This window comes from Arachis hypogaea, chromosome 19 (assembly GCF_003086295.3).
Source record: "Arachis hypogaea cultivar Tifrunner chromosome 19, arahy.Tifrunner.gnm2.J5K5, whole genome shotgun sequence".
Classification (NCBI taxonomy): Eukaryota; Viridiplantae; Streptophyta; class Magnoliopsida; order Fabales; family Fabaceae; genus Arachis; species Arachis hypogaea.
Genome location: NC_092054.1, coordinates 3,293,061 through 3,413,321, shown reverse-complemented (window position 1 = coordinate 3,413,321; position 120,261 = coordinate 3,293,061). Strand labels below are relative to the sequence as shown.

General features: G+C 31.4%; 13 protein-coding genes, 1 long non-coding RNA gene and 1 other non-coding gene across 21 annotated transcripts; 11 read left to right on the top strand and 4 right to left on the bottom strand.

Annotated features, from left to right (window-relative positions):
- The first annotated feature begins 3,696 nt into the window (after positions 1 to 3,696).
- Positions 3,697 to 9,391, top strand: LOC112777414 (heat shock 70 kDa protein 15). The gene is made up of 10 exons (XM_025821780.3): positions 3,697 to 3,876; positions 4,834 to 6,044; positions 6,322 to 6,552; positions 6,634 to 6,729; positions 6,828 to 7,052; positions 7,600 to 7,788; positions 7,885 to 8,031; positions 8,243 to 8,392; positions 8,473 to 8,603; positions 8,730 to 9,391. Exons 2-10 carry the CDS (start codon positions 4,875 to 4,877, stop codon positions 8,920 to 8,922), a joined length of 2,532 nt encoding a protein of 843 aa, XP_025677565.1. The 5' UTR covers positions 3,697 to 3,876; positions 4,834 to 4,874; the 3' UTR covers positions 8,923 to 9,391.
- A 1,181-nt stretch (positions 9,392 to 10,572) lies between these two features.
- On the top strand, positions 10,573 to 15,011 carry LOC112777606 (pentatricopeptide repeat-containing protein At1g03560, mitochondrial). Of its 2 annotated transcripts, XM_025821989.3 has the most exons (4): positions 10,573 to 10,863; positions 11,417 to 11,528; positions 12,260 to 14,378; positions 14,592 to 15,011. In XM_025821989.3, the coding sequence occupies exon 3, from the start codon at positions 12,467 to 12,469 to the stop codon at positions 14,360 to 14,362; it is 1,896 nt and encodes a 631-aa protein (XP_025677774.1). In that variant the 5' UTR covers positions 10,573 to 10,863; positions 11,417 to 11,528; positions 12,260 to 12,466; the 3' UTR covers positions 14,363 to 14,378; positions 14,592 to 15,011. The 2 variants fall into 2 exon arrangements, with proteins under 2 accessions (XP_025677774.1, XP_025677773.1); XM_025821988.3 differs by having other exon boundaries at positions 12,260 to 15,011.
- A 962-nt stretch (positions 15,012 to 15,973) lies between these two features.
- On the top strand, positions 15,974 to 16,969 carry LOC140182474 (uncharacterized). The gene is made up of 3 exons (XR_011878114.1): positions 15,974 to 16,198; positions 16,301 to 16,485; positions 16,589 to 16,969. It is a non-coding gene; the product is annotated as an uncharacterized lncRNA (long non-coding RNA).
- A 277-nt stretch (positions 16,970 to 17,246) lies between these two features.
- Positions 17,247 to 19,350, bottom strand: LOC112777607 (uncharacterized). The gene is made up of 2 exons (XM_025821991.3): positions 19,141 to 19,350; positions 17,247 to 18,599 (listed from the first exon to the last, which is right to left on the bottom strand). Exon 2 carries the CDS (start codon positions 18,582 to 18,584, stop codon positions 17,337 to 17,339), a length of 1,248 nt encoding a protein of 415 aa, XP_025677776.1. The 5' UTR covers positions 18,585 to 18,599; positions 19,141 to 19,350; the 3' UTR covers positions 17,247 to 17,336.
- An 897-nt stretch (positions 19,351 to 20,247) lies between these two features.
- On the bottom strand, positions 20,248 to 21,795 carry LOC112779763 (uncharacterized). Of its 5 annotated transcripts, none has more exons than XM_025824102.3 (4): positions 21,649 to 21,773; positions 21,450 to 21,521; positions 20,963 to 21,215; positions 20,248 to 20,849 (listed from the first exon to the last, which is right to left on the bottom strand). In XM_025824102.3, the coding sequence occupies exons 3-4, from the start codon at positions 21,212 to 21,214 to the stop codon at positions 20,460 to 20,462; spliced, it is 642 nt and encodes a 213-aa protein (XP_025679887.1). In that variant the 5' UTR covers position 21,215; positions 21,450 to 21,521; positions 21,649 to 21,773; the 3' UTR covers positions 20,248 to 20,459. The 5 variants fall into 5 exon arrangements, with proteins under 5 accessions (XP_025679887.1, XP_025679888.1, XP_025679889.1 ...); XM_025824103.3 differs by having other exon boundaries at positions 20,963 to 21,093; XM_025824104.3 differs by lacking the exon at positions 21,450 to 21,521 and having other exon boundaries at positions 20,963 to 21,093; positions 21,649 to 21,795.
- Positions 21,796 to 30,957: 9,162 nt separating this feature from the next.
- Positions 30,958 to 35,173, top strand: LOC112778879 (MAR-binding filament-like protein 1). 2 transcript variants are annotated; one of them, XM_025823158.2, is made up of 4 exons: positions 30,958 to 31,534; positions 32,154 to 32,197; positions 32,303 to 32,446; positions 33,145 to 35,173. In XM_025823158.2, the coding sequence occupies exons 1-4, from the start codon at positions 31,303 to 31,305 to the stop codon at positions 34,933 to 34,935; spliced, it is 2,211 nt and encodes a 736-aa protein (XP_025678943.1). In that variant the 5' UTR covers positions 30,958 to 31,302; the 3' UTR covers positions 34,936 to 35,173. The 2 variants fall into 2 exon arrangements, with proteins under 2 accessions (XP_025678943.1, XP_025678942.1); XM_025823157.2 differs by having other exon boundaries at positions 30,989 to 31,534; positions 32,151 to 32,197.
- A 224-nt stretch (positions 35,174 to 35,397) lies between these two features.
- On the bottom strand, positions 35,398 to 35,471 carry TRNAR-UCG (transfer RNA arginine (anticodon UCG)). The gene has a single exon. It is a non-coding gene; the product is annotated as a tRNA-Arg (tRNA).
- Positions 35,472 to 35,830: 359 nt separating this feature from the next.
- LOC112775237 (uncharacterized) lies at positions 35,831 to 38,174 on the top strand. Its single transcript, XM_025818731.3, has 4 exons — positions 35,831 to 36,160; positions 36,285 to 36,852; positions 37,319 to 37,545; positions 37,721 to 38,174. Exons 2-4 carry the CDS (start codon positions 36,629 to 36,631, stop codon positions 37,726 to 37,728), a joined length of 459 nt encoding a protein of 152 aa, XP_025674516.1. The 5' UTR covers positions 35,831 to 36,160; positions 36,285 to 36,628; the 3' UTR covers positions 37,729 to 38,174.
- A 1,161-nt stretch (positions 38,175 to 39,335) lies between these two features.
- LOC112775235 (probable sulfate transporter 3.4) lies at positions 39,336 to 44,604 on the bottom strand. The gene is made up of 13 exons (XM_025818729.2): positions 44,154 to 44,604; positions 43,875 to 43,923; positions 43,567 to 43,774; positions 43,143 to 43,314; positions 41,946 to 42,011; positions 41,718 to 41,831; positions 41,410 to 41,526; positions 41,142 to 41,268; positions 40,695 to 40,981; positions 40,293 to 40,483; positions 40,118 to 40,203; positions 39,893 to 39,969; positions 39,336 to 39,780 (listed from the first exon to the last, which is right to left on the bottom strand). Exons 1-13 carry the CDS (start codon positions 44,598 to 44,600, stop codon positions 39,637 to 39,639), a joined length of 2,085 nt encoding a protein of 694 aa, XP_025674514.1. The 5' UTR covers positions 44,601 to 44,604; the 3' UTR covers positions 39,336 to 39,636.
- Positions 44,605 to 57,951: 13,347 nt separating this feature from the next.
- LOC112775234 (coatomer subunit beta'-2) lies at positions 57,952 to 67,847 on the top strand. The gene is made up of 24 exons (XM_025818728.3): positions 57,952 to 58,251; positions 58,550 to 58,570; positions 58,755 to 58,816; positions 59,137 to 59,191; positions 60,910 to 60,946; positions 61,068 to 61,393; positions 61,480 to 61,611; positions 61,715 to 61,863; positions 62,326 to 62,394; positions 62,796 to 62,946; positions 63,088 to 63,153; positions 63,878 to 64,066; positions 64,600 to 64,740; positions 64,827 to 64,901; positions 65,036 to 65,212; positions 65,387 to 65,478; positions 65,570 to 65,686; positions 65,942 to 66,056; positions 66,198 to 66,269; positions 66,447 to 66,643; positions 66,715 to 66,808; positions 66,900 to 67,006; positions 67,113 to 67,245; positions 67,331 to 67,847. Exons 1-24 carry the CDS (start codon positions 58,249 to 58,251, stop codon positions 67,481 to 67,483), a joined length of 2,733 nt encoding a protein of 910 aa, XP_025674513.1. The 5' UTR covers positions 57,952 to 58,248; the 3' UTR covers positions 67,484 to 67,847.
- Positions 67,848 to 68,654: 807 nt separating this feature from the next.
- LOC112775236 (protein TIC 20, chloroplastic) lies at positions 68,655 to 71,258 on the top strand. The gene is made up of 3 exons (XM_025818730.3): positions 68,655 to 68,866; positions 69,526 to 69,728; positions 70,474 to 71,258. The coding sequence occupies exons 2-3, from the start codon at positions 69,536 to 69,538 to the stop codon at positions 71,109 to 71,111; spliced, it is 831 nt and encodes a 276-aa protein (XP_025674515.1). The 5' UTR covers positions 68,655 to 68,866; positions 69,526 to 69,535; the 3' UTR covers positions 71,112 to 71,258.
- A 6,350-nt stretch (positions 71,259 to 77,608) lies between these two features.
- On the top strand, positions 77,609 to 84,003 carry LOC112776004 (FBD-associated F-box protein At4g10400-like). Its single transcript, XM_025819948.1, has 3 exons — positions 77,609 to 78,637; positions 78,730 to 78,978; positions 83,692 to 84,003. The coding sequence occupies exons 1-3, from the start codon at positions 77,609 to 77,611 to the stop codon at positions 84,001 to 84,003; spliced, it is 1,590 nt and encodes a 529-aa protein (XP_025675733.1).
- Positions 84,004 to 91,600: 7,597 nt separating this feature from the next.
- Positions 91,601 to 93,182, top strand: LOC112777570 (FBD-associated F-box protein At4g10400-like). The gene is made up of 3 exons (XM_072227608.1): positions 91,601 to 92,659; positions 92,727 to 93,008; positions 93,168 to 93,182. The coding sequence occupies exons 1-3, from the start codon at positions 91,601 to 91,603 to the stop codon at positions 93,180 to 93,182; spliced, it is 1,356 nt and encodes a 451-aa protein (XP_072083709.1).
- Positions 93,183 to 95,327: 2,145 nt separating this feature from the next.
- LOC112776002 (putative FBD-associated F-box protein At5g38570) lies at positions 95,328 to 96,442 on the top strand. Its single transcript, XM_025819947.1, has 2 exons — positions 95,328 to 96,077; positions 96,170 to 96,442. Exons 1-2 carry the CDS (start codon positions 95,328 to 95,330, stop codon positions 96,440 to 96,442), a joined length of 1,023 nt encoding a protein of 340 aa, XP_025675732.1.
- Positions 96,443 to 99,103: 2,661 nt separating this feature from the next.
- Positions 99,104 to 100,516, top strand: LOC112776001 (FBD-associated F-box protein At4g10400-like). The gene is made up of 2 exons (XM_025819946.3): positions 99,104 to 100,153; positions 100,247 to 100,516. Exons 1-2 carry the CDS (start codon positions 99,104 to 99,106, stop codon positions 100,514 to 100,516), a joined length of 1,320 nt encoding a protein of 439 aa, XP_025675731.1.
- The last annotated feature ends 19,745 nt before the right edge of the window (positions 100,517 to 120,261 follow it).

The window sequence follows — 120,261 nt, the reverse complement described above, 5'->3', positions numbered from 1 at the left end:
TGTCACTAAGTAACAAACCCCTAAGATAATAACCGAAGTATTCAAACCTCGGGTCGTTCTCCCTAGGAATTGTAATAAAGTGTTCTTGTTATTGGCTATGAAGTATGTTTGGGATTTTTGAGATAAGAGACATGAAAGATAAATGGCAAGAAAGTAAACTAATAGCTAAAAAGGTCTTAGCAAGGTTTGGTGGTCAAGGATCTCTATCCCTATCACTAACCACAACATGAGAATTGGCAAGGATCAATCCCATTAAATCATCTTCTAACTAGTAAAGGAAAGTCAAATGAGCTATATCAATCCAAGTCCATAAGTCCTAACTCTCCACCAATTCAATTAGTGAGACCTAGAGTTAATGGCTCCCAATAATCAATTACTTGGACATTAGTAACCTAAGTTACATTCCCAAACCAAGAGCATAAAATTCAACTCTAAAATCCAACCAAGCATTTTATCAAACACTTGGAAGGCACAAAAGGAAAACATAGTAAATCAACAACAAAAATAGAATCTAACAACAATTATTGCAAGGAATTAACAACAACAATCAAAAGAAGCACAATTATTATGAATTACCTCAAATTGAATTGAAAGAAAGTAGAAGAGACAATAGTAGATCTACAACAAAGTATAGCAACAAAATAGAAGAAATTACAACAAAAGAATAGAAGAATGATGATTGCAACAACAAAGAATTGAGAAGCAAAAGTAGAAGAAAGCACGAATTAAAACCTAGATCTAAGATTATTGAACTAAACCTAATCCTAATTCTAATCATAGAGAGAAGTGAGAGCTTCCCTCTCTAAAACTAACTAAAATAATCCTAATGAGTGTGAATGATGTGAAGTGATGAGTGAATCGATGATTTCCCCTTCAATCCTTGGTCCTTTTATGCATTTTGGCGCCAAAGTTGGTTGTAGACTGGGCCCACAGCTCTCAGAAATCGCTGGTCATGTTTTCTATTTAAAAATCACGTGCGGCCACCGATGCGTACGCGTACAGCACGCGTGTGCGTCCCTTGATATTTTGCGATCCACGCGTACGCGTGGATGAATATATCTAAATCTTTGACTTTTCCATGTGTTCTCCATTTTGCATGCTTTCCTCTTCACTCCTTTGATCCATTCCTAGCCTTTTTGAATCCTGAAATCACTAGCAAACACATCAAGGCATCTAGTGGAATCAAAGGTGAATCAAAATAATCAAATTAAATGTCTAAAAGCATGTTTTCCCATTTAAGCACAATTTAAGGGAGAATCACAAAACCATGCTATTTCATTGAATAAATGTGAGAAAAAGGTTAATAAAATACTCTAAATTCAACACGAGATAAACCCTAAAAATGGGGTTTATCAAATACTGAGATTTATTTCAATCTCTGTCTCTCCACCAAACGCTACCTTGAAGTCTATGTTACTAAATCAAAAGAAAACCTACATGGAAACATTAGCATAATTGCACAATATACTGTGTCTAATTCAAAATAGAAATTAAGTCCAAAGAAAGTATGCACAAAATACTAGACAATCATATCCAAAATACTAAACAATCATATTTAAAATACTACAGTTTCATCCATTTAAGACTTCAATTAAGGCTTAAATCTAGGGTGGGAGTGAACTGAAACATTCTTAAAGCTGTTCCACTACTTGTTGCGGCCAAAGTTTCTGTAGAAATACCATCAGTTGAACTTGTTGTTGATTGTTGTGGTGGGTTTCGCTGTGTAGCCCGTTCTTGTAGTCTTTAACTCCTCTTCACCTTCTTATATTCCTTCTTATTTCGACATTTAGGGGAATTGCTAAGTACAGAAATATCTTCATTAGTAACTTTCTTTTCGTTTGGAGAACAATTACTGCAGCCTTCTTCTTTTTCATCACTCTTGCATGCTCTTCTTCAATATCAATGTCTGATTGGTCAACACCAGGAGGTGGGGGCTTGTACAACTCATCTTCAGTACTCTCATAGCCATCATCATCACTGTCATCATTAGAAATAGGAGGATCACCAGCTTCATCACACCCTATAGCATCTTTACCACAAAAAATATGATGCTCAAAATATATATAGAACTCCTCACACTCTTTGTTTTGAATTTTGAGCTCCCTTAAAGCATTAATCTCTGAATCTCAAAAAATTGGATGCAAATCAGCTTCAAAATTAGTAGTATTCATTCGGATCAAACTATATTATTACTTTATAATCATCGTATCCTAAACTCTTGAACAATTCCTTCAAGCCAAAGAAGTTCATAAGGCCCAGATCCATCTCTGAAAACTCCTCAACTAACCCATTCCGGTAACTCAACTCTCCTCATTTGTTTTTCACAAATTTTCTCCCATCATAGTTAAACATAGAAATAGAAAATTCATCCATCTGTTAAGTAGAAACACAATTATCATTTGAATATATTGGAACAACAATTAACTAAAGAATCAAGAACATGTTTATCTTTTTTTTATTATGACATAAAGTGATACTAGTCTTTCTGCTAATTATTAGTTTCAGTAATCATAAACAAATAAGCAGAAATTCCAAAAAGTAACAACAAATGCATAAATAATTCTAAATGTGGTAAAATGTGTCATACTCAATAAAATAAGTTAAAACTATGCTTTGCAGAAGATTAAACAATTTGTTCCAAACAATGGGATCACCATAAAAGGAACTGAGAAAGAGATACACTAACTGATAAAAGCATCAACATTTTTTACTTGAGTAAAAAATGTCTCTGCTAACACCAGTTTTCTTGACGACGTCTTCTTCGTTGCTGATACTTCGAAGGAAGAATCGTGACTTTTGTTATTATAGAGCCAAGACTCTTTGACTTCAACTTCTCCCTTAGGGTTAAGGGCAAAGTGAAACAAATATGAAGGAAGGAAATTTCAAAACGACGTCGTTCAACCGCAGATGTGGCAGAAACAAACACGTCAGTTCACGTAACGGGACAGCAAAGTAACTCCGTCCCGTTTTGTTACATGGACTAACAGAAGGATGTAATGTGTCCAACGTCTCATCTCCTAAGAGATCTAATTGTTACTTTTTTCCTCAAGGTCTAACTTGTCCGAACGCGAAATCATCACGGATCTAATTGTTCACGTTACTCTTATTATTATTATTTGATAGGTAATATATTTTAGAGTAGAGTGACAATTAAGTCTTCGAAAATTAATTAGTCCTTAAAGAAAAAAAGTATCACTTCGATCCTTCGATAATAAACGGTAGACACATGATATCCTTCTATCAATTTATCACCTAAAACGTGACCGTAATATTTATATGTACTGTTAATTACTCTAACGTATCTATTTATGAAAGATAGTCATGTAAATAACAATTTTTGGAGTGAAACTTTATTTGTTTTAATAAAATTTGTGATATATAGAGAGCAGTTAATAGAAAGAATATGAAAACTCAAAAAATAATAAATATTTTACTATTTAAAATTATATTGTTTTCCTGCTTATGTGACAATAATGAAATATCCACAAATGTAAATAACGAAATATATGAACAATTCCATTTTGTTTCGTACTATTCAAAAAATAATAAATATTTTATTTAAAGACTAATTAGTCTAAAATCAACATCTTAAAGGACCTAATTATTACTTTACTCTATATTTTTATTGTTAAATCTTTCTTTAATTAATTAATAATCAAATAATATTCTATTAAAAAATCTTAAAAACCTAAACTAGAAAATTCTTAATTCTATTGTGTAGTCCCCACTGAATCTTCAGTCTTCTCTTTACGCCTTTGGGAGCTGCCAATTGAAGTGGTATTTATAACACAGATTATTCCTGAACAAAATAACAGAACCTCACAAACCTTTTCTTTCTGTTCCTTCGTGGATCCCTACTTGCTACGCCATCGCCAGGTATAAAACCCTATTCCTTCATTTTCAGATTCACGTACCGTACTTTTATTTTCTAGATCTGTTCCTTATGCTTCATCTTGATGAATCTGTAATTGTTGTTCCTGTTCATTCGCAATTTCTCGATTTCAATTTCGTGTAGTTTCCTATCTCAATTTTGATGCAATAGTCTATTTTTTGTATTTATCAGTGTTCTTCTTCCATTAATCGTTGATAGTGCGTGTGTGTGGGGATTTGCTTTGCTGAATTTAGTTGTTTGTCTTAGTAATGGTATGCTGTATAATTCTAATGATCCTCCTATATACTAAATAAGGGAAAGAAATAGATACAGTTACTGTCTTGTAATCTTAAAGTATAATAAATTCGTTCTCCATTTAGTGTTTAGGAGGATTGATCAGGAAATTAAATCATTTTTCTTCATTTTATTAAATTATGGTTTGACCATTTGATTCTCCTTGTTATTTTATGCGTGCTGTTATGCACATCAATGTTTAGAAAATTGGATCAGATCACTCAGTTGAAGTAGTTTAGTATTGAACTGATTATCAGTACAGTCTTTGTCTAATCATGGTTCAATAATATATGTGACCTACCAAATATGTTGCACACGTACAGAAGAATAGGGAAGGGAACAGAAGAACACATTTTATGTACAACTATGAAATCATAAATAATCAAGTGTGACTAAATTATATGATAAATATGTCTTTAATAATGTGCTAATTCTAGTCTTTTATCGAAGTATAACGAAAAGATATCAACAGGTAAAGATATATAAAGAGGCACATGATTTGAATATATAAAGCATTAGTTGATTCTTTTGAGCTGTTAGCTGTTGTCTAAGGAATTTGATTTATCATTTCTTTTTACATTTTTGGTGCAACTATTTCCATTTATGCAAGTGAGATTTCTGTTTTTGTCTTCACCATGCTTCCCAGTTGTAATTTTTTTTTTTGGCAGATTTTCTTCTTGGCTGGCGGATCAAATTTTAGTTAGCAAAAATGAGCGTGGTGGGTTTTGATTTTGGCAATGAGAGCTGCATCGTTGCAGTTGCAAGGCAGAGGGGAATTGATGTTGTACTTAATGATGAGTCGAAGCGTGAAACACCTGCCATTGTGTGCTTTGGTGACAAGCAACGCTTTATTGGGACTGCTGGGGCTGCATCAACTATGATGAACCCCAAGAATTCTGTCTCACAGATGAAGAGACTCATTGGCAAAAAATTCTCTGATCCTGAATTGCAGCGGGATATCAAGTCTTTGCCTTTTAATGTCACAGAAGGCCCTGATGGATTCCCATTAATTCATGCACGCTACATGGGTGAAGTTAAAACATTTACACCTACTCAAGTATTTGGAATGATGCTGTCAAATCTTAAGGAAATAGCCCAGAAAAATCTCAATGCTGCTGTTGTTGATTGTTGCATTGGAATCCCGGTTTATTTTACTGATATTCAGAGGAGGGCTGTCTTGGATGCAGCCACTATTGCTGGTCTGCATCCGCTTCGCCTGTTCCATGAAACAACTGCAACTGCCTTGGCTTATGGGATTTACAAGACCGATCTTCCTGAGAATGATCAGCTGAATGTTGCTTTTGTCGACATTGGACATGCTAGCATGCAAGTGTGCATTGCTGGCTTCAAAAAGGGACAGCTGAAAGTATTGGCTCACTCCTATGACAGGTCTCTGGGTGGTAGGGATTTTGATGAGGTTCTGTTCCATCACTTTGCCGAAAAATTTAAGACGGAGTACAAAATTGATGTTTTCCAGAATGCCCGGGCTTGTTTGAGGCTTAGGGCTGCTTGTGAGAAGCTGAAGAAGGTGCTTAGTGCAAATCCCGAGGCACCTCTGAATATTGAATGCTTAATGGATGAGAAGGATGTCAGAGGCTTCATCAAGCGCGATGAGTTTGAGCAACTAAGTCTCCCAATTTTGGAACGTGTGAAGGGACCTTTGGAGAAGGCACTAGCTGAAGCAGCTCTTACAATTGAAAATGTTCACATGGTTGAGGTGGTTGGTTCAGGATCTCGTGTACCAGCTATAAATAAAATATTGACAGATTTCTTCAAAAAGGAGCCTAGACGAACAATGAATGCTAGTGAGTGTGTTGCTAAGGGTTGTGCCTTGCAATGTGCAATTCTTAGTCCAACTTTTAAAGTACGAGAGTTTCAGGTAATATTTCCTTTGAACTTTCTCTATTTTCACTCCAGATGCACTCATGTAAAGAATTTGTTGTGGAAATTTATTTGTTATTCTCTGAAGTGCTTACTCACGATAAAACTCTGCAGGCCTTTAGGAATCATGAGTTTTATCTTCCTATTCTTCTTTTATAAAGGGGAACTTTTGCAATTATATTTGCTATGTCTCTGCAGTAAACTGTTCATACACCAAGACTAAGTTTCCCTTCTCCATCCGGTATGACATTGTCTTCTTATGTTGGACTGTGTAGGTCAATGAAAGTTTTCCTTTTGCAATTTCCCTTTCATGGAAAGGTTCTGGACCAGATGCACAGGGAAATATTGGATCAGATAATCAGCAAAGTAGCCTTGTTTTCCCCAAGGGCAATCCCATTCCAAGTATTAAGGCATTGACATTCTACAGGCCAGGAACATTCTCTATTGATGTACAATATAGTGATGTGAGTGAACTGCAAACACCTGCCAAGATCAGTACATATACTGTAAGTCGTATTTGAAGTTTTTTTCTTGTTTCTGTAACATTTTCCCCCTTTACTGGTCCTCTGACTCTCAAGTGCATGCAGATTGGTCCGTTCCAAACTACAAAAACTGAAAGAGCAAAAGTTAAAGTGAGAGTTCGTTTGAATTTGCATGGAATCGTATCTATTGATTCAGCAACTGTAAGTGTAAAAGCTTTAGTGGTTTATTTTTCTCGTTTGACATGACTTCAGAGACCATCTGCTCCTGTGATCTAATAACTTCTGCTTTCCTGTTTTAGCTATTGGAAGAGGAAGAAGTTGACGTTCCGGTTTCCAAAGAATCAGCTGCAGAAAACACCAAGATGGATACTGATGAATCCCCTGCTGATGGTGCTGCTCCTCCAACCTCCAATGACACTGATGTTAACATGCAAGATGCGAAGGCTAATACTGATACCACTGGGCCTGAAAATGGTAGCCCTGAGACTGGAGAAAAGCCTGTTCAAATTGACACCGATACTAAGGTTTGTCCCGGTGAAAGGAATACACAAGCATATGGAAGAAGCTTTCTGTTTTCAATTAACTTTGCATTCATTAAATTTTGTGACACCACGTTAATTATTTTTAAAATTTTATACTTCTGGGTTTATGTGGCTTCCCGCAATGGAGCATTGACATTCTAGAACTAGCTGCTTATTTATATTGGTATCTATGTCAAGAAGAGGATGTGCTTTTTCAGGGGTTACTTTTGCATTGTTTAATTTAGTAGGATGATGTTACCATATTTTTCTGTTCAACAATCTGAGAGAACATCATATACATGATAGTTTTGCAGATATGACCTCATCATTGAGTGTATGTGATTCTTTTTATTTTTTGGTGGTATTTCCATCAGTTCACATAATATTGGAATCAACCTGCATGAAGTCTCTTCGGTTTAAAGTGAATCTTACACCTTATATTGATAATTTGCTTACTATCATGCATAATTAATCATAAAATATTGTTGTTGTCCAGCATGAGTCGGTATTTATAATTTGGCTTAGTGTGCCTTGAATGTTGTTGGTTCAGGCTCCGAAGAAAAAGGTTAAGAAAGCAAATATTCCTGTAGCAGAGGTGGTTTATGGAGCTATGGAACAAGTGGATCTCCAGAAAGCTGTAGAGAAGGAGTTTGAAATGGCTTTGCAAGATCGCGTGATGGAAGAAACAAAAGACAAGAAAAATGCCGTTGAGGCTTATGTTTATGAAATGCGGAACAAGGTGAGGCTTATCTTTTCTCGTTTCTTGCCTAATTTTTCAAGTACAAATGCCCATTATTTGATGTTTATTGAAGTGAAACTTTTGTTACCATTTCAGCTTAATGACAAATATCAAGATTTTGTCACTGCTCCAGAGAGGGAAGATTTTACTGCTAGACTTCAGCAGGTGGAAGACTGGCTATATGAGGATGGTGAAGACGAAACTAAAGGCGTATATATTGCGAAACTTGAAGAACTTAAAAAGGTAAGAACTAAGAAGTTTGCGGGCTAGAGAACCCTGCTTGTCCCCCATTGAAACTGTAAAACTTCATAGAAAAAACAGGGACCGAAAATTCCTTCATGTTGCTGCTACTTTCTTTGTTGCTAGTTGCCACACAGTAACATTAGCAGCAGGAAGTATTTCTGTGATTTTTTCTGTAATTTTACAATCTTAATAGAGTTTTGCATTATTGCAGCAAGGTGATCCTATTGAAGCTCGTTATAAAGAACACACGGAGAGGGGCACAGTAATTGATCAGCTCAACTATTGTATAAATAGTTACAGAGAAGCTGCAATGTCAAGTGATCCCAAATTTGATCACATTGACATCAATGAGAAGCAGAAGGTAGTTGCTTGCTAATTTTCTTCCTGCCGGTGATTCTTCTATGGTTAACAACTTGACATCAATGACATAAATGTTTGTAGGTCCTAAATGAGTGTGTTGAGGCTGAAAACTGGCTTAGGGAGAAAACGCAACAGCAGGAATCACTCCCAAAATATGCCAACCCTGTACTCTTGTCTGCTGAAGTAAGAAGGAAAGCGGAAGCTGTTGACAGGTATTTCTGGATTTGATTTATTTCTTGTTATGCTTTGCTGTCTTCCAGTTTGTAAAACAAACATCTTGGACAGTTAGTCACTGTTCCTTTTTAAATTATTCATTTTAATAATTATTTATGTGACAGGTTCTGCAAGCCAATTATGACAAAGCCAAAACCAGCCAAGCCAGCTACTCCCCCAGCACAAGCAACAACCCCACCACAGGGTGGTGAGCAGCAGCAACCTCAGGGTGGTGCAAGTGCCAACACTAATGAGAATTCACGGAACGATGGTAGTGACATCCCACAAGAATCGATGGAGACCGAGAATAAACCATAGAACACAGGGTCTTCATAATTATTGCTTGTTTATTGCGATCAAGTTCATTGAGTCAAAGACCAATTATTCTATTAATACCTTCTATATAAGCATGCTGATGGGACTTGGGAAGAGAAAGGTGGGTTTTGTGCCTTGTGATTGAGTGGCTGCGCTGGGAGGTTTGGGTTTTGCACTCTCGCTTGGTTGGTTGGTTGATTGGTCAGGTTTTTAAGTACTTAATATTATGGTGATCTTTGAAATCCGGATTTTTTTATCAAAGGGTTTTGAAGAGGATAATGTGCGGTCTGGATTCCCAAGCCCAAGGGGAATAGGCCAATTTTATGTACGATGTTGATTTCTAGAGGTTGAATTATAATGTTTGTTTCCCATTTTATAATTAATTTTCATTTTTAGTGACAATGTAACCTTTTTATATCACCACGATTTTCCTTTTATTTTAGTCTTACAAATAAAGAATGAATTGTTAGAAGTTAGTGCAATATTTATTGTTAAAACAAATGGTCGAATTTTTAGGTAATCGATTTGTATTTGTTGATGGGCTATGATCTGAAGTAGACAAGACCAAGAGTAAGTTGAGTAAAAAATCAATATTATGAAGTTCTTTGATGTAAAGTAAGGCTCAAGTTACTTAATTTGAAAGTCCACTCAAATTGGTTTTCAAACTTCTTTTCGGTGATTTAATTTAAGAATTTAATTTTGATGTATTTATTCATTTATCTAATTTTGTTTTGGATAATCTTTTATGCAAGGAATGTAAAGAAAAGCAAATATTTTTATTGGTGTGGCAACGTGATATGTAATTTGATATTTGTACAATTTTTTTACATTATATTAAAGTTAAATTTCTAATTTCATATGTGAACTTAACTTTTATAACCAATCAAATCATATTTGGTATATTTTATCAAGAGAAATGTTAAAAAATTGCTAGATTAAATATATTAAAGTAATGGCTAAAAGTACTTCTTTGCTTCGTTTACGCTACTATGATGTAGATAGTGAAGAGCTAAGTTCTTTTTTTTTTTTTTTTTAACCAAAGATAGGAATATTCGAACCGACGACCTCTAAATGAGTATGGGGAGACTATGTCGTTTGAGTTATAGCTCGTTGGCTCGCGAAGAGCTAAGTTGACGATGATGTGATAATAAATGATATGGAATCAATTTAGTCTTATTTTTTCAATTCTAGTTAAAAAATATAAATATAAATTAACTTTTATGAATTAACAATAAGCTTTTATATATATATTTTTCAAAATTAGGAATGTGATTCGAATCCGCAACTTCTAGGTGGCATAAGCTCGTTGGCATAGTTATTCTATATTCATCTAAAAGTTGCGAATTCAAGTCTCACTTTGAAATTTAAAAGAATTAGCTTATATTTTTTTTCATTTTAACTTTCTTTTTTTGAAAAAATGTTTATACGCTCCAAATTATGGTTTTAAAAATCGGACCAAATAGTCGAATCGGTCCAACCGAGAACTGACAATGAAAACAGTTCAATTCGCTATAAATAACCGTTTATTAGAAAATTGCTCGAAATCGCTAAACCGGCAGGAAACCGGACGGTTGGACCGGACCAGTAACCGCCCGGTTCTTGTTAAATGGCACCGTTTTGGTTTTAAAGAAAAAAAAAAAAAAATCCCCTAACGGTCAGCCCTCACTCACCCCTTCTCCCAACACCCCCTGTTCGTGATCTATCTCTGAACTCAAGCAAAGTTCAAAATCACCCAACCAAACCCTAGGTTCTCCCTGCAACGGTTCTGAGACAGTGCCGCCGCCGTCCGTGCTGTCGTCGCCTCCGCGTCCTCTCTTGTAGCCCAGGCCCTCTCTTGTAGCTCGGCGTCCTCCTTCCCGCTGTCCCCGTCCTCCCTGGCTTCTCTTTCGAGGTTGGAGTAGCTCGCCGCCGTCTCGCCGGTCGCCGTTCGTGTCTCCACTGAAGGTTAGTGGCACTGCTTTCACTTCTTCGGTTCTTCTCTTCCTTTTATGCTCTGTTTGCTGATTTTTGAACGTGAAATTGTGAATGGATTAATGGAAATCAAATAATTGATTTTGTGCTGCTGCTCTTTTTTTTTAATTCCTGAAATTTTTGTTGAAATTTTCTTGTTGCTGCTAAAAATGGAAATCAAATCATTATTGAAATTTTTTGTTTAGCTTTATTGATTTCAGGTTTAGTGTGATTAGGGATTATTTGTTGCTGTTTTGTAATGTTTGTTGCTGAATGTTAAAAATCGAAATCAAATCAAATGCTGTTTGTTGCTGAATGATAATTTTTGTTGCTGAATGCTGAATGCTGTTGGTAGTATTAATTTTGTGCTGCTATTAATTTTCTGGCTGTAATGCTGCTGCTGCTGTGGGTTCTGGATTCTGGTGTGCTGTGGTGTGTTTTGTGGCTCTGCTGTGTTGATCATCTTTCTCAACTGTCAATGTTCGCTCTCCACTCTTCACTTGCGTTGTGTTGATCATCTTTCTCAATTGTCAATGTTCTTTATCAGAACTGAGAAGGAAAATGGCAATCTGAACCAGCAAAAGGAAATAGATTTCCACAGCATCAGCGCATGCTCACACTCGCAGGAACAAGAAAACTAACTCTTTTTCTGCCCTCTGGTACCTCTTCATCTTTCCTTCTATTTCTGCACTCCTTCATTGTATAGTAAGTCAACTCTTTGGATTACTGGTCTGGCATAATTGAATTGGAGATTCAAGAGACACAGTTAATTTCTTAATACTGAAAATTCACCCTTAATTTTGATCTAATTGTTTTGTTTAGTAGGAACTAATAGAATCTCTTCATGGCTTTATCATTGTTGTTTTCCAAGTTATACTAGTTTCTTGTAAGAGAATTAAAGCTAGCTAGTCTTGCCTTCCATCTTGCACAAATAGGAATATGTAAATAGGGCCATCTTATCAAAACTATAGTCACAATTAAGAAGTTTAATTTAATAATATATGATGCAGATATGCCTATGGTACAGATATTTGAGTAGAAACGAAGTATTTGTACATTATAGCTTGCATATGTTGCGGAATAGGATAATAACAATTAAGAATATCGAGTATTGATATACTTGTTCTCTCTCTTTGAAATGTTACTTTCTGTATTTACTGTTTTTAATTTAGCTTTGCATTCTCTTAGGACTTCTTGGAACAGCGATTATAGTGTTGTTTATTGGGTTTCTTTCAATATATCATGGTGTTATCTGATATCTTCACACTTTGTACTATTTGAATTGGCATTTCTTTCAATAGTCACTCACAAGCTGCTTCTATATTCTAGAAGTTTATTTATAATTTATTTATTATTTTATTCTAAAACGGTTTTTTTGGTTGAATCACAGTTAGACCGGTTGAATCAGTGAATCAGTGAACCAGTGATTAGAGCGGTTCAATAACCGGTTCGGTTCTCAGAACCTTGCTCCAAACAAAATAGAATTCCCTAAACAAGAGAGAGATTACAGTACAGACGCCAGACGCCAGACGCCGTTGAGAGTTGAGAAACTCCAACTCTAACTAGCCAACCCTGCGGTTCTTCTTTGAATCCCCATATGAGAAGCAGCAGCAGAATACTTGTAAAGCTCCTCAAACGACATTCACACACTGCCACGTCATCATCACGATTCTCCACTCCCCCTCCCCACGAAGTCGTCGAACCCTTCTACGACCTCTCAGACGTCATCGTTTCAGCCTCCCGTGACCCTCCTTCCCCATCCCCATGGCTCCCCCAAATCCTCTCCCTCCTCGACGGTTCCCCTTCCATGGAATCCAACCTCACCTCCTTCTGCAACAAATTCCTTATCACTCTCTCCCCCAACTTCGTCTCCCACACCCTCCGCTCCCTCACCAACCAACCCCTCCTTGCCACGCGCTTCTTCCACTGGGCTCACTCTCAACCTAGCTACTCCCATTCCCTCCATTCCTACGTCTCTCTCATCGAAACCCTCTCCTTTTCTTCATCCTTCGATTCCACTGTGTTCCAGAACATTCTACAAGAATTCAAGTGCCGGAAGTTTAAATTAACTGCCGCCGCCGTTAACTCCTTGCTCAGGAGCTTTGCCGCAGTTGGCATGGTGGAGGAGCTGTTGTGGATGTGGCGGAACATGAAGGAGGATGGCCTTGAGCCGAATTTGTATAATTTCAATTCGTTGATGAACGGATTGATTAATGCCGGTATGGTGGAATCGGCGGTTAGGGTTTTCGAGGCGATGAGGGAGGTTAATGTGAGGCCGGATTCGGTTAGTTACAATACGGTTATTAAAGGGTATTGTAAGGTTGGGAAAACTAGGAAGGCCTTGGAGATGATTAGGGAGATGGAGGCTGGGGATGATGGTGGTAATGTGGGGCCGGATAAGGTTAGTTACATGACGGTTATGCAGGCGTGTTATGGCGAAGGGGATGTGGATTGTTGTGTGAGGCTTTACCATGAGATGAAGGAGAAGGGGTTGGTGGTTCCTCCACATGCTTATAGTTTGGTGGTGTGTGGGCTTTGCAGGCAAGGGAAGGTTGTTGAGGGTCTCAATGTGTTTGAAGAGATGAGAAGGGATAGTTGCGGAGCCAATAAGGCGGTGTACACGGCGTTGATCGATGGTTATGCAAAAACTGGGAATGTTGACGGGGCGATGAGGTTGTTTGAGAGGATGAGACAGGAGGGGATTAAACCGGATGAAGTTACTTATGGGGCGATTGTTAATGGTTTGTGTAAGGGTGGGAGAGTGGAGGAAGCTTTGGGTTATTTAGAGTTTTGTAAAGAGAATGGTGTCATGGTGAATGCAGTATTTTACTCGAGTTTGATTGATGGCCTTGGGAAGGCTGGGAGAGTTGATGAAGCCGAGAAGTTGTTTTATGAGATGGTTGATAAGGGGTGCCCCCCGGATTCTTATTGCTATAATGCACTTATCGATGGATGGTGTAAAGGTGGGAGGATTGATGAAGCATTGACACTGTTTAAACGGATGGAGGAGGACGGTTGCGAGCAGACTGTGTATACGTATACCATACTTATCAGTGAGCTTTTTAAAGTGCACCGGAATGAAGAGGCATTGAAATTATGGGACATGATGATAGATAAGGGCATAACACCAAATGTTGCTTGCTTTAGGGCTCTTTCAATTGGACTCTGTCTTTCGGGCAAGGTAGCGAGAGCTTGTAAGATCTTGGATGAGCTGGCACCCATGGGGATTGTTCTTGAAACAGCTTATGAAGACATGATTAATGTGTTGTGCAAAGCCGGCCGGGTGAAGGAAGCCTGCAAGTTAGCCGATGGGATTGTGGACAGAGGTAGAGAAATTCCTGGAAAAGTTAGAACATTGATGATCAATGCGTTGAGGAAGGCTGGTAATGCAGATTTGGCTATAAGGCTGATGCATAGCAAGATTGGTATTGGGTATGACCGGATGCGTAGTGTTAAAAAGAGAGTGAAGTTCCAAACCCTTATTGACAGCTGACTCTGTTTTTCGCCAGGTATTGCACCTTCAAAATTGACAAAGGTCAAAGCTTGTATATGTATGGAAGTATAGCCATGCCTGGTTGTTGCGTTGTTAGTGAACTTAACTGTTTGTTGATACCAGGAACTATTATTAATTGACTGGGTTGGGATGATTAAATTCAGGATCTAATATTTCATGTTCAACCGAGGCGATTCATGTAACATGAGTCTTGGTTACATCTCTTCAGGTGCTGGAACCTTGGTTAGTAACTTTACAAGATTAGAATGTCGATAGTTGTGGCGACCGGCAACCTATTTGTCACCACTGCTGCAGGTTTTGCTGCATCATATTTATTGTATTATACAGAATCAAGTTTCGTGGAAGGTGGAAGCTTTTGCCGGCAGCATTCTTTGCCTACATTTTCCCATCTAAATGCATTGATAACATGTGCACTAAATCATTGATCATGTGATAGAATGTCATTAGTTAGTTACTTGTATATAAGGTGAGAGAAAATCAGTTGAGAAACTAAGGGGTTTTGGTGAGTTTTGAGGAGAAAAAGGAGAGAAGCTCTTGAATGAGCCTCTCATCCCTGTATTTAATTCAGGTTCTTGAATCATGTTGACTAATATCTTATTCAATAAACATATTTCTTACATTTTTTTAATACTGCTCTTCAGTCTCTGAACTAACTTCATCATTGTTAGATTCTTATAATGGTACTACATTATGGGACCAAAATGCAAATGGCGCAAGAAATCTTTCATACATTGAAAAAAAAATTGTACAGAACAAAACTAATTTCTTTGGCACTCCAAATTTCCAAATCCTAACTTGCAAGTACACATTGTAGCATTCAAATTAACAAAGTTGACCCCCTTTTCACATGACTAACTAGAAGAGGAAAGGCTCAACATGAAAAAAGGGTAGAGAGGGTAGTTTTTTTATGGCGAACAAGAACAAAGAAAAGTTATTGTCATGTTACGTATAACGATATTCAATTTGCATGTTACATACTCTTCAAAAGTAATTCATGTGAACCAATGAGATCTACTTGGTCCCCCCTCTTTTTTTTTTCATTCTCAGTACTTTAGGGCAGAATTGGTATTTGGTTTCATTTTCTATCTTTCATTATTGATTTTATATCTTACATGCTAATAAAAGATTTTTGCAATTTCCTTTTTAATATCCCCCTCTTACGTGAATACCAGGTGAAGAATTTTGCCCATTAATGTGTAAAATTGAGTCACTTCTTGAAGACGAATAAAAGACCTTGCATCAAATCCATAGCACTCATGAATTTTGTGTGGAGTATTGGTGTTTCATATCACTGCATGTTTGATAACCAATACTAATTAGTTTGACCCAATTTCTTGACTTTTATTTTCAATTAGAACAAAAAATAGAACATTAGTCTTATGGTCGTGCCATCAAGTATTGATGATTAATTCCTCAACTACCAACTTACTTTTGAATTCTCCATCAGTCTTATGTCCGTGCCATCCAGTTGGATGATAAGATGGTCTTTGATTTGGTTGAAAGTGGAAATATCTCATAAACCAACCTTCATTTAGGAAGGTACTCCTCGTTAATAATGAATTCTATTTTCTTGCAAATCCTTTCATGAATTTTTGGAGGCTGTTCGACCACATCCAATTGTTTATATTCTATAACTATCTGTGAAATTGTCTTCGGGTTTTTCTATATGTAAGGGAGTTGAACAATTTCAACAAGCTTTGGATATTTCATCACAATGTGTGCTTGCACAATATGAACTTGCTTTTGGGGCTCCTTTGTTTAGCAAAAGATTGCATGAACTTGGGACCATTTATGTGGGGGGCTTCTTTGTTAGAGGTTTGTTTTATAGAAATTGTTTGGATGCTGTGGCATTCGTTTTTAAGTTCAAATAAAATCTTCCATTTAAACAACTTTTAGTAACGCTTGAATTGACTGCAGGAAGCATCTGAGGTTGCAAGAGCAAGTGCTTATTCTGTTAGGAATGTCTCATGTATTGGGAAATTATATGTTGATGTTCAGGTATCATTTGTTTTGTTAGTATTAAAAGGATTTCTTTGTTTTCAACATTTTATATTTTCAGGCATATGTTGGTGTCATGGCATGGACGTGGATCTTCTTCTCTGGTAATATATTATTCAATGATGTCTTATTTTCAATTTCTGGATGGCCTATCATTGTTAGTTTCATACTTATGAACTGATTTTTGCTGAGATTCAATATTAACAGAGGCCAATTCTCCTTGAAGATTGAGTGTGCCTTAAATGCCCCATTAAAGAGTTGTTTAAGACATGATTCAGGAACTGGATAAGAACATTCAGAAAATATACTGCAGCATTGCTATCGGTTGCATTGCTGAGGCTTGCTTGGATTGACCGACTACCCTTGCCAGATATATGAAAAGTAGTATGAAAGAAGTTTACATGTCAAAGATAGGTAGTTAATGCAGTTATGCGTATTTCAGTTTATATGTTTATGCCTAGCTATGAAGATGGAAACTAATAAGCTAAAGCCTTATCTCGGTTGTCAAACCCGTGAGTTGTAATTATTGAACCAAATAATTTCGACAGTGTAGCATTAAGAGTTATAATACCAGGAAGTTCATGACCACGGAGGTATGACCATTATAAAGCAGCCCGCGCGTATGCGCGGGTCATACACTAGTTGCATAAAATTGGCACACAAGTTTATATAAAAAAGCAATAATACATGAATTAGGTGTTCTTTGATCCAAACTCATAAAAATGCATAATTAAAAGAACAAATAAGTAGTTGATATAGATTAGACAGCTATTGAGCACAACGGAACATCCATCCATCCTGTTCTAGTTTCAAAGATATTGCAACAATAATGGCAAAAAGCATGGATCATAAATCACAAGAAAAATTGGAAGGGGAAAAATGTTTCAAATATAATGTTAATGTAGCAGAGTATGTCACATAACAATGTTACAGAACATCAAATGCCACCCTTACACTAGTCATCATTCTCCTCCTCATCATCATCTCTCTGATGTAGTTTTGAAATTTCACTCTGAATTCTCTCTAGGATCTGCCTCTTTTGTGTTTCAAGATCCTTATGGAACTCCATCCTCATCTTTTCCAGTTCCACCATCTGCTGCCTTCTACTGCTCTCAATCTTCTCATATATCTCGCCGAATTTCTGAATGGAATTGGCAAGCAATCTGAATGAGGATGCATCATAGTCGCTGTACCTTGCATACCTTCTTTTCTTATGTTTATGTCCATTTGAACCTTGTTCGCCAAAGGATTCAGAATTCCCAGGACTATCCCTCATCTGATCAAACCCATTTGCGCGGTTCAAATAAACTCGAGGATTCGTAAACACATATTCTCCGGAGTCCAAACCGCATGAGAGACCTGATTGCTGCGCTGGAGAGGACATCAGCTTATCCATCCTCTGAAAATAAACCCACTTGCAAGTTCCACTACCCATTTTCTCTGATTTAGCCTTCTCCTTCTTGTACTTCTTCTTCAAGGTATCTAACCGGTTTCGACACTGAGCATCTTTCCTTTCAATCTTGGAAACTTTTGATACCTTCTCTCCAACTTCTTGCCATTCCTCAGACCGAAGACTCTTCCTCCCATGTTGAAGAAACTTATCACCCCAAGCATCAAGAAGAACGAAAGTCTCGCGCTCGGTCCAATCAGTAAGGGAGTTCCTACCACCAGAAGATGGTTTAGGGGTTGAAGGAGCCGCAGCCGATGGCGCTGGTACCCGGGGTGCAAATTCATAAGCTGAAATCAAACTCTTCAGCTTTCGCTTTTTCGGGTGCCACTCCATATCATCATCAACCTTCATGCTATATATTTTCGGCTTAGCATCATCATCATCTTCCTCATCCTCCTCATCATCCTCCTCCTCGCCATCATCATTGTTACCACCAATTTCATCCCCATCCCTGTCTTCATCATCACCTTCCTCAACATTGTTGGGGACAGCATTCCTTTGGGAATCAACATCATCACCATCATCATGATCTTCTTCTATTATCTGTTCTTCATCTTCATCTTCTTCATCCTCCTTCTCCTCCTCATTATCATTGGCATTGTCATTATGTTCCACAAAATCATTTGCAACTGGCTGAATATACTGTGAAGTCCGAACCGGAAGTCTCCTATGACTCAGATAGCCATAACCCTGGTGATTAACACCATATGGGTTAGAGGGATACCTTAGATCATCATCCTCAGTTCCATCCATTTAGAAAACAATAACCTCCAATTGCAAGGAAATAAAAACAAGAGAACAAATATTTCCCTCAATTATTACTTTTTTCTTTTAAAGGAAAAAATTCCAAACTTTGAACAATAAAATTGTCAATTAACAACTCATATTTGGACACAACATTTGAACATATGTTACATATCCCAGGTTTGATTCCCAAAATCCAATCCCTCCAGGTAAATAGATTCTTATTCCAGATTCAACTAAGGTTCAATAATTTATTGAAAAAGAAAAAAAAAAAATCTAACATGAAATAAACTTATCCTTTGTTTCTAATATGGAAACTGTGAAGCTTCATTGGCACAAATCAGTAATGCAGGGAGAAAAAGAAAAATGCTTCAACCTCTCAATTCCCAATTATTTTTCATCTTTCATTTCACAACTTAAATCATCATAGAAATAAATAGGGATGATACCCAGAGAGTAAAAAAAAATTGATTGAACTGAAAAGGAAAGTAGAAATATTTTAAAGAGACAAATAATTCAGAAGCTCAAATCAAATTAAAAGAAAATGAGGAGACATGACTCTTACCTAAAAGAAGGGCAATTTTTCCATAAACGGAAAAGAAAAGAAGGAAAACAGAATTCAAATTCACAAACTTTACCCTCTGAAGTGATTGCAAAGGATGCAAAGTTTGTAAATTTCAAATTGAATGAAGAGCAAAATCGAATATTGAAGAAAAGTAATGACAAGAAAATGGGTAGAGAGAGAATAGGTGAACTGAAAAAAGCAGAAGCAGGTGCAGAGTATAGAACTACAGATACTATATAGATAGAAAATAGTTGCTGCTAATGTACGCCTCATGTGTTCACACTTGCTATATTTTATTTTATTATTTTTTCAGTTATTAATAAAATGATATCTGAAAATTTATATTAATTATTTTAACATTACTATATAATTTTTTTTAATATACATGGATAATATAATATTCAAATATATTATATCTAATTAAGAGGTTGCGGGATCGAGTCTCCTATTTTTCCAAATTTTTTGCCAATGAGTTACAGTTCAAATGGTATAGTCTCTCCATACTCAATTAAGAGGTTGCGAGTTCGAGTCTTATATTTTGGTTAAAAAAAAAAAAATTTAACACTGTTTGGATCAACAATTTTTTTAATTGGAGTCAACACATTTGATTAATTATTAGGTCGGCGGCATTCATCAATCAATTGGTTTTGGATTTTTTTTATTGCTATTATTATTTTTCTTTATTAATCATGGATTAATATTTTAATATCAATGTTTAGAACGAATCATTCTAAATGGGTGTCCCACATCTAAAGTGGCCCATTTCAGTGATTTGCAAGTAAGATACGTACATTGGCCACAATATACCAAAAAGAAGAATTCAACATTTGTAGCTCTTTTACTGTTTCTTGCTCAAATAATTTTCTAAAGAATATATTTAGGAATAAGTTATTTTCGTGTTGGCATTTATATTTTAAGAATATAGTATAAGTGTATAACTATTCTAAAATGCCTCCAATAAATTCAACTCAGAAAATTATTCAACAACTAATCAAACATGTTCTACATATAAGCATTTAAGTCCATAAAATTTCACCAAATTTTCAATTAAAACATGATCTTTATACTATAGAAAATTGTACTTTGTGCATTATCATCAACAGAAAATTGTGCTTTCTAATTTAAGTTGAATCACTTTTTCATTTGTTGTAACATTTACTCATGTTTGGGTTCTTTCCACAAATTGGGGGAGTAAATTCAAACTTCATAAGTATGATATGTCAAATCTAATACCTAATCAAACCCGCTCTAAGGGCTAGCTATGAATTCATGAAAAAAAAAGCATTGATTCAAGTCACTTTTGTGCCCAAAACATGGAGTTAAGACGACTGGTTAAGAATCACAGAGACAAATTCAGATCTATCTTCTGGTGCAACTGTGAAAATGCTGTCAAGCAAGTTCTTGTTCATCACAATGGTAACGGCAGCCCTCATCCTTTGTTCAACATTCAAACCATCAATGCCTTTCAGGAGTGAATTTAGATTCTGTGCTCGTTCGGATCGCTCTTTCTCAAGCTTGAAGCAAGAAATGAATTCACTTACAGCGTTTGCTAATTGCTCCTGAGAGCTATGGATCATGTTGATTGTTTCATTTACTGTGTTGAGCACATTTACATCACCATTGTTAGCTCTTTTTCTTTTCTTGTTTGCTTGGATAGTAAAGGCAGAAGAAGCTGTATCATCCTGTGATGTATTCTCAATTTCAGGCACCTAGAAGTTCAAGAAAGAATAAATTCAACTTGATAGAAGATAGCCGGAAAAAAACAGGGATCTGAACCACAGAATCAGAGTTTCTCACAATCAATTTGATTATATATTTATACCTGAGAATCAGCTTCATGTTCAGCTTCTACTTCACCAACACTTGAATCTGAATCCGAATCCGAATCCGAAGCCATTGCTATTTGACTACTACGATTCAACTTTCTTCTCTTATTTTTCTTCTTGAAATGCTCTACAACCAATTCTAAACAAGTTATTAGGACCTTCATGGTAAGACAATTCAGCATATGCAACTGCACAATGAACATTGCAATAATTTTCTCCTTCTTGTTTCGCAAAGTTTGATCATCCATGCTGTGAAAAAAATACCAAAAAGCATAATCTCAAATTTCAGATGAGAAAACGCATTAACTTTAACATATTAGCTTAAATTGTTCAATGTTACATCCCAAACTAAGAAATTATCATCCAAAAAAAATTATGAAACAATTACAAAGCAATCTAAATTCTAAACCTATATACACATATAACCAAAGCAACATGAAAAACAAAAATACATGGAGATTTATACAAATTCAGAATTCTAACCCTATAATTGCACAGAATGTGGATTTCGTACTCCAAATTTTGCCAACGATTGCGTTACGTACCACTCTTAATCTGTAATTGATTGAGTTTCCATAAAAAAATTTCACTGTGTTGCATCTACGTGTATTCACTTGCATTTTATCGTTATATGAATAATTTAAAAAACAAATGAACGAACGAAAGAAAGCTAAGGAATCACCTTATCGCCGTGGAAGGTCACCGGAGAAGTGGTTCCGTCGTCCGCTTCTGTCGTCGATTGTAAGAAGGAAGAGACGAAATGGGAGTGGAGAGTAGGTCAACAGTGAAAAGAAAATGGGATTTTGGGTAAATTTTGAGCGTTTAGTTTTTTTTTTTTTGGAAAAATCTAGGCCAGCAACTTTGTTAAATTTTGGCTGTAACCAGTAAAAAAAAGTGAGCCATTGAATGAAATTTCACACCAATCTCACACCATTAAAATTATCATTAGTGACTATTTGATGGCTACAAATCACAAATATTATTTGTCCCTAACATTCTTCTTTTTTTTTTTTCATTTCTAGTAATTTTTGTTTTTTAAATTTTATGCAAAAGAAGTCATCAAGTGAATACAGAAGGTGAATTTTTTTTTTTGGTGAATACCGAAGATGAAAATTTAATACACACTAAACAGAATTTATTATTTTTTACATTTTGTTTGTGAAATTGTATAAATAAAAAAATATTAAAAATAAAACATAGAATATAAATCAAATTCTTCTTTATTTTTTTTAGCAAAAATATTACTCACACTCAAAATTAGTCATGTCTTTTTCTAATTATTGCAAGAAATGTGGGATGCGTAATAATAGGTAATACACCACACTTCAACTGTAAAATGGCCTGGAAATTGGTGTTACTCAGAGTTATAGTAGTTGCCTAGTTGGAAATGTATAACTAGGATTGGTAATATTAATCTTATTGGCGGATATTCAATCTGATCTTTTCCGTTCGAATAGGGTCGATAATTCAATTTGTAACATGTCATGTTAAGAGCTATGAGTTTAAGCTAAATCTAATTTAATCAACTAGCATCTTTAAATATTATAATTATAATGTGTAATTAAAAATTATTATATATATATATATAGTAAAATTAATGGAGATTAAATTTGCATTCTCTTACTTTATAATTTTAACATGAATTTTATTATAATTTTATCGCTTTTAATTTTAATATGAATTTAATTTTATATTTTTTATTTTATTAATATGTTTATAAACTATAAAATAATTAAATAGTATGTTTGATTGAAAAAATTTATTTGTTGTGAATCGAGTTAAAATAGAATGAAGTGTAGAGTTTTAGAATACAAATAGAGTTAAGATCAAGAAATTTTTAACATTTGAATAAAATAAAATTAAATTTAAAAAAAAAATTTACAAATAAAATTAAGATAAAATCTAAAATTTAAATTCTATCCTACTCTATTTATTACCAACTTTATATATAATCTTGATGTGGCCAAATGCAGGCTTCTCGCCCAGCTGTAGTCCATATTCATGCATAACTCCACCTAGTCCCAATTTGGGGAATTCTACCATTTAATGTCCAATATTCAAAATTTTCAGTCATAATACACCCGATGTTATTCTTCAACACAAACTTCATGCTCAGCACCATAGTAATTAGGACAAAACACTATAATAAGCCAACATGAATCCAAATTTACCTATATGAGCCAAAATGAAAATCAATACAGCAATAAGCCAGATCATATTATTATGTAATTCGAACCAGGCTAGTTCGAACTTCATCCTCAAATAATTCTAACCAGAGCAGTTCGAATTTCAAAGAAAAAATTGAATGTAAATCGAACCAGACTGGTTTGAACTACTTATGCAAGTAATTCGAACCACTCCAGTTCGAATTATAGGGAAATGAGTTCTTCATGTAATTCGAACCACCCTGGTTCGAATTACGCTTAAGTTAGGTTGTTAGTAATTCGAACCACCCTGGTTCGAATTACTAGGGAATGGGCTATATAAGGAGTTCGAATCAGCCTCATTCGAACCATTCTTACCTTCCCCTGCCCCACCAAATCTCAGAGAAAACGACCCAGATTCTCACCGCGAAAGACCTGAACGCAATACTCTGCTCATGGGGGACGATCCGGCGCGGTTATATCGCTTGGACGGAGTCGCCCATATAGCTGGGGTCATCAACGAAGAGGTTAGTACGGAAATAACTTTGTTTTACCGGTACATGTGAGTTTGTGGTTTGGCATGCGAGTAAGATATTGGTTTAGTTTGTGGTTTATTTTAGTGGTTTATGTTAGTGATTTCTGTAAATGGTTTATGTTAGTGGTTTTTGTTAGTGATTTATGTTGGTGGTTTATCTTAGTGGTTTATGTTAGTGGTTTATCTTAGTGGTTTATGTATGTGGTTTATGTAAGCGGTTTACGTTAACGGTTTACGTTTGTGGTTTTTGTTAGCGGTTTATGTTGGTGGTTTATGTTAGTGGTTTATCTTAGTGGTTTATGTTAGTGGTTTATGTTAGTGGTTTATGTATGTGGTTTATGTATGTGGTTTATTTAAGCGGTTTACGTTAACGGTTTACGTTAGTGGTTTTTGTTAGTGGTTTATGTTGGTGGTTTATCTTAGTGGTTTATCTTAGTGGTTTATGTTAGTGGTTTATGTTACTAGTTTATGTATGTGGTTTATGTAAGCGGTTTACGTTAACGGTTTACGTTAGTGGTTTCTAGTAGTGGTTTATGTAAGTGGTTTAGTTGTGGTTTTATAATGTTAGATCTTTCATGTCAGTAGCCTATGGTGGTTTCTAATTTAAGTTTCTTATGCAAATGGTTCTCGTTCTTGGTATTTTTAAGCGGCTATACATAGTAAGATTTTTTGGTTTATCAATTATCGTGTTGGTTATGTTTGTCACCGGTAATTAAGCTGGTTCTAAGAATGCGGTTCATTTCTTCCGCAGCCTCAGCGATGCATCAGGAGCATGCGGCGGCAGCAGGGCATGGTCCTGGATGACAGATACGTTCCGTACCTGCAGATGGCTGGTCTTTACCATCTTGCAAGGCTGAACGATAGATGGTTCCGGTTGGACGAGGCCCTTATCAGTGCGTTTGTTGAGCGATGGCGTCCGGAGACTCACACGTTTCATATGCCGTTCGGAGAGTGCACTATCACACTGCAGGACGTGGCATACTAGCTGGGTTTGCCAGTGGACGGGCGTTACGTCAGCGGCTGCCTATCAGAGTTCCATATATACATCGAGGGTGGCCGTCCAGCCTGGGTTTGGTTCGAGGAGTTGTTTGGAGTGGTACCTCCTCCTAGCCAGGTTCAGAAGTACGCGGTCAACTGGAGCTGGTTTCAGGAGACGTTTGGTGAGTGCCCGGAGGGAGCTGATGAGGATACTGTACGTCGTTATGCCCGTGCGTACATCATGATGTTGTTGGGCACGCAGCTTTTTGCGGACAAGTCGGGCAACCGGGTTCACATCAGATGGCTTCCGTTTGTAGCTAGGCTGGAGGACATGGGGACCTACAGCTGGGGTTCTGCAGCACTGGCATGGTTGTACCGGTGCATGTGCCGTGTGGCGAACAGAAATGTTATCAAGCTAGCGGGCCCACTTCAGCTACTTCAGTCATGGATTTTCTGGCGATTTCCTCGGTTTAGGCCTGCAGGATTTGAGACGTTCAGCTGGCCATTGGCCTCGAGGTACTTTACTAATCTTTGTCTATTTCAATTTACTACACATAACCGCGTGTTCATTCATAATGTATTGGATACCCTAAGCACACATTTAAGTAGCGGTAACACATGTGCATGTTGCAGGTGGTCAGGTTACATCCCTTCCAGTAGCGAGAAGGGTCCTAGAGTTCAGACGTGGAGGCTCTGGATAGACCGGTTGCAGGATAGAGAGGTCAGTATGTTACTTAATAAGTTTTTTTATTTAACAACGATTTACGAGTTAGGATCACGAGTTGCCCTGACATTGTATCGTTCTGGGTGCAGTTTATCTGGATGCCGTACAGTAGCCCTGACGTACTTCAGGTCGTGCATCCCGAGGTTTTGGAGCCTCGGCATATGGTGCTGTGGCAGTCTGTTACATCGCTTATCTACTTTGCCGTCATAGAGTGGCATCAGGTAGACAGGGTTCTTCCGCAGTTTGGAGGGGTGCAGCCCCGTCCACAGGCCGCCCTGAACATCGACTTTCTGATGTCGAAGGACGGCAGAGGCGGCGATCGATGGTTCCCGTCCCATTTGCAGAAGTGGCATCAGTATTGGGACGACCGTACGAAGAGCGTGCTGCGATTCGATGTTGTTGCTGACCCTGGTCCGTCGCATCAGTTCTTGGATTGGTGGAGTCAGCACGGGAAGAGGTTTTTGTCTCCGGATCCGCAGTTGGGTGACCCGAGAGCCGTTGCTATTCCTGTTGAGGCCACACAGCGGGGAGCTGGGCAAGTACCTGAGATGGATAGGCCTGACGACGTGCCGGACAGGAGGCGGGTTGATAGGAGAGCACGCGTGGGCACACGTCGCAGCCAGCGTGACTGGGGGTGGCTTGAGCGTGCTATGGAGGCTGGCGACGAGGCCGGCCCCGCTAGGGGTCGACGACGACATCATCCTGGCAGAGGTAGAGGGCGTGCTGCGGTTCATGCCGCTGCACCTGACCCTGGGTACGACGACGATGATCAGCATGGGCCTGAGGGCGGGGATGGTGCAGGGGCGGCTTCAGTTGCTGGTGGTAGTACCCAGGATGGGGTTCACGGAGGTGAGTGGTATGGCTCCGGGATTGGTGACGGGGCTGAGCCTAGTGACGCTGGACTTGGGTCCGGTCCTTTTGGACATTACTTTGTTGGAGTTCCCACCGACGACCAGCCTCAGCAGGACGGTACTCCATGGGTTATTCCCGGATCACAGTGGCAGGACTTCCTTGGGGCAGATACGCTTGATGCGGACTTCGGCAGTCCACGGTTTCTAGCGGAGATTTCGGCTATCATGCAGGAGGACGAGCCGGGCCGGAGGCGTCCTCAGACCCCTGGCACGCAGGCACCCTTAGATGTTGATCTGAACGAGCCTGCTACGACACCTGTTGGTGACCAGTTTGCTTTGGGAGGTACCCCACATTCTGCATTGGAACTCGAACCGGCTGCCGCTGCTTCAGTGGTGGCATTCCGGTTCGAACCCCCTGAGCTGGATACCACATCAACCAACTTTGCCAACAACTCTGGTGTCCTAACCTCGGGAAACTGCCTCCGACATAGAAACATGACTTGCAGGTCCTCATCACTACCAATCGTGAAGCAATCATACTTCACCGTATCCTGCAAGACAGTGATTGGAATGCGATAGAAAAACTTCTTCACTCGCTTCGCACCTTCCAGACCGAGTTTCATCAGCACAGATCTAACAAGATCATCATAGCTAGTCGTTGGTTTCACGACGATACAGAGAGGATCCTTATCTGTGAACTTCACACCGGAGCGAGTTTTTCTCTTAATGGATCCTCTATGGTGAACCAAAACCCCGAAACTCTCCTCACTAGCCATATTACACCCTCTATGAGAGCAACTCACGTCTAGAACCATATATATACTGCACTGTCTACCACTAATTCGAACCGGACTGGTTCGAATTCATTTTGTGTAATTCGAACTAGCCTGGTTCGAATTACTTGGTGCAGCTCCTCCCTTTATAATTCGAACCAGAGTGGTTCGAATTATGTGCTTTGTTTTCCTCCCAAGTAATTCGAACCACCCTGGTTCGATTTACTTGAATGAATTTCTTTCTACATAATTCGAACCACTCTGGTTCGAATTACATACGAATAGAGTTCGAACCACACTGGTTCGAATTATATAAATATAGGGTTTGGCTTATTGCAGAAACGAATTTCACTTTGGCTTATTTAGGTAATTTGCAACTTCCCTTGGTTTATTCTAGTTTTTTGCCCTAGTAATTATTTTTATGACAAATAAACTTCTAAAGTTTTACGTTTTGGATAGATTAATTTAAAAAAATATATATATCAATAAAATTTTTTATAATAATAAATATATAAATTAATTTAAATTAAAAAAAATTTATTTTAATTATAAAAATTATTTTTAAAATAATATATTTATATTTGTTATACTAAAATATTTTATTACTATTTTTTTAAGATTAATTTGTCCCAAACTTTAAATTTTTAAGAGTGTATTTATTATTTTATTCTTAATCCTATGTCTTTAAAACTTGAGTTTCCTCAATTATTTCATCAAGTTTTATATACTAGAAACACCAAAACCAACCTAGAGCAATATTAGAATTTAGGAAAATTAAAACATTATTACTAGTTTTATCAATGAGATACTACAAGATTTTTTATTCGTTCTTTAAACTTTTGCCTTTTCTCTTGCAGACAAAGTTTATTTATTCTCTTTTTTTTAAGAGAATCTCGTCTATTCCTTGTTTTGACCTTCAACATCTTCTATAGAATCTTTCTTATCATAATGGAATATATCTTTCTTCGGGAAAAAAATTAATTAAAGACGAAGAAAAACTATAAAGATGTTGCTTCACTGCTATAACGTTTTATCTTATCATTACATTTCTTCATGAAGTTAACAAACTCTAAATCTTAGTATTTAGATTAGAGCGAGGTTAAGCTTCTTTTAATATACTGTTTATATATAAGAAAACGATTAAAGAACAATATGTGAAGGAAAAATACGTTGAAAACAAAGTGATTATATTTTAGTGGGAACTAATATATAGTTATTTTTTTGGAAGTACGAAATTATCTAACAATTTTTAACTATTAATCTTAGGAAAAGTATATGGAACCAAAAGGTGACCGGCTAAAAACTAAACAAAACTTAATTTATATTAATAATTAATTTTAAATTTTTTAAATTAAAAATTTAAAAAATTTAAAATTAATTAAGTAAACCTAATTAAAACCTATAAAAGTCTTTTTCTTCTCTCTCACATTAACCTACCCACCTCCAACAATCACACACAAATCTCTCTTCTACCAATGCTGCTGGAAGCGCCGGCGACTTCCATGCTCTCCGCGACGCCTCACAAGCTTCTCCTCTTCCCTCCTCAACCACCCTCTTCAAACCCTATTCACCTTTAACCGCGACGTCACTCGCAAGAACGCTTTCGATTCCCCCGTCACACGCTTCTGCAAGCTCCAACGCAGATGATCATCTTCGAGAATTATAATCATCCGTCGAGCAACACCTCTAACCGATGTGATGAAGGAGGTATTTAATTAAATACAGTAGCATTTGCACGTGTGAAAGGCATGCACTAAACTAATAAATAGTAATAAACAGGATGGAAATCAAGGTAATGCGGATGCTGCCGTTCTTACTCCCATTGTCATAATAGATCAAGATTCCGATTTCCATTGAGAAGGATGGTGGATGATGGAGTTTCTATTTTATATTCAACACACATGTTTATAATTAGGGATTTGTTGGAGATGTTGTTTTCTGCGTTTTGGGATATTAGATACCGTTTTAATGATTAAAGAGACTGCAAACTACACAATTACAGAATTATAAAAAAAATATTTATTTAATATGAAAAAAACATTCTAATACTTAACAAAAGAAACATTCAATTATATTTTAGTAAAAATAATTAAATATCTATAAAATTTAAAAAAATATATAAAATTATTAAAGAAATAGAGACATTTATATTTGTAATACAAAAGAATTCGAAAAATATACAAAAGAACATTCATTTAGAATGAAAAAGAAACATTCTGATACTTAACAGAAAAAACATCCATATATATTAACTCGTAAAAATTTTAAATTCACCCAAAAATATTTGGCTGATTTTTTACTAATACTCTTTTGGTTCCTTAGCTTTGCTCTTAATCTTATATAAACACAATTGCGCGGGTCTTTGCCTTATATTTTATATGAACTATTATTTTTTATTTTTTAATGTATTTATAATGCCGTGGTATTACATAAAACATTTTAGCATATGAGGTGGCATCACAACGTTCACGGATTAAGGATAAAGCTATCCCTAGCCAATGTGCTTACTTGTCCTGTTTTCAATGGCCAAAACTATAAAAGAATGATGATCCCAATTAGGGCACGTGAAAAATTCAAAATTGTAAGTTTGTAACAAAATCCAATTTCATACAAGTAGTGATAAGAAATTATACATACTTTGCGGTAAAATATTGACCTTAGGATTTGATTTTTTGGCTTCCTCTTTATACAGTAAAAAGTACCATTTGATTTGAAGCATCTAAATCTTTGGACACACTAAAAATGTACCAAAAAACAGAACTATGAGCATTATTAATTTCAATTACGATTATGCTACACAAAAGGTGTGTTTTTTACTAACTCTTTTATGCAGGTATTATAATTGAAAACTCTATTGAACGAGATTATAAGTTATAATTTTACAAGTTCTATTTGGAGAGGGGTGGTACCTTCAAGAATAGAATTTTTTGAATAATTTGTCCTAATTAGTAGAGTTAATACTAAAAAAAGGTTGAGTAAATTAGGAGTTATTTTTAATAGTGATAATATATGTGTACTGTATAAAAAAGAGATAGAATTTGTACAACATTTATTTTTGGTTTGTGAGTATACATGGCAGATTTAGTGCGCTTGGTTGAGAGCTTTGGATAGAGCTTAGACTATTTTAAAGAACTATTTGAGAGTTGGACTGGTATGCACAATCGAAAAGAAGCACAGAAGACATGACTAATAGGATTTTTTGCAGTGATTTGGAACATCTGGTTGGAACGCAATGCCAAAATTTTCAATAATAAAGATACAGGTATTGATAACATACAGGAAAGGACGTTTTTGAGTTACAAAGAATGGACTGGTAGCAATCCTTTTAGTTGTTGATGGCAATGCCGGAGATGACAGAAGTTCATAACTTTTATATACAGATTTAGTTCATATCTGTGTGTATATGTTCCACTCTAATGTGTTGAGCTTTCTTTGCTTCAAAAAAATAAATTAAGTTAATAATTAATTTTTTGTATGTATGTAATATTTTTTTTCAGCATTTTTGTTTCACTTAAATAAGAATTATTGTGTTATTTATCATGTGTGGAAATTAGTGCCTTCTATTTTATTATAGAAACTCAAAATAAATTGCTTGAGAGAAGTAAGAAAGAAGAATAGAGAATAAAAAAGGAACAATTGCAACGTGTACAAATAGAAAGAACTTTTATTGACTAGAGAAACTAATAAATTATTATTTTTGAATGCATTTAATAAGTCAATTACAAATTTCAACAACCTACCAAAATAAAAAGTAAGACTATTATTTATACTAAACATGTGTAATTGAATTTAACAAAAATCTGTTAAGTAAACCATGACCATTTTTATATTGTAGACTCTATTTTTACTATTTAAAAAGACTGATCTTCAATATCTATTGATTCCACTTAAGAGATAGTAGCACACAATTATAAATGTTTAAAAATATTTTTATTGTATCGTAATTAAAAATATTATATAATTAAATATTTTTATGAAATATTCTTATATTAATTTCTTTTACTCACAGAATAATTTGAATAAATCTTATCCGACTAGACGAAGATTTTATAGAGAGAGGAGTCTTCAGCTAAATACGTCTTTGTACTAATAAACTAAAATAAATAAAAAAATAATAAATTGGTAATATATTTATTTATTAAAGTGTATATATATAAGATTAGATAACTGATTAAGAAGAATGGTAACTAAATAACTGATTCTGATTCATACTTGAGAGAAAACGTGATCGCTTCTTGCTTCTTGCTTCTTTCTTCTGAGTTCTGAGTTCTGAGTTCTGAGTTCTGAGTTAGTTAGCTTCTAGAAGAAAGACGCATCCAAAGAAACTAGCCATGGGGTTTGTGGCGGGAAGCTTCTTGCACTCTCCACTACCACCCTTGCCGTTACGCTCTTCTTCTTCTTCGGCAAGAAATTCACACACTTCCAAGTCAAAGTTCAGAGCATCGTGCTGCTTGCGCCAAAACCAAGACCAAAACGGCGTCGTTTCATGCACGAATAGGAGGACGCTTTTCTTCATGGGAATCTCGGTTCTTCCCCTTCTTCGTTTCAAGGCCACCGCTCTTGGTAACTTACTTTTTCTTTATCCTTTCATTCACCATTCATATCATCTTTTGAGCTTCATAGATAATCATCATTCATCATTGTTATCTAATAACGTCAATTGTGAGGAATCTTGATATATTTATTTATTTTTATTTAAAATTTACCTTATGTACTGAAGGAAAATTTGCAGTTCTTGGATAAGGTGAAAGTTTCTTGGCTTAGGAGAAGAAGATCTTGTTGAATATAATTTTTACGTTCTTTTTTTAACTTGAGGAAGTAATGTAAAGTTGGCTTTTCACATTTCAGCTTTTAGCACACACCGTAGACCATAGCTGATTTGTTCATTTATTTCATCCTTTACGCTTGTGATTTGTGATGTATTAGCAGATAGATTTGTTAATTTGAGGTTATGTGTCCATGTAAAGCATTTTCCATCTTTCTTTTATGGAACCCTAGCGTGCATTATCAAGCACAATTTTGGTCCTTGCTTCGTAGTGTGTATTGTATGTAGATATAGATTCCTTGCAAGGACTTGAGTTATTTTTATGTCAATTGCGGATATATCATTTTTACATTTTAATCTTTTCATAATGTGTTGGATTCTTATATTTTGCATATTTGTTGTTTCACATTTTAGAAGAAAACGATGAGGGGAATACACTAGAGAACATCCAGAAGGAAGAGGTGACTTAAGCTCTGATACAAATTGAGAATAGTAAATTGTTAGCTATGATTTTTTGTAATTGGGATAGTTCAAGATTTTCTAAACTGCGTAGCTTCTATCAACAGACAGCACTTGGCAACGACAGACCACTATCCAGTTCATTTGTGGCTCTCTTGAATGTAATCGGACTACTTTCTTCGGGTGTTCTCGCTGCTCTCTATGCTACGGCGCAGAAAGAAACGACAGCTGCTTTTGAAACAATACATCTAGTGAGCTTCTTTAAACGTTTACTTTATGATAGATTTGAATTTTGAATGTTACTAATACCATGATATGGAAGATACATGAGATATATGTTTCTATAATAGGATATGGGGAATTCCCCTGGTGGATAAGGATTGATATTGGGGTAGTGTCAAAATAGTTAATTGGGATGTATAAAATTATTGAGTTGTAATTACCTCAGGGAATTGTTTGACACGAGTGAGAGGGATGAAATTGTGAGTATGTTTCTGAGGATGGGTTTGCAACATTGTCCTTAAAAGTTGTAACATGATAGAGTATGCAGCTTTGTCAATGCAAAAGTTGAAGTGCAGTGTTCTGCTTTTTTTTTTTTTTTTTTTTTTAAATCAAAAGTTGTATTGTGAATTGTGATGTTGTATGCAGTTCATGATAGAATTAACCTCTTCCTCATACATGGATGTAGATGGCTGAACCATTTTTGAATTTGCCTAATTTCTATATTTGTATTATCTAAGCTTTCGTATTTATGCCGCAAACATGTAAATAAGAGGATGTGGCATTTTCCCCAAGATTTCATTTCCTTCTTTTTCTTATTAATGGAAGAAACATTGTTAGTTTTTTTTTTAACTAATTTGCTTATATTTCGGTTAAATCACTATTAGGATGTGTTTTAGTTCAGTTTATGAGTTTCTAAGCCATATATTTTGCTTGTTAATATGCACAGATGGACAGCAAACTGAAGGAGAAGGAAGAACTGATTGCGTCTTTGAAGAATACCTACGAATTCAAGTTACTGGAGGAAGAGGAGGAACGAACCAAGCAACTTGGGGAAGCAAAGGAGGAGCAGCAAGCTTTGATAAGTAAACTTAGTTCTGCAGAAATTACCATCATCCGGTTGGAACAAGAGGTAAAGGGTGAGAAAAAATTGGTTGAGGAGCTGAAGCTTCAAATTGACAGCCTTGAAACCATACTTTCGAAGACTAGTGCAGAGAAAAAGGACCTAGAAGAGAAGTTGAAAGAAAAGGTGGACTCTACTGAAACTTTAGAGCAGAGAATTAATATGCTGAATTCAGACCTCAAGGACAAAGAAGCTGGTGTTCAGAATCTTGTGTTGACCCTTGCAGAAAAGGAGTCAGAATTGATGAATTTGACTTCGACCTACGAGAAAACTAAGGATGACTTATCCAATGCTCAACTGCAGATTCAAGAGTTGAATGATGAACTGCTGAAAAGCCGAAAGGAACTAGAAGCTAAGGATTCTTTGGCAAATGAACTTAATTCAAAAGTTAGTGCCTTAACTCATGAGAATGATGATTCAAGGAGGAAGTATGTTGACATGGAGAAGGCATATAACTACCTAAAGTATACTTCTGATACTTCCGAAAATAATGCTGCGAGGCTTTTAAGAGAAAGAGAGGAGGAGCTTGATCAGCTAAAGGAACAGCTTCAACTTGTGTCCGATACAGCAACCGCAAACAAGTTTGACATTGCCAATTTATCTCTAGAAAGACAACATTTAAAGGAGTCTTTGGAGAAAGAATCTGAGAAAGTTAACAGTCTGCAGTCTGAACTACAAACCACGCAAGCGGATCTTGAAAAATCGAGAGAAGAGGCTTCAGTATTGGAGAAGCAACTCAATGAGTCAAACAAATTGCAAAAAAGCCTTGAGGCTGAGGTGTCAAACCTTTCATCTGAACTCACTGAAGTTGACGAGTCACTACAGAGGAGCCTCGAGAAAGCAACACAAGAGATCCAAATGCTAACCAATGAGCTTAGAACGACGATGGAACATTTGAAGAAAACACAAGCAGAGCTGCAAAGTAAGTCCCAGGAACTGGCATCTGCTCTTGAAAACCGTGAAAGCCTAGAACGAGAAGTGACTGAAATCTACAAGAAGGCTGAGACCACCGTCGAGGATTTGAAAGAAGAGAAAAAGCTAGTTGCTTCTTTGTACAAAGAAAGAGAGGCTTTGGAGAAGCAAGTCTCAAATGAAAAAGAGGCACGAAGATTACTTGAGGTGGACCTGGTGGAGGCAACAAATTCATTAGAGGAAGTCAACCAAAAGGCAATGGTCCTCAACAAGCAACTAGAGAGGGCTAATTCCATCATTTCTAGCCTTGAAAACGAGAAAGAGACGCTTATCAAGTCCCTTCAAGAGCAAAGAAATGCATCCAAAGTGGCCGAAGAGAACATGGAAGACGCCCAAACCCTCATCAAGAAACTTGGCATAGAAAGAGATAACCTGGAGAACAAAGGGAAGAAATTTCAGGAGGAATTGGCTTTAAGCAAGGGTCAGATATTGCTGTTGAAGAGCAGGGTTGCCACTCTGAAAAAGCAACCGTCGAAAGATGAAGGTGAAAGCAAGGTCCCTACTGTGAATAAGCGAACGTCAAAGGCTGAAAAGGAAAGTAACGTTGCTACTGGAGATGAGCAAGTGCCAAAGGATGAAGGTGAAAAGAAGGTCACTGTTAGTGCTAGAAAGAGTAGCAGAAAAAGAAAGACTAATTCCCAATGATCAGATAGAGAACCTGATTACCTGAACACCTCCAAACTTTTTTTACGATATTAAGGAGATTTCTAAACAGTCAAAGTTTTTGTGAGAATGGTGTATGGTATGGATGCTTCTGATGATTCTTTTGGCTGTTTAGGAAGATTGCTTTTCATATTAGACAATTCTTGTGTAGTGTTGTTTTTGGAGTGTAGTTATTAGTTGAGTTGAATGCGGGAAAGTGGAAACTGAGTTGCATTCTTTATTTCTTACCGAGTATTATTGAATGTATTTGTAGAAATAACCAGAGACAACGAAAGAAAGGGTGGATAGGATCACACAGAGAGAAATAATAGGAATAGGAATAGACGAATAGTAACTGTGAAAAAAGAAGAGCAACAATATAAAAGAGGATAGGATCACACTTAGAGAAATAATAGGAATAGGAATAGGAACTGCTAAAAAAGAAGAGCAACAATATAAAAGAAACGACCACAGTGGGAGTCGAACCCACGACCTTTTGATCCGAAGTCAAACGCGCTAATCCACTGCGCTATGCGGTCATCTGGATGCTAGGTTTCTGTGTTTTATATACTTATAAATTGATACATATTATTTGGTTTATGTTAGCTTAATTAAGAATCTTGAATTTAATTTTAAACTCCAAATAGATAGTTGTCTTAAATTTTGAAAGAGAAATCTCAAGGCTGGGAAAATTCTATTCAAAGGGGTCGATTTTCTTTCTTTTTTTTTTTTTAAAGAAATTCAACTTAAGAAAATACACACTGTTATTAAAAAGAAAATATTTATTTCATTTTTAAATAACTTATAACTTAGAGTAAAATAGTTGATAACCTAGTAATTAGATTAAATTAACAAAGAGTTTAGCTTGAAATACCTTTTACTAAACAATTAACAGAGAATTCAGCTTCCTTTTTTAATTTTTCTTTTTCTTTCATGGTTAAATGGAATTTGGCATAATTAGAAAACACAAGTAACAACTCCCAAAACGACGAATTATCGAACCAAAACGACACATTGTTTCAGAACTTTACGTTACGCTTATTCCCTCATATCTGCAGTTCCTTCTCCTCCAAAACTCTGATCTCTCGCCATCGCCGGAGAAACCAAAAGCCACTCACAATTCTCTCTCCTCCATCTTCATATTACAAAAGAACCGAATTTTTTCCGGTGAATCCTCGCAAAAGTCCGAATCTACATATCTTCTTCTTCATTCGATTCCTGCAACAAAGTATGAATCTTCATCCCATTCGTGTTTTCAATTCCGTGCAATTCTCGTTGATCGCGAACTGTTTTAAATTAGGGTTTCTCTTTTTGGTTTTATCTTTTTATCTTTTATTTTTTCGTTGTAACAGTTTTCAGCATCCAGATCTGAGTGCGAACGGGAGCACCATTTCAACGTGGCAACCTTGATTTGAGGGTTCTAAGCTGATTTCGGAAAAATGGTGTATGATAAGTTCTGACGAATGACGACTGGTTTGGGTTCAATTGTTGAGTTTTGAGCAATTGTGTATGTCTGGGTGATGGCTTAAGCAGAGAAAGCTTGAGAATTTTGGGGTTTTGATTTGCTTAAGGAATTTTTGGCATTTTTTTTGGAGGATTTTTTTTGAAAGGTTTTCTGAGTAGTTGTTGTTGTTGTTATTATTCTTCTTATTGTTAATTGTTTTGAAACAAAAATAAGCTTATTCAAACAAGCACCATGTTCTATGGTGCGGTGGTATGGGATCCTTGGCTCATTGTTGCTCAGATTGTGTGTCTGCAATGCTTGTACTATATAACTCTGGGAATCTTGTTGTCCTTGCTTGTTGGAACTCGCGTGTCTCGGCTGAGCCTAGTGTATTTCTTTGACTATGCTACCATCACTACCTCCACGGTTACCGGTTGGTGTGTTATTGCTGCGATTCTGATCAGCTCAGTTGCAGGGTAATTGTTCTGCTCCATCATAATGGCACTAAACAGTTTATATATATATTGATGCTCGAATTTGTAATTAGCCGTTATTGATAGCACATCATGTTCATTTATGGTTGTGTTATGATTTATCACTCTCTGCTTGTAGCTCCAAATATTTGGATTGTAGTTTACTCGTGCAAATATCAAGGTTGGATTCAATTTTATATATATCTTTTATCTTTATTCAAATTATTGCTGAGTCAGAAACTCAGCATAATTAAAGCTAGATTTTTGAAAATGTTTGTTCTCATATCCTTAGGTTGGTTGTGATTTATTTGAGTATTTTGAAAGAAACAAAAAACACGTAGGTGAATTTCTTGCTTTCTTTTTGGTGATTATCTTGTGCAGTAAGAGGGAAACAAGGGAGGCATTTGTTAGCTATAAAGTAGTCGATTTATGTGTTACTTACAAGTTACATCACTATTGTTTAAAGCAGGGCCATATATATGCTTTATTTGATTGAAAGAGCAAAAAAGTGCTTGGATTTTTCAGCCACTCTCTACATCATTCATCTTTTCATATGCATTGTATATGGAGGCTGGCCCTCTTCTATAACATGGTGGATTGTGAATGGTACGGGACTTGCAGCAATGGCTTTACTAGGTGAATATCTGTGCATCAGGCGTGAACTCCGGGAGATACCTATAACACGATATCGTTCAAGTAAGCTTCCTCTCTAAACTATGTTTCTTTGCTGATTAACTGAGCATGTGCGATTTGAAGATCTGTTTATCTGTGGACACCATTTGTTAATTATGAATTTTCTTTTTTCTTATACTTTTTTTTTTGTTTTAATTGGTTGGCTAGTCCTTTAATTTGATTCATACATTCATTGCAGATGTTTGATTAGCTGAAGTTACTTGAGTAATGAATTTAAGAAAGGAGTTACATCACATGATCGTGACAGCTTTTGTTTCTATACATCTGGCAATCAGCAAGATTAAGCCCTGCAAAGTTCATATTTCTATCATGCCACTGAAGGATCTTCATTTCATTTCTATTCTTTAGTTGCCACAGAGAGTTCAAACCTAGATAACCAATGAGTATAGGTACATCATTCTTCAGAAAATTCTGAAATCCGTAATGTAAGTTCTTGTTTCCCCCCCTCTTTTTTAGTTTCAGTTAAGGTGAGGTGATGTGTTTAGTCGATAGGGCTTCTATTCGTGTCACCCTGTTTATGAGTTCTGAGACCTGTTTCAATCTTGCAAATATATGTTAAATGTGCCATTACTTTTAATGGAGTTGTTATATGAGAATGCAGAATGAATCTCTTAGTAGTTATAGTTTTATAATTGTGATGCTCCCTCCTTTCCTCTTTATTTGGAGACTTTTGCAATTCTTTAGATATATTAATCTAAAGATGTACTAAAAAATAAAAGCACAAGATACAAAGGAATGGAGGTAATAACTGGGAATTCGAAAAATTTGAATATCCACGAGAACAAGATGGATAAAGTTTTAGGCTCACAATGTTGTCCCCTTTTTCTTTTTCTTTTTTTTCAAGCTTGATTATTTTGAAATCATGTGTCCAATAGAGGGTGAACATTAGAGCAATTGTAACATTGTTACTTTGTGGCTTCCAGGTTACAATAGCATTATAACATTCCAAATAGATTTTAGAAAGAAATCTAAACATCTCATACTTAAATGGTTCAAAGAGACAGTGTTTGACACCTAGATTCTAAATAATAATAAAAGCACTGTGTAGAGAAGAATATATATGCAGGTCAAGGTCATTAAGATCTCCCAGCTCATTGCATTTAGCACTGCACGAAACACTTCATCAGAAATCGGTTGTGGATAGGCCGGGTTCTCTAAACTGAGAAAGTGAGGAATTATTACCCTTGCATGATTTTGATGGGATTTTGATAGTTATTCGGGTGATTGATCTATCACTTCTTAGTTCTTACTTTTATAACCGCCCATGGAAGATCCAAATCAACTGAATCAAACATGCCTGTATTGGGTCTCGAGATATCATAATCGATCATCCAAGGTCAAAGATCGAAATTATAGTGGTTGTTGGTGGTCTTCTAGGTTGAAATGAGTACTACACCATGGGAGGATATAGGAGTTGGTTTCTATTGTTTGTTCATTCTTTAACCAAAACACATCATATCCAGTATCCACGTTTGAACTCCATGGTGTTGCCTCTTTCCCTCTTCTGATAATCACTTTCTCTTATGTTTGGCATGTGATTTATAATGCACATTGGCATTGACATTAGTACATCGAAAGGAATCAGATTTGAACTTATGATCTCATGCTAATTGTTCCATCCTCTCGCGACTAGTCCGTTCACGGCGACGAGAGTAGGATTATTGCCGGCGAACGAATACTAGTCTAGTAGCTCTGACTTTGAACTTGAATTTGAATTGTGGTAGGGAAAAGAAAGAATATAGTCACATCAAGCAACAATATTGTGACTAAAAAAGTTTGGTGGAAGAGTCAAATACCAAGTCTCCAATTCTTTGTTGGTTCTTTCATTAAAATATCCGCAGGAATAAAGTCATCAAAACATATCTCGCTTTGATTCTTTTTGCCTCTAGCAAAAGAAAAAAATGGACAAAAAGCAAAAATAGTTGGTAAAAGGACCCTCTTAGAATGAAACTAGGCCTTAATTGTTCCATGAACTCTCTCTCAAGTAGGCAAAATTAAACTTCCGAAGGGTTAGGCCAAAAGTTGGAGAAAGATGTTAGTTGTAACATCTCTTTCTTGTTGTGTCCTATGAATTCATTTTTTTAAGGTAAATCATCAAGGTTGTGCTTTCCAAGAGGATGAAATGTCAGCCACAGCTTCAGCAACTGTGAGATACACTCCTTTCAAACCAAAGGAATCCAAAATGTTTGATTGATGCAACTTTTCCATGACACTTCCAACTGGATTTGCCAACACCAGCTGCATTGAACAAATTATAAAATGTTAAAAGGTTATTGGGAAAAATAATAATAATAACAAATTGAGACAATTCTTTTAGGCCTTTGAATGTGTTGCAAATTAGTATCTATACCTGAAGTGATCTTTTCTCCAGCATCTTTCTAAGTTCACATAAAGTGTCTATCCCACTTGTGTCTATGGCTGTCACAGCTGCAAAATAAATAAAAATATTGTTAAGTGGAATTATTCAAAAGCTTGATTAACAAATTATTCTGTAAGGTGAAGTTATTTGAACATCTAAAAGTAAACACCCAACAAAATTTAAAGGTAAATTTTGCAAGTAAAATGAAATATTTACCTGTCATGTCCAAAATTATGCACTCCAATTTACTTCCATTGTTTGCTTTGATATGCTCTTCCTCTTCTCTAACCCATCTCAAAATCCTGTAGCAAGAAAAGTTCTGGATCATTTGGAATCATGTAGAATAAACTCTCAAAATAGCAATGAAAATATACATATTTCCTTATCTAACCTTTCTTGAAGGTAAGTTGAATTAGCAAAGTAGATGGGAGACTCAACAGCCAAAATGAGGAATGAAGGGATTCTAAGAGCTTCTCTATACTGGTTTACATTGTGGAATATTGTTGTCCCTGGTATATTCCCCAACACCAATGTGTTTGGTCTTGAGACATGAAGCAATATCTTGAACACTGATATTGCCACCTGAATGAAGATTTTGACAAAGTTAGTTGCCATTGATCACATAGCATTACTGCTTGAAAAATTGCAATGCTGATAGTTGAAAATTGTACTATGTTTGACAAATTCTCCCAATCATCTATCGTTTTCATTTGTGTTAAGGCAGTGTCTATGAGAATTCGGATGAATTTATCAAACGGAATATATCTAACAGGTCAATGAATTATTGGCATACCGCAATACTAAGGCCTAAAGGCACTGAGATGAACAGAACTCCGAAAAAGGAGCACATGCAGGCCAAGAAATCAAGCTTGTCAACCTTCCATAGCTTATATGAAGCTTGGTAATCTATTAGGCCAATCACAGCAGTGATGATAATCGCTGCTAAGACGACGTTTGGCGTGTAATAGAATAGTGGCATTAGAAACAGAAGAGTCACAAGAACTGCTGAAGCCATGATTATATTTGAGACTGCTGTCTGTGCTCCAGCATTATAGTTAACAGCCGATCGCGAAAAGGATCCTGCGAATAAGAATGTATTTTGTAGTTCAATTTTTATATACTGTCAATATAAGAGAGTTTTAAACAGACAACTAATCAATAGTCACTGTATCAAACAGAATCACTTTTTGTCTAGAAATCAATGTTAGTAAACATGGACAAGTGAGAGAAGAATCATTACCTGTTGTGACATAGCATGAAGAACAAGAGCCAGCTATGTTCATGATACCAATGGCCATCATTTCTTTGTTTCCATCCACCTGGTAATTCTTAAGTGCAGCAAATGTTCTTCCAACTGCAATTCCTTCCTGAAAGAATTAATAATTGAATATGTTAATATTTAATAATCACTTTGTTCACCATCCTAATAAGACTATGTAAAATATGCAATTTTAGTAAAATATTCTGTGAACAATAATAATAATGTTTCTAGGTTCAGTAAATCTTACAGTTAGAGACAAGATCCCAGTAACAATTCCAGTTTTGATAGCAAGAGCCAAATAAGGGCCACTAAAGAATAACATGTTTGATGATGGTGGATTAAGGCCTTTTGGCAATTCACCAATCTGTAAGATAAAAATAGACATAAAAAGAGTTATTAAGAAGAAAAATTATTATACCGAGAGACAAAAATGTTATGTGTACTTATTTTGTCTCGTATACTGAGTCGGAAAAAAAAAAAAAAAACTCTTTCGTCTGATATACTAAACAAAATGAGTACAAATAATATATCTCAATGTATGGTGTATTTTCTTACAATTGCAATTCCATGAGCCTTGTTTCTTAGGAGAAAGACTAAAATTGTTGAAAGAATAACTGATGCCAATGGAGCAGCTGCTGAAACCCAGAATAAGTTTGGCTTCCTTAAGCTCTGTCACAATTTATCAAAATTTTCAGAGGTTAAGAAGCAGATTAATTTCCCAAATTAAAGAACAATAATTTTAATATAATAATATGTAAGCATGCAATATAGAGAGAATCTTACAATGTGTCTTGTTATCAGGAGGAAGGCCAAGAAGCCAAATCCCAGTACAATAGTTTGCCATGACCACTGCACAATCATCACAAGGACAAATATGTAAATTCATCTATTTTTTAAAATTGCTTTTTATTTTGGAATGACTTTCTTTTTGTTGGTTGATTTTGATCAATATAAATTTAATCAAAAATGCTATTTGTACACCAAAATCAGCCAATAAAATCAGCTACCAATATATTTGTGTATAAAACGTGTGATTTAATTTATTTTCAATATGTATTTTAACATATATTTTATACTGGTGACTGATTTTGGTGTACACATAGTATAGTCCAAATTTAAGTAGGGTAACTCTACAAAGTTTACTCAATATTTTAAAAAATTATATTATTTATTATTTTCTTAAATTTCATACTATTCCATTATTATTTATTATAAAATGGTGCTTTTTCCTTCTTTTTTATTTCCATTTGAAAGTGATGACTGATTTCTGATTGCATTACTATTCCACTAATGATTGAATTAGGAAATGATACTGTTTTTTTTCTTTAATTTTCGAATCCGATTCTATATAGTATATATTTATAATCTTTTATAATATAATAATAAAAAATACTTGCATTCGGCGAGCAATTTCATGACATTGTTAATTAATTCTTATCTTAAAACAGAATCAGTGCACCACCACCCCGAAACACAAACCAGTGCTTTCAGAATGTTTCAAAAGTCCATGGTGGTGGAAAATTTTTTCTTCGAAAGAAAACAATCTTCTAATAAAATTTTTGTTAAAAAAATTTAAATTCTAAATAAAGTAAAAAATTTATATTAGAGTCAAATTAATAATTTTAAAAATATAGCAACACCTTTTAATAAAGATAACACTTTTAGTTTATGCCACATATCAAAATTTTAGTACATAATAATCTATTAAATAGACATAACATCTTTATTCAAAGAAGATTTAAACGTCTTTACTTAAGTTTTCGCCAACCAATATATATATATATATATATATATATACATATATATATAATATTATTTTATCATATCCAATTTAATTTTGACTAAATTTCAGTTAAATTTTAAATATTTATATCTCTAATATTAAATCCTAAACCTTAGTCACAAATTTTTTTTTTGGAGAATAAATTAATTCGGTAGTAAATACAAATTGACTAAGATGTGAAATATGAAAATAGATACCTCGTCTTTTTGTTTGAAAACCGAGGCTAATACTGGAATTATTTGCATCTTGCTGGTGAAGTGCACTATTCCAAGCAACCCTTTCAGCTGCTGCAAAGATACAATTATGGCTGCACCAGCCATGAATCCTACCAGTGTTGCCTTTGACAGAAAATCAATCACAAATCCTAACCTGTTTTCAACCATAAAAGATTGTTTAATTATTCCATCATAAAATATTTCAAACTTAATTATTCTAACCAATGAAAAACTGATTCACTTATTATTAATTATTAATATATCAACAAAAATATTTGATTCCACTTCCACCAACCATTACTTTACTTTCAAATTATTCTTTTTCTTCCCATTCATGACACTGAGATTAATACATCTTAAACAATACATTCGTGCATAAATTAAAAAAAAAAAAAAGGAAGCGTACCTTAATATTCCCAAAGAAGATTGGAAGACACCAGCAAAGAAAGTGGCAGTGAAAGCCAATTTGAGATAAAGAATTGGATCTTGTGTGTAAGAAACTGTTTCACTTAACATTGATCCCATCACCAAAGATGCAATTGAGACTGGACCAACTCCAAGATGTTTAGAGCTTCCAAGCAGGGAATATATCAATGGTGGCACAAAACTTGAATCTGCTTGCATCAACATTCAACAATAATATTCATAACATTCACATTAAAAATGTTGTTGATCTCAATGCATGCATGAAGAAATTAAACAGAGCATACTCACATAATCCAATAATAGGTGGCAGGTTTGCAAGCTTAGCATAGCTGATTCCCTGCTCACAAGAACTAACATCATTACATTTGAATTTTTTTTGTAAAAACTTATATACTGTGACGTAATAGTTGAAAATCATTAAATAATTTGACTGTGACTAAATTATTGTTTAATGACTCTCAGTCTATTAAATTCACGTGAAGTTGATTCTACACTTTAAATTTTTTAATAATAAATTAAAAAATTGATTCTTAATAAAAGAAAAAGAGGTGTTGAACGCCTAGCAACCTGAGGAATGGCGAGGCTGGCAATGGTGAGGCCAGAGATGACGTCAGAACGAAAAAGGGAAAGGTTATAGGTTGGGCCCCACTGGAAGATAGGGAACATGCACTGAACACCGAGCATGAGCTTCACCAACCATGACGGTTGGTTCTTGAACCGGTGAAGTGGATCGTCCGGGAAGAATATGTCTGAGAGCCTCTGCCTTAGCTTCTGTGAGGTGCTTCGCCGTGGCGGCAACCGCACGTTGTGGATCTCCAACGGCGGAGATGCCACTGAGATCGGTAACTCCGATTGGATTTTGTTGACGGTGGTGGTGGAATTCACGCCCATTGGTGGATGGACTCTGACTCGCTGACTCAGTGACTCAGTGAGTGAGGGTGTGGTTGGTTTGAAGAAAGAGAGAGAGGTGCGGTGGGTATTTATAGAGAGAGGGAGGGAAAACATTTTCAGCATGCAATGCACAGAGAAAAGACTTGGCGTGTGTCTGTCTTGTGCTCTGATGTAGGGGTAACTTGGTCATTTCATTTAATCATTTTTTTTGTTGCCTTGAATTATGTATAAATTTGTATAATAATGCATGGACAGTTGGACACGAACGGGGACATATACGAGATGAGATACGTTCTAAAATTTTATAAGATAAGGAAAAACATACATATTTATAAAACATAAAATATTTGTTAGATAAATTATAATAATATTTTTATGTTTTATTAATATTAAATATAAATTATTTTTAGTTTTTTATTTTAATTATATAAAATATTTTAAATATTTTTATTTTAATAAATAATAATATATATTTTTTAATTTGTTTTAAAATATATATTAAAAATAAAATTAGATAGTACGTAATGATATTTAAATGTGTTAAAATATATCTGAAAAATAATTTTTTTATTAAAATATCGTTAGACATAATATATACAAGTATTGGACAAATGTTAATGAATGTCGTATCTACATGTAAATACGACAACTTAGCAAAGTGTTTATGTTATAGATAAATTTTTATGGATGCTCGTACCAAAAATATGTTTAATGCGAAGAAAATAATAATTAAAAGAGTAAAATGATAAATAAAATTTTAATAAATTAGTCTCCAATAAAAAAAAATCAATAATTTGTTGAAAACTTATTATATATTTGTTATCGTTAAAAATTTGGTTAGTACTTTTTTTTAGCTTAATATATTTAAAATACAAATTTTTAAAAATTTATTTATCACTTTAATTAAAATATCAACACATACAACTAATATATTGATTATTTGGGTAAATTAATGTATATATAAGACTAAATTTAAATTTTTTAAATTTATTTAAATAGATTAGTGAGTTGATTGTTGGAGCAACTCAAATTGGTTTCGGTTATTTTTCATTGAAACTAACAACATAAAATTTTGGTCAATATATAATTTGCAAAAAAAAAGTAAATACTTTTACACTATTAGATAAAATCTTACACTATTAAAAATATTATTATTAATTATTTAATGACTATAAATCACAAAAATTACTGATCTCTTAACATTCCTCAGTAATTTAAGTTACTAATGTTTCTTGGTACTTTCTCTCCCTCAATATTTCAGGACTACTACTAACGACATTTTGGTTGGAAAACAAAAGATTGGAAAATGTGTGAATGCTGGCATTAACTTTGTGGACAAATGCCTATCATTATATATATGTTTGATTTTTGTAATGTGTAGGTTTGATTTTAGAAAAAGTTAACATCCTCAAAAATACATTCATAGGCTTTTATAAGATTTAAAGGTTGTAAAACAGTTACATTATTAATTTTTTATATACTATCAAAGTAAAAGAGTTTAACACATATAACTAATAGTATATTATTGTTACATAAACAAAAGATAACAAAAATTTTAACTTATCAAAATTAAACTATTAATTATATATTTTTTTTGTCTAATTATATCCTTTTAAATGATCATCATCCTAACTACTTTTTCAATATCTAAACCAATAAATAAAAGGTTTATGCTTATATAACAATAAATGCAGACCTTTTTCTTATTTAGGAATGCGAAGAATAACTTTTTCTAATAATTAATAAACATTTATGGGTACTTCAATTGGTTTGTATTTTTATTATTTATTTTTAGTTTTAGTTTTTTTTTTTAAGAAATTTTAAAAACAATACGAGGTGGAAAAAAAATATTGTTTTCATTATTCTTTTACTTTATAAAATTAAATCCTAAAATCAGAAAATACTAAAAATTGAATGAACATTCAATTTATTTACTAATTTTAAACCAGGCTCTAATAAATTAATTTTAATAAATTTATTATAAAATAATTAAATTATAAAAAATATTATTGTATGACAAATTACTGAATCAATTCATTTTGTGTACTTTGTTGAAAATTAAAGCATCCAATCTAAATTTTAGATGTTTACTTTTTTTTCTTAAGAAACTAATTTAAAAAGAAGGCTATCAATAATAATTACTCTATCAAGTAAAATAAACGCAAAAGCAACGTTTCCACATTCCACATATTTGGGCATTCATGTAGTAAATCCTGCTAGCTTTATGCCGAAAGCTAAACTCTCCATTTTTGCGTCCATGGCATTCCTTTCTTTTCTCTTCCTCACTTTTCACCTTTATTCCATCTTCTTAACTTGCCCATGTATTTGTATTGTTCCTTTACAAATAGTGTTCAAAGTTCAAACATGTATTAAAATATTATTATATATATATTAATAACTGATACATGTTTTAAATATTTGTGATATTAAATGATCAAATATTATTTAAAAATTATTAGTTTATTTTAATATATTTTAATTTTTATTTATTTAGTTATTAGATTGAATTTTATGTTTGTAAGTTTTAAGGTTTTCTTTATTTTAATATAATAAAAAGTTATAAATACATTTTTAGCTATTATAATCGCAGTATTTAGTGATTAGAGGTTTGAAAATTCCTGTTATGTGATAAAACCTGAATAAGTGAGGTTGAGCGACTCTCTCTTATTACATCAGAAAATTGGATAGAAAATTAAAAAATCCCTTTGATTTAATTTTTAAACTATAGCGTGAATAAATTAAGTTGAGAAATTTCTTTTTTTTAATAACACCATCACCATCAGTTCTCTATTCTCTAATCTTTATATAAACTCAGCACAGCAACATTATTATTGTCTCAACATTATTCCAACTTGTATCCAAGTAGGTAATGAAGTTACACATAACCTGTTCGGTTCTTCGGGTTCCGGACAGGTCAGCGGAGTTCTCGGGGTGTGATGGTAGAGACTATCCTTGATCTGGGTTTGGAGGATGAGGGCAGAGACTTAGCGACCTCTCGAACTGTTGTGGTGTGAGAGGGGGCGCCACCTGCAATGACATTTCAACGATTAAGTCAGAATTTGTACAAATGGCAATGAGAGCAATGTGATAGTGATGTATCGTAGGGGAGGGGTAAGATCCTCCCCATATATACTCTGTCAGTAGGGTGGGTTCCACAAGAGAGGTCCCTTTTCTGGAAGTTTCCTCTCCCAGCTGTCTCGTAACTGGCTGCCAGAGAGCAGGTGTTCAAATCGCAATCCGGACATATGAAACCCGCTGGGTCGGCCGTTCAAGTCAGGAACAATGCACTAGTTGGGTTGGGTCGGAACATAACCGATTTATACTTAGTTGCTTAAAACATATGTATTACAATTTAAAAAAAATTTTTTGGTGACTTTTTTTTTTTTTTTGGTGACTAATTTAAAGGAGTTGTATCGTTTCTTTTTCACTTTATTACCATAAGCAAATTAAAACAATACATCTTTTTACTAACATCTACTGGATTATTAAAGCGTGGTACGTAGTTATTTATTTTTCTTAAGCAGTAGTAATCTTCCATTCAAGTGTTTCTGTATGGATTGGATCGGATCTATATATCCAAGCATATATATCCGATGTTAAAATAATTTTAGATCGTTGCATCACATATGATGTGTTCACAAATGTTAAAGTTATATAGATTTTATTAATGAAATATTTCAAATTATTTTAAAGAAAAAAAATCACACCATGCAATGATATTTATTATGACTGTCACAATACCTAATATGATAAAAAAAAGTTATATAATTATAATTGGAATTTAAATCACATGTAATTTTGAGAAGAAAAAATTTTATATATCTAATGGATGAGAAATAATACTTTTATACGTAAACAACTATAATTTTTTCATTCAATAAATGTTAATACACTCTGAAAAAAATAAGAAATACATTGCTTCTTAAAAACTTATCTATTATTAAATATATCAAATAAATTAAGAACTTTAAACTTTTATTTTTTCAATTTAATTTGAACTATTAATATAAAATATAATGAATAAAAATTAAAATTAATTTAATTAACAAAAAGTAATACTTCTTAGCTAGTATAAGAAACATTTAAAAATAACACCTTTATCTTTATCACGTGTAATTAGTAAAAATGGAATTACCTAATGTGCACAAAAAGAAAAGGAAAAAGGAGGCACCTATTTTGAAGTGCTCTTTTGTTGATTGGGCTTTATAAGTTATCCCCATAATAATTTAATAACCAATTTAATCAAACACTCTTGCATGCTATGAAGAAGCAACTAACACCTTCCCAAAAGCCATTTTCCTTTTGGCACCCTAATAAGGCAAAGGCAAAGAAGTGAGAAGTGGCAATTAAGATTGCTTCAAGGACCCAATTCTCCACATCAAGAACAAATTCTCCAAATTCTATGGATGCTATTTAAAAATCAAGAGACGGCTATAGTATATAGATGTGATTTTTATATATACACCCTCTTTTCATTCATGTCAAAAATTTGGGTGGTTTAATTAAATATAGAATAATAATTAAATAACACTATAACAGTCAAGATTAATTAGAAGCTAATAAACTATACATATATAGTTAACTACTTCATGTTTTTGAGGTCTAAATGCCTAAATGGAAATAAGTGATTGCCTTGTCAGATTAAACTATCCCTAATAAAAATCATTTAACTAACTTACCGAATATTCAGTTGATTTGTTTTAAACAAGTATTGGAAGTTTAAATTTTATCTTATACATGTAGCAATTTATTGACCAGTAATAAACTTTTAAATAGAGCTTAACTCCCTACTCTATTGCTGTCGGATTAAAAAATATCGTAGACAAAAAAAAAAAAAAAAAAAATCTTCTTTACCCATCTTTTGACTGAAAATCTAAAATGGTGGGACAAACAAATTTAGACCTACCGTTAACTCAGATATGCTATCTTTTAGTTTTAGATAAATTTTAATGTATTATTATTATTATTATTATTATTATTATTATTATTATTATTATTATTATTATTATTATTATTATTATTATTATTATTATATGCACCACTGATGATAATTACAGTTTAGAAAATTTTTATTATATCTTTACATTGATTTGACTTTTTTATCTCTTTATTTATTATTTTATTTATTATTTATTGTAATCAAGTAGTTACAACAATTTGTTGTTACAAAAAACTTTTGTTTGAATTGAATGAATTATTAATATGCAGGAAATTATATATATAAATGTTTTTTTTTTTTTTTTGGTGACATATAAATGTTTAAACTACGTAACTAAATTTTGTGTCAAATTAATTATAAGAACTTATTACAATATAACTAAAACTGATTCAAATGAACATTAAACAAAAAATTTGTATCATTTACTTCCTTCAAACATTGATATTTCTAATATTCTTCATAAGTTCGTTTTAATCAACATACAACTTATAAGTTATAATAACATCAATATATAAATCAAACAGAGAAAAATATAATTTGATGGGCGCATTAAGAGCTATATATAGAAGATATATATGATTTTTTGTATTGTAGATATATATGATTATTTTAATAGGTTTGCTATTTAGTAATAATAATTATAGGATAAACGCTATCATACCCTAAAAGATCAAAAACAAAAAAAGAAGAAGACGCAAAAGAATTGAATGATGTGAATAGTTATGTAATAATTTGAAGATTATTAACCCTTGGAGTAATGTTAACACCTGGATTGCTGCTAATTATAAATAAATTAAAGCTAAGAGATAATAAAAAAACCACATAATTATGATCCCACCCATAATTTGGCAATAGATTTTAATTAGTGGCATCTTGATTATGGATACCATGATCCCACCACGAATTCCATATATACCAAATACCACTTCATTTTTTTTCTATGGATTTTAGGCTTCAAATATTTGTCAATCGAAAATTAATGATTAATCAAAGATAGTTGATTGACTACAAAATTTGTTGCATACACATCGCTTTTAAAAATCAAATTCGAGACAGACAATCGATCATAACACTTAAACATTCTGGACAACTAATTAAAGTGCGAGACCTGATCATTATATATACGGCTCTTTAATTTTTTTTTTTTTTCTTAAATGAAAGGACTACGACTTCATTTATATTGATGGGAACTATATGATCTAGGGCTTATCTCAAAGTTCTTTAATTTCTAGGTAAATTGGAAATTAGTGATGATTCTTCGTAATGGTCCCTAAGCTAGTGACTACATATATACTACTTGTGGGAAATATTGAAACCTGAAATTATTAATGTTATGAAAACTGAATAATCCTTATTGATAAATTTTGAATCGTTTCATGTGATCATTATTTACAACCTTTTTTTTTTAATAAAAGAAACAAGTTGATAAATTGAAACAATCCCAACCAATAGTGCCATAAAATTATTTTTTCTAAAAATTTAAGTTGATAGAAAGAGGTAATATAAACGATTATATTTTTACACAATTTTTTAAGTAAATTTAAATTTTTTTGATTTTTTGCATGTCTTTTTTCTTTTTTTTTATCTTATGTTATTTTTTTTAGAGTTTACTAATAATTAATTTTTTTTTATTATTATAAAATTACTTCTCTAAAAAATTTAAACTAATAAAAAAACATAAATAATTATATCTCTGCAAGTAGTTGATGGCACAAACCAAACTTAGGTTATTGGTTATATGGACAATTGGTCCTTCTTCCCTATTTGCTATTGTTAAGTTGCTCCCTTTCTTTATATTATAAAGAAAAGTTTATATATAACTATATAAGACAAAAACTAGGGGTGTGCATGAGTCAGGTGAAATTGGGTTTGATGTGACCTAAATTCGACTTGAAATATATACTGAGTCTATTTATTAGACTCGAACTTGGTTATAGACCCGATGAAACCTATACACTTTTGGACCATAATTATACCGGATAAAAACCGGGTGAAAACCGAACCGTTAACATTACATTAACTTGATACCTTCTTATAGTTAGCATGTGAAAATATCCAAATTTTCAATACTCCAACCATTATTTGACATGGTAAAATTCACTTAGAAAAATATAACAAGAACCAACTATTTTCTAAAATTAAAGCATAATCATAATCAATATTAATATTGTCTAATAACACCAAATATTTAAATCAATACAAATAACACAATATTATGCATTAGTCTAAAATCTTATGCATTTTAAACATAAAACATTAAGTTATAGCGTCTTATAATAACTAATAACACAAAATATTAAGATTTACAATACTTAAATTCTATGTAAGAATAGCCATCATCTATCACTAATAACACAAAATATTAATTATGTATGATTATCGGACTACCCGGTCGAATTCGGGTGACTCGAGTGATGATCCGGATCCGACCCGAAATAATGACCGAGTCTATTTTTAAGACTCGTACCCGACCCTAGACCCAGTAAAATCACACCAAATTAATTTCTAAAGTGTTCGGAATCAAACCGAGTTTTTGAACCGGACCGGACCATGCACGCCCTTAGCAAAAATTCTCCATCCTCAAATAAATTTTCATGTTGGCTGTTCTTTTTTTTTTTTTTTCTTGTTATTGATTGCCAATTTCTTTTTCACAAAGATAATAGTAATAATTCCCATATATGAACTTGCAAATGATGCATAGCATCAAATTGAATAAGAGAGAAAAAGGTTATAAGTGGTAATAGTTATTGTTGTATAGAATCATTCAAAGTCAAAAAGCTTCTCCAGGCTATCAACCGATGCTGTTCTCACAAAAATATATTAACAACAACAACCATTGATAAGGAGACACCTTTTTCTAAATCGCCCCATCTCTATATAGGCCTCTCAATATAATTAAAACACTAATACTCAATGTTATATAATAATAAAATCAATGGAGAGTCCAATCCAGGCTTGTCTGTTTAATAAAAATGCCTGGTGGACTTTACATTATCTTTAGATGGAAATATTGTTATCATATTTTAGTCACACGATAAATTTTAGGTAAAAATTCAGGTGAAGTCGACTTCATGTGAAGTTGATATCTGAGAGTTGTTAGATGATTTGATTGATTTGACTAAATTTTTATCTAACGATTTTTAAATATCAACTTCACGTGAAGTCGACTGCACTTGAGTTTTCACCTAAATTAGAGTGTACTTATTAGGAGTCAAGACTTGTGTGTTGAAGTCAAGGAAGAGAGAGACAGGCACGTCAAGGTTTTCGGAAACTGAACAAATAGTTGAATTGAAGGAAAAAAAAATAGATATTTCAAAATTTAATCAAAATTAAAAATTATATTATTTTAAATAATAAATTAGAATTGACTGATTTTTAATTCAAAAATATTTGAAAATAAAAAATTAATAAAAAATAATTAAAATTTATTTTTTTTAATATTTATTAATTATTACAATATAATTAATAAATACTAAATAAGATAAATTACTATTTTTTTTCTAACGTTACCATTTTAATTAAATTATGGGAAAAAAAACATTATTGCAGAAATACACATCACAATCATAATTGCAACCACATTTTATAGCCGTAACCTCAATTTATTAGGACCCTAAATATCATATTTATTAGATGACTTGGCCTTAGATGTTGGACTTGGGACATCACCATGTATATATACCAGATACCACCCTCACTCAAAATTACACTAATCCTGCATGATAAATAATATAAATATAATATGTTAAAATTAGTTAAATAATATATATTTACACAAATATATAATATTTAATTGATTGATTAATTATTTTTGTGTATATAATATTTTTGTATAGAGGTACATTAGACATAGATAATAAATGAAATAAAACAAATAATTAATTTTATTCTCAGATAACTTGAGAATTTCTCTTGTATAATTCTTATTCTTGTGTCTATTCAATTGGAGAATAACCAAAGAGAAAAAATACATAGAATGAAGTGCATATGCGGCGGGAGGGAGTAGTATTGTTTGATTGCTACCAAGGAAATAAATGGATTGATACAATATAAATTAAGGGGAAAAAATTAAATTTTTTAATAAGGTAAGGTATCCACAATTGATGGATCATATAGTTAGCCAATTCAATGGTGGACCACATTCTTTTTGAACCCATTTTGAAAGGTTCTCCGATTAATCTTGAAAAGAAGGAATTAATAAAAGAAATAATTAATAATAAAAAAGGTTTGATGGGATGAACACATGGCTTTGCCATTTGCCATGCATCAATTAGAGAGGTGATGATAATCTTGGAGATTGAATAATGTTGACGTTCGTTAGTTGTTGAGGTCTTAATTCATTGTCAATAGTCAATACATCAATCCCCATTTTATTTATTATTTATTTTAGATGAAATTAAAGCTAAGGAATATGGTTCTTTCTTTATTTGCAAATGGTGTAGCATAGCTAGGTTTCTTTAAAGCCACTCCTTTCTATATAGCTCAAATGAAATTCAAATTTAATCGGAGAATCTGTTTTTGGCTGTACACTCGGTATTCTTAGTCGTACTTTGATTTCAAGGTTTGTAACATGGTGGATTTTTTATTAATAAAGATTTGAGAAAAACCCAAATAGGTCTGAATTACTTCGAAAGATAATGAGACTCTTGAAAAAAAATTCAACCCGACTCCTAATCTCGAAAGGACAACGAGATTTTTGTGCTAAAGAAAAGTCAATGTTATTTTTTTTGTCATAGAGGCTAATCAGTCCTAAAAAAAAAGATTAGAAATCAGATTGGGTGTTTTTTTTTTTTTTTTGAACCTCATTATCTTTTTGAGATAATTGTCAGGATTGGGTGGGATATTCACTCATAAGATTTTAATAATTAAAAGTGGCCAATGATAAAAGTGATAATGCCAATTAGTTATAATTCAAATGACATAGTCTCTCCATACTTAATTAAAAGGTTTCTGGTTCGAGTCTCCTATCTTTGGTTAAAAAAAAAAAAAAGAGGTAAAAGTGATAATACTCTAAAACCTAATTAGTATTGGTAGTCTTTTAGTTCATTTTGATGTAAGTAAAATGCCAAGCTGAGAAGAAATTAAATCATGCAAGTTATCATTAAGCAGTATACATGTGTTATAGATAATTTGAATTTTTTTCTTCACATTATCACCAAAACTCGGGATCAAAAACTAATAATTCGTTATAGATCTATACTGTATAAATAAATTGAGATTCGAATTTTTGATATTTATTTAAATAAATGAGTGAGTTATTGATTATAAATAATTTGAATATATAATCATATATTGAAATCTATTATTATTATTATTATTATTATTATTATTATTATTATTATTATTATTATTATTATTATTAAGATTGGAGTTAGTTGCATACTTGTATTGTTTACTGAATTTTCTTCTTAAAATGCTATTTTTTATCCTAAAAATAAATCAAGAAACTATTAGTTGAGAAACTAAAATACTTACTATTCACATTTATTATTGTAGTGATTATTAACTCACTAATATAATTAACAATAAATAACACAAAACACTATATATACTAATTTGAGTTGAATTTTCATGCATGATGATTAGTATAAAACTCTTTATTCTTATATTATATACTATTCAATAAGCCATTGTTACACATAAATATATAGTTAACTTCATATCTCTATATCTTTAAAAAAACACACTTTTTTTCTGTGCAATATTAACATACACCTAAATTATATGTTGATATAAAAGCATTTACCCTATGATATTATATAAAAATTAAAGGTTAATTTTTTTTTATACGAAAAAAAATTGTGTGTAATTCATCATTATGGATAATTAGTGTGTTTTTTTATATGAATCATTTTTTTTTTAATTTTAAGTTACAAATCGACCCCTCAAATTTGAAAAATATAACAGAAAAATCTGAAGGTCAAATTTCATAGAGCATAAATTGAAAAGTCCGATTTGTGTTGAAATAATTTTTTTTTACCGTGAAACAAATCGGAATATCCAATTTAAACATTTAAAATTTTTTTAATATTAAAATACAAATATAAGAATCAAATTTGTATATTTAAAAAAATTTAAAATAAAAAATTTAAATTTAGGTATTTAAAAAAAAATTGAAAATCACAAATCTGAGACTCTTCACATAAAAAAATATAAACTATCCACGTTATTTGAAAACACCATTAGAATTCCAATCACAAAAATAAAAAACGAAAATTAAACACTTCATCATCATCATATATATATATATATTGCTTATTAGGGCTACAAGGAAACATGAATGGAATCCACAATGTTGTCACTGAGGAAGACAGAAATAAAAGTGGCGAATGCACGATGGGAATTGAAGTAGTAGCATGTAGTAGCACCAGCTATTTTATTAGGAAACCAATTAATATCTATGGTGCTTTAATTTCAGTGGTGACTAGGGTCATTCCTACTTCTTCTTCTAACGGTTCAACGTGAAAGCATATGACAGCTTTGTTAAAGTGGACAAGTTTATTCTTCGAATATCCCATTAGCTCTTAATTTTATTTCAAGACTTGTAATCATTTACCCCATTCATTTCTTTAATGTTTTTTCTTTTTGTTTTTCCTTGACCAATTGGTAGATAAAATTAAGAATAATTATTCAAATCAGTCTCTAATAATTTTAAAAGTGGACATTTTAGTTTTTTAAAAAAAGTAATACATAAAAACATCTCCAAAATTTTATTCAAATAGATAAATTAGTTTTTAGTTTATTTTTCGGTAGAGTAATAACCTAAATCAGTTCTCAGTTTATTTTAAAAGTGAGCTATTATATCTAACAAAAAAAACGTTGGGAATCGATCTGTGTATTAATTTTTTTTAGGGACTAAAATGTCCACTTTTAAAATTATTGAAGGCTGATTTAGGTAATTATTTTACTGAAAAATAAACTGAGACTAATTAAAAATTAAAATATTTATTTTTAAAATTTTTGAGGACTGATTTAGATAATTACTCTAAAATTAATTATTTTTTCAAATATAAGCCTTGATTGAAAATGGAAAAGGGAAATACAAAGTAAAAGAAGGTTTGCAATATATTTGTCATTTTACATATTCTCACCATTTAAGATAGCACTTTGAATAAAAATTATTTAATGATAATGCAAAAATATGGGAATAATTGATAAAGCAAGGGAATTATTTAATATTTTAATGATGATGCAAAAATTACTTAATGAACGATAGCTAAAATATAATAAGGACTTTAATGAATTTAAGTCCATAAATTGGTGGCTTTACTTTTGGCACATGGACATATGATGTTTGCAATTTATAAATTTTATTTATTTTGTGTTTATTTTTAGGATGCCTATTGAAGTAGTAAGTGTTAAAATTTAATTCGTTAATTTTGTTAATAAAAAAATATATGATTAGATATTTGGGAAAAAATTGATCATGGATATAAATTAGCTCTCACTAATTATTTTGAATAATTTTGGAAACACAGTAAAAAACTATAGCATCATAATTTTCAATAAAAACTATAGCGAAATTCATATAAAATGAACTGAAATAACCATGATTAATCCATTTCCTAAAAAAAAAAAAACTACATCTAAGGTTCAATAAACCAAAATTTATTACATTATCCTTAGCTTACAGTTAAATTCTAGCATAAGTATACTATTAATCTTATTAATAGAATAGCCTTAAATTATAGAATATTTATATTGGTAGTTTGGTACTGAAATCTCATTTATAGAAATGAAAACCCCCAATTAAAAGTGAGCAATACACAAATTCTATATGAAAAAACATTATAAGTCTAGATTGGTGAATAGATTTTTATTCTCCGACTTGTTTTTTTTAAAAAGAAAACATTCTCAAAAATTTTATTTTTTGAGTCAAATAGCTTTTTAACAGTTTTTTGGTGGTTAGTGTTTATCAACATTGAACTCTCTAGTCTCCAGTTTGATTAGTGGGTTGAAAACAAAATCCAATTAAAAAGAAAAATTGGTTTTATTTTATTTCTGGACTTTACTTTAGTGGACTTCTTACCATAGACCAAAAAATTAATTACTGAATTTTAAGCATAACCCAACCCACAAAGGATAGCCCAATTCAGACATGAGACACCATCATCAATTTTTCAAATTTTTTAAATGTTATATACGTTATTTTGCTAACCAAAAAAAAAAAAAGAAGAAGAAAAAAGAGCATGTTATTGCAATATTGCCTATTCATCAAATATAATTTAAAAAAAAAAAACCTTTAGTTACATAGTATTGTATGAGGTAGGATATTCTCAAGTTAAATTCAATTCTTAAATTATTAAATAACTTTGTATTTAATATTTTTTTAATAAAACTATTATTTGGATTAAAATTAATTATTATATATAATAATTATAAAATTCCAAATTGATTAAATATTTTATATGTTACCGATCATAATTATAATTATTAAATATTTTGCACAGTTATTTAATAAAAATATATTTTTTAATATTTTAAAAATTAATTACTTTTACAATATAATAAGTAAATAATTAATTTTGTTTAGTTGAAGAAAGAAGGTATTGTTAAGTGTTAACACCATTTCCAGCATCCCTTACTAGCAGTGGTATAGTCGTAAATACTTCCTTAACTGCAAAGCACAACACTTCTCTTCTTTCTTCCTCCCTCAATCGATCGTATCTACATTTTTACACTCTGCTCTTTCCCCAACCCAACGCCAAAAACCTTCTCTCTCTTTCTCTCGGAGCTCGATCTCGTTCTCTACCTCTTCAGGAACTCCGATTCTGATCTTCGGAGAGTGTTCTACGTCGATTCCACCTTCTTCCTACAATCTCCACAACCAAAATGGTGAGCTTCTTCTTCCTCTTCGATCCGTTTCCTCGTACTAACGCTTCTTAGATCTGGAACCAACACTCGCTTCCATTTTGATTTCCTTATTCCTGTTACGCGTCTCTGATTTTGAGATTTTCAATCGTTTCTGTTGTCTATCTATGTATGTATATGTGAACCTGAAAAATGTGACGCTCCTGGTTTTGCTTTGTTTTTTCACTGTTAGTTCGTCTGTTTTAGCTCCGAATTGGATCTAATATTGAATTGTGAACTGACTTGTTTTTTTGCTTGTTTGTTGTTCTGCTTGCGTTCGCAGCCTCTCAGACTCGAAATCAAGGTACGATTTGTTCTTTTGTGTTTTGGATTATGAGGTTTGTTTATGTTTGGTTGCTTAGAAAGTTTTCTAGTTTAGCTGTGCCGTGAGGTTTTCAGTGAATTAGGTTTCTAAGCAACCAGGCATAGTGCGGATGTTTAGCTTATGTTAATGCTTGAACTCACCTTTTGCCATAATATTTGATCAGCGAAAGCTTGCTCAAAGATCTGAGAGAGTGAAGTCTGTGGATCTACATCCTACAGAGCCATGGTAATTAGGCCTTCTCATCTACTAAATGATTGTTTTATGATATGATGCTGAAGTTAAAACAGGGCCTCTAATTTAATGCTTATCATATATGTAACTACTAACTTATTCGGTATTTCTCTAGTGTGGCATCTATGAGGATAGCTTGTGAACGTTTCTCTTATGAGTGCTGCTGTTTATTAACTGTGGAAAATGCTGATATTATTTTAAACCGAAACCCTGTTGATATTATATTATTACTGTGGAACGTGGAGAGTAGATAGATCGGTTTATACGTACTTTACGTTTTACTGAATCTCGTGATGTTGCCATCAATAATGCAGGATTTTGGCAAGTTTATACAGTGGCACTGTCTGCATATGGAACTACCAATCTCAGGTATGGCAGCTTTTATTTTATTTTATTTTTTTATAGTTAAGATATTTTGTTAGTGAATTCCTATGTCTTGGAACTTGAGTCAGAAACAGGTCTTTGTTGATTTATCTTTAAACAAGTGACATTTTGCATGGTGCCTATGTATAACGAGCAGCTAGTTCAGGAATGAAGCGTGTTTATTATTGCTTTCTTCATATTCCAAGCAGCCTCTTATTCTTTTTCTTCTAGTGAAATTTGAAAATTACAATAGTATGTGGCTATGCTACTAGATGACATTGTTCAAAGATGTTTGTGCTTTAAATATCTTAATTTGCAAAAGATGTACTTTTGCTTTCATTAAAAATCAGTCCTGGTAAACTTCGTATGTAAGGAATAACTTCGAGTGTTTTTGCATGCATCAGTTGATTGAGTTCCAATGAATCCATTAGAATAGTCAAACTGATAATTATGGCCTACAAACAAATTTGTAGTTACTATCTTATTGTATTATTCTTCTCTGTGTTAATGATACTCTTCTTTATCAAAATTCAAAAGAAAATATTGTAGAAACTGTATATAGTCTGCCTCAGCCCTCATGCCATTTCCAAAGAAACAAAAAGTGAATATTACGACTCTTCTATTGATGTTTATGTTGAAAAATGGTTAGAACTTACTACACCATTTTGTACCTAGAAAAAGAATGAAATATAAGTTGTGTGAAATATATATACCCCGTTATATGGATTAATAAATACCAAAGAGCCTTTACACACTTGACACCAAGTATACCTCTTTGATCCTGAGATTGAATCCCAACCAGCTGAACTTGACTGCGCTCTATCCTATGATTGCCTTCACCACACGAGCTCATGACCTCCTTCTCAATCAAAACGGAAAAACTGATATCAATACAATTTGTTTTACTAACATGTTATTTGGATGCTGCAACTGACAAATAACCTGTCAAAATGTCGAAGAAAGGCTAGTTATCCACTTCTTTTTGACAGAAATGTCAAAATCCATCCTTTGCAATATTTTAATGTGATACCACTGTTAATAGAGATGTTGGAGACACATTTTCTCATAGGAGACCTGTATTCAAGCAGGTCTATATTACAAAGTGTAGGAAAGATGGGTCTTGGACATTATATTAGATGCTTGGGTCCCAGTTGTATCATATACTGAATGAAACAAAACTGTGATTCAAGTCTGTTAAGAGGTCAGAGGCAGTTGGATGGCTACAGGAAATTGGCAATAAATAAGGGATGTAGAATTGGAGAAAGTTGGTTAGAGATTTGTACAGATAATCCATAATTGAGGGAGAGATTGGAAGGAACTGTTGAAATTTCAAGTGGAGCTCCAAGCCACATTGTTCCGGATCAGGAGTTTACCAATGGGAATGAATACATGATTACTTTATTTCATCTGTTTCCTTAAATGCTTGAATTAGTGCCATCGTTTTTGTACTTGAGATGAATTTTACTGTTGTACATAGTTTAGCACATACTGCATATTGTATTTGCTAGTTCTACTTTATTAGGTAGCATGCATATGTTTTATTTATTTATTCTTTTTTTCTTTTCCATTGCATTGTGGTTTCTTCGTGTCATTTCAAAGGTTTCTGATGCATTCTGTGTAGTTTTATGTGTTCTGACTGCCTTTAAATGTCCTGTTCCTTTATTTAAATCCTTCACATGCCTTTGTTTGTGCAATTAACTTTAATTTCCTGGGTTCTATTTCAGACCATGGCTAAGTCTTTTGAGGTAGCTGAATTACCAGGTACATGAACTTTGGTCTGTCTGTATTGTTGTTTACGTATCAGCCACTTCATGCATTTTGTTTGTAAGCCATTTTCTTCTTTAAATCTTTCATGGCTCTCATATACTGCATCATTTTGCAGTTAGGTCGGCCAAGTTTATTGCACGTAAACAGTGGGTTGTTGCCGGAGCAGATGATATGCATATTCGTGTATATAATTACAACACAATGGATAAGGTTAAAATATTTGAGGCACACACAGATTACATTAGGTGTGTGGCAGTACATCCTAACCTTCCTTATGTGCTTTCATCATCTGATGATATGCTCATAAAGCTTTGGGATTGGGACAAGGGCTGGGTTTGTACCCAGGTATTTGAGGGGCATTCTCATTATGTCATGCAAGTGACATTTAACCCTAAAGATACCAACACCTTCGCAAGTGCCTCTCTTGATCGCACCATAAAGGTATATATGTGTTCTTTATGAGTTGTTTCCTGTATAATTTTGTTTATTTCCAACATAGGGCATTAATGCCGTAATCTTCCTTGCAGATTTGGAATCTTGGCTCTCCAGACCCTAATTTTACATTGGATGCTCATCAGAAAGGAGTGAATTGTGTTGATTACTTTACAGGTGGTGACAAACCTTACCTAATAACTGGATCTGATGATCACACTGCAAAGGTTTGCTTTCTGTTTTTCATTCTCTTTACACTTTGCTAAGATTTGTTTGCCTTTTATGTATATATCGATTGGAATTATTACATGGATAAAACCTATGAAACAGGTATGGGATTATCAGACTAAAAGTTGTGTCCAGACTTTGGAGGGTCACACACACAATGTATCTGCTGTATGCTTTCATCCTGAGCTCCCTATAATTATTACTGGTTCTGAGGATGGTACAGTACGAATATGGCATTCCACAACGTATAGGTAATTGGAGATTCATAGAATACTAAGTTCGAAGCTTATCTTCAATTTGGTTAGTTCCTTATGCCCTTTCGGCCAATTGTCATCAATGGCTTGTGGAACTTTAATAATTTCACTAACCTTGACTTTTGATCTTAGGCAATGAGGGCTTATAACACTTTTTTCTCCCCTAGAAAGAATGATATTTTTTCTCATGTTTCTTCTTAACCTTTCCTCTCATGCTGTTTTTGTTAAAAGATTATACTCTGTAGAGAGTTCTTTTTCATGACAATGATGCCTGGATTTGAGATTCACCAGAGTGGAATGGATTTCATCTGATTCTTCTAATTGTATTAACTATTTTCCCATCAATTAAGCTTTCCTTTCTAGACTTGAAGATTTACTAAAACTAGTTTGAAGTATGGTTGCGATAATGAATATATGTGGCCATTTAACAATTTTTATGGTGGTTTAATCTGCTTTCAGACTTGAGAATACATTGAACTATGGTCTTGAAAGAGTTTGGGCTATTGGATACCTCAAGGGTTCACGTCGGTGAGTTCTTTTTTTTTTTAAATTAGATATAGTTTCTCCAAGTCTTATAGAGGCTCATTGCTTATATCCCCTTGAATAATGTTAAGTAGGACAATATTGTCATCTCTTGCCTCAATAATGAATCAAGTCTTCACATTTGAGTAAATACTGATAAGAAAACTGTTTTTTCTCCTTATGCATCATCGTATTCTTTAATTTCGTCAGAATTGCCTTCAAGAGAGATTTACATGTAAATGATTTAAACACAGATATGTTCTATGGAAAGGTACTATATTGTCATTTGATCCATGCGGCCAACCCTACCAAATGGAACACGGCTTCTTTGTTGTTATTGAAGCTTTTGAGTGTCTTGCTTTGCTTGTTCTTTGTTTTATAAATTTCCAGTACATCTTTGTCTGCAGGGTTGTGATTGGATACGATGAAGGTACTATTATGGTCAAACTTGGTCGAGAAGAACCAGTGGCCAGCATGGATAACAGCGGGAAGATTATTTGGGCTAAGCATAATGAAATTCAGACTGTCAATATAAGAAGTGTAGGAGCAGACACACAGGTATTTGCTGAATTTTGCCCACTTGGGCTTTTGGCTCTACAGTTAGCAAGCAGGCAGTGAAAATCTGGCTGTCCTTATTAACTTTTTACCAAGAGAATTCTGTCTTTCTTTGTTGACACATACTGGTGCTATGTATTTTAGATTGCTGATGGGGAAAGGTTACCTTTGGCTGTTAAGGAGCTGGGGACATGTGATCTCTACCCACAAGTGAGTTAACACACTTCCTATTATGGTGTTTCATTCTTGTATTATTCTCTAATTTAGATTGTTTATAGTCTCACTTGCAACCTTGGATGCATTTTAGGAAAATAGGTATATTTTATATTATGATTTTTTTTTAAATAATCTTTGTTCGTTTGTGTTTGTTTTTGTTTTACTAATTTGTTTCCCAACAATATTGGTTAAGGAAAAAATAATGGAAAGTATGTTAAACTTAAAATCTTATCTCTCTCTCTCTTTTTTTTTTTGATTCCTTAATTAGTGCCCTAAAGTTTCTGGTTTGCAAAGTAGGAAAAAAAAACAACTTACTGTTGTTAGGAAATCAGATGTTTTGGAATGTCTTCATCCTGATCTTGCTTCGTTATTGCTCTGGTGATACCTTATATTCATATATTTCTCTTGATCCCTGGCTGAACTTTGTTTCAGTATTTGTATGCAAAAAGTTTGTTATTTCTCCGTTGGGTTAGTGTTGTCATGATCTCCCTAGCTTTTCTTCCCTGGATATGCTGTATCTCTTCCCAGTATAGATGAATATTTATATGTTGTGTTATGCTAGTTTTTGAAGTAAAAAACATTGGCAACTAGTTAGTAGGTCGTTCAGAAGTGGGAACTGTAACTAGAATTTTGTTTTCAATTATTACAACTTGTATGTTTCTTCATGCATATTAGCACCTGGTGATTGACTAGTGGTCTGATTATGTTTGGTATTCAGAGCTTGAAACACAATCCAAATGGTCGGTTTGTTGTTGTTTGTGGAGATGGTGAGTATATTATATACACTGCTTTGGCATGGAGAAATAGATCGTTTGGCTCGGCATTGGAATTCGTCTGGTCTTCGGATGGGGAGTATGCTGTGAGAGAAAGTACATCAAAAATTAAGATTTTCAGCAAGAATTTCCAGGTTTCTAATTCATTTTGAACTTTTATATTCATTTGATACTCTTTCCATTGACAAAAGTGATGATGAAAACCTATATCCTACAATAATAAAATGAGGAACAGAGAAAATGATAATGACAACCGACACATTCATTGGGCTTGAACCTGGGAAACTGGTATTATATATCATATATGTAGTTTGGAAAGTATGAATGAAAAAATTTACTTTTGCATGGATAATTACCAAATTTATTATTTTTTATTTATGGGTTAAGTTAAAGACAAATTAATATTAAAATCTAATTATTTATAAGTTAAGAAATTTTTTTTTTTGGGGTAAAATTTAATTTAAGCATTATAAAACAACATTGTTTCCATCCGAAATATATTTTAATAAATCTAAAATTATCTACCTATGGAAATTTACCTCAATAAAATCCTTGTTTGACAAGGAGCTAAGTGCTTGCAATGCTTTGACGTGGGCACTATATTTTGAAGTGAAATAATTATTCTCCAGGGGAATTTGATTGTAGTGAGAATTATGTTTTCTTTCAGGAAAAGAAGAGTATCCGGCCAACATTTTCGGCTGAACGAATATTTGGTGGCACTGTACTGGCAATGTGCTCAAATGATTTCATTTGCTTTTATGATTGGGCTGAATGCAGGTTGATTCGTCGGATTGATGTTAATGTGAAAGTAAGTGCTTTCATGAGGTGATGTGTAGTTTTCTGTTTATTGCTATCTAAGTCGTCGCTAATCTTTTAAAATATTTTTTGTGCCAGAACCTCTATTGGGCTGATAGTGGTGATCTAGTGGTGATTGCAAGTGACACATCATTCTACATCTTGAAGTACAACGTGAGGGTTCTAATTAACTTTATCCTTTTATCTACAGTTGATTTTATCTGAACACACAAAAAAAGGGGGGAAATTTTATTGGGTTGCAATTTGCTAGTGAGACAGAATAAAAATGTTAACTTCCACTTTTGCAGCGTGATGTTGTTGCATCATATCTTGACAGTAAAACGGCCGTTGATGAGCAAGGTGTTGAAGATGCCTTTGAGCTCCTCCATGAAATGAATGAGCGTGTGAGAACAGGGATCTGGGTTGGGGATTGTTTTATCTACAACAATTCTTCTTGGAGGCTTAACTATTGTGTTGGTGGAGAGGTATTGCCAATTTCTCCTATTTGATTCAATTTGAAAAAACTTCTAATTCTCATGTTTATTGAACTCCTTGTTATCACCTCTACGTCTTGATAAGTTTATTCGTTGCGGAGAAAAGGATTTATTTTACTACTTGGCTCTGTTAAGGCTTCTTGATAAATACCATTATGAATTTAGGTGACTACAATGTCTCATTTGGACCGTCCTATGTACTTGTTGGGATATCTTGCCAGCCAAAGTAAGGTTTACTTGATAGACAAAGAGTTCAAGTAAGTGCAGTGTTTGTATCATTTGATATCACATATTACGCTAATAATGTAGTGCAGTGCTTGATTATATTTCTGTTCTTAATGGTTTCAGTGTAATGGGATACACGCTACTGTTGAGCTTGATTGAGTACAAGACTCTTGTGATGCGTGGTGACTTGGATAGGGCCAATGAAGTTCTACCATCCATTCCTAAAGAGCATCACAACAGGTACTAGCTCATTAATAGCACATCACTTCTTGCCCACTTTGTTATGGTATTCTTAACACTGAATTATTGTTATTGTTATTGCTTGATGTTCTTTCATGATACAAGTGTATAGTCTCATATTTTGCGGTTTTACCCCTCTTCTTAATATAGAGGGAGTATTGTTCTACTTTCTAAATTAGGAGTTCAGTTCTAAAGCTTGGTTCTAAGATGTCATATATGGTCCTAGTTAAAATTATACACTTGTTTTTATGGTAGTGTGGCTCGATTCCTGGAATCACGAGGCATGATAGAGGATGCTCTTGAAGTAGCTACTGACCCTGACTATAGGTTCGATCTAGCCATGCAGCTTGGGAGATTAGAGGTTGCAAAGGTAAGTTAAAAAATTTTCATGTGCCTGAAAAAGGAGATAGCCTTTGACTTATAAAAGTTTTATAATGTAACTTACTGATTACTTTCTTGTTTCACTTTAAATTATGAGAACTACTCATCCTTTTTTCTCCTCTCCGATCAGAGCATTGCCACGGAAGTGCACAGTGAGTCTAAATGGAAGCAGTTGGGAGAATTAGCCATGTCTACTGGAAAGGTGTTTTTCTTTATAGATGCTGATCATAGTAGGATTTTAAATATTTATTGTTATTGTCACTGTCAGTAATGATCTAGGGGCTTTGATGTTGATCATTCTTCGTCACCCTTCTGTTCCATTACATCTCACTATGTTATCCATTTCCATTACATCTCACTATGTCATCCATTCTTGCAGTTAGAAATGGCTGAGGAGTGTCTAAAGCATGCAATGGATTTGAGTGGATTATTGCTGCTATATTCTTCTTTAGGAGATGCTGAAGGAATTTCAAAACTTGCATCTCTTGCTAAAGAGCAAGGGAAGAACAATGTTGCATTCCTTTGCTTATTTACACTGGGTAAACTTGAAGATTGCCTTCAACTGTTGATAGAAAGGTAATATTCTACACTACTCTTATTCATTGTTTATTAGAGTGGATTGATGATCAAAGTTATGCTTTTTGCAGCAACCGGATTCCTGAGGCTGCTTTAATGGCTCGATCTTATCTCCCAAGCAAGGTGTCAGAGATAGTGGCAATTTGGCGAAAAGATCTGAACAAGGTAATTTCTTTTTCAGATATATCGTGTACTTTTATTTCTCAATAATGGAACTGTCATATTTATTACGTTGTTTATTTGTTAATATGAATAGGTTAGTCCAAAAGCTGCGGAATCATTGGCTGATCCTGAAGAGTATCCTAATTTGTTTGACGATTGGCAAGTTGCACTTGCTGTTGAATCCAAAGCAGCAGAAACAAGGTCAGAGTGGGAAATATATACTTTCCTGCAGCTTTGATAGTTATATCGTGTGTTAAATATCCCAACGAATCTCTTTCCCTGAACTACTTTTATTATTCTTTTTCAGGGGCGTTTATCCTCCTGCAGAGGAGTACATCAACCATGCTGATAAATCACACATCCCTCTTGTTGAAGCTTTCAGAAACATGCAGATCGAAGAAGAGGAACAGCCTCTAGAGAATGGGGAATCCTACCATGAGGTAGGTTTATCATAATCCTCTCAATTTTATTTTGCTTCTACGGGATTAAAATAGGTTGACGTTATTCTATGTGCTTATGTTGCAGTTGGCCGAACAAAACGAAGAGGAATATACAGAGGAACAAAATGCAGAGGAAGGAAGCCAAGAGGAAGTTGTAGTGGATGCAGATTCTACCGATGGTGCAGTCCTCGTTAATGGTACCGAGGCTAAGGAAGAGTATGAAACCCCATCAACATAATTCAAATTGTTTGGGGCGGTATGAAAATCGAAATTTTGTCTTTCTGGTGATGAATCGTTTCTGTAGTTGCCATTTCTAACTCCCATTTTGACAACTAGCTGTTTTTACTGTTATGTTGCCATGCCACCTAGTCCTTCCGATTCTGGTTCTATTTTTTAGTGTATCATATACTTCATTACAATTAGGCTGTATATTTGGGAAATTAGAGAGGAAATTAAATATTACTTCCATTGTCGGTAGCGGGAACATTGTTGTCTTAAAATCTCACAACTCATGACGCATTTCTTCATAATTTTGTACGGCGATTTGGCTTGGGATTTTTGTAATATTTATTGCTCGAGTAATCATTTGGGGTATATTTTCACTTTTGTTCTCCTTTTCAATCGAAGATCAGATTTCTTGATGTAGCCACCAACATTTAATTCTTATCCTTATTTTTAAGAACTAATTCGATTTGATATGACAAAGTTTCTTAAAGGGGATAGAGCTTATGAATGAGGAGTATAATAAATTTTTGGATGTTGATGTTTCAAACAAAATATCAGTAGATCTGACCACTTACTTCATCCGGTAATCTCGTAATTTTATTCGGGCTTTACCGAAGATCTTCTGGTTGTATAACATTTACAGAAGAAAATCCTAATTTTTCTACGACGGAATTGTTGAACCTGTCAACCTGTAATTTTCCTTTTACGTAATGGGCACCTGAAGTAAACATTGAATGAAAAAGCTAGTTAGAATTAATACATAGTAGAGTATAATCTAGGTTTGAATTAAAAGGTGAAACTGAAGAGTATACTCACCTTTAAATCATAGTGCACAGTTAAACTTGATGTACTTTATTTTATTGATTTGGATGTGAATGTCCACCATTTCAGTTTATAACTATTATTTTTTTTCATTGGTGTTATATGATCAAGTCATTTTGTAGTCAAATTTACCAAGTTGATTCAATAGAATTTAAGGATTGATAACCAGAAATTTTAGTTGAGGAAAGAGAAGAAGAAGAAGCATAAGGAAAAAAAAAATTATTTGAACTTAGTTACAAAAACTGAATATTTACCTAGCAATTATTTTTGTCACTGGAACGACCGAAGGAGTATGCTTCTTCATACCCAATAAAATCAAATCCTGAAACCAAGCCTTGAACCCGACCCGGAAGGCCCAATTCAGACACATGAATTTCATCATCGTTTTATAATAATAATGCTTCTATCCCTATTCTCTCGTGTCCGTCCCTGTTCTTTGTATTTTCTGTAAAATGAAGATGGAGGTTCAGATAAACCTAGACACATGAACACTCAACCCCACTAATCAGTATTACCATTGCACCCCAACTTTCAAATCTTCTCCTTTATTTTCACTCATTTCTCAGATATAGAGGTACATATCTCTTGTTATCTCTACCCTTTCTCTTTTAATTTTTTTCCCTCAACTTATTTTGGTTTCTAGATTTCGAAGCTTCTTATTTTGTGGAAATAGTTGTTCAAAGTCTGATTTTTGGGTTTCATATTTCTTATTTATTTTGTTTAATTTGTGTTCATCACTACCAAGAACCAAGCAGCGATGTCATTATAACAATGTTGCATTCATTCCCTCTTTCTTTTTTCTTCGTTTAATCTTATCCTGTTGCATTTTTTATTTTGTCCTTAATTTTTTAATAGTTGATCTTTAATTTGAATTGATTGTTCCTGTTGTAATTGTAATAGTGGTGTTGTTGTTGAACCAGTTTGCCAACCATGATTCAAAATGGTTGCATTTTATTAATTGAGTCCAATTAAACTTATGGTTTGATTTAGCTAAAAAATTGTGTAATTTTTTTAAATAAAATTTTATTCTGTATCGGTAGTTTCATATGTTTACTAAAATCTTCATCTAAGTGATAGTAGAACCAATTGTTGTCAGCTAAGATGTACAAACAAAGCACAATACTCTAGGCTCTGGTGTTTACTAGCTTACTCTATGAATTCAGTTTGATAGTTTGATGATACTTCAATGCTAATGTTTTACATGTTCTGATGTTATTGTTGTTGTTGAGTCAGTTGGCCAACCATGATTCGAAATGGTTGTGTTGCATCCCCACAAGTGTGTGTTCCTTTGAATTCGAGGCCGTGGAAAGGTGTCATGCCTTGTGGCTCTTTCTTATGCTGTACTTCTCAGTTTCCTGCCAAGATTGCTGTTTCCAACATTCAGAGCTCTTCCTCTTTTGGACATAGTTTTGAGTGTAAATCCTCGTTGCAAAGAGGTACTTTCCATGCTTTAGTTATTTGTAGACATGTTCAATTTTTCATGAATAGAAGAAAATAATTGCGGTTTAAGTTTCCAAGATTATTACTTCTGGCACCGTAGTTTGATTTTCCCCTTCTTTGTAATAGGGAAAATGTTGCATTGTTTTTAAAAATAATCTACACATATTTTTTACTTAATCTGGTGGTAGGAGAAAAAAAAAATAGCTTCAATGTCCTTGGTGTAATTTATCATAAATTGGATAGTTTGAGTGATATCTTCTCGAGGATATGAATATGCTACATTGGATTGGAATTATGAGGATTGGGATTCAATTCACTGATTGAACATTAATGTTATATAGCTGCATGTTTTGATTGTGTATATGAGAACATTGATGAGAGATACAAGTCTAGAACTAACTATTGTTGGTGACAGATTCAATCAATAATAGTCCTGCATATATGATTACCAACAGTTAGTATATAACTGAAACTATCATCTCTAGGATGTATTCTCTATTCGATACAAGAGTTAAATTTGTTGTATAGATCCATTGCCATACTGTGTCTAATTGTTGCACAATAAGTACAATGATGATCTTATTTTCTAATTAGTAATGCTACTCGTCAACATGCTACATGTAGCACATTCTGAGTGGTTGAAAATTTTAAAGTATTCCAATCATAGTTTTTCAGTTAATTCTGGAATTAGTTTCTGGCTGAGAAGTATTTTCCTTTTGTAATTGTTTATTTCTCTGACAGGAATGACATTCTCGAACATGTCTGTTGCATCGAGCCTACTCTCAAGTAGGGGTCATAATCCTCTATTTCGCACAATCCCTGTGTTACCGAAACGATGCAGGTCTACTACAACCGTTCAAGCATCAAAGGACGTCCCAACTAGTTGGCGTTATCCACAAATGACCAAGAAACCAAGATGGTGGTGGAGAACATTAGCGTGCCTCCCTTACCTCATGCCTCTCCACGAGACATGGATGTACGCTGAGACAGCATACAATCTTAACCCCTTTTTGGAATACTTTGAGTTCTTGACATACCCTTTTCTGGAGGCTATTGGCATGCTGCCTAGCTGGTTTCTCATGGCATACTTCTTCGTCGCCTACCTTGGAATCGTGAGGAGAAAAGAATGGCCTCACTTCTTCAGATTCCATGTTGTGATGGGAATGCTGTTGGAGATTGCATTGCAGGTTATAGGAACTGTGAGTCGCTGGATGCCGCTATCGGTTTACTGGGGTAAAATTGGAATGCATTTCTGGACCGGCGTATCATTTGCTTATCTCTTCACCGTCTTGGAGTCCATAAGGTGCGCCCTCGCCGGAATGTATGCCGATATCCCCTTTATATGCGATGCAGCATATATCCAAATACCATATGACTAAGGAGAGGGAAATGTAGGGAAAGTTTAGCTCTACAATTCCATTGTCATTTTGTATTGTATCAGAGTTTGTTTTGAGAAGAACTGAAGAACTAGCTATCCGAATGTTACTGTTTATTACTTTATTTAGAAAAGTATCTATTGCTTGTGATTTTCCTTTTGTGTATTATTTATTTGTTTTCTCTTGATTTTCATAAGCTATTGCAAAGGCAAACTACCTTCTCTTAAGGTTTGTTTAGTCTACATAGCTATTATATGGGTTTGTCTAATGAGTGCTCTAAAGAATACAAAAGTTCCAAGTTTTTTAAGTTTATGCATTTAAAATTCTCGGAAACATAAATAACTTATGCCATAGTTTGAGGAATGGATTCGTTCAATTTTTTTTCAAACCAAAAAAGAAAAAAAAAAGGTCTAGGGGATACACACTTTCTATTAGAGCATCTTTGTGGAGTTCTCTTGAATTGAGGAGCTGAAATCCAATTCTATACGCCAAACAGGGACTAAGAAATATAGAGATTTTTCAATGAAGGGTATAATACATTTTGATTATTTTTGGGTAAAATAATAAGTTTTGATTTTTCATGTTTGAAAACATAATTATAAAAAAGTGCTAGAGAAACTGGTCATTTTGGTCAATAAAAATATTATTTGTACACTAAAATTATTTATTAAAATTATTTATTAATGTATTTATATATAAATTTATATGTAATTTAATTTATTTTAATGTGAATTTATATTTTAACATGTATTTTATACTAATAGTTGATCTTATTAGCTGATTTTGGTCTATAAATGTTTTGTCAAATACTCTATTAAACATGTGTAACGTCTCTACAATGAAAGACATTGATTCTTCGTTTCTTCTAATACCATCCAAAAATGAATGAAAAAAGTAGAAAATTCTAACCTTTATTTATTTTTTTGGTAATTAACTCTAACCTTTATTATTTTCAAATATGGTGATTTATTTTGCCCTTAAAGGATTACATACTGTTATGTTACGTTGCCCGACTTATGTGAGTGAAGAAATGGGGGTGGTACTGCAAAGACATTCCGATGTCTAAGTCAGTAGTGTCAGTGTATTTATATTTTATAGTGATGATCCATTGTTGAAGTAGTTTCACCTTTTGGGGGTGGATAACCGTCCCTTTATCTTAGATAGTTGAGATATGGCTCCTGGAATGAAGTGGGTTGAGAGATTTTGGGTGCAGTTACCTATTTGAATAAGTGTTATCTGCCAGCTATCCTTCGAGCCCGACTTCTTTGGGAAGGAGCCCGTGTTGAATCCGACCTCTTCTGAAGAGGTTGGTAAGCGGTCGAAGGCCAATCTTTGAATTAGGCATTTCTGTGTATTTGCACTTGGGCCACAGTATTGGGTCAGGATATGAACATTATTAATTAAAAAAAATGACTTTAATAATATACAATAGATAATAAAGAGAAAACTACTAAAATGATATTCAAAAAATCACATGGCTGACAAAATAACCTAAATAATAACCTAAAAAATAATGACGACAATTGACAAATAAATTTCCAAAAAATTTAAAAACGCGACAAAAAGATCGATATAACGTACTTGTTTGGACATCATTATTTTGATAAAAAGGATCTTTTTCAATGAAAAAATATATTTTTTTATTATTTAATGTATTTGATAAATTTCTAGTAGTAAAAATAAAAGCATTAAAAAAATAAAAAATATCTTTTTTGAGAAGTTGCAATTTATATCTTTTTATATGAGATATCAAAACATAAAATTACTTTTACTTTTTCATATAATCTTTTAAAAAAAGATAACTCGAAAAAAAATATTTTCTTAAAAGATCACCCAAACAAGCCTATTAAATATATATTATAAAAAAACTTTTGAAATAAGATTCTATTGTAAAGGTTTGCAATCATTATTAAAAAAATAAGATTGTTTCATCTTTAAATTTGTTAATTTTATGTTAAGTAATTTTTTTAAAATTTTTTTTATTATAAATGACCATATTTTTCTAAAAATAAAAAAAATTAGAAATCAAATTTTACTTTATTATTTTGTGCACCTTCTAAATATTTATTTGGATATTTTCACAATAATTTAGTGCTTGTTTGGGTGCTATTATTTTGATAAAAAAAATTTAGTAAAAAAGATCTTTTTTATTTTTTAGTGTGTTTGGCAAATTTCTAGTAGTAAAAGTAAAAGTACTAGAAAAAGAAAAAAAAAAAAATTTTGAGAACCTACAATTTACATCTTTGTTTTAAAAGATCTTTTTTTTTTTAAAAAAATATTTTTTACATAATAAATAAACAATAGTATTTTGAGTTCTCATGTTCAAGCTTCGGTTTGTATAACTTTGTTGTTTTGCTGGCAATTCTTTTTAAGTGTATTTGTTGTTTTTTGCTAGGATCCATATGCGCCACGAAGATGGGAACACCCAATGAAGGTTCCTGTGAAGGTTCCTACTTGTCTTGCATCACATCTGAAAGTGATTAAAATCAAAGAATATTTTGAATCCAGAGATGATAGAGATTTTTTCACCTATGTTCTTCAACATGGACTTGTTTTGGAGTCACTTGATATTCAGGTGGATCGTGGGAGAGCTAAAGGATTTGCAGAAGAATTATCCCTTTTGCCAAGGAGTTCTAAGGCGTGCCAAATTAACTTTTGCTGGAATCAGGTACCATGTTTTCTTTACCATTTATGTGTACGTATCCTACTAACTGTACATACAAATAACACAATTCATCCGACATTAAGGTACCTTGCAGTGAATTCTCCTTTCAAAATATCTCTTTTTTTTTGTACCGTTTATATTGCTAAATTTTTCATATCTGAGACAAGTTCTATTGTAGTTTGAGTAGATTCCCCCAAGTGATAAATTTTCTGTTACAAAATTTTTATACTTAATAGTTTTGCTGCATAGCTCATAATTACTTCTATTGCTATTGTTTTGGAATATATGGTATGCATCAAAATTCCTGTACTTAATTATTTTGTTGAATATATATATATAGGAAAAGGAGGAGAAGGAGGCGTCACCACAAGAATCACAGCAATGGCAACATCTTCGAACACTACAAGAAAAAGCACTATTGGAACTGTTTAAAAAAAATAGAAATTTGTAACAAAATATTCTTAAGTACGGACCGAATTTTGAGACCGCCCAAATATTAAACATCTTAAGTAATATTATAGTTTGCGATTAAATTATGTGATTTAGATTAAACTCTTTTTTTTTAATGATTTTTTTAAATAACATTGTGGTTGAATTTGGAGACATTTTCTCATAATTTATGAGTAAAATTCTCAAATCTTTTTACTCTTATATTAAAATTGAGAGAACATGTATAATATGAGATAAAATTTGCCCTTGAATTATCTTTTTTATTATCCTAACAAAAAAAAATTATTATGAAAACTGTTTTTGTTAAAATTTTTATCTAGAACTGTTTATATTATGCTATTATTTTATTCTTGGAATCAAAGTAATATAATCAACGTTATTTAATGTTAAAATTTTACAACATATTTTGTTTATTCTTGAGTTGAAGTAGTTATATTTGTATCGAAACAATTTTTTTTATTAGTTTAAAAAACTACTAAAACTGCTGAAGATAATATAAATACGCAATTGAATGCATGATATTTTATCACAACGATGATAGATTTATTAGTCCAAAATAATTTACAATGTTTTCTCTATTTTAATTAAGATAGATATATAAAATATTTTTAATTTTTTAAATAAAAATACGTATAGTAATTTTTGTTATAAAAATTTTATAAAGTTAATTAAATCTAAAATTTAATTATTTTTAATATTAAAAATAATAAAATCAATGAGTAATAGTTTTATTTTTAAATTTTTAAAGTATAATAATTACTTATTAATAGTAATATATAGTTTGTGATTAAATTGAATATTTATATTAGAATTTATCTTTTTAAAGATCTTTTTAAATAACATTATTAGCTGAATTTAAAAATATTTTTTTACGATTTATGAGTAAATCTTGAAATGTAATTATTCTTATGGTAAAATTAAGGGTTAAGTACTTTTTTCGTCACTAAGATCGTCTGAGGCTAAAATTAAAATCGTCCCTGACCTTTTTTAATTATTAAAATCATCCTCAACGTTACAAAACGTTATAAAATCGTCCTTTTCTACTTTAATTTTAATTTTTTACCAAATTATCTTTAATAATTAATATAAATAATAAAAATAATACTAAAAAATAAAAACCAACCCTTTCCTCCCCCTCTATCCCTACTCCCGTATTTCTTCCTTTTCTTCTCTCCCCATCCCCTTCGTCGGATGAGACGTCTCTCCAGCATAAAACACATAGCACTCCTTTTCCAATACCTAGGTTGTTTCTTAACTTCCATTACCATGGTGCTTACAAGCACTAAGTAAAACAGTCCAAATAGGTTCATCAGGGGTAAATCAATCCAGCAACCCTTGCCAACCAAACCAGCATGACTACAGGCATAAATCAATCCAACAAATGTCACGTCATTCGGCTTAACACCAGTCGAAACCATGCTGTCATACAAAGCCAATGCTTCCTCATCTCTTCCATGCTGCGCACTGCCGACAATAATAGAAGTCCAAGAAACCACATCTTTCCTCCACATCCCAAAGAACACATCCTTGGCCGCATCAAGGTCGCTACACTTGACATACATATCTACAAGCTTTGAGGGATTGGGGTAGGGGGTGGACATGAAGAAGGGAATGGGGAGACAAGGAAGGGAAGAGATACAGGAGTAGGGGTGCAGGTGGAGGGGAGGGTTTGTTTTTAATTTTTAATATTATTTTATTATTTATATTAATTATTAAGAGTAATTTAGTAAATAAAATAAAATTAAAATAAAAAAAGACGATTTTATAACGTTTTGTAATATTAAAGATATTTTAATAACAAAAAAAGTCGGAAACGATTTTAATTCTGGTCTCAGATCTTAAAGACAAAAAAGTATTTAATCCTAAAATTAATTTGAGTAAGTATAATTAAACATTAAATGAAATTTATTTATTTTAGTCAAATCAAATAATTAATAGAATTGATTAGTTATAGTCAACATGATCAAACAGAATATTAAATAATTTGCTATTTATCTCAACCAAATAAATAAATAATTGATTAGAATATTTTTAAAAATTATTAATCAAAATATATAAGATGAAAAATAATATAAATTAAAATAAAATTAATTTATTTATTTTAATCAAATAAAATAATTAATATAATTAATTAATTATAATTAATATGATCAAAAGATATTAAATAATTTGATATTTATTTCAATCCAATAAAATAAATAATTAATTAATAAACATACTTAAATGAAGCAAATAAAATATATCAGTAAATATATTTAAGAATATGCCTTGTCATCTATGCTATTAATTAAAAAAATATGACTTTAAAAACTCCTAAAATGATATTCAAAAAGTCACGTTGCTAACAAAATGAACCCCAAAAAAATACTAACGACAATTAACAAATAAATTCTCAAAAAATTAAAAAATGTGACAAAAAGAAAGATATAATGTGTTTGTTTGGACGCCATTATATCTTTTTTTTTTTTTTTTTTACCAAAGATAGGACTCAAACCCGCAACTTCTTAATTGAGTATGGGGAGACTATGCCATTTGAGCTATTACTCATTGGCGGACGCCATTATCTTGATTAAAAAAAGATCTTTTTTAATGAAAAAATATATTTTTTATTTTTTAGTGTGTTTGACAAATTTTTAATGGTAAAAATAAAAATACTAAAAAAATAAAAAAAAATCTTTTTTAAGAAGTTGCAATTTAAATCTTTTTTTAAATCTTTTTTTTGAACAAAAAAAGGATGTTTTTCTTTAAAAATATCTTTTTATATGAAGTATCCAAACATAAAATTAATTTAACTTTTCACAAGATCTTTTAAAAAAAGATAATTCGAAAAAAGGTATTTTCTTAAAAATCACTCAAACAAGCCCATTAAATATATATTATAAAAAAAACTTTTGAAATAATATTCTGTTGTAAAGATTTGCAATCATTATTAAAAAAATAAGATCTTTTTATCTTTAAATTTGATAATTTTATATTAAATAAATTTTTTTATTATAAATGACCATATTTTTTTAAAAATAAAAAAATTAAAAATCAAATTTTACTCTATTTTTTTTTGCACTTTCTAAATTTTTATTTGGATATTATCGTAAAAATTCATATCAAATAGAAAAATAGTTGCTAAATTCAAAAAAATTTTATTACTCAAAAAATATAGTATTTGTTAATTATTCTAAATTTATGAATAATATCTTTTAAGAATCAATTCCTAAAAAATATAGTATTTGTTATCATATCTTTTATTACTCATAAATAATATCTTTTGGTACGGCCGTACGGATAGTTAACCCGAATATAAAATTATAAATAGATTGGAGGGAATGGAAAAGAGGGAAGTGCCGCACTGGGAGTAATAGAACACAGAAGCAAAGAAACCCTAATCGCCATGGACAGGATCAGCGACCTGCCGGATTGTATACTCTTACACATCCTCTCCTTCCTCCCTACCAAAACCGCCTTCTTCACCACCGTCCTCTCTCGCCGATGGACCCACCTCTGCCACGACCTCCAACACTTCGACTTCAACCAAATCCAATTTCATAACAGCAGCCATGCATGGCCAGAGTTCTATTCACGAAAGCGATTGTTCGCCATCGTTAATCGGATTCTCTCCCGCCACAAAGCGCTGCCAATTCGAACCTTTCGTCTCACCTGTGACCTAGCTCAATTCAATGAATACACTATTGTGGAGTGGTTCATTACAAAAGTTTTAGGGCCAAACCTCCAGGAATTGAACTTGAACATCCAACTCTCCATGGTCGGTCTCCCCGATTGCAAAGTCGTTATTCCCAACAGCGTTTTCAGCTGCGCTTCCCTCGTGACTCTCCGTTTAAGCGGCGGCAACATAACATTCCTTTCGCCTTCTTCTTCGTCGTGCGGTTATCACTTGCCATCACTCAAGACTCTGGAGATGCACAAGGTCGAGGCCTCTATTGATGACGTGGCAGAGCTTCTCTCTCACTGCACTGCTCTTGAGACTCTCATTCTTGACTTAAACCGTCAAGTCAGCGAGGTCGGATTGAGAATTCACTTTCCTCTTTCTTTGAAGAAATTGAACTTCCGATCAGATTTCGACCCTATTAGAATTTATGGACTCGAATGTAGGCAGCAGTTTCCTTCGATCTGTGTTTCCAACTTGCACAATGTGGAGGAAGCTACTATCAACGTTACTTCGCGAGACTTTGTGCTCAAGTTTCTTGTGGAGTTTCGCTGGTTAAGGAGTTTGGTCCTGGGTGACTTGGTGTTTACTTGTTTGCCCGAGGCTCCTCCGGATCTTATTCCGGAATTTACCTCATTACGTAGATTAGAGCTTGCTGTTAGGTATTTCGACACGAGATATATAATGAATATGCTTGAGAAGTGTCCCATGCTTAAAGTTCTTGTTATTGTTTTTATCACTGACTCTGTTAATAAGGTAATTTGAGTTCTCATGTTTAAGCTTCGGTTTGTATAACTTTGTTGTTTGCTGGCAATTCTTTTTTAAGTGTATTTGTTGTTTTTTGCTAGGATCCACATCTGTTACGAGTTTGGGAACACCCAGTGAAGGTTCCTACTTGTCTTGCATCGCATCTGCAAGTGATTAAAATCAAAGGATATCTTGAAACCAGATATGATAGAGATTTTTTCGCCTATGTTCTTCAACATGGACTTGTTTTGGAGTCACTTGATATTCAGGTGGATCGTGCGAGAGCTAAAGAATTATCCCTTTTGCCAAGGAGCTCTAAGGCGTGCCAAATTAACTTTTGCTGGAATCAGGTACCATATGTTTTCTTTACCATTATGTGTACGTATCCTACTAATTATAAATACAAGAGAAAAGGACAAATAGGTCTCTGACCTTTTGTCTCGCGCGGACATTTTTGTTCTTGACGAAAAATACTTTTAAGTCCTTGATCTTCACAAAATTTGGACAGATGAGTCTCTGACGGAGGCATTTGGACGGATCGGTCTCTGACGGAGGCATATGGACGGAGGGACTGATTCGTCCAAATTTTGTGAAGGTCAGGGACTTAAAAATATTTTTCAATGGTCAGGGACGAAAATGTCCACGAAACAAAAGGTCAGGCACCTATTTATCCTTTTCTCTAAATACAAATAACACAATTCATCCGACATTGAGGTACCTTGCAGTGAATTCTCCTTTCAAAATCACTCTTTTTTTTGTGCCGTTTATATTGCTAAATTTTTCATATCTGAGACAAGTTCTATTGTAGTTTGAGTAGATTCCCCCAAGTGATAAAGTTTCTGTTACAAAATTTTTATACTTAATAGTTTTACTGCATAGCTCATAAATACTTCTACTGCTATTGTTTTGGAATATATACTATGCATCAAAATTCCTGTACTTAATGATTTTGTTGAATGTATATATATATAGGAGAAGGAGGCGTCATCACGAGGACGACAGCAATGGCAACACCTTAGAACACTACAAGAAAAAGCACTATTGGAACTGTTACAAAAAAATCTGAATTTGTAACAAAATATTATTAAGTATGGAGGATCGAATTTTGAGACGGCCCAAATATTAAACATTCCGAGTAAAATTTTAGTTTGCGATTAAATTATGTGATTTACATTAAATTCTTTTTTTTAAAGATTTTTTTAAGTAATATTGTGGTTGAATTTGTAGACATTTTCTCATAATTTATGAGTAAAATTCTCAAATCTTTTTATTCTTATGTTAAGACTGAGATAATATGTATAATATACCTTGAGATAAAATTTATCTTTGAATTATCTTTTTTATTATCATAACAAAAAAAAAAACTATTATGAGAACTGTTTTTGTTAAAATTTTTATTTAGAACTGTTTTATATTATGCTATTATTTCATTCTTGGAATTAAAGTAATATGATGAATGTTGTTTAAGTTAAAATTTTACAATATATTTTGTTTACTCTTGAGTTGAAGTAGTTGTATTTGTACCGAAACAATTTTTCTTATTAGTTTAAGAATCTATTGAATGCATGATATCTTATCACAACAATGACAAACTTATTGCTCCAAAATAATTTATAATGTTTTCTCTATTTCAAGGTAGATAATAAAAATTTTTTTAAGAGAAAATAGGATAAAATTTATACTTACTATTTATGAATAAGTACCATTAAATATAATTACTCATGATTCCTACTAAAAGACGAAAAAGAAGATGCACAACAGTTTTTATTTCATCACTCAATCTCTCAAATTAAAAATAATATTAAGCACATAAGAAATATAATTTAAATATTGAGATAACTCAACATATAAAGAGTTATGATATATTAACTTGTATGGAATAAAAATGATAAAATTTATAATAAAAATTAAAAAAATTTAAATAAATAGAAACAAAATAAAAAAAAATAGAAGTGATAAACTACCATAACGAACAACAATATTTTATAAGTTATAAAAAATTCAAAGAGTAGAAATAATGCATTATAAAAAGAAAAAAGTATTACTGCATAGAAAAATAATTGGTAAAAATAATTTTTTTTAGCATATATGATTTTTTACCGTAAATAAGTGATGAAATACATAAATACGTAAAAAAAAAAAAGGAATGAATTATTTTTTTCAAAAATTAATAAAATATTCACTATAATATAATTGATAGTGGATATATAACTACTAGACAATAAATTATAAGGAACTATTAATAAAAATATTAGATTTGATATTAAAATAGAAAATATAAATAATGAATACAATTTGAAAATTTAAAACAAAAGTATTTAAGATTAAGAAAAAAAACGAAGAAAAAAAACTTTTAGTAAACAACTACTCAAATATTTAGGTGACAATAAATTGAATCAAATAATATATAATAAAATAATTAAATTAAATAATTAATATGATAAATTAATTATAATTGTTTGACTCAATAAAATATTAAACTAAGTTAAATAAATAAAAAATATCTTATAAATATGTCAAATAAAAACTATAATACCTTAAAAAATTATTAATTAAAATACATAAGACGAAATATGATTATAGTTAACGTGGTCAATCAAAATATTAAATAATTTAATATTTATCTCAATTAAATTCAATAAATAATTAATTATGACATCTTTAAAAAATATTCATCAAAATATATAATACAAAAAATTAATATAAATTAAAATAAAATTAATTTATTTACTTTAGTTAAATTAAATAATTAATAAAATTGATTAGTTATATTTAATGTATTCAAATAAAAAATAAAAGAGTCACCAAAAAAAAAATAATTTAATATTTATTTTAATTTTATTAATTAAATAATTATTAATTTATTTAAATAAATTAAATAAAAAATTATTTTTAAATATACTACGTTAACTTGCTATCGAAGAAATTTGATTTAAATAATAAAAAATATTATTCGTATATTAAAATCAGCTTATATATTTATATATAAATACATATATGGTTTAATATATTTTTAGCATGTATTTATATTTCAACATATATTTTATACTAGTAGCTAATTTTGGTGTACACGTAATATAGTCATTAAATAATATATTATAATTTGACTATGCTATATGCACACCAAAATCAACCACAAGTATAAAATAGATATTAAAATAAAAATCACTACAAGAATAAGGCCGATTAGCTACTACATAAATTGTCGTAAAATCGTCGCTAATATGACGCAAAATATGATTTGTGATGGATTAGCTACCGCCTAGCAACTAATGCTTTCCTCGCTAATTACAAGTCGCAGATTAGTGAGGCAAACGCAACAGTTGCTAATTCATCGGAAAGTTTTTTAGCGACCGAATAGATAGTCGCAAATCCATCACTTTTATAAAAGCTAATTTCATAGAAGAAATAGATTAAACGATAGTCGCTAATTAGCGACAAACTCTACTGTAGCAGACTCATCGCTAAATCCAAACTAACTTCGTAGACAAAATGAAATGCTTAGTTGACGTTAATTAGCGAGGAATTTTTCCGAACCTAACTCGTCGCAAGTTGGCCCTAATATGTTTGCAAATCCATCACATTTTGTAGTAAATCTATAGCTAATCTTTGAAAAGACTTTGATCAAATTTGTAGGAATTTTGTCGCTAAACCAAAGCTATTCTAAATGAGAAAGAAAAATTACGAAGTAGTCACTAATGAGCTAGAAAATAATATATAGTCAATTAATTATAATACTATCGCAAATGTCATTGCAAATTCCTTTTAAACTAGTAACAAATTGATAGGTATGTGGCAAATATTTCTCGCAATATCCTCTTTAATTTGTCACCATTATCGACGAGTTTAGAATACCAATTTTTTCGGTATACTAAAATAAACCTCAAATTATTTTTTTATTTGAGTCATTTAAGTAAAATATTACAACGCATACAAATATAATTAGTTCATCAAAATTATAAATGTTTAAAAAACTTCAAATCATGTTTAAAAAAATTAGATATTGAATCTTAACCTAATAATAACCAAGTCTTTGACTTGATCAAATGCCTATTCTATCTATTCAATAGCCCTAAAAAATATGACTTAATTAGTAAAATAATAAAGAAAAAACCTCAGTTACAATATCATGTAAAAGTAAGGGATAAGTACTTTTTTCATCCCCAAGATCTGGGGTCAAAATCAATTTCGTCCCTAATCTTTTTTTATTATTAAAATCATCCTCAACGTTACAAAACGTTATAAAATCGTCCTTTTCTACATCAAATTTATTTTTTTGACCAAATTACCCTTAACAAATAATAAAGATAATATTAAATAATAATAACAAAAAATAAAAACACCCCCACCCCCTACCTCTTCGAACTCCCCCTGTTCATGTTCCCTCCCCATCTCTTCCTCCTACTCCTCTTCGAATTCCCCATTTCTCAAACCCCAATTCTTCTTCTCAAGCTTAAAGCAAACACCCTCCCCCTTCATCCAATTCAGCAACAACAACAACAACCACAAAAACAAAAACAAACCCTCCAACTCTGTCCTTGCCACCGATATCTCTTCCCTGTTCTCTCTCTATTCCGTTTCTGCTACTCTCTTTGAATTTCTCCTTCCCCAAACCTCAATTCTTCTTCTCAACTTAAACAAAAAACCTTTCCCTTCAGCCAATTCAGCAACAACAACCACAAAATAAATTTTAAGGGTTAAGTACTTTAGATTTAGCAACAACAAATTCAGCATTTTCAGCCAATTCAACAACAACCATAAAATAAATCAACAGAAATTTTAGATTTAACAATTCAACAATCATCATTAGCTACAACTTCAGATCAAAATCAGCAATAATAGAAATTTTTTATGTTCTTCAAAAAGTAAAAAAAAAATAAAAAAAGGAAGAACGAAAAGAGGAAGGAAGTGACAAAAATAAAAAAAATTCCTCCTACTGCTGCTGGCGTTAGCACTGTCGCAGCTGTGGGTGATGGAGCTCGACGCTGACAAGAAGAGCTTTCTCTGCAGACCCAAACTTGATCCGGCCAACGGCTTGTGTGATCTTGCGTGTGGTTAAAGAGGATGCGGTTGCATGTGAAGATCCCGTAGACCTCGCAGTGGCAGAGATGTGGGAGTGCACGGTCTCTAGAAGGCAGAGGGCCAGGGCTCAAAGTTTCAATCTTGGTGCCGAAAGCGAGTCTGCGAAGGTGATGGATGGGAACGAAGCAAGAGAAGCATGTGCGGAGGGAGGAGTCGGAGGGAGCGAAGAAGCAGAGGAGAAGGGACCCACCGCCACCGTCTTCATAATCCACGGATCTGGCTCCGACACCGGTTGGCTCTTCCAGAAGATCTGCATCCTAGGCCATGGCCGCTCCGATAGTGAACGGGCTTGATCTTCTCTGCACCGCATGGAAGTGAAGACGAAGAAGATGAAGAAGAAGATGAAGGGTTGTTGTTGTGAATGAGAAAAAGAAAGAAGATATGAGAAGAAGAAGAAGATGAAAGGTGGGAACTAATGATGATGATGGGATGGGATGAGATTTGGGGTGGAGGGTCAAAGAGTAGGAGGAAGGGAAATTGGGGGTGGGTTTGGGGTGGGGGAAGAGACGAAGAGATGCTGGGTGTGGGTGGGGTGGGGTTTTATTTTTTTAATATTATTTTTATTAATAGTTATGGGTAATTTGGTCAAAAGAAATAGAAAATGACGATTTTATAACGTTTTGTAATGTTGGGGATGATTTTAATAAGAAAAAAAAAAGTCGGGGATGATTTTGATTTTGACCTCAAATTTTAGGGACGAAAAAAGTACTTATCCCTAAAAGTAAGTATTCACTCACTTATTTATAGATGTTTCAATCTCGTTGCACAAATGTAATCCTGCTTCCATAAAATTTATTATATATTATACATCTCAATTTCTCATTACACATTAAAAATTAAAATAAAAAAATAAACAACACCTAAGACTTGGTAGTTAATAAAATAAGATAAATGTATTAACCCGCATACTTACTTCTTCAAAACTATAGGTATCTACATCAGTATCTATGTTCACAAACATATATAGTTGATTGATTTGCTAATATACTGATGGGTAAGATAGAAATATTATTTTTTTTCATCATTCTTTCCTCTTATTATTGTGCACAAAATATGAAGAGAATCATCTATTTTAATATACTACCTGCAGGCATGAGCAAAAAATTAAAAGAAGATAAACCTTAAGTGGCCTCTCATGGCTAAGAAGACACCACATAAACATTATTAATGATATCATAAAAATATATTTAACTTTAAAATATTTAAATACATAAAAAGAAACAAACCTTTATACAACCCCTACATTTGGTGGTAATAATTGAATTTTTTGGACCTGCAATGGAATAGAACAAAGAACTAAGATCAAATTTCAAAATAATAATGACCACACTTTTGCATGTTCTCTTGACATTTAAAATATACTTAGATAATTCACTTGGCAATTAATATCTGAAGTTTGAGAATAACAAAATTAAAAATTATATGTAAACACTAACCACAAGATATAGCCGACAAAAGGAAAACTTTAACAAATAACAAACTTACTGATGCTTCATCAATTGATATAAAAGGCAGTGTCTTTTCTGTTGCAATGACTACACCATTTGCAGCTGCAATAGTGAAACACAACTACATATTACATGGTCTTGTAAAAAATAGAGAGCTTTTCTACCACAAATGATCATCATATACTGAACACATTGTTAAAACTTTTGTCTTCTGCTCAACTAATATATCACCAACATTTAACTAGAGAGCAGATTCTTAAGAGTATCATTTTTTTATAGTGGCTCTTATAAAAACCTAATACCAAAAATAAGTAGAAGCCCCACACAAATTTAGTCACTAATTTCTTCCCTACTAAACAATTATAATTAGTTACAAGTACCAGTACAAATAAAAAGAAAAAGATGCCGAAAGGGAAAAGTAACGATCGTTACCTTCTTCAAATGACGGCCATGGAGAGCAAGTTGAGCAACGAGCAACAAGTTTAGCCACCAGAAAAAAACAGAATAGCAGCAACAACCTTTGGCGGCAGTGACAACAACAAAATCCTGCTGAATTTTAGAATTAGCAAAATGATAAAATGAAAAACAAAAAATAAAAAAATAACGGGAGAAGATCTACCGGTGGCAGCGCAAGCAGTGGAGGTGCAGTGTTGCGAAGAGAAGCAAAAAAATCACACATATTTATACGCAAATATATTAATGACGAATTTTAATACTAATTTTGGTATACAAATAACATTTTTAATAATCAATAATGTATGAGGAGGAGGGAAAAAGTGGGAGCTGTAAAATGGGAAATTAAAAGAGAATGCAGAAACGGAGAAACCCTAATCGCCATGAACAGGATCAGCGCCATGTTGGATTACATACTCTTATTCAGTGACGGATCCAGAAAATTTTGATAATGGAGCGAAATATATACAACATGATAATTTTTATAATAAAAATATTATCTTTACATAAAAAAATTAGTTGTCAAATAATCTACTATGAATTTCTGTATAAATATATATTATAACTTATTTTTAATATATATTTTGTATTTTAAAATTTATTCTGTATAAGTGATTATTTTTTATATATACGTAACATAATTATTGTTATAATTATATTTTATTATTATAAAATATGATTAATCTTTAAAATATTTAATTACAAATTAAAACACTAAAATAGTAATTTAAATAATAACATATGTAACACTCTACCACACAGAATTTTACGCTTAAATAGTAAAGTAGAGGTGACGAGGTATTACGACCTCTAAAAGAAAAGACATATATAAATATAGTTGAAAGAATTTTGTAACTAGGAACCTTGAAGAAGAAGTTAAGCAAAAGCAAAAACAGAAAATCGTGTCACACTTGTATGGATAATCGTAAAACGGATAGATAAGCTCAAAAGAAAGCCAAAAATATAATATACAGATTAGAGTTTCAAAATACAGATATAACAAGTTCCAAACTAGACCTGCGAAACTAAGGCCGGCCAGAGTATGTAATTATATATATATACAACCCAAAATATAACTCAAACTACAGAATAAACATCTGTTTCTCCAAGTCAACCTCTAGGAGGGACAAACATAAAATATATACAGAGGAGAATCTATATACATATACACATATCATAAATACAAAATACAACATCCAAAAAAAAAACTTCGCTTGCACAAGAAACTCCAGACGCTCAGTGAGGTGCCTCTCGACATGCATCTGAAAAACAACATGAATATGTATGAAATGAGAATCGGGAGTTCGCAGCATGGTAAAGGTGCCCGTATAGTTAATATAAAAGGTCCCAAAAAATCAGAGGCATTTCTAGAACTCCGACACTCGAAATTAAACTTAAGGAAAATAAACTAAACCAGAAAGTAGGTAACTGTCTAAGGTTCTCAAGTTCTAAATCAATTTCTAACTTAACCCTTCACTTTCTGCTTCCTCCAGCCCTCCAAAACACCGATACACAGACAAGCAATACTGACAAAGCAAACACAAGTAGGATACAGATACACAAGGTAGTAAATATAGCAGGTAATTAAGTATAATAATCATATAAGCAAGCCCAATTAATGCACAATCAAACAAAACATACATATGTATATGATGTATGCCTGTCTAATGGTTGATGAGTCTCATCTGTCGGTTATATAGCCAATCCGACATGTCCTGATAGTTAACCATTGGACAGTCCCTCTGTGTGCACATCCTCAAGCTCAAAAATAATATCCATAGAGTCAAACTCCAAGCTCAAATATAATATTCTATGGAGTCAAACTCCAAATTCAATAATATAATATTCAAAATCCACACACACACACACACACACACACACACACATATATATATATATATATATATATATATATATATATATATATATATATATATATATATATATGCCCATGAAAGAACCCGGGGAGTTAAAGTGTCCGATCACATCTTGCGACAGAAGGTCAACAAATAGTCTCAAATATACAAGCCACATAATAATTTTTTTTCTTTTTAAAATAACACTTCATATCAAAACTCTAACTATTTTTATAGAAATTTCGGCAGTATCTCCTTTAAAACTCAAATTTCTAGTCCCAACCACTAAATCAAACACCTCTCGATCATTCAAATCATTTCCAGTATCAAATTATTTCAAAATCAAACCAATACCAATATTAAATATTTTTCCAAAACCAACCAACTCCTAGCAAATCATTTACAACAATCAAATCACACATCATATACCATATACACAATCCATCAATAATTCTTTCAGTTCATTCCTATCCTAATCAGGTCTTTTAACCTAAGTTTTCACGTGATATTAAACATTAACTACGAGAAACCAAAACTATACTTTAGCCGATTCTTTCCTAATGTCGAAGCACCACAAATACCTCCGTTTCTCAAGTGTTCAAAACCTCGAAGCCTCACCAAACGAAAATCCAACTTTTACGGTTCGCTTTCTAGTCACGGATATCGCAAAATTTGCCTCCGAAACATATATCTCACTCTAATTCCACATAAATACCACAAAATCAATTTATTTATTTCAGTCAAATTAAATAATTAATATAATTAATTATATATAGTTAATATAGTCAAATAAAATAATAACTAGTTTGATATTTATCTCAATCCAATCAAATCAAATAAATAATTAATTATAATAATTTTAAAATCATTAATTAAAATACATAAGACAAAAAAAATTAATACAAATTAAAATAAAATTAATTCATTTAGTACAGTCAAATTAAATAATTAATATAATTGATTAATTTTAGTTAATATGGTCAAATAAAATATTACATAATTTGATATTTATCTCAATCAAATTAAATAAATGATTAATCATAACACATTTAAAAATTATTAATAAAAAATATAAGATGAAAAAATTAAAATAAAATTAATTTATTTAATTCACTCAAATCAAATAATTAATATAATTGATTAGTTATGGTTAATATGATGAAATGAACTATTAAATAATTTAATATTTATTTCAGTCAAATAAATAAATAAATAATTAATTATAACACTCTTAAAAATTATTAATCAAAATATATAACGCAAAAAATTGATAAAAATTAAAATAAAATTATTTCATTTATTTTATTTAAATCAAATCATTAATGTAATTAATTAGTTATAATATTTAATTGAAAATATTAAATAATTTTATATTTATTTTTATCCAATCAAATTAATAATTAATTAATAAATACATTTAAATAAATTAAATTTAAAAATATTTTATAAATAGGATTAAAATAATAGAAATAGAAGAGATAGAATACAATAATAAATAATAATATTTTATAGTTTATAAAATAATCAAAAAGTAAAAATAATGCATCATAATAAAAAAAAAGGTATTAATGAATAAAAAAGTAGTTGGTAAAAAAAATGAGATTCTTTTTTAGTATATATAGTTTCTTACATTAAATAAGTTATAAAATACAAAAATAAATTAAAGAAATATTCACAATCATATAATTGATTGATGATGAGTACATAACTATGGCTGCGTTTGTTTTTGAGAACAGGACATGACAGGACACTGAGAATAGTACAGGACAAGATACTGATGGACAAAGACACAAAATTTTGTGTTCTTGTATTCTGTTTGGTGATAAATTAGAACAAATTATGAAAATCCAATTTATTTTCATTTTTTTATTCAAAAAATTTGAGATGAAAAATATAATAATAAAAAATATAATTATGAAAAATTAACAAAAATAATGAAAGAAAAAATAAAAAATAAGTTGTGTTCCTTGTTAGTGTCTCTTAGGGGTGTGCATGGACCAGGTGAAACCGGGTTTGATGTGACCCAGACCCGACCCGAAATATATATCGGGCCTATTTGTTAGACCCGAACCCGACCCTAGACCCGATGAAACCTATACACTTTCGGGCCACGATTATACCGGGTAAAAACCGGGTGAAAACCGGACCGTTAACATTATATTACCTTGATACCTTCTTGTAAGTTAGCATGTAAAAATATCCAAATTTCTAAGAGTCCAATCATTATTTGACATGGTAAAATTCACTTAGAAAAATATAATAAGAACCAACTCTTCTCTAAAATTAAAGCATAACCGTAATCAATACTAATATTGCCTAATAACACCAAATATTTAAATCAATACAAATAACACAAGATTATGCATTAGTCTAAAGTCTTATGTATTTTAAATATAAAATATTAACTTATAGTCTTATATATAATGACTAATAACACAAAATATTAAGATTTACAACACTTAAATTTCACATAATAATAGTCATCATCCATCACTAATAACACAAAATATTAATTATATATGATGACCGGGTCACCGGGCCGATTTCGGGTGACCCGAGCTATGGCCCGGACCCGACCCGAAATAATGACCGGGTCTATTTTTGAGACCCATACCCGATCCTAGACCCGATGAAATCACACCAAATTAGCCTCTAAAGTGTTCGAGATTGGGCCGGGCCGGGCCATGCACACCCCTAGTGTCTCTGTGTCCTTCCTGTTAGGATGGACACAAAATACACTAATTCAGTGTCTCTGTCCTGTCTCTGTAAACAAACGCAGCCTATTAGATAATAAGTCGCCAAAAAATAAGTTGATATTAAAATTAAAAATATAAACCATGAATAAAAATCTAAAATTTAAAATTAAGAAAAAAATGAAGAGAAATTTTTAGTAAATAACGACTTAAACATTGACGTAACAATAAATTGAATCAAATAATATATATTTAAATTTATTAAATTAAATAATGGATCTAATAAATTAAATAAATAAAAAAATATCTTATAAATATGCCATACAAAAATTATGATACTTTTAAAATTCATTAATCAAGATACATAAGACGAAAAAATTAATGTAAATAAAAATAAAGTTAATTTATTTATTCTTGTCAGATTAAATAATTAAAATAATTGATTAGTAATAGTTAATATGATCAAATAGAATATTAAATAATTTGATGTTTATTTCAATCGAATAAAATAAATAATTAATTATAATATTTTTAAAAATTATTAATTAAAATATATAAGATAAAAAAAGATACAAATTAAAATAAAATTTATTTATCTGTTTCAAAACAAATCAAATAATTATTATAATTAATTAGTTATAGTTTATATTATCAAAAAAATTATTAATAAATTTGATATTTATCTCAATCAAATAAAATAAATAATTAATTAATAAATATTTTTAAATAAATTAAATAAAATAAATCAGTAAATATATTTAAAAATATGCCCTGTCATTATGCTATTAATTAAAAAAAATATGATTTTAATAATATATAATAGATAATAAAGAATAAACTACGAAAATCATACTTGAAAATTCACGTGATTGACAAAATGAACTCAAAAAATACTAATAACAATTAAATTTTCGAAAGATTTAAAAATACGATGAGAAGAACTATATATTAAATATATATTATAAAAAAAACTTTAGAAATACGATTTTGTTGCAAAGTTTTACCGTTTTTATTAGAAAAATAAGATCTTTTTATTCTTAAATTTGGTAATTTTATGTTGATTAATTTTTTTAATTTTTTTTATCGTAAATAACCATATTTTTTAAAAAATAAAAAAATAAAAATCAAATTTTGCCCTAATTTTTTTGTATGCATCTTTCAAATATTTATTTAAATGTCACAAAAATTCAGATCAAATAAAAAAATTATTTACTAAATACAAGGTTTTTTTTATAATTCATAAAATATATAATATTTATTAATTATTTTTATTATATTTTAAATTTTTTAAAACTATTTTATGAATAATATCAATGCCTTCTTATGAGCCGCCGAATCTTTTGGTACGGACCGAAAATAAATAGATTGGAGGGAACGGAAAAGAGGGAACTGCCGCACTGGGGAGTAACAGAACACAGAAGCAAAGAAACCCTAATCGCCATGGACAGGATCAGCGACCTGCCGGATTGTATACTCTTACACATCCTTTCCTTCCTCCCTACCAAAACCGCCTTCTTCACCACCGTCCTCTCTCGCCGATGGACCCGCCTCTGCCACGACCTCCAACACTTCGAGTTCAACCAAATTCAATTTCATAACGGCAACCAAACTTCGTCAGACTTCAGTAGTTCACGAGAGCGATTGTTCGCCATCGTTAGTAGGATTCTCTTCCGCCACAAAGCGCCGCCAATTCGAACCTTTCGTCTCACCTGTGACCTACATCAATTCGATGAATACCCTGTGGAGTGGTTCATTAGAAAGGTTTTAGGGCCAAACCTCGAGGAATTGAACCTCCAACTCGCCTTCGTCTGTCGCTCCAATCGTAAAGTCGTTATTCCCAATGGCGTTTTCAGCTGCACTTCCCTCGTGACTCTCCGTTTAAACGGCGACATAAAAATCCCTTCGCCGCCTTCATCGTCGTGCCATTATCACTTGCCATCACTCAAGACACTGCAATTGTATAATGTCGAAACCTATAATGTTGGTGAGTTGGAGGAGATTCTCTCTCACTGCACTGCTCTTGAGACTCTTATTCTTGACTTAATCGTTCGATCACGCATGGGCCAAGGCCAATTGAGAATTTGTTTACCTTTTTTGAAGAGTTTGCACTTCGAATCTTGTTTTTGGAACCCTCTTGGATTGTTTGTTATAGACACACCATCTCTTAAACGTCTTGATATCCAAGCTGTGTCAGGGTTTCGCGAGATCCGTGTTCGCAACTTGCACAATGTGGAGGAAGCCCGTATCAACATTGCTAAGCAATCCTTTGTTCTCGAGTTTCTTGTGGAGCTTTGCAGGATAAGGATTTTGGTGCTGCGTTTATTAGTGTTTGATTGTTTACCTGATGCTCCTCTGCACCGTATTCCGGAGTTTACCTGTTTACAGAGGCTAGAGCTTACTGTTAGGTGTTTCGACACCAGATACATAATGGATATGCTTCAGAAATGTCCCATGCTTAAACTTCTTGCTATTATTTTTAACGCTGGCCCTTATGATAAGGTATTCATGTTCTCATGTTCAAGCTATGGTTTATTTAACTTCGTTATTTTGCTGGCTATTCTTTTAGGTGTATTTGTTCTTTGTTCCTAGGATCCACTTCTGTCACGAAAATGAACACCCAGTCAAGGTTCCTACTTGTCTTGCATCACATCTGAAAGTGATTAAAATCAAGAGATATTTTGAATCCAGAGATGATAGAGATTTTTTCGCCTATGTTCTTCAACATGGACTTGTTTTGGAGTCACTTGATATTCAGGTGGATCGTGCGAGAGCTAAACGATTTCCAGAAGAATTATCCCTTTTGCCAAGGAGATCCAAGGTGTGCCAAATTAAGGTTTGCTGGAATCAGGTACCATATGTTTTGTTTTCTTTACCATTATGTGTACGTATCCCACTAATTATAAATACAAATAACACAATTCATCCGACATTGAGGTACCTTGCAGTGAATTCTCCTTTCAAAATCGGTCTTTTTTTTTTGTGCCGTTTTTATTGCTGAATTTTTCAGAGACAACTATTGTAGTTTGAGTAGATTCCCCCAAGTGATAAAGGAAACGTAGTTTTGATAAATTTTTTCTTTTTATATTTCAGCACAGATGTCTCTTCAGATATTGAGCAATGCTAGGGGCCAGCAACATTTGTGATTGGTAGCCATCAACTAGTCATCAATGATGATTTGATGGTGTGAGATTGATGTGAGATTTCATCCAATGGCTCACTTTTCTCTGCTGGTTACATGCTGGCCAAAATGCAATAAAATTGCTGGCCCCTAGACTTTTCCTCAGATATTTATCATATGTTTGATATAACAAGATTCATTCATTTCATATAGCCTTTTGTTTTATATAGAAAGTAAGTGATTGGTACTTCAGAATTGGAACAAGATAATTTTAGCAACAAGGATACCATTTTAACTTTACAACATTCAGGTGAATTAAGCTCCCAAATGTGAAGTGTTGATAGATCCCAACATATCTTTTACTTCATTATTGATTTTATCTTATGTATCTTTATCTATTTTATTTATGTAACAAAGATAGAATTCCTCTAAGTTCTCTTCTGCAAATTATAATCTATACGAACATGATAGACGTATAAGTATTTTTGTAACTAAGTTTAAATCCAACAAAAACCAACTTATACATATATCACTTCTTTTCACACTTCATATTGATGTAGCACAAATTTTTTTATATATAATATATAAATTTATTGATATAATATAAAAAATTTTATATATAGTATAAAAAATTTTATATGGCACAAAAATTTATCGATATATCACAGAAATTTTGTACATAGCTAATTTGTGCTATGTTCCAAAATTTTTATACTTAATAGTTTTGCTGCATAGCTTATAAATACTTCTATTGCTATTGTTTTGGAATGTATAATATGCATCAAAACTTTTGTACTTAGTGATTTTGTTTAAAATATATATATATAGGAGAAGAAGGAAGAGGAGAAAGAGACGCCACAATGGGAACGACCGCAATGACAACGCATTAGAAGAAGAGAACCTTGAAAGAAGGAGAATAGAGAAGGCGAAGTAGACGAAGAAGGTAATCAAAGAGAGAGATGCATGGGTGGATTTTTATTTTTAAGTACTTGGTTAAAATACAAAGTCCTTGGTTGTCTAATATTTTTATAATTTATATATAGAATAAAGTATTGTTTTTATCTTCAATAATTGTGGTAAGTTCCAAAGTTATTCTTAACGTTTCAATCGTTCTATTTAAGTCATAACATTTTAAAATTGATTCAATGTTGTCCTGTTAGGAATTTGTTAATAGAATTGACGGCGGGACAAAATTGAGATGATTTTGAAACGTTAGGAACTTAAATAGGACGAAAACGTTGGAGACAAAAATGATATATAAAAATAAATTTTAATTTTATCTTTTAATAATATCAATTTTTTTCTATATGTAGTATTCAATAATTTTTTAATCACATCTAAATAAATTACACTTAATCATATTATTTTTATTTTAAATAAATTATTTTTTTATAATTTATATTTTTTTAAATAGTTTTTTATTTAAAAAAATATTTTTATATGAAATATTTAGATATTAAATTATTTTTATTTTTCTAAAATTTCTTTTAAGAAAATTACTTTAAAAAAATCTTTTTTTTTTTAAACTCGTCCGAACAAAACCACAGTTTCAATTTTTTAACTCTCCAATATTTGATTTTGATTCTTTTGGTTTCTTTTATCTTTTTGTTAAATGTTGATACGGTTTTATATAAATGTTCACATGTCGCATTTTGTTCTAATCTAAGTATATACTAAGATCAGAATTTTATTTTATTTTATTTAAATAAATGGTTAAATTTAACGTTCAAAATAAAAACAAAACTAAAATGCAATTACATAAACTAAAAATTTATTTTAAAAACATATCGCATCAATTATGTTATTAATTAAAAAAATTTGATGTAAGTAATATAATATAAATTTGTTAGGGAGCCAATAAAGTATATGCATAATATGTATAATAAGCTAATTATTTAGCCCAATATAAATTAAAAAATGAACATTTAAAATAAAATATTATTAATTTTTCAAACATAATACACCCATACTATTTAGCATAACCATACAATAAACATTGATACTTGTTCATACTATCAAGAACGCAGAAACGGAGAAACCCTAATCGCCATGGACATGATCAGCGACTTGCCGGATTGCATACTGTTACACATCCTCTCCTTCCTCCCTACCAAAACCGCCTTCCTCACCACCGTCCTCTCTCGCCGCTGGACCCACCTCTGCCACCACCTCCAACACCTCCACTTCAAAGGCATAACAATCCCTTCGCCGCCTCCATCGTGGTGCCGTTATCACTTGCCGTCACTCAAGACACTGCAATTGTATAATGTCGACACCTCTGTTGGTAACTTGGAGGAGCTTCTCTCTCACTGCACTGCTCTTGAGACTCTTGTTCTTGACTCAGTCTGTCGATTCCAGGAGGAGGGCCAATTGAGTATTTGTTTTCCTTCTTTGAAGAGTTTGCACTTCAAATCTTATTGGGGTTACACTGTTAGATTACTTCTTGTTATAGACACACCATCTCTTAAACGTCTTTATATCCAAGCTTTGTCAGGGTTTCGCGAGATCCGTGTTCGCAACTTGCACAATGTGGAGGAAGCCAGTATCGACATTTATAAGCAATCATCTGTGCTCGAGTTTCTTGTGGAGCTTTGCAGGATAAGGATTTTGGAGCTGGGCTTATCAGTGTTTGATTGTTTGCCTGAGGCTCCTCCACATCGTATTCCGGAGTTGACCTGTTTACAGAGGCTAGAGCTTACTGTTAGGTGTTTCGACACAAGATACATAATGGATATGCTTCAGAAATGTCCCATGCTTAAACTTCTTGCTATTGTTTTTAATAGACAATATGTAATATCGGTATTTCATGTTCTCATGTTCAAGCTATGATTTATGTAACTTGGTTGTTTTGCTGGCAATTCTTTTTAAGTGTGTTTGTTGTTTGTTGCTAGGATCCACATCCGTCACGAAAATGGGAACTCCCAGTGAAGGTTCCTACTTGTCTTGCATCACATCTGAAAGTGATTAAAATCAAGAGATATTTTGAATCCAGAGATGATAGAGATTTTTTCGCCTATGTTCTTCAACATGGACTTGTTTTGGAGTCACTTGATATTCAGGTGGATCGTGCGAAAGCTGAAGCGTTTCCAGAAGAATTATCCCTTTTGCCAAGGAGTTCTAAGACGTGCCAAATTAACTTTAGCTGGCTTTACGATTATGTGTAGGTATAATGGTGGATGATACGAGTCAGATACAGTTTCCTACTAATTATAAATACAAACAACTTAACACAGACATTGAGGTACCTTGCAGTGAATTCTCCGTTCAAAATCAGTCTTTTTTTTCATGCCGTTTATATTGCTGAATTTTTCATATCTGAGACAACTTCTGTAGTTTGAGTAGATTCCCCCAAGTGATAAAGGAAACTTAATTTTGATAAAAAAAATTTTTTTTTTAATATTTCAACACAGATGTCTCTTCAGATATTTATCATATGTTTGATACTAATAAGATTCATTCATTTCATATAGCCTTTTGTTTTATATCGAAAGTCAGTAATTGGTACTTCAGTATTGGAACAAGATAATTTTACCAACAAGGATACCATTTTAACTTTACACCATTCAAGTGAATGAAGCTCCCAAATGTTGAGGTGCTTGATAGATCCCAACAAATCTTTTACTTCATTGATTTTGTATCTTTATCTATTTTATTTACCTAAAAGATATAGAATACCGCTGGTTGTTGCCTCCAAATAATAATTTGGGTGATGTTACACATTCAACTATTTTAATAACTAAGTCCAATTAAATTAGCACAAATAAATTTAAAAAAATTTAACATACGTCTCCATCACACATTTCTTCTTTTTTATGTTAGCAATACATAAATTTTTATTAAAAAGTACAGAAAGATAATACAAATTTTTTGTACATAATAATAAATTTATTGATATAACATTAAAAATATTGCACGTAGTACAGTAGTGTAGAAAAAATTTTTTTTGTACATAGTTCAAAAAATTTTGTTGTACAACTGTCATTGTCATTATTTTGACTTATGTGTTGTGTATCAAAATTAAATTTAATAAATATTATATCATATATATTTACATCAAAATAAATTCTTTTAAAATAAAAATAATATCACATAATATAAAAAATATTGATTAAATTATAAAATATATATTTAAATTATAAAATATAATTTAAAACCGAGTCTAGTTATCTGAAATATGACTCGAACTTGATCTAAAAATAATACTGAATAAAATAATAGATTCAAACTTAGCAAAATATGTTAGACAAATTCAAATATAAACACCCGAGTCTGAAGTCATTTTTCAATTCAAACTAGTATATCTATATGTGTCTTGCACTGGAAATTTTTTATTTGAAATTTTTAAATGAAAATACGCATAATAATTTTTGTATAAAAAATTATAAAATTAATTAAATTTAAATTTAACTATTTTTAATATTGAAAATAATGAAATCGATGAATAATAATTTTAATTTTTTTCAAAATATAACAATTACTTATTAATAGTAATATAAAGTTTGTGATTAATTTAAAATATTTATAATAGAATCTCATTTTTTTAAAGATTTCTCTTTAAATAACATTAATCGTTGAATTTATATATATATTATTCATCATGAGTAAAAATTTCAAACTTTCTTATTATGTTAAAATCGATTTGAGTAAGTATAATCTAATTAAAATAAATTCAATTTATTTATTCTAATCAAATCAAATAATTAATGTGATCAAATAAATATTTAATATTTAATATTTATCTCAATTAAATTAAATAAATGATTAATTATAATACTTTTAAAAATTATTAATTAAAATACATAAAATAAAAAATAATAAAAATTACAATAAAATTAATCTATTTATTACTGTAATTAATTAGTTATAATTAACGTGGCCAAATAAAATATTAAATAATTTAATATTTATCTCAATCAAATAAATAATTAATTATGATACTCTTAAAAATTGTTGATCAAAATATATAATACAAGAAATTGATATAAACCAAAACAAAATAAATTCTTTTATTTCAGTCAAATCAAATAATTAATTGATTAGTTATAATTAATATGGTTAAATAAAATATTAAATAATTTAATATTTATCTCAATTAAACTAGGGGTGGCAATGAGACAAATAGAAATAGGTTTTTGCTTTGTCCAATTCTATTTTGATCCGTTCTATAATAACCTGCATAAAATTCGTTCCATTTCTACATGCGGAGTACTAAAGAGTTAAACCCTAACACACTTTTGTTAGTATCCGCCCTATCCTTATAATTATTAAAATTTAACAAATAAAATTAAATTCAAAAATTTATTTAACCATTATTACATATATAACATAAATTAAAGTAAAAGATTAAATATGATACAATATTATTAATCACTTCATTAATTATTTTTTATATATATGACCAGGTATTACCTAAATCTGACCCCGATTAATTATAACATTCTTAAAAATTATTATTCAAAACATATAATACAAAAAAATTAGTACAAATAAAAAAAAAAACGAAAACAAAATTATTTTATTTGTTCTAATTATATTAAATAATTATGTAATTAATTAATTATAGTTAATATGATTAAAAATATTAAATAATTTGATATTTATTTTAATTCAATAAAATTAGTAATTAATAAATTAACATATTTAAATAAATTGAAAAATATTTTAAAAACATTTCGCATCAATTATGTTATTAATTGAAAAAATTTGATGTGAATAAATGAATAATATATAACAGGTAATAGATAGGAATGAGGGAAAACCTGAAAAGCGGCACTGGGAAGTAGGAAGGTAGAAGAGAACGCAGAAACAGAGAAACCCTAATCGCCATGGACAGGATCAGCGACTTGCCGGATTGCATACTGTTACACATCCTCTCCTTCCTCCCTACCAAAACCGCCTTCCTCACCACCGTCCTCTCTCGCCGCTGGACCCACCTCTGCCACCACCTCCAACACCTCCACTTCGAACAAAACCAATTTCCATACCGCAATACTTGGCCAGATGTCAGTACAAAAAAGCGATTTCTCGCCACCGTTAATTGGATTCTCTCCCGCCACAAAGCGCCGCCAATTCGAACCTTTCGTCTCACCTGTGACCTAAATCACTCCGATGAATACACTGTGGAGTGGTTCATTAGAAAGGTTTCAGGGCCAAACCTCGAGGAATTGAACCTCCATCTCTCCTTCTGTTGCTCCGGTCCCAAAGTCGCTATTCCCAACGGCGTTTTCAGCTGCACTTCCCTCGTGACTCTCCGTTTAAAAGGCGGCCTCATAATAACCCCTTCGCCTTCTGCACCGTCGTGTGGTTATGACTTGCCATCACTCAAGACACTGCAATTGTATAATGTCAAAACCTCTGATGGTAAGTTGGAGGAGATTCTCTCTCACTGCACTGCTCTTGAGACTCTTATCCTTGACTCAGTCTGTCCGTACTTCTTTGAGGTCCAATTGAGTATTTGTTTTCCCTCTTTGAAGAGTTTGCACTTCAAATCTCATTTCGGTGAGACTCTTAGATTGCTTGTTATAGACACACCATCTCTTAAACGTCTTGATATCCAAGTTGTGTCTGGGTTTCGCGAGATCCGTGTTCGCAACTTGCACAATGTGGAGGAAGCCAGTATCGACATCCATAAGCAATCCTTTGTGCTGGAGTTTCTTGTGGAGCTTTGCAGGATAAGGATTTTGGAGCTGGGTTCATCAGTGTTTGATTGTTTGCCTGAGGCTCCTCAGCATAGTATTCCGGAGTTGACCTGTTTACAGAGGCTAGAGCTTACTGTTAGGTGTTTCGACACCAGATACATAATGGATATGCTTCACAAATGTCCCATGCTTAAACTTCTTGCTATTGGTTTTAACGCTCTACAATATATAATATTGGTATTTCATGTTCTCATGTTCAAGCTATGATTTATGTAACTTGGTTGTTTTGCTGGCAATTCTTTTTTAAGTGTGTTTGTTGTTTGTTGCTAGGATCCACATCCGTCACGAAAATGGGAACACCCGGTGAGGGTTCCTACTTGTCTTGCATCACATCTGCAAGTGATTAAAATCAAGAGATATGTTGAATCCAGAGATGATAGAGATTTTTTCGCCTATGTTCTTCAACATGGACTTGTTTTGGAGTCACTTGATATTCAGGTGGATCGTAGTAGAGCTAAAGGATTTCCAGAAGAATTATCACTTTTGCCAAGGAGCTCTAAGGCGTGCCAAATTAACTTTTGCTGGATCCCCAAGTCATAAAGGAAACGTAATTTTGATAAATTTTTTCTTTTTATATTTCAACACATATGTCTCTTCAGATATTTTATCATATTTTTTATACTAATAAAATTCATTCAGTACTTGGTACTTCAGTATTGGAACCAGATAATTTTAGCAACAGGGATGGATATATACCATTTTGACTTTACACCATTCAGGTGAATGAAGCTCCCAAATGTGAAAGTGTTGATAGATCCCAACAAACCTTTTACTTCATTGGTTTTATCTAATGTATCTTTGTCTATTTTATTTATATAAAGAAGATAGAATTCCTCTCGTTCTCTCCACCAAATCTATCCGATGATGTTATAAGTATAAATATTTTTAGTAACTAAGTTGACACAAATATAATAAAAATCAACATGTGCATAGATCACGTATTTCTTATTTTTCACTCTTTGTATTAAATTTTAATATATTAATAATAATAATCCTATGATATACTATTAGTATTATGATCTAAATAATTTTTACAATAAAATAAAAATTAATAAACACATTATTTGATATATAGTAAAAAAAATTTAGTAATAACAAATTTAATTTTTTTATCTCTTTAAACTAAATTAATAATTCTATTTGAAATCTTGGCACTAAAATACACTATGAGTAGGCTACTAATAATCTAATACTAAATGAAATAAAACATAATATATATATATATATATATTATGGAGATCATTTATAAACTTAGCAAACTCAAAACATCAATAATATTATTAATATATAACTAATATTTTGAGTAAAATATATATAACATTTAATTAAATTTTAATATACATAAAATTTTAGTTAATCCACATTATTCTTATATTGATAAACTTTCATAGATCTGTACCTTATGAGAATATGTTTTATTTTATATATATATATATATATATATATATATATATATATATATATTATTTTTTATTTTATTTAGTATTAGTAGCCTACTCATGGTGTATTTTAGTGCAAAGATATCAAATAGAATTATTAATTTAGTTTAAAGAGAGAAAAATTCAAAAAAAATTATTATATATCAAATAATGTGTTTATTATTTTTTATTTTATTGTAAAAATTATTTAGATTATAATACTAATATTATATCATACGATTATTATTATTAATGTATTAACCATATTTTAATATTTATTATTTATATATTTAAAAATTATATTTGAAAATTATTTATTTAGTTTCATAATAAATAATATTTTTAAATTTGAATAATTTATTAATTAGTTTGTACTTATTATACCATATATTTAATAATTTATTAAAAAATAATATTAATATAATGAATAAGATTTTTTTCAAAAAATATCATTTAAAGAATAGGGACAAATAAATCTCTAACCAATTTAAATTTAGAGACAATTAGGTCCTTGTCCATTTTTAAACCTAATACGTCAGTTTTTTTCATTCAGAATTGACAGAAAAACACACACAAAAACCATGTTAGATCACAAAAATAAAGGACAAAGACAGAAATAAGTCGTTTTTATAAAAAGGGGTTGCATTATTATTCTAAAAAATGGACAGAAAAAAAACCGAGTCGGTACTTCACTCTTATATTATCTCATCTTCTTTCAATAATGGGCAACGTTCCTCATCAAAAAAAGAAATCACAAATTTCCTTTGTCTCATATGGGAACAAATTTTTAAAATATATATTATTTTTAAATATAAAAAATTAATATCTTTTTGTATAGATGGCGTGATGTTTCAACTTTTATTTTTTTTATGACTTAAATAAACTAAACAAAAATAAACAAGAAAAACAAAAAAAATACTTAAATAGAGGGACAGACCTATTTAAAATTACCCTTAAACTCCTTTTAAGAAGAAGGAAATTTCACATGATAAAGTTGTAATATCATCGCCATCTTTGTCATAGTGTCTGCCACTGTATTTGCATATCTCATAATCAAACGAAAGTCAACACGCCAATTCCAATGTATGATATCCCTTATTTTGAGTACCAACAGATCAATAAATCTAAAATCATCTTGGTGATTACTAACAAAATTAAACGCTTCTACACAATCCGTCTCACAAATAACAAATCGTTGACCCACATCCCAAGCTAAGAGATATCCTCTCCAAATAGCAAACAATTTCTCTTGAAAAATACTATTACTCCCAATCATTCCCAAACATCTCCTTTGTCAACTCCCATTACAATCTCTAATAACGCAAGCAAAACCAACAATATATCCCAAATCAGGATAACTAACATCACAATTAATCTTGAAAGTACCAATGGATAGGAGATTCCAAAAACCATTTAGAATAAAGGGAAGGGACATACGTTGTAATTCAAAAATATTCCTAAACTCCGTTTCTGAAGCTAATGCCAGACAATTTACTTTTTTCGGAGGCCAAGTCTCATGAGCATTAAAGATGTCATTATTCCTTACTCGCCATATCCACCAAAGTCTCGAAAAGAAGCTGAACGGATGTTCTCTACTATGATACAAGAACCAATTCTTCAAATCTAGAGAATGACAAGAAATATCCAACTTATGGCATACAAGTTGAGCTTTTGAACATTCCTGAATACAATGTAAAATCGATTACTGGCTAGAAAGACATCTTGGGCACCTATTCGATGACGACATACATCTTCTGAAGCGAAAACTTGCAGTAGAAAGAGCCTTCTTAAGACACAGTCAAGTCAAAAACTTGTGTTTTTTCGGAACAAGTTGGCGCCAAAATCGAAGCCGATTCTCCCGCTCATCCCAACCAAACAACTGCTTACACAATCACAAGTAACCATTGCGTGATTCATAGACTTTGGCAGCAGACCCAGACCAATACCAACCCACTTCTGGGCTTGCTTGCACATATGGATTGTAAGAAAGAATACCTTTCAAATTTTGAGATAAAGGAGAATAAAGAGTATCCAAATGCCACCTACCAATTGATCTGATATCTTGTATCCGGAGATTTGAATAAAAAATGTGAACATAATCCATCTCATTAGATAACTGCCCTTCTCTCCTCCAACTAGAAAACCGAAAATTCTGGTTTAAATTTTCAATACACCAAGCAAATCCATCCTTCAATACTTCTCAAGCCTTGCAAAGACTCCTCCAAATGGGGGATCCCTTGTTCTTAGGTCAAACAAAATAGTCATATAGAGATGATCGGTATTTGACATCCAATAATTGGATCCATAACTTGTCTGACTGCTGGAAAAAAGTTCAAACTAGCTTTTCAAGAAGAGCAATATTCACACAATAAGGATCTCTAATTTCCAAACCTCCATTTTTTTGAGTAACCAGTACCTTCCAACTAACAAGATTCAATCCTCTTCCATCAACTTGTCATTTCCAAAGAAAATTTCTCATCATAGACTCCAATTTACTAATAATTCCTTTGAAAAAAATAGATACATGCATCTATTACGTGGGAATAGCGACTGTAATGGAATTAACCAAGTAGAGTCTACCAACCCAATTGAGTAAACTCCCTTTTCAGCTTGCTAGTCTACCCCAAATCTTATCCAGGATATCATTGAAAGCTGAACGGGTCACTCTAGAATGGCTAAGAGTAATCCCAAGATACTTGCCCAAGTTTTGGACAAATTTGATAAAGGACACCCAAGTGAAAACATCTTTCCTTGTTACAGAGACATTATTGGAGCAAAGCACTGTAGACTTATCCATATTAATCTTCATCGCAGATGCTTTGCAAAAAGTCTCTAAAACCAACATCGCATTTTGCACTTGTCTCTTTGTAGCTTTATAGAATAAAAGCAAGTCATCCGCAAATATAAGTGGAATATTCTTGGTCCCCCTCTAAAAACAACAACCGTCTCTCACAAGTCCAAATCAACCTGATGACTAATAAAGCATATCAATCTCTCCATACACAATACAAAAAAGATAGGGTGACATAGGGTCTTCTTGTCTAAGACCCCGGTTAGGAGTAAAGTCATTCAGACGATTCCCATTCCAAAGAATAGATAAGGAGGAAGTAGTGACACAATTCATAATCAAATTAATTGTAAGACTGGAAAAACCAAAGCTCTTAAAGATATGGGCTAAAAACCTCTAGTCAACTCTGTCATAAACTTTTCTAGATCAATCTTAAAAGTCAGTAGCGTGCCTTTCTTTTATTTAGTCTTCTTCATAAAGTAGAGGACCTCTTGAGCAATAATGATGTTGTCAGGCGTTCCTCGTCCCGAAATAAATTCTCCTTGAAGCAGGCCAACAATCTCCGCAAGATGAGGACGGAGCCTATTAATAAGGATCTTCATGATAATATTGTAAACTACATTGCAGAGACTAATCAACTTGAAATCTTTCATAGATACTGACGATTCAACCTTTGGAATAAGAACCAGAAAAGTCTCCATCATTCTCGGATCAAGAGCAATACTGAAAAATGCATGCTTAACCATCTTCCAAACATTAAGATCAATGATCTCCCAATATTTCTTGAAGAAGAAAGCTTAAAATCCATAAGGACCCGAAACTTTAAAAGAGGTATTGTGAAAAACAGATGTTCTGACGTCCTCAATAATAACTGGTGTCGTAAGATCATTGCAAGCTTAGCTTCCTTATTCAGAGAAAGAAGATACACATCACCAAGGCAACCCAAATCAACATCATCCAAACGATAGAATAAGCTTTTGTAAAAAAATTATGCTTCTCGACTCAGAACCTCCGAATCAGTTTTTCACACTCCATCCTTAGAAAAAAATCATAAATCTTATTATGTTTCTTTCGCACAAGAGTTTAAACATGAAAAAATCTTATATTCTTATCGCTGAACCTTACCCATTGCTCAAGAGTTTGAACTTTTACCTTGAAATTCAAGAATGATGATCTCGGAGTCAAATTGTTTAATAAAATTAGTGCATGCGAACTTGTAAATTTTATATATTAATTTAATAAACTTTAATTTAAAAAATTAAATTTAATAAATATTATATTACAGGTATACTAAAATAAATTCTTTTAAAATAAAATAATAATATAATATAAAAAATATTAATTTAAATATAAATATATAAGATTTTATTTTTAATTTTACTCTAAAATATATATTTTAATTATAAAACATGATTTAAGATCGAGTCAAATTATCAAAAGGTTTAATTATTCTGTTAGTCCCTATAGTTTCGCGAAATTTTCAATTAGGTCCCTATATTTCTTTTTTCAATTAGTTTTTTGTTGTAGAGTAGGAGGGTTATCCTTTCAATTCATAGCTTCTTCAGTTTTTTGCATACTTATTGAATAGTGTGAGAGTTAAGATAGCAAAGAAAACATTTCAAATTTGCAGCGTATTTACTCTTAATATCTTACTATATTAACATAAACTTCTAGCCTTTTACTTATGGAAAATACTAGAACTAGAAATTTGAAAACTTCTAGCCTTTTGTAAATATTCACTATCATATAATTGACGGTGGATATATAAATATTAAACAATAAATTATACAAAATTATTAATAAAAATATTAAATTTGATATTAAAATAGAAAATATAAACAATGAATATAATTTGAAAACTTAAAATCAAAATATTTAAAATTAAAAAATAAACGAAGAAAAAATTTTAGTAAACAATGACTCAAATATTTACGTAATAATAAATTGAATCAAATAACATATAATAAAATAATTAAATTAAATAATTAATATAATAAATTAATTATAATTGATTGACTCAATAAAATATTAAAATAAGTTAAATAAACAAAAAAAATATCTTATAAATATGCCAAATAAAAATTATAATACCTTAAAAAATTATTAATTAAAATACATAGGACGAAATATGATTGTAGCCAACATGGTCAATCAAAATATTAAATAATTTAATATTTATCTTAATTAAATTCAATAAATAATTAATTATGATATCTTTAAAAATTATTAATTAAAATATATAATACAAAAAAATTAATATAAATTAAAATAAAATTAGTTCATTTATTTTAGTTAAATTAAATAATTAATAAAATTGATTAGTTATATTTAATGTATTCAAATAAAAAAATAAATAATTTAATATTTATTTTAATTAAATTAATTATATCATTATTAATTTATTAATATATTTAAATAAATTAAATAAAAATATATTTTTAAATATACCACGTCAACTTGCTATTAAATATTAATCGAAGAAATTCAGTTTTAATAATAAAAAATATTATTCGTACATTAAAATTAGTCATTAAAATCAACTTATATATTTATGTATAAATACATGTGTGGTTTAATTTATTTTTAATGTATATTTATATTTCAATATATATTTTATACTAGTAGCTACTTTTAATGTACACATAGCATAGTCTTTTAATAATATATAATAAATCGACTATGTAGATACTACACACCAAAATCAGCTACAAATATAAAATAGATATTAAAATAAAAATACATATTAAAAAGAAATGAAATCACACATATATTTATACATAAATATATTAATAACTGATTTTAATACTAACTTTAGTATACAAATAATATTTTTAATAATCAATAATTCACGGAGATGAGGAAAAAAGCAGGAGTTGTGAAGTGGAAAGTTAGAAGAAAATGCAAAAACAGAGAAACCCTAACCGCCATGGACAGGATCAGCGCCTTGTCGGATTGCCGGATTGGTAAGTTACATATCCTTTCCAATACCTCGACTTCAAACTATACCAATTTCATCGTCCCAATTCTATGTGGTCAGTTGACAGTGATTGAACACGATTGTTCGCCACCGTTTATCGAATTCTTTCCCGTCACAGAACGCCGCCAATTTGTTAACGTAATTCAATTTTATCAATACCCTGTGGATTGGTGTGTTAGCAAGATTTTAGGGCCAAACCTCGAGGAGTTGAGCATCCGACCTAATTTTGACAGTCAAAGTCGTTATTCTCCATGGTGTTTTCAGCTGCAGTTCTCTTTGTGATTCTCCGTTTACATGATGGCGTCAAATAAAATTTTTTTATTATTGTCATTCTTGTTCAAATAAAATTTTGCTATATAACTTAGAAATCAGTCAAATTCCTATTATTATCATTTTTGTTCTGACTTATGTGTTATGTACCAAAATTTTTGTGTTGTACACTAAAATTTTTGTACGTAATAATTTTACTATACAACTCATAAATATATCTACTATTGTTGTTTTGGATTCTATGTTGGGGTATCAATATTTCTATACTCAATAATTTTGCTGAAACTATAAGGAGGAGGAGAAAAAAGAAAAAGAAAAAGAATACACAATTAAATACATAATATTTTGTCTTAACTCTTATTTACGACTATATAATAGATAGTGGATATATAACTATTAGACAATAAATTATAAGAAAATATTAATATCTAGAAATATTAGATTTGATATTAAAATAAAAAAAATAGAAAGAATGAATAAAAATTAAAAATCAAAATTAAAATATTTAAAATAAAAAAATTATTTTTTATAAACAACGACTCAAATATTAATATGATAATGAATTAAATTAAATAACGTATATTTGAACTAATTAATTAAATATTTGTCTGGTTCAACAAAATCAGTTAAATAAATAAAAAATTGTATAAATATGCTATATAAAAGTTGTAACACTTTTAAAAATCATTAATCAAAATACATAAGACAAAAATTAATATAAATTAAATCAAAATTAATTCATTTATTACAGTTAATCAAATAATTAATATAATTGATTAGTTTTAGTTTATATGATCAAATAAAATATTACATAATTTGATATTTATCTCAATTAAATTAAATAATTAATTAATTATAATACTTTAAAAATCATTAATAAAAATAATAAGACAAAAATTAATGCAAATTAAAATAAAAGTAATTTATTTATTATAGTCAAATCAAATAATTAATAACTAATTAATATATTTAAATTAATAATTTAACATTTATTTTTATCCAATCAAATTAATAATTAATTAATATATTTAAATAAATAAAAAATATTTCACAAACATAAACACATAATTATAATTACTAGTATATATTCCTGTACCTGTACGGGATAATACATAAAATCAAGGACGAATATACCGGAGAGCGAGTGGAGGCCTCGGACTCCAGTTTTTTTTTTTTTTTAAATTAATAGTAATAAGTTATTAAGTATGATTTAATTTTTAAAAAAATTATTTAGTATTTAGTCTAGTATAAATAAAAGTCCAGTCCAACCTAAATATTAATGATTTCTAATATCTAAAAAGTAAGTAATAATATTAAAAATTTTAAAAAAGATATTATTACTAATACTTTTTACTTAAATAAAATTTTTCAAATCTCATAAAGTGGATTCTTTTTCTTCTTGTGACTGTCATTCTTGATTTGTTTGGTATTAATTCTCTCTATTTCAACTACTACAACTGAGAGAATTTATTTAGTTATGAATATTGTAAAGAATAACTCAGAAACAAAATTAAAGATGAATGTCTTGCTAATTATCTTTTAATTATATTGAAAAGAAACCTCATAAGCACAGGCATTGCCGTTGTAGTTTCATCTGAGTCTGTCACCGGATAAAATAGAATTTTTTATTCAAGTTGGACCAGTTGAAAATACGCATGTATGAGATCATTTTTGCATGTAATTTTTGAATTTTCTCATCTAAATTTGATCTATGTGGTTGAGTATTTTAGTATGGTGATCATTGTGGTTTCGTTGCGACACTAATGTGATAAAGGCTGTGGTAATTTCATAACTAATATATGAGACAGACCAGATTATTAAAGTAATCAGGAAAATAACATTCAGATGTGCGTATAAAATTTATAAGATGTGATTATCTCAGAAAAATATATACGTACAGTCCAAGTAGAAGATTGTTAGGAAATTATTATTTCTTAATATATTTATGGGCAATACATATATTAATTATAATCGCAAATTAAGTAATTTCACATTAAATGACTTATATAACGGTTATCTCATTTATTGTCATAAATGTTGAATTAAATAAGTCATTATTACTTTTGATTTGGATAAATGAAATTATAACCATATATACTATTTTATTTGAGTTTTAAGGTTTAATGAGTGTCACACTCAAATATAAATAATGACTTCAGGATTTTGGTCTCCAACACATTAAACTCGTCTCCGTAGCTCTTTTTCTACAATGGAGTTGTGATTCAGTCCTATCAGAGATGCAGAAGATTTTGGTTGACGAAGATCAAAGAACCGCAAGAACCAAGTTCTCTGATCTCAATCATGCTCTCAAATGAAGGGACGCTTCTATATATGCTCTCAGTTATATTTCTTAATAATTTAACATGGATGATCTGTGAGGTTGAGAAATCCTAAAATTTTCAAATAAAATAAAATTTTTATTCAATCAAATGATGATAAATAATTTTATTAAATTAAATTATATTAATGTGATCATTGGATGATAAAGAATGTTAGAAAAATAAATAAATAATATTTTAAGAGTATAAAAATATTAAATTGTCATTTCAATTTACTTTTTTTAATCAACGACAATAAATACAATGAATTAATTAAATTCTTACAAAAAATTATATACCTAAAATTATTTCATTTCTTCAAAAATCTTTTGAACATATAATGGTTCCATGAGAGGTTGACTATTGAGAATTGAATATAATATTTTTAAATTTATATTTTTAATAAAAAGATGTACTTAATTCTATCCATCCTAAATAATTCTATATTCATTATTACTTATCTATCTAAATAATTATAACATTGATAGAATATTATTTTTAGATGTAAAAAGTTTAAAATATATTTGTTCTATTTCAAAAATTAATATTCATATTTAACTTAGAATTTCAAAAAAAATGGCAAAAAATATGATATTTTTTAGTTAAAAAAGTAAAATATCCATAAATATATTTTTGTGCTTTAGCTTTAGATTTTTTTTAAAAAATTGGCAAGTTAATGGGATCAAATCATATTTCTATAACATATATAAGAATGAATATTACACATAAATAAAAAATATTAGATGTAATAAGAACAAATACATAAATTAAAATAAAATTAAAAAAAGAACTAATAAAATATTGAAGGAAAGAAATATAAATAAAATAGAAACAAAATTATTAGACAACAGAGAAATAATTTAATAAATTTTATGTTTATATAAAAGAGGAATAAAAAGAAGATATACAATATCTTATTTAATTTAGCAAAATTTATGGGAATAAACATATAGAATAAAAAAATAAAAAATAATAATAAAAAACTAAATATTTGAATTAATATCAAAAATAAAAAATAATAAAATAATAATAATCCATCATAATCTTAATCTTTTAATATATTTAATTAATAATAATAATATAATTAGTCTACCATAATCTTAATCTAATTTTTAATATAATTAATTCTAATTAAGTAATCAAATAAATTGAATATAAATATGTCTAATCTAATTAATCATATAAAGAAATAGTAAATTTTTTACAATTAAATATTAAATATTATATATATATATATTGGGAATAAAATATCACTTTAAAATAATATTATTATTATTAATGACATATAAATATTAAATTTGTATTAATGCATTAATTAAAATACATTATTAGAATAAAAAGTTGCAATGCAAGAATTAAAATAACTGAAATTTATTAACTTTAATTAGTTAAATTAGCATAAAATAAGAAAGAGATGATTAATAAGATTAAATAAATCAAAAAATATTACTGAACAAAAAAAATATCACAATAATTATATTACTAATTGAAAAAAAATCAATTAAATCAATTCAATTTTTTATTTAAAATAGACAATTAAAGATCACCAATAAATAAAAATAAATGAGATATAATGAAAAATAATTTTGATAGTATAAATAATTAAATTAAATTATTATATACAATTTTTTTTACCTTATTATAATTTAAGTTAACATTAATGGTAAAAAATTAATTTGAAATAGCTCCAATTTGTATTTTACAACATAATTAAAGTACAATTTATAATTTTTTATTTTGTGATTAATCAATATTTTTTAAATTTTTTAGTTAAGTCTTCTGTATTTTATGATTGATAAATTTTTCTACAAAATACAAATTTGTGATGAATTATTACAATTATAATTAATAAAAAAATCAAGAAAAAAAATTATAAAAAAATCAAATAAAAGATAAAAAATAGAATAAAAATTTATTTTGAAACTAAAAAATTTTCAATTGTGCTAGAAATTCTAAAAAATTGTATCTTATTATATAATCAATTTTGTTACTCACTTCAACTTCATTACCCCTTTGTATCCAAAAAAGTCTATAATGTCATACTTATTTTAAAAAAGATAAAACTTTTCAAATACACGGTATAATATATAATTTAAAAATAATAAGATAAAAAAATCTAAAATTTTATAATAATATTAAAAATTTTCAATGATGATAATACAAAGAGTTTAAATTTACCAAATAAATTCTAGATCTCAATTGAATAGTTATTCTTTGCACATCTTATTTAAATTTGAATTTTAAAATTTAATTTGTATTTCTTTTTTTCTCTTAATATAAATTATTTTTGACAAAAAAATGGAAAAAAAATCTATCATATCAAAATAATATTCTAGCAAAGAATTATTATAAGAAGATTTATAATTAGAGAAGAAAATAATAAGAACATTAATAATAATAAAGAAAAAGAAATAAAACTCATATTAAAGAATATTAGAAAAGAAATAATAAAGTCATATTAACAATAATAATGTTGAGGAATGATATTGTTACCTTAGGCTTCTAGCCTCCACCTTTTGGCCATCGTTTTTTCTTTTTTTACTTTTTTATTTAAATTATTAAGTCATAAAAAAATAAAGAACAATTTAAGAAAATAAAAACAGTAAGATCAATAGGTACTATACAACTAAAAATAGATAGGACAAAAATAAACTATTATATATAAGAATTAACATGAGTATATTTCATCATTAAATAAACAAAGTTAATGCAAAACAAAATTATACGTAAAGAGAAAAAAAAAAAAGAAAAAAGAGTTAAAATATCGCAAAGTGATAAAAAGATTATTTTTACAATTTTATTCTGTCATGTTTATATATCTTCTTTTTTTCTCCTAATATAAATTATTTTTGACCAAAAAATAGAAAAAAATCTATCAAATCAAAACAATATTCTAGTAAAGAATTATTATAAGGAAAATTTTAATTAGAGAAGAAAATAATAAAAATATTAATAATAATAATAAAAAAGAAATGAATCTCATATTAAATAATGTTAGAAAAGAAATAATAAAGTAATATTTACAATAATAAGAGCAATTTACCTAAATAAAATGGACGGAGAAAATGTTTAGGCAAATACAACAATTGAGAATCGTTTACCTTCATGTCCTGTCCTGTTACTGTTTTATATAATCCGTGGTACCACGTTTTAGTAAAATACACATAAATCGTGGTAATCTACCATGGTTTATGAAGAGTACGTAATGAACATAAACCTTGGTAACTTAAACGGTTTATGAAGAGAGTTTTATGAACATAAACCTTGGTAACGTACCACGGTTTATGAGGAAGAAAACTCTATATATATATATATACACCGTGAAAATTTATGCAATATTTTTACAATATTTTTTTTAGTTGAACAGAGAAATAATAACAATTACATCATAATTTTAATTAATAAAATAAAATAATTTATTAATTTATATTAAATTATTAATTTTAGTTACACTTAAAAGTAAATAATACTTTAAAAATAACTAAAAAAATTTAAAAATCTTATATGAATCAACATGTACATAAAATATTATGTGAAGATAAGTATAAACATTAGGATAGTCAATAAGTAATTATCGATGAATAAAAAAGAGTAAAAAATAATTGTAAATCCTAAGAGTTGAAATAGTAAAAAAAATAAGGAAAAAAAAAGTTAGATATATATCAATTAAATAATATTATAAATAAAAAATTTAATTTATTTTTTTATAATATCATTTTTTAAAAAATATATGTATGCATATAATGAATTCTCTATTTATGTTTGTTAAAAGTTGAGACCGACGTAGTGAATACTAAACCATAAAAGTTAAGACAATTTTTTTTCTTGTCTTTATCCCTTCTAAAGTATACTTTTTTTTTAAATCGCTTCATTCTTAATTTTCTATATAAACCATATGAATGCAAAAAAATATATATTCCATTTACTCTCAATCTTTTTTTATTGTGCCTTAATCCAGTATAAATAAACATCTTTTATACTACCACAAATTGTTAAAAAAATTATAATCATTTTTTTATAGTTATAATAAAAATAGAGGAATTTTTAGCATAGTTAATTATGAGTAATTCTTTTTACTATTTCAACTCTTAAAATTTACAATTATTTTTTACTCTTTTTTTTCTTCGATAATTACTTATTGACTATCCTAGTGTTTATACTTATCTTCACATAATATTTCATGTACATGTTGATTCACATAAGATTTTGAATTTTTTTAGTTATTTTTAAAGTATTATTTACTTTTAAGTGTAACTAAAATTAATAATTTAATATAAATTAATAAATTATTTTATTTTATTAATTAAAATTATGATGTGATTGTTATTATTTTTCTGTTCAAATAATTATAATAATATAAAAAAAATTATTTTTTTAAAATTTTAGAAAATATAAATGCAATGATCTTTGAATTACATGTCTTACCATTTAAAGATAATTTTTTAAATGCTTATTGATTGAAACTAAAAAAAATATTATAAAAATATTGCATAAATTTTCACGGTGTATATATAGAGTTTTCTTCTTCATAAACTGTGGTATGTTACCAAGGTTTATGTTCATTACGTACTCTTCATAAACCGTGGTAAGTTACAAAGGTTTATGTTTATAAAACTCTTTTCATAAACCGTTTTAAGTTATCAAAGTTTATGTTCATTACTTACTCTTCATAAACCGTGGTAGGTTACCACGGATTATATAAAACAGTAACAGGACATAAAAGTAAACGATTCTCAATTATTGTATTTGCGTAAACATTTCCTCCATCCATTTCATTTAGGTAAATTACCCCAATAATAATGTTGAGAAATGATATTGTTACCTTAGACTTCTAGTCTTCGCCTTTTGGCCATCGTTTTTTCTTTTCTTTACTTTTTTATTTAAATTATCAAGTCATAAAAAAATAAAGAACAATTTAAGAAAACAAAAACAGTAAGATCAATAGATATTATACAACTAAAAATATATAGGAGAAAAATAAACTATTATATGTTAGAATTAACATGAGTATATTTCATCATTAAATAAACAAAGTTAACGCAAAACAAAATTATTCGTAAAGAGAAAAAAAAGAAAAAAGAATTAAAATATCGCAAAGTGATAAAAAGATTATTTTTACAATTTTATTCTGTCATGTTTATATATATATATATATATATATATATATATATATATATATATATATATAATTAAATTGTATTTATTATTATTAGAAAGAGTAAGAGAAAGCAATAGAGAAAAGTTCGTGTGTATTTAAATTGTGTAGAATAATACAATATAGAAGGGTATTTATAGGTGATAAGAGAATCAAAATAATAAAGACGTAGTATACTATAATAAATATTCAGATATGTTGAATAATGCTAATTGATCTAATTGATCCTAATTATACTCTAACAATTATATTCAATTAATTGATATATATAATATTAAATTGTGTGATACTTAAATATCTAATTAAATCACCAATGAGTAATAGTTCAAATGGCATAGTTTCTCCATACTCAATTAAGAGGTTGCGGGTTCGAGTCTCCTATCTTTGGTTAAAAAAGATCTTTTTTCGACTTAAGTAATTTTATGTTTGGATATCTCATACAAAAAATTTTTTTATCGTTTGGATATAATAATATAAAAATACTTTTTTATTTTCTTTTTTTTTTAAGAGAAAAATATCTTTTAAAAAAAAGATATGAATAATATATAAATATATAAATAGATGATTGATAGGAGAGGGAAAAAGCGGGAACTGGGAACGTGGGAAGTTAGAAGAGAACGCAGAAACAGAGAAACTCTAATCGCCATGGACATGATCAGCGACTTGCCGGATTGCATACTGTTACACATCCTCTCCTTCCTCCCTACCAAAACCGCCTTCCTCACCACCGTCCTCTCTCGCCGCTGGACCCACCTCTGCCACGACCTCCAACACCTCCACTTCGAACAAAACCAATTTCGAAACCGCAATACTTGGCCAGATTTGTTCTTTATCGTTAATTGGATTCTCTCCCGCCACAAAGCGCCGCCAATTCGAACCTTTCGTCTCACCTGTATCCTACATAAATGCGATGAACACACTCTGGAGGGGGTTATTAGCAAGGTTTTAGGGCCAAACCTCGAGGAGTTGAACCTCCAACTCTCCTCCATCTGGTGCTCCGATCTCAAAATCGTTATTCCCAATGGCGTTTTCAGCTGCACTTCCCTCGTGACTCTCTGTTTAAACGGCGGCTGCATAAAATTCCTTTCGCCTTCTTCTTCTCCGTCGTGCCGTTATCACTTGCCGTCACTCAAGACACTGCAATTGTATAATGTCGAAACCTCTGTTGGTAACTTGGAGGAGCTTCTCTCTCACTGCCCTGCTCTTGAGACTCTTATTCTTGAGTCAGTCTGTCAATCCCGCAAGGAGGGCCAATTGAGTATTTGTTTTCCTTCTTTGAAGAGTTTGCACTTCAAATCTTATTTCGGTGACGCTCTTAGATTACTTCTTGTTATAGACACACCATCTCTTAAACGTCTTGATATCCTAGTTGTGGAGGGGTTTCGCGAGATCCGTGTTCGCAACTTGCACAATGTGGAGGAAGCCAGTATCAACATTGCTAAGCAATCCTTTGTTCTCGAGTTTCTTGTGGAGCTTTGCAGGATAAGGATTTTGGAGCTGGGTTTATTAGTGTTTGATTGTTTGCCTGAGGCTCTTCCGCATCGTATTCCGGAGTTTACCTGTTTACAGAGGCTAGAGCTTACTGTTAGTTGGTTCGACACCAGATACATAATGGATATGCTTCACAAATGTCCCATGCTTAAACTTCTTGCTATTGTTTTTAACGTTAGAAAATATGAAATGGTATTTCATGTTCTCATGTTCAAACTATGATTTATGTAACTTTGTTGTTTTGCTGGCAATTCTTTTTAAGTGTGTTTGTTGTTTGTTGCTAGGATCCACATCCGTCACGAAAATGGGAACTCCCTGCGAAGATTCCTACTTGTCTTGCATCGCATCTGCAAGTGATTAAAATCAAGAGATATTATGAATCCAGAGATGATAGAGATTTCTTCGCCTATGTTCTTCAACATGGACTTGTTTTCGAATCACTTGATATTCAGGTGGATCGTGCCAGAGCTAAAGGATTTCCAGAAGAAATATCACTTTTGCCAAGGAGCTCTAAGGCGTGCCAAATTAACTTTTGCTGGATTTAAGATATCATATTCTATAGTACTGTCTGTTAAAATCATCATGAGATGTAGTCTGTATGTGGCATGATTTCAAAGAGACGCGTGTATGGTATGGTTGGTTAAAAGGAGTGTGTATAATAGAAGGTGATTGCTACGGTACGATGATAAATTCATACGTACCGATACGTTTAAAATATGGACAAGTAGTAACAAGCCACGTGGAATTTAATTTCCACGTCAGCATTTAATTTTTTTTTAAATATATATTATATCACAACTTTTACTAAAATACCCTTTTAATTAAATAAAAATAAAAAATATTTATTTATCTAATTTTATAAAAAGACTTAAATACCCTTTTTGTATATATTAGACAAAAATTATTCTTTTAGATTAATTAAATTGTTTAATTTTAAAATTTAAATAATCTAAAAAACAAAAACAAAAATACATTTAACAAAATCATTTGTCTCTTCATAAACCCTAATCAATTATTTATATAAAAAAAATTAAATAAATTTAAAAAATATTAAACAAAATCACTTTGTTGTTTGTTTACTGGGTTCTCATACAACCCTCATCTCTAATTGTTCATACAAAAAAAAATCATCCGAAAAATTGAGAAAAAAATTAAAAGAGCTTCATGTCTTCATCTTCCTGGGTCTTTCACCGGCACACTCTCAACGAGCTTCTCTCTCATTCCTAATTCTGAGACTCAAACTCTCTCCTCTCTCACTGCCACTAGAGTCTCTCTCGGTCTCACCAGAGTCTCTACTCGTTCACACAGTCACACTCACCGGCGTCTCGTTGCTCCTCTCCTATCGTCGCCGGCGTTTCAACGTCTCGCGGCCTTCCCTGGGCTCCTCCTCGCCGGCGACAGAAGCACTCGTCGGATCGTCGTCGCTCGTCGTCTTCTGTTTTGCTCTCTCTGTTTATGTTTTGTTTCTCATGTCAATGAAACTTGAAGCTATTGTCATCTGATCTACTGATTAGGATTAGGGTGAATAGATAACAAACTTTACAATATGTGTTCTATGTGAAATAGTTTGCATATGAAATACTTTATCCCACTGTTACCTTCAATGGAGCTGGTTCTGTTGTTTTTCTTTTGTTTCTGGACCTATGAGCCCTGTTATTGTTCCTTGTTCTTGCTTGCTATGCTCCCTTTGCTTTTGATCATAACTTTATATCTATAGGGGGAAACGATGCGGCTTTGTGATTTTTGTGCTAATTCATGTGATGTTCAGCTTGATTGGATTGTTAACATTCCTGAGAAATACAAAAGGAAGAAGTGTGGGATTTTGGAATCTGAAAATCATTTTGGAACTTCCTTAGATAATGAATTGTTAATTTTACTCAATATTATGATTGGGAGTCTGGTGTGATTTCATGGACTGGGGCTTCTAACTTCATTTAGATTCTTCTGTTGGCTTATTCCAATGTTCTAGTTATGAAAACAGAAGCAAAATCTGAGTAGAGTAATTCTGATGTATATATTTTATAAATGAAAGGGTTCATAACAATATGATTCTGCAATACTTTGTGACTTGCTACCCTTTTTTTCCTAAAAGAAAAAAGTCATCTCTTAAATTTCTTGGACCAGAAAATTGGTTTTAATTTGATTATGATTCGATTTTATATAATCCAATCCATGCATAGCCTTTTATTGATCATTGCGTTGGTGTTCTTGCTGCCTCTGCTATAAGTTGAATTTTGCAAATTGTTATTGTGTTTTGGCTGCTAATTTTTGTTGATGCTCAATTCCTATAAACCTGTACTTGCTCTAAACTATTTTTAGTGAATACTTTTATTTCTCTAAGAAAGAACACATTGCAACTGTGCTTAACTACTGTATAATTGTCAGTGTGATGTGTACATATGAAAGTATAGTCATTGTTGTCTTAGTCAACACATGGTTCAATGATTAACAGAACAATGTATTTTATTCAATTTGCTTCCAGAGTTGGCATGTTTGGAGAGTCTTGAAATTTCTTGCAGTAAAGTCACTAATTTTGGCATCAGCTTTCTAAAAGGTACTTTCCGTTTCCTTGTATTTTTGTGGTGTTTCAGAACAATCAGGATTTTTTATTTTATAGGTTCAACCTAGCATTTTCATCTTCTTCCATGGATTTTTCTTTGTTTTCTGTTTTTATGTGAATATATGGTTATAATTCTGAATGCAGCTATCAACCAATCAGTTTGTCTTTTCTGGGGAAAAATTTCAGTTATATATCCAATCTTCCTTGTGCTTCATTTCTTTGATGTAGACTTCAGTTGTATAAATCATTCTTGGAAAAGTCTCTTTGTTTTTCCATTTGTCCTTGTAATTTCTGTAGTTGATATTGTTTATGTTAGTCAGTAGACATGTTGCAGTGTGAACTATAAACAGTACCGATATACAATACTAGCATCTCAGCTTGCCAGTTTGAACAGAATTCTTGAGTTTCAGTATTTCATAATTATCTATGCTTCATTAATTTTCGATGATGTCCTGGTTCATTTCAGGGTTGCAAAAGCTTTCCTTACTAAACTTGGAAGGGTGCCTTGTAACAACTGCATGCTTGGATTCTCTTGCAGGTTTAATTGCTTGATATACTTTTATGCTTATTATGTTGCTGATCTAGAAAATTGGTCGCTTTATTATATTCCCTAGAAACAATACAACTATACAACTACTAAACCTATAAACCAGCCAACATATTTAAGGATATCCTGCAGTGGTGCCATTGTGAGAATGGTTGAATTCTTGTCTTCTCTCTCTCGATAACAAGTAATTTATAGCTTATTTCCATAAAAACAAATATTCTATGTTCAGAGATATGTTGGATCAAACTTGTTACTATCTTTTCAATACAAGAATGAATGCTAAAATGGGTGATACTTAATTAAGGGGAAAGTAAAATATTTAGGGTACCTAAGCAGATAAACATAACCCAGTCAAATTGGATGAATGGAAAAATCTCTTCCTCTTTGCCAATTCAATCAACTGAACAAGAAAACAAAAGAAGTGTATTTAGAAGCAAGCTATTGAATCTAATGGACACCCTCTTTCAATGCACCGAATAATTAGTGCGACTGGAAAAGACTCCAAGGGGCCGTTATGAACCTACATTTTATGGACAATTGATAGCCAGTTGTCCTTTGTCGTTTGATGCTTCTGTTCTAGTTCTGAAATTTGGGAATGCTGGTATGATACGTGAAGGCATATTGCTGGGTATAATGATGGATAAAAAGCCTTTACCCATTCTTCATCCATTTGGAGAGGATATATTGGTAACGCCAGAGTGGATCAATATTACTATTTCCAATTGCACTGATTCTATGTTGTAATTTTTATGAGCTTTATT

What these genes read in the sequence shown, in the direction of transcription:
- LOC112777414 (XM_025821780.3), top strand. Translation starts at nt 4,875, where the DNA reads ATGAGCGTGGTGGGTTTTGATTTTGGCAATGAGAGCTGCATCGTTGCA. An exon ending in TTAAAGTACGAGAGTTTCAG is followed by an intron (nt 6,045 to 6,321) that starts GTAATATTTCCT and finishes TGGACTGTGTAG; the next exon opens with GTCAATGAAAGTTTTCCTTT. An exon ending in ACATCAATGAGAAGCAGAAG is followed by an intron (nt 8,393 to 8,472) that starts GTAGTTGCTTGC and finishes AAATGTTTGTAG; the next exon opens with GTCCTAAATGAGTGTGTTGA.
- LOC112777606 (XM_025821989.3), top strand. Translation starts at nt 12,467, where the DNA reads ATGAGAAGCAGCAGCAGAATACTTGTAAAGCTCCTCAAACGACATTCA.
- LOC112777607 (XM_025821991.3), bottom strand. Translation starts at nt 18,584, where the DNA reads ATGGATGGAACTGAGGATGATGATCTAAGGTATCCCTCTAACCCATAT.
- LOC112779763 (XM_025824101.3), bottom strand. Translation starts at nt 21,214, where the DNA reads ATGGATGATCAAACTTTGCGAAACAAGAAGGAGAAAATTATTGCAATG. An exon ending in AACATGAAGCTGATTCTCAG is followed by an intron (nt 20,850 to 20,962) that starts GTATAAATATAT and finishes TTGAACTTCTAG; the next exon opens with GTGCCTGAAATTGAGAATAC.
- LOC112778879 (XM_025823157.2), top strand. Translation starts at nt 31,303, where the DNA reads ATGGGGTTTGTGGCGGGAAGCTTCTTGCACTCTCCACTACCACCCTTG. An exon ending in TTTCAAGGCCACCGCTCTTG is followed by an intron (nt 31,535 to 32,150) that starts GTAACTTACTTT and finishes TTCACATTTTAG; the next exon opens with AAGAAAACGATGAGGGGAAT. An exon ending in AGAACATCCAGAAGGAAGAG is followed by an intron (nt 32,198 to 32,302) that starts GTGACTTAAGCT and finishes TTCTATCAACAG; the next exon opens with ACAGCACTTGGCAACGACAG.
- LOC112775237 (XM_025818731.3), top strand. Translation starts at nt 36,629, where the DNA reads ATGTTCTATGGTGCGGTGGTATGGGATCCTTGGCTCATTGTTGCTCAG. An exon ending in CTGATCAGCTCAGTTGCAGG is followed by an intron (nt 36,853 to 37,318) that starts GTAATTGTTCTG and finishes TGTTTAAAGCAG; the next exon opens with GGCCATATATATGCTTTATT.
- LOC112775235 (XM_025818729.2), bottom strand. Translation starts at nt 44,600, where the DNA reads ATGCTGAAAATGTTTTCCCTCCCTCTCTCTATAAATACCCACCGCACC. An exon ending in GCCACCTATTATTGGATTAT is followed by an intron (nt 43,775 to 43,874) that starts GTGAGTATGCTC and finishes TGATGCAAGCAG; the next exon opens with ATTCAAGTTTTGTGCCACCA. An exon ending in TCCTGATAACAAGACACATT is followed by an intron (nt 41,832 to 41,945) that starts GTAAGATTCTCT and finishes AAATTGTGACAG; the next exon opens with AGCTTAAGGAAGCCAAACTT.
- LOC112775234 (XM_025818728.3), top strand. An exon ending in TACCTCAAGGGTTCACGTCG is followed by an intron (nt 62,395 to 62,795) that starts GTGAGTTCTTTT and finishes CTTTGTCTGCAG; the next exon opens with GGTTGTGATTGGATACGATG. An exon ending in TCTACATCTTGAAGTACAAC is followed by an intron (nt 64,902 to 65,035) that starts GTGAGGGTTCTA and finishes CCACTTTTGCAG; the next exon opens with CGTGATGTTGTTGCATCATA.
- LOC112775236 (XM_025818730.3), top strand. Translation starts at nt 69,536, where the DNA reads ATGATTCGAAATGGTTGTGTTGCATCCCCACAAGTGTGTGTTCCTTTG. An exon ending in TAAATCCTCGTTGCAAAGAG is followed by an intron (nt 69,729 to 70,473) that starts GTACTTTCCATG and finishes TTTCTCTGACAG; the next exon opens with GAATGACATTCTCGAACATG.
- LOC112776004 (XM_025819948.1), top strand. Translation starts at nt 77,609, where the DNA reads ATGGACAGGATCAGCGACCTGCCGGATTGTATACTCTTACACATCCTC. An exon ending in TCACTGACTCTGTTAATAAG is followed by an intron (nt 78,638 to 78,729) that starts GTAATTTGAGTT and finishes GTTTTTTGCTAG; the next exon opens with GATCCACATCTGTTACGAGT. An exon ending in TTAACTTTTGCTGGAATCAG is followed by an intron (nt 78,979 to 83,691) that starts GTACCATATGTT and finishes GTGGTTAAAGAG; the next exon opens with GATGCGGTTGCATGTGAAGA.
- LOC112777570 (XM_072227608.1), top strand. Translation starts at nt 91,601, where the DNA reads ATGGACAGGATCAGCGACCTGCCGGATTGTATACTCTTACACATCCTT. An exon ending in ACGCTGGCCCTTATGATAAG is followed by an intron (nt 92,660 to 92,726) that starts GTATTCATGTTC and finishes CTATTCTTTTAG; the next exon opens with GTGTATTTGTTCTTTGTTCC.
- LOC112776002 (XM_025819947.1), top strand. Translation starts at nt 95,328, where the DNA reads ATGGACATGATCAGCGACTTGCCGGATTGCATACTGTTACACATCCTC. An exon ending in ATAGACAATATGTAATATCG is followed by an intron (nt 96,078 to 96,169) that starts GTATTTCATGTT and finishes GTTTGTTGCTAG; the next exon opens with GATCCACATCCGTCACGAAA.
- LOC112776001 (XM_025819946.3), top strand. Translation starts at nt 99,104, where the DNA reads ATGGACAGGATCAGCGACTTGCCGGATTGCATACTGTTACACATCCTC. An exon ending in CTCTACAATATATAATATTG is followed by an intron (nt 100,154 to 100,246) that starts GTATTTCATGTT and finishes GTTTGTTGCTAG; the next exon opens with GATCCACATCCGTCACGAAA.